This window comes from Semicossyphus pulcher, unplaced genomic scaffold, assembly GCF_022749685.1.
Source record: "Semicossyphus pulcher isolate SPU_LCO1_2020_fin unplaced genomic scaffold, fSemPul1.0.p SCAF_4, whole genome shotgun sequence".
Taxonomy (NCBI): Eukaryota; Metazoa; Chordata; class Actinopteri; order Labriformes; family Labridae; genus Semicossyphus; species Semicossyphus pulcher.
Genome location: NW_027211715.1, coordinates 12,565,869 through 12,710,047, shown reverse-complemented (window position 1 = coordinate 12,710,047; position 144,179 = coordinate 12,565,869). Strand labels below are relative to the sequence as shown.

General features: G+C 41.5%; 2 protein-coding genes across 2 annotated transcripts; both read right to left on the bottom strand.

Annotated features, from left to right (window-relative positions):
• Positions 1-6,100: 6,100 nt before the first annotated feature.
• LOC138607287 (general transcription factor II-I repeat domain-containing protein 2-like) lies at positions 6,101-7,437 on the bottom strand. The gene is given in 2 exon segments (XM_069679866.1): positions 6,101-6,450; positions 6,453-7,437. Coding segments are annotated over 2 exon segments (1,335 nt in total).
• A 70,182-nt stretch (positions 7,438-77,619) lies between these two features.
• LOC138607112 (neurocan core protein-like) lies at positions 77,620-132,371 on the bottom strand. The gene is made up of 15 exons (XM_069679669.1): positions 132,299-132,371; positions 126,064-126,293; positions 125,786-125,954; positions 122,789-122,963; positions 121,646-121,773; positions 120,772-121,065; positions 119,217-120,050; positions 115,109-116,341; positions 102,031-102,147; positions 91,281-91,394; positions 85,907-86,065; positions 84,229-84,311; positions 83,738-83,882; positions 79,273-79,455; positions 77,620-78,206 (listed from the first exon to the last, which is right to left on the bottom strand). The coding sequence occupies exons 1-15, from the start codon at positions 132,369-132,371 to the stop codon at positions 78,070-78,072; spliced, it is 4,074 nt and encodes a 1,357-aa protein (XP_069535770.1). The 3' UTR covers positions 77,620-78,069.
• Between the last annotated feature and the right edge of the window lie 11,808 nt (positions 132,372-144,179).

Below are 144,179 nucleotides of genomic sequence, written 5' to 3'. Positions count from 1 at the left end.
GTGATCGTTAGCAGAATGAACACATTGGAACATATATAGGAAAACATCCGCCATGAGGAAATGCTCTACATGGCTAAACTGTTGCCTTCAACGTAGCATTGGACTTATATGCCGGCATTATTATGATAGGCATAGACGTTGGGCTGCATGTATTTATTACACCTGATAAATTGTATGTAAGATCTAGCCCTGCGTTCATCTAAAGAGGCAGGTATCGGCCAGTAACTAAAATCATTTTGTGACTTACAATTTTTATTTCATCAAGTTACTTCTTTTATTAAGAAATAGCTGGGAAACTTGTTCTGATTTTCAATTCCTCAAGGGCCCCGACGATATCATTTTTTCATTTTTCCAGCGACATGCCACTCCTGATCCAGCGGTATTCCGCATTTCTCGACCGACATGCCCCCCCTGATCCACCCAGCAAGACTAAACGTCTGGGCTCGATATGGCCCTGATTTAGTCTGGCTATGTGTAGCCCAAATATTAATAAAATAGATGCAAGTTAAGACCTAATTTCAACCTTTTTCAACCGGTTTAAATACGGTTACTGCATCAACGTGTCAGAAACACATTTTTGTTTAATGTTTTGTTAATTTGTTCATTATAGCAATGAAAGGGTTACAAGATGATGATTGTAGCGGCATTTCTCAAAAATCATTTTTGCAGTGGTGGTTAAATCCGGTCTACACAAAGATGTCATTTCAACACATTTAACTTTTCATACAAAAAACACGGCACTTTATGAGCTTTGTGATGTTAAAGTAGAAGATCCAGAGACATCATAAACGAAACATTTTCTTACATTCTCCACAGATGAAGAAAAAAGAAGACTGCGCATAAGGCTGAACAACCCTTGGATACTGTTGTTCCCCAGCGTGTAGCCGAACGGGATGAGAGTTCGGCTTCGAATCCAGATCAATTCGTCTTTTGCAAAAAATGTTGTTGGTGACTGATGCACTGCTCACTTATATAATCATTTTAGCTGCTATGAGACTTGAAAATTGCCGTAAATGTTTGTGAATGTGTTGAATCTTGCGACAGAAGCAGTAGAAATCTGGTCTAAACACAAACGAATTTTCACTGACAGTTCAAATTTTGCCGTGTTTTAGCCCTGACGCCAGGTCTATACATATTAACGGCTATTAACCATGCCGCAAAATTGCTTTCTGGGTGACAACACATTTGAAAGTGAAATGATTTTGTGTGCGTGTGTGTTTTGTTTATGTTTGTATTTTTATTTTTTTTTACATAGGCCTAGCATTCTTTCTTTATTTTGAAAAGACAGAAAGCAAAACCTTTCACAATGTTATAATTTCACAATTGTAGCCTTTTTTCCTGCATTATAAAAATCAATAAAAGATTTCTATCTTCATTCAATTTTCTGGGACTTTTGTGGTTATTTTGTATTGCATCTTGATAAATGTATTATTTGAGCGGTATTTTGTTTATGGTAACAACATAACCTACATTTTAGATGTAGGGACTACCTCTGCCCTTCTCTGGAGTTCAACCGTTACAATTGACTGAAAGGCGCTGTTCAACACAGCAGTAACAACCATTAACTGTAGAATTGTTCAGATTTTTCCTGAAACCCCATGTGTAGAAAAAAAAACACTGTTGGGAAATTAAATGCATGCTAGGGCTTCTTCAAAAAAAAATTACAATGTAATTCACAATTCACAATGTAATAGTAAGGTAGCTTAATTTTATCACTCTCAAGTAGGCTTACTTTGGTTGAATTTGCTGTCGTAGAGTCACAGGCCTGCTACAGAAGCATAATTTTATCCAACAGACATCTCAAATTAATTTCCTCCAAGTGAGCCAATACGTAGTAGGCTATACGTTTTGTGGTTTTATGTTTCTTTAAAATTTAAGGCAGACTAGTCTTTCTTATGATTTTTTCCCTTTATTTACAAACTTGAAAACTGGAAATACCATAAAACATAAACATAAAAATATCGTCTAGCTTTAAAACAGATTTCTACGATCAGAAATCTCTTTACGGAGCTGGGACCTCCTCAACCTCGCAATGGTCACAGTAGCCCTCTCCGTCAGTGTAAATCCCAATGAGCTCCCCTGCTTTTCCCCTTCCATAGAAACCTGTGGAATCAGTTAAGTTAAAAGGACATGTTTTCTATACATTTATAAATTGTGTAAAAGCCTATAGGCCTACAAAACTGGAAACGTACTTTGTAATATTATTATCAATGCCTGTGTCCAGACTACTTGCCTTCTCTTTCTTTAAAAATGCAGCTGCACAGCTTGTACATTTTTCTCATTTTCCTTGCCCATCATGGTATGGGAAATCTGCTCCAATCATAGACAGCTGTTACATGAAAAACGGTGATTAGATTTGTTGTTTTTTTGGATTGTAAATATATATACATATAGGACCTATATGTATTATTTTTTATTCTAAAGGTGGAATACAAATCAACCAAATCGGAAAAGTCGAAGATATAGTGAAGATATGACTTTATCCGTAGTTGAAGGACAGCCACGCTGAAATTAACACTGGTGGAGTGACATTAAACGTTGAAAATTCGCTTTGCAGTTTTGCAGTGTTTTGTGCAAACTAAAATGCCATGGGGTGTGGTGTAGGCTAGCTTAAGACCCTAGTTTTCTTAACATGTCTTAATTGTAAGTATACCATTATTTTCTGTCCCTTTCTTTATGTTTACTGTCTCTCTTAGCCTGTCTGACTTAGGATGTTATTACGTGTATAAACATAATAGTGAAACTCACAATCAAGCCACATGAAATGTGCTTGTTTTCTAATGTAGTCGGAGGCCACAACATCCTTGAATCTGCGGCAGACAGGGGGAGAAGAGCTTTATCCCCTTCTTCTAACACCACTACTAGTAATATCTTGTGGAGAACTTCATTTGGGAGCTGAAAGACGTAAAGAGATACAAACAAAGGGTTTTCTCAGCTGCAATAGCTTGCTAAGCAAAACACAGTAATAATGTAGGTCAAATCTCTTTCAATTACATTTCAACAACCTATCCAATCCTAAGTATCCAATTGAATATCATAGGTCTATAAATACAACAGCATCTTCTGGGGCCTATATTTAACTAGAAAAATTGCATTTCCTGCAGAAAATGCGTGGGAATGCTGAAAGCTGAAATGCAATTGCAAAACTGCTGAAAGCTGTGGCAAAGATTAAAAAGGTGAGGAAGATTTGGCAGAATGTGAGGAAGAGAAGATGAAAGAGAGGAGAAAGTGGAAAGCTGAACGTGAGGAAAATATGGCTGAAAGAGAAAAAGAAGTAGGGAAGGAGAGAAAGAAAGAGAGAGAGAGAGAGAGGAAAAAGGAAGAGATATAGAAAGAGAGAGAGAGCTGGAGAGAGATACAAACAGTCAGCAGTCAAACTGCTAAAACAGTAGATTTAAGTGAGCAAAAGCTGAAAATTTGCCTCTAAATAGTGCTAATTTTAAGGGGCAAAAGTAATGAGTATCAGCAAAAGAATGATACTGTCAGCATGTAGAGCAGAGGTGTCAAACTCATTCTCACCGAGGACCACATCAGCATAATGGTTGCCCTCAAAGGGCCAGATGTAACTGTAAGACAGTATAAATGTAACTAAATGTAACCAAATGTAATGTAAAATAAATGTAACTACTCCTCAATGTTAAATAACTCTGAATGTATTACTTATTGAAGTTACAAATATTACATGTGCATTTGCATAGATGTAAAAATATATACACTGCCGTTCAAAAGTTTGGGGTCACTTAGAAATGTTGTTGTTTTCCCAGAAAACATACATGAAATGAGTTTAAATAGGAAGAAATTACATTGACAAAGTTAGAAATAATGATTTTTAATTGAAATAATACTTTTGTCTTTCAAATTTTGCTTTCATCAAAGAATCCTCCATTTGCAGCAATTACAGCCTTGCAGACCTGTGGCATTCTAGCTGTCAATTTGTCAAGGTAATCTGAAGAGATTTCTCCCCATGCTTCCTGAAGCACCTTCCACAAGTCGGACTGGCTTGATGGGCACTTCTTGCGTACCATACGGTCAAGCTGCTCCCACAACAGCTCAATAGGGTTGAGATCCGGTGACTGTGCTGGCCACTCCATGATAGACAGAATACTGGCTGACTGCTTCTTTCCTAAATAGTTCTTACATAGTTTGGAGCTGTGCTTTGGGTCATTGTCCTGTTGTAGGAGGAAATTGGCTCCAATCAAGCGCTGTCCACAGGGTATGGCATGGCGTTGTAAAATGGAGTGATAGCCTTCCTTCTTCAAGATCCCTTTAACACTGTACAAATCTCCCACTTTACCACCACCAAAGCAGCCCCAGACCATCACATTACCTCCACCATGCTTGACAGATGGCGTCAAGCACTCCTCCAGCATCTTTTCATTTGGTCTTCGCCTCACAAATGTTCTTCTTTGTGATCCAAACACCTCAAATTTAGATTCGTCGGTCCATAACACTTTTTTCCAGTCTTCCTCTGTCCAGTGTCTGTGTTCTTTTGCCCATCTTAACCTCTTCTTTTTATTGGCCAGTCTGAGATATGGCTTTTTCTTTGCAACTCTGCCTAGAAGACCAGCATCCCGGAGTCGCCTTTTCACTGTTGACGTTGAGACTGGTGTTTTGCGGGTACTATTTAATGAAGCTGCCAGTTGAGGACCTGTGAGGCGTCCGTTTCTCAAACTAGACACTCTAATGTATTTGTCCTCCTGCTTAGTTGTGCACCTGGGCCTCCCACTCCTCTTTCTATTCTGTTTAGAGCCAGTTTGCGCTGCTCTGTGAAGGGAGTAGTACACAGCGTTGTACGAAATCTTCAGTTTCTTGGCAATTTCTCGCATGGACTAGCCTTCATTTCGCAGAACAAGAATAGACTGACGAGTTTCAGAAGAAAGTTCTTTGTTTCTGGCCATTTTGAGCCTGTAATGGAACCCACAACTGCTGATGCTCCAAATACTCAACTAGTCCAAAGAAGGCCAGATTTATTGCTTCTTTAATCAGTACAACAGTTTTCAGCTGAGCTAGCATAATTGGACAAGGGTTTTCTGATGATTGGTTAGCCTGTTGAAATGATCAACTTGCATTAGCAAACACAACTTGCCATTGGAAGACAGGACTAATGGTTGCTGAGAATGGGCCTCTGTATGCCTATGTAGATATTTCATTAAAAATCAGCTGTTTACAGCTACAATAGTCATTTACATCATGAACAATGTCCACACAATATTTCTGATCAATTTTATGTTATTTTAATGGGCAAAACATGTGCTTTTCTTTCAAAAACAAGGGAATTTCTAAGTGACCCCAAACTTTTGAACGGCAGTGTATATATATATATGTTTGCTTGTTGCTCTGTTATTATAACATAAATCCTTTTAATTTGTCAGGTTAAGAAACTTACATTACTCCATCAGACAACGATCAAACTATCCAAGTGAATAAAGAAAAATATCAAACACAAGTTATGACATTAACTTTGTTCAAAACTTTTTTGTCACGGTTGAGAGGGACAGAATAACAGTACAACCAACAATTGTGAGCTGCTAAGAACATGTGTGACAGATGTAGCATTTAACAAAAACAAATGGCTGCACACAGCCTTGCAGGGGGCACACATCCAACTAATGAGAGATGGTTTGATGACAGTAAACATTTGTCTGCATAAACACATAAACCTGTAAACATGAAATACATTGCTACACATATAAAGTAGTATATGTAATAAACTCAAAATAACAAAATAAGGGTTGTCTCAGTTCACAACTGTATTGGTCAAGTTTTTAGGTGAAGTTGATGAGGAGATGATGCCTGTCCTTCAACACACCAAGTGGATCCCCTCTCCACCATCCTCATCCATTGATCATGTTCTGAAAATAACAAACACAAAACAAAATGCAAGCACAATCATTAAATTGCACACAGTTTAACTATTCTTCTTGGTTGAAATACATTGTATTATATTTTATTAGGTTTTTAAAAATGCTTACCTATGTTTTTTCTGGCCAGATGTCTGACACCGTTTTTCCGTGGCCAGTTCGTCAATGTCTGGTTTTAGGTCTTGTGCTGAGGCAATCCGTAGAACAGCGTGGAGGTTGTCATCAGTGATGCGTGATCTCTACTTGTTTTTGTTTAGATTCATTAATGAAAACATCTGTTCGCACAGATAGGTGCTCCCAAACATAGACAGAACATGAGCAGCATGAAGTCGAAGCTGTGGCATCAAACCAGGGGGCAGTAGACGGTAAAAGTCCTGGATTGCAGCATCCTGGAACTGAGCACATGAAAATGTACTGGGAAATGAGGCTGAGATGCTCTGACAAACAGGAAAGTGGGCAAGATTGTCCTGTTTCACTTGGCACATCCATAGGTCAAGTTTACGCTGGAAAGCGGTGATCATGTCGGACATCTGCGTGATGACTTGTTTGCGTCCCTGCAGCTTCTGATTCAGTTGGGCGAGATGCTCTTCATGTCACACAACATAGCAAAGTCACACAGCCATTTTGGATCAGACAGTTCAGACAAGGGTTTTCCTTTACTCTGCATGAAAAGAGCAATGTCTTCCCTAAGCTCAAAAAATCGTTTGAGGACTTTGCTCCTACTCAGCCACCGTACTTCTGTATGGTACGGCACGTCTCCGTGCTCCGAGCCCATCTCCTGCAAGAACAGCTGGAACTGACGGTGATTCAGGCCACGCGCCCAAATGAAGTTCACCGTTTTCATGACCGTGGTCACTATATCATCCATCCCCAGCACCTTCCCACACAAAGCTTCTTGATGGATAATGCAATGATGCATTATCAGAGGCATGTGACAGTCAGTTTTTAGCATTTTCTCCTTCATTAGTCCAACCAAGCCCACTTTTCCTCCACACATTGCAGGTGCACCTTCTGTAGTTAATCCCACCAACTTTTCCCAGGGCAGTGCATTTTTACTTACGGACTTCTCAACCGCATCAAAAATGTCCCGTCCTGTTGTGGTCCCATGCATGGCAGTTACATCCAACAGCTCCTCAGTGACAGAGAGGTCCGACTTCACGCCCATAATAAAAATGGATAGCTGCGCTGTATCCGTGTTGTCTGTGCTTTCATCGAGAGCTAATGAAAAAGTCTATATCTGGTCGGGACACACCTGCTCACAGACCTTCAGCATGCACTGCTTCAAAAACACGCCCTCTGAAAAAGACTTTGAAGCTCGGGCGTTTTCTTCAGCCACAATAAAGCTAGCTTTCACTGCTGCATTGTTTTTGGTAGTGGCTTTCGTGAACACATTCTGCCGTGATCGCAGTTTGCCTTTTAATTCTTTGACAATTTGTTGTTTTTCTTGAAGGCTAACTTTGGCATACTTAGCTCCGTGTTTCGTGTCAAAATGCCGGCAGAGATTGTACTCTTTGACAACCGACACCGCCTCATAACACAAAAGACATACTGGTTTTTCTCCTTGAAGCACAAACATGTATTCGCCTTCCCATCTTTCATGAAACTGCCTTCCATCTGCATACATTTTTCTCTTCCTGGACATTTTGGGATCATTATTTGTATTTCTCAATTCCACTTGTTGGGAAAATCGTATTGATGTGGATACACTGCAACACATAATCGGCATGCATTGTTGGAAATGTAGTTTATGGTCGATGCACGCTTTTGACTTATTTATTTTTAAGACAATCAGACCTTTGAAGCTCTCGCGGGCCTTGAGTTTGACACATATGTTGTAAATGATTAAAGATATTAAAAAATTATAGTAAAATGCCCCACAATTAATGACAAGAATTATATACATTTGAGGTGTTATTACGTTACTTATGTTAAAAATTTGATTTACACATTTAGACATGAGATTAAATAAAAGGCTAGACAGAGGACATCTCTAATAACATCTTTTACTGTATATCAGTTAGTATAAATAGAAAAATCACCACATAATCATTTCAGATTTAGGATTTTCATCAAGTTTCCCATGACCTATACACTGCTTTTCCCACAGTAATGACAATTAAATACTGCCACCTACTGACTTTAAATATAACCATACTAAAACATTTCTAATGTACCTTAACAATGCTAAAGTGGCATTTCACTCATTTAACGTGCAATTTTCTCTCATGTGTTATTGTGGATAAAATTATTACTGCGACCAAGTTTATTCATTTCATTAAATAATGAATGGAAGACATTTTACTCCTTTTTACAATACTTAATGTTCATCTGTTTCTATCTCACTCTTTCCCTTAACAACGCCAAAGTTCAACATTACTTAGAAATAATACACTTACAAATGATCAACAACAATGTAATATCATATTTATTTTTCAAAACAAAGAACAGAACACTTAAACAACAGAAAACAATTTCTCAAGTAAAAAAATTAGTTAATCTCCTCTGCCCTCTCCTCTGTCTGGGATGACGCCTCAATCAGATCTACAAATGTAGAAAAACATGCAAACACATAAATTGTCACACAACAAACATAAAGTCACACTCACTCACTGACAGCCTTGTCATTTGCTACATTTCATCCAGAACACAAATGGAGTCCGCACTAGAATATTAGTATTCTATCATACCATGACATTCATTACATTTCAAACAGGAAAACAACATAAATACTTACCATCCTTTTGGAGTGCGAGGCACGCCTCTAAGACGTCCACCCTCTCCACCATTTGGGAACACTTCCCCTGCATCCGGGCTGTCTCCTGCTCTCGGCTCGTGGCCTTTTTCTCAGCGGCCTTTTTTTGCCTGCGGAATTTATTCAGCAGGTCCATGGCCATTGAACCCACGGCTGTGGCCTGGGAAAAGAGCTCACCCCTGCTCCTTCAAACTTACGCTCAATAACTGGAATTTCTCCCTCATTTTGTTTTTCTCTTCATCCTGCCCAACAGCGAATTTGGCGGGGGAATATTTGGCCATTTTCTGATATAAAAAAAGGACTACATATAACAACTGCAACATACAACATTTATAAAACATTTGAGCTAGCTAAGTCGGTTCAGTGAAAACGATGCAGCATCAGCCGCATGTGTAAACTTGAACACTTAAACACTTGACATTACTAATCCTAGCCATTATTAATTACATTTCATCACCGCTTTAACAAAAAACCCTGCAAATTAGTAGAGTCAAAACCGCATAGAATTTAAACAATATTATCATATTGTATAAAATGTTAACATATAACCATGTAACAACACTACTTACCTCTTGAATTCCTTGTAAATAATGGCGGTAACAGACAAGTGGGCGCCAAAGTATATACACTGATCACGTTATTGCCACATGCACCATCCCTTGATGCTTTGCAGACAGTCTGACAAATGCAACTTTTAACAAAAACTATATCCTCTTATGTTTACATATTCCGAATACATAGTCTACTAATCGTATAGTGGAAGAGGCGCATAACACTCAAACTTTGTTCTTTAAGTAGAACTTCTGAAAGAACCATGTTCCTCCTCTGATTTCAGTCTTCGTCATTTAACAGTTTGCAGATAGCATTGATTAATACGATAATATTTTGTTGTTCTTAAACGCACCACAAATCCACGTACAACCCCGTCCACACAAAGACACTGCTTCTACATGACAACAGAAGGAAAACCACCAGAGTTGATATGATATGATGAAGAAATTATATTCTTAGTCCTAAAGAAGACAAACAAATAAGAACGGAAGCTACTTTGGGCTGCATATCTTAATGGAGAGTCCTACAAACTACTCCACTCTGGTCAACCTTGAACCGGACTTGCATCTAATTTTTTCGGATGCGTAAGTAACATAGTGGATTCATAGCATTATTGTGCATGCTTTTATTAATGACGAACCACAGTAACGTTAAATCTCATAGCTTGCCTACTGTCATTGATAGTATGACTAGGATTTTTAACTGGCTCCATGTACTGTAATGATATCACCAACACTGTATGCATTGTACAATGCTAGCGGGGCTAATTGTTAGCGCCGAATTGTTATTTATTTGGCTCACTTTTCTCTGAGTACATGAACATGGATTGTGGTCTAGCAAGTGTCTCACTAGCTGTTGGTTGTCATCTCACTTTCTATTTCTTCTATTAATGTTTATCTGAAACCACAAACAGCTTAACATAACGGGTGCTAACATTAGCCTGTTACAACATGAGCTACGGCCTCCCGCAACATACATTAGCTTGAAGAGGGCTATCGACCAGTGCCTGCTGTTTCACCTACAATAAGTATGTGGAATTACTGTCATAATACTTTATCAGGGGTTCCCAACCTCTTTTGACTACACCGACAAGACGGTATCAATAATATTTTTGAGGGATGGGGGGTCTCCGGTCTCATGCACGTAAATACAGAGACGATCTGTCTGTGAGGACTGGAAACTTCATCAAAATTTTTCATACTGGACGATCTGATGACAGGTACAGAAGGTGCGGGTCGGAAAGAGATGATCCAAAGTCTTATCCTAGCTGTTTATCACAATTTATAACAATGTGATCAAGCACTGAGCAGTTTACATTCATGCAGCGCAGTGATGACACCGATCTGTGCGTTGCTCAGGCTCTGTCCCTGACCAAATAGAGTCGCAATCGATCCCGTATTTCTGTGAAAACCCGTTAAAAAGCATATAATACATCTTCACACGCTGTAATTGAGATTACCCGGAGGTAATCTATGCGTAATTTATCAGTTATCATGCCGTGCGGTGAAAAGACAGACGTAAGAACAGGGGCAGATATGACAAGTATGTGTCTGCGTGTGTGTGTGTGTGTGTGTGTGTGTGTGTTTTGATGCTCTGTACCTGACCCAATGACGTTCTGATCTGTCTGTATTTCTGCGCACAGTTGAAGTATAAACTTCATCTCAACAGCCTGTCATTTGTCCATATGTTGTGTAGTTGATATATTTTTTATCACGTCATGTGATGCTTACTCAGGGTTGCCAGGTCCACGGTTTTTCCAGCCGAATTGCGCTTCTTTTGAAGTGTCTTTAGATGCGCTAAGTCGTATGCATTTGCACACTTCACACAACCCATGCGACGCTTCTAAATCCGCATATGTCACGAATGTCAAAGACACCTATTGGGTTTCACGGCCCAATAGTAAATGACCTAAGGCCCACTAAGGGTCCGCAGATAGAGGGTTGAAAACACCTGTGAAAGATAGTAGTAGGAATTTACCATTTACCATTTACATATACAATGATGTAATGATATCAAATAAAATTATAACTAACTCTTTTTCATTGTCTCTCATTTAGAAGATACAGAATAATCAAAAGACTTACAGCACTACAGCTGACATACACCGAAACTGCACCATGTCCCTAAAACTATGAGTGGAAGACTTTGGCAGCTGTGGAAGAGCAAAGGACCCTGTACAAAACAAAAGCATGTCGTTACCCTCACTCATCGACAACCTCACACACACTTTTTATGATCTAAGCCTCTTATGGATTAAGCACAGGGTATTATATTGAAATACTTTCATAATTTGCATTTCTTAATGTATTTTATTACATCAGTAGTGTAATATTTAGATCACAGTTTAATTATATTTGTTTTAAATCTATTAATGTTAACTATTTGCTAAAAGCTGATTTCTGTCATTTTGCGCTCAATTTAAATTAAAATCTCCTTGAGTGATGTCAACACCATCTGTATTTTCTTTTTTACAGTTGATTTATTAATATCGCTCACACTGTATATATATTTTTTGCTCTAATGTGTTAACATGAGATAAGATAGTACTTTCTTGATCCCCAGAGGGGACATTCAGTTGTTCTAACAGCACAAAGAAAACTAGCAAGTACAGATAAAAATATGAATACATAAAATTAAGTAAGAAATATATAAAACTGGTATACAAAGGTGACATAAGTGACAATCTAAAGTTGTATGATATGGGATAAAGTGACATACATGGGTAATAGTAACATTAAGCAATATGAAATGATACAGTATAAAGTTTGAAATAGTGCAGTATTAATAATGTGGAATAAAAAAAGTGTCAAATAAAAACAGTATATTAATTACAGTATGTATAAATATATAATGTAGTATGATATGGAATACTAGACAATTCCCCGTTGGGAAATCGCGAGAGTGGGCTGTGCTGCGCTGCATGTCTGTGTGCGCGTGTGTGAACCCCATGTACATTGAACATATGATTTTTGAAAAAGAAAGTTTCATTTTTTTCACACAGCCCCATTCATTGTCAATGAGGATTGCCAATGCTATGATACTATACTACAATGCAATGCTACAATGTATTCATTTCACCACCTACCATTCATTCTCAGCGTCTTCATCTATGGTATTTGTTACAAACTAAAACTAAACTTGGAACATAAATAAACAGGCATACACCGTCATTTTGTAACAGATAACATTTATTTATTTATTTTCCAAAAAAAAACAAGCAGAGGAGGCCTATCTTCCTGGAGTGAAAAAAAGGGAAAGTTGAGAATTTCACGAAATCTGACTTCCCTTATTGTTGCTGCAGTCCTCTGGAGGTCTTCTTGCTGCTGTCTGTATAAATGTTGGCAGATTTAAAAGACATAAATTAGTAACAGATTTCAAAGACTGAAGTGAAAGTTGAGAATTTAACGAAATCTTACTTCCCTTATTGTTGCTGCAGTCCTCTGGAGGTCTTCTTGCTGCTGTCTGTATAAATGTTGGCAGATTTAAAAGACATAAATTAGTAACAGATTTCAAAGACTGAAGTGAAAGTTGAGAATTTAACGAAATCTTACTTCCCTTATTGTTGCTGCAGTCCTCTGGAGGTCTTCTTGCTGCTGTCTGTATAAATGTTGGCAGATTTAAAAGACATAAATTAGTAACAGATTTCAAAGACTGAAGTGAAAGTTGAGAATTTCACGAAATCTTACTTCCCTTATTGTTGCTGCAATCCTCTGGAGGTCTTCTTGCTGCTGTCTGTATAAATGTTGGCAGATTTAAAAGACATAAATTAGTAACAGATTTCAAAGACTGAAGTGAAAGTTGAGAATTTCACGAAATCTCACTTCCCTTATTGTTGCTGCAGTCCTCTGGAGGTCTTCTTGCTGCTGTCTGTATAAATGTTGCCAGATTTAAAAGACATAAATTAGTAACAGATTTCAAAGACTGAAGTGAAAGTTGAGAATTTAACGAAATCTTACTTCCCTTATTTTCTTCTGGGTTGTTGTCTTTGCTGGAGAGAGATCTGCTGCAGTCCTCTGGGGGTCTTTCTCACTGGATCATCCTAGAAAGACAATGACATCATCATTGAGTTAAATCACTCAATGCAAGTGAATCACTTTAAAAAAAGAGACACTTACTTTTTGATGGACCTGGTTTGACATACAGCTTGGTCTGCATCTCAGCTGGATGTTCAGCTTCCTCCCTGCAACACAAGTTGCGACAACAACAACCCAGCAGAAAAATAAAAAAATAAAAAAATTACAATAAAAAAAATACATTACATTACATGATTAAATATACATGATTAAACATACATTACATGATTAAACATACATCATTAAATTACATAACTTATGCGAGCTTGGCTTATGAGAAGAATTTGCTGACCCCATTCTAAAATGAATAAATATATAAATAGATATATAAAAGACATTTACACAATAAGATTTTCCAGCCAAGACATGCCACTGTAACAACATACATATGAAAAACAATTACATGAGACAAAAACACACTAAAAGACTAAACAAGACTACAGCATAATTTAACAATGATAATGACAGACTCCAGATACACTGTAAAACGTGGCAGGTCTTTGACATAAGAGCTGGAGAGGCTATTAGTCAGTCAAAATACAATAAACTGGACTGTGGTAACTGTAATAGGTTTGGAGAACACCTGATTGAAGACATTTATCAGGATGTGAAATGTAAATGTGGTCAATCAGTGTGTTCTTTTCGGTTGTCGAATTTGCTACTAATTGAGTGTAACCTCTGGACTGAAACAAATCTTTGATACTTTTTTTTCCTTTTGAAAGGAGGTCCTCATTAAAATCGCCACAAACAATGATGGGCTGGTGGTTTAACATGTCCAATGAGTCCAAGAGGTTTTTCAAGTTTTGGAGAAAGACTCCCAGTTGAAAACTTGGCGGTTTGTACACAGTCGCTATTAGCACTTAGACTGGAGCCTCGATTTTGACGACAACAAACTCCAAATCGGTGACCTGATGCATGTACCTGCGAGGCTCTGCTTGAACAGTGTCTCGACAGTACATCGCAACTCCACCTCCCTCTTTTTTGGCCATGTTCACACAGCTGTTGTAAGACAGCTGTCTGCTACGTGTGAACACGGTGTACCCCTCCAATTGAAAAATTTCAGCAACAGAGGAGCCCGACAAATGCGTCTCTGTGAGACAAAGCACATCTGCTTGCTGGAGCTCGTGATGCGATTTCAGGTCCACCATGTGACATGGCAGACCCTGCGTGTTGTGGTGGACAATTGTCAAGACCTTTGGAGTTTGTTTCACAGATTGCGATAGCGTCAACAATGGTCTACAGCTCTGGAAAGATGCCTGAGGCATACTTTCCAGAGCTGTCTTGATCTTGGGGTCAGCGTAAATTTTCTTCTCATCAAAGTCAAGGATGGTGAGACCTTGAAACGACGTTGTGCGGCTGAGCGCGACGTATGCCATGCCGGGTTCAAAAACGCGCTTCAGACACACAACGGCCGACGGCATCGTCATTCCTTGAACTTTGTGGGCCGTGCACGCAAAAGCTAATCTCATGGGGAACTGGCGCCGAACGACCCCTTTCTTATTGCTTAGGTGCTCCTCAGATCTTTCAATGTACACCGCGTTATCTGAGGGACCTAGCATTTTTTTGCGGAATCTCTGTCCTGCTGTAGGATTGTCCAGCAGGAGTCCAATCATCTTCACGCCTTGTGGGTCTTCAGTGACAATGTTCGAAATGGTTCCAAATGTACCGTTCACAAGGCCATCTTCCACATCTAAATTTCGGATCAACATAATGCGTACTCCTTGAGCGGCCATTATGTTGTTGGGCAAGTCTCGCTTGTGTCCTTTCATTTGCCCAGACACAAACGTCATGCAGCCAGTTCTGGGGTCTTTTCTAAAATCACGAGCTGCAATGCCAATCGCATTCTCGTAGGAGGCGGTTACTACGTCGGCGTTGTGACGGTCTACTTCTTTGTTTGTGGCGTAGATGTGTAGACTCTGTGCTGGACAATGCTGACTATCAGCCACTGCCTGTGTAAGCAGGAGCCTGTCTTCGTCTAACAAAGGATCTTGCTTTTGCTTCACCCTGAGACGGTTCAAGAGTTCAGCAAAAGCTTGATCGTCTTTCTGTCGCATGATCTCTGTCAGGGTGACCATTTTGAAGTTATCCCTCCAGAGATCAAACTCGGTCTCCTCGTACACACACAGTGGCTTGGCTTTGCCAAGGGGCGGCAGTTGATAAAAGTCACCTACGGCGAGGACAGACATGCCTCCGAATGGCTTCCGATTACCCCTGATCTGCTGAAATCGCCAATGCACGTAGGAAAATAGCTCTTTGGAGACCATAGATATCTCATCGATGATGAGAATCTCAGCGTTCGCCAGTGTTGCTCTGACCTCGTCGAGTGCATTTCCAAGACCTTGATAAGGTGGCTTCAAGGACCTCGGTAATTTGAGAATGGAGTGCAACGTGTTGCCTGATATGTTGAATGCTGCCGTACCTGTGAATGCGGTCAGCAGCACGGCGGGTTGGGACATGTCTGCGTCGTCCCGAAATCTCGGGAGCTCACGCAGAATTCTCGTTGCCTCGCGGTGAATGCACTTGATCACATGCGATTTGCCACATCCAGCCCCTCCCGATAGGAAGTAATAAAACGGTTCTGGATTGTGGCCCCAGACTAGTTCAAAGCACCACTGTCGAACGCTGTAGAAAACGGAAGCCTGAGTTTCGTTCAGACTTTGGTACATTTTCCTAACAAAGTCTGGACTCAACTGTGGAGCGTCTATTCTAGGCACAGAGCTCCCCTTCTCCTTCCTAGTGCCGAATTCTGGGACATCTTCGCCGTTTTGCTCCGGATCGTGAGGTTCGCATTCTGCCAGGCACTCCAGCCGGTCCACTTCAATTTCGGGCGCAAAAGAGTTCCACGCATTCACGAGAGGACCGCACACCTGAAGCTGCTCAAACGCAGCGTCCATGTTTTTCCCTTGGCCCTCGTAACGTTTTTGGTTGCGCCCCACTATCTGCTCTACCGTCATACTCCACTTCTCGCCACACTTGTAAAACTGTTCGTAAGTGGGGTACGCTTTATCTGTCAGATCGGCGTCGGATCGATGTGGCAGATAAAGTTTCAGCAATCTTCTATAAAACTTCTCTGGATTTTTTTCCTCAGAGAAGCGAGTAAATCTAATGATTGCTGGTTTTCCTACGGTTCTCTTTTGAATATATCCCATATCGTTTAACAATTCAATTGCGTTCGGGCTTTCCTTTTGATGGCCGTAGAGTACTCTGTAATCCGACGCAAACTCGGCCAGACACATGCCTTCAAACTCTCGATTGCGAGGTCTGTTGGCGTATTTTTCAGGCAACCCCGACATCCAGACGTCCTCGGAATTCGCTTCCATTTTTTCCAGTCTACCCATAGGGTGACTCATTCTCAGGCCGTCCTCGTTGGTCTGAATAAACGCCACGGATCGGGAGCACTTCTTGAGGCGTAAGCTGCACGTACGGGCTACGGCCTCTTGAGCGCTGACCTCTCTGTGTTTAGAGTAGGCCTGCATAATTTGTTTCATTTCGTCGCGCTTGTTGACGTCGGATTGCTTGACATCTTTGATGACATTCTTAAGGAATTCCGTCATCTCGTGCTCCGGTTTGGCTACGTACGACATCATGTACATGATGCAGCTGTAGTCGTCTATGACGTACTGGATGTCCATGTTTGCGTCCCACGCTCTAACCAAATCGGGATTGTAGGCATTAACCCAACAATCATTTGGATGGCGCCTCAGCATCACGACATGGTTGTTTGCCAGGCGCTGCGCGGCGGTCATGTATTCGTCGTAGGTCAAGTTGCACCGGCAAAGCAAGTCTGTCAAACTGCTGAACAAAGCATCCGGATCCATAAGCAGATCTCTAACTGGTTGGAGCGTTTGTTTAGCCAATCGTTGCTTTTCGGCGAGGGCCTTTTTCTGCTCCGCTACTTTCGCTTCGAAGTCTGCATCGCTTTCATCGTCGTTTTGGAAGTAATTAACTGTGGGGGGCCTGGTGATGAATGTTTCATCCATCGGTAGTTTTGGAAAGCCGAACCTGCAGGCTACATTTCCCTTCTTACAGGACTTTGAATGTCGCCTGCTGTGCACCTGAACCTCTGACACTATTTTGTGGAGTTCCGGATCCGTGTCGGGGTCGGGCATTTTGCAGCTAATGTACCGATCTATAAATTCCATGATTTCTCTATCGGAGGCGTCTTCAAATTTTGGCGAATCTTTTATCCAAATCAGCATGTGGATGTGCGGGCTTCCCCTGGCTTGGAACTCGACGCGATAAAAATAATCATCTACTTCGCCGAGCGGTTGCGAAGGAGAGAGGATGAGGTTCGTCATGAGAGCTTCGACTCTCTTTTCAAACATGCGCATTACTGTGACGGGGTTGCTTCTCAGAATGTCGCATTTTGTTTTCCAATCCAAATCTGAAAACTGCCCTTGTTCACCCTGCTGAGCTTTGATGACCTCTATGAACTCAGGCCATCTCATCTCAGCAGCAGAGAACGTGGTAAAAAATGTTGGTTTTCCAATTTGACGAACCATCGCGTGCACATCTTTAAGCGTTTTATTCCAATAGGCTGGAGTGCCTCTAAGAGGTTGCATGAACCTGGTCGCGTCGTGGCTCATAATCAGCCGTTCTACCTCGTCCTTATCCTGGAGCATGACGTTGGTGATTCGGCGGCCGTCTCTGGTTTTGGACTTTCCTTTGCGCATTTGTATAGACATGCTATTCGTCGCGAGGTGAGTCTCTGTAACAAACTGCGCAAAGAAAAGATAACTCTGGTCACTTGCAAAACGCGTATCTGCAGCAAAGAGCCTACAATTGAAGTAAAGACTCGGGGACAGGGAGACGCTTCTAGCTGTATCTAATGTGTTTTCTCCTGTCGGAAATTGCACAGGAAAAGCCATGGCCTCTAACTTGGGTATGGTGAAAAACCCAACCGGTTTGTTGCCTTGAGCGGGCGCAACACTAAATACTCCGTCGCCATACGAAAGGATTTCCTGTGCAATGTCGGGGGGCTGCATGCAAGTGTCCAGGGAGAGGCCTGGTCTTAGCTCCTCCTGTTCGTCCTCGGCCGCCTCTAACTGTCCCGGTTCATTTTGGATACTAAAAATGTCCTCCAAATCTACATCAATGTCCTCTTCTGCCAGCCAGCCAGCCAGCCACTCTTGGTCGATGGGCTGCTCCTCTTCTGCCCCGACGGGCTGCTCCTCTTCTGCCCCGACGGGCTCCTCCTCTTCTGCCCCGACGGGCTCCTCCTCTTCTGCCGCGATGGGCGGCTCCTCTTCTGCTGCGATGGGCTCCTCTTCTTCGAGCAGACAGTCAAAATTGGCAGTCTCATCGATAAACACGTCTTTGTATTCCGAATGCATGTCTCTCAATTTCGCGAGGCCAGCCAGCACATTCATCATATCGACGGTGTAGAAGTGCTGGTAACCTTTGTATTTAACGCGTCTTTTCAATTTGACTTGAAGCAGCTGCGCTTCTGCTCTGGGCCTTGGGAGACTGTTGACGATCGCTTGCACCTCTGATGGAACGCACACAACAGCTCCGTGGACTGCTCTCTGTTGGCCTTTTGGCAGAGCAACTATTTTTGCGAACGGCAGGATTTTTGCAATCAGCTGCCTCTCAAGCACATTAAGTGCAGCCAATTCTGTGGGGATGGGCGCCAACTCCAAATTGTTTGCGACTGCCATGGGTGGTATGCGTCCTCTGCAAAGGTGGCCGTCACAGGTGTAGCATATCCACTCATGCAGTCTCTCTTGTGGCACAGAGCAAGGGGTAGAGCACTCGCAGTCGCAAAAGTGGACATATTTTCGCGTCAAGCATTCGGCTGCCACTTTTGCGTGCTCACTATATTTTTGTCTTTTGCATTCTTTGACCTGATTAGGAAACAAGGCTCTGTGACACACAGTACAAATGTATGTGGGTCCATGTCTAATTGACTCGCGAAAGACAGCTATGGCTATTTCCATCACTGGATCTATCAGGGGCTGGGGGCGGTGGGGCACAATTTTTCTGTATTTTTGATTCTAAGCGCTTTCTGCATCTTGTAAAACGTACTAAAGCCAGTATTTGTGGCCAATTTGGCTTTTCTCTGCTGGTTGCAGCGTTGATTAAAACGACGTCGAAATTCCGGATCATTGTGATATCTAAAATTGAAATTTTGCTTTAGCTTTTGGCTATAGCTTTGATCTGTGTTGTATCTCTGAGACATGCCAAATTTGTGTCTGCTCCGAAACGCTGTATCTGATTGGTATCTATCTCTCATGACTTTCTTCTGTCTGGCGCGGAACGTGGCATCTTCTCTGTATCTTTTGACGACTTCTTCCTTCTTCTTGTCTTGAACTTCTATGTTTTCATGGTAAGATCTGAAGGATCGCCGTTTCCGATTGAGACTGTCTTGGGCATATCTTCTCCTTTGTGCTTCCAGATGGCTGCTGTACTTTTTCCTTTGTTCTTCACCAGACAGTAATGTGTGTTTTTTGTCGGCTTGCCGCATCGCCGTTCCTTTGGCAACTTTGTGGGATTGTCTTTCGCTGGTGCTGCAGGAGCTGTCTTGAGGACACGCTCTGCTGCTGCTGGTGCAGGAGCCGTCTTGAGGACACGCTCTGCTGCTGCTGGTGCAGGAGCCGTCTTGAGGACACGCTCTGCTGCTGGTGGGAGAGCTGTCCTGGATCCATTGAGTGCAGGAGATGCCTGAGGGCGTTCTCTGGAACCAATGGCTTCGAATGACACTGGCACAAACTCGTAACCGGCAGAAGGTCCACGATTCGCAAAGAGTTTGTGCAGGTGGTCAGCCAAGTCACTAATTTCAGAGAAGGTCTTCATAATTGCAGTTCCGCGGGGGTGAGGTAAGCCCACCACGTTTCTTGAGTGTGAATCAAACACACCATACCTGCCTGATTGGTCACGGAAAACTGCAATGCACTCTGGAATAACTATGATTCAAATTAACTTCACCTGACAGACACTCTAACTGTGTGGCCAGGGGCAGATACCAAGCCTGGCCTTCACTGGCTTTCACAAGTCCACACCTGACTTCAGGCATGTGGACGTTACACACCTCTGTGTCAGTCAGGACTTGTTTGGGAAGTTCTTCCACAGCGAGATGGTCACTGCAGAATGTTTTTTTGCGGATCAGCTGTCGTTTTACACCTACATAAAGAGAATCTCCCTTTGCCAGCACTCTATCGAGGGCAGCAGTGTTGAACTGACAGCCCTCGTTCTGATAAGCCAGAAAAGTCAGGGACATGCAGGTACACTGCTGGTTCCTGGAAAACTTCCTGTACCTCATGTCACTCTGACTATGACTAGCCCTAATACCAGCACTAATACCAGCACTAACACCAGCACTAACCGGCACCTGAAATATAAGATAAATTATAATCATTATCATAAATGATTACTTATTAGCATAATCATAAGCCTAGTTAACATTAATATTAGTTGTAGTAATTAACCGTTTCATATACTACAGTCATAGCATAGTGACAGTTTAAGGAAATGTGACTAAAAACATTTTACCTACTGCAGCTTTAATTAAATTAATAACTATCAACTGTCCAATTAATTATACAATATCATTTCCACCAAATTTTCCTGATCAATTGAACATGTATATATAAAAAGATGACATCTTGGACATACACAAATTATTATTATGCTAATCATACTTGACCACATTAACACAGATTATTCCATATTTCAAATTTAAATGTTTTGAGAACATCATAAACCTTTGTCACCCCTTGTCATCTTGACCAAAGTTTGAAGGAGGCTTTAAAGAACCTTTAACTCTCATACATCCCTAGTACTTGTGTCACACCTATTACACATGACGTAAAAGGTTGGTTTTGGGTTTTTGTTACCATTAAAAGGGTTAAAAGAACATGACTGAAATTTTAAACTCACCAGATTGACACTTCAAGATGTTAACTGACCAAGATAATAATTTTCAGAAAACCTCTGTTCCGTTACTTGTGTTTATCTTTAAACAATTGATAAAATCGTGTCAAACTAGTTGTTCAGTTATTTTGTTCATACTTTTATTACCATTATTACTTTTATTATTGTTAACAATCATTGCATAAATATATTAATTAATTCTCTCCTTCATTTCCTTAATAGTTTTTTGGCATTTCAGTTGAAAATAAACCACACTTTCCCCTCGAACAAACACTTTATTGAGCCCACGATAAACCCGAATGTAAATGTCCTTACCTGTTTGGAAGGGGAATGAGCGGGGGAGAGTCCGTCATCGATGATCCAGGGCCAGCAGGTCGATGAGGGTGACCAGGCGGTCTGTGATAAGTCATAACACCAGTTAATATTTAGACATGAGGCAACACACAACGCAGCAAGTTTTCCAAATGTATTTCAATTACTCACTGACATTTGTGAACTGCAGAGAAAGATAATGGTATCAGAGATGTTAAATGAACCAGTGTAACGTAGTTACAGCTGATTTTACAGTAAACGTTGTGTGTGTCAGTTGTGGAGTAAATACCTTCGCTGGGTGAGGAGAGCGACAGGCCGCAGCTTTAGGCATCTGGGACGGTCCAGCCGGTGAAGGGGTCTTCATCCTGGCCACCTGAGAACAAATAATAACGACAATTCAGTAAAATGAAGACTTTAATGACATTATGAACTTTATTCAATAGGAATAATATTTACCTTGGCAAGCGGTGAACAGCGGGGGGTCGCCGGATCACCCAAACTACAGGACAACCTGACTGGAGGGGATCCAACCAGCTATTGACACATGAGAACAAACATGTTAAACTTCACACGTCTCAGTGTATGTTCTGTGTGAGATTGTGTCTGTTGTGTCAGAGAGTAACATACGTTGGTCACTGAAGTTTGGGTGCGGGGGGGTGAGCCGTCCATGCTCCTGGACCGAGGAACCGGGCTGGAGGGGGCGTCGTCCTCCAGTCTCCGTGACAGCCTGGCTGGAGGGGATCCAACCAGCTGTTGACAGACGAGAACAAATATATTAAAATTCAGACAGAGTGGACAATGTGGTTATGTCTCCATGAAGACACCGTTTCAACTGTAAACACTGACTGTGTGTCAGTTGTGTAACATACGTTGTTCACAGGAGACTGGCTGCGAGGGGGGCGTCTCTCCGTGGTCCTACAACGCCTGGCTGCCGCTGGGGAGGCCACCTGCGCCGTCAAATAAAAAACATAGCACCAGTAACTGTAGGGAACACGGAGAAACTTTATAATACAGCTGAGAAGAGATGTCAGACCATTTACCTTCTTGCGCGTCGGAGGAGACGGGACGTCCGCCACGTCAGACAGCCGAGAAGGAGAGACCTGCTCCATAGCACGAAGGGACGCGCTACTGAACCACATTGGGTTCAGTGGGAGGAGGGACTCCTTCTCCTGTGAAAGAGGAGAAAAAAAGACACGTGAATATTTGTCTGGTCAAATACAAAGTTTAAATACTAACCAGTTAACTTGTTGTGAAAAAAAAAGAGAAAAATGAGTCACCTGCTGCTGAGCCACGCTGGCCGGACCGGGAACCTGCGACTGGGAAAGCACATCACATATTTGATTAAATGGCTGCTTTTTAGTTACGACTGTGAACCCGTTCACCATAATGTACACAAACACATGTAAACACAAGTGATAATAGAATTTAAAAAAAAAACGTACTAACCTTGGGGCTCTGACCAACGACCTTCCATTGGAAGGGGTCAGGAGACCGAGGAGCACGTACCTCTCCCTTCACAACCAGCTTAGGAGAAACCTTCCTAAGCGGCGGTGAAGGAGTAGGAGACACCGGGGTAGGGGGAGGTGGTGTCTCCAGGAACTGCTCCGTCGAGGTCCACAGCAGCTCGGTGAGGATCCCCATCCCCTCACGGTCGCTCAGGTGGACCTGCAGACATGACAAATCCATTTACAGACAAAGTTCAACTTTAAAAAACGTAGCTCGTGTTGACCGTTTCATATTAACACACAAGAAATTATAGACAATTAGACTTTTTCTATCACACATAGATGTTCTACTTACGCCGTCTCTGCTCCACAGATCCAGGCGCGTACGGGGGAAGTACTCCTCCGCAGAGAAGTACCTCAGACCTAAAATGTAAAAAAGAAAAAAAGTGAGTCATTACAACATCCACACATGTATTATGACTTTATGTTCATCACAGACATTTTTAAGTACATTTCTTTTTCTTGTTTTTATTGACAAGATATTGTTTTACGTACCCATACGAGCCGCCACGCGGTGGTACTCCTGGCGAAGGGCCCTCTGGTGCTCCTCAGCCTCGGTCAGGCGGGGGGGGAAGTCCAGCACAAAGACCTGTACAGAACAAAATTTTAGAAAACACCAATTGACAGTTTCATTCAAAATCACACACACATCACATTAAGTACACATTATTTTTTAAAAGCTCATACAATTAGTCTTATTAGAGTAGTCAATGCAGTACTTCTATTGTTGTTAAACTACTAAGAATACAGGACAAGGGAGACATGAAATAAAAGCTTACCGTGGGTGCGCAGGTACTCGAGTGGTTGGAGCGCATGCCACATACGCAGCGGACCCTGGTTCGAATCCCTTTGCTGCATGTCACACCCCCTCTCTTTCCCATTTCAAAAATCTATGCACTGTCTCAATAAAAAAGGTGTCTATGCCTGACATAAATAAATAAATGCTTACCTTCAGCCAGCGGCTCCTCACAGCAGCGAGGAATCGGGCGAAGTCGACGGCTGCCTCGTCCACGGTCCTGCTCGCCGTCAGGTTGTTGCTAGGGGCAAGAACACAAACAGCATCAGGGGTCCGATAAACATTGGCATGCAGGACCTCAGTCCGCAGCTGAGCGGCATGGGCCCCGGGGGTCGACATGATACCAAAAGAAAACTTTCCTTCTGGCATCGGAGCGAACCCGTCCACGATGGCGCGGAGATGGGAGTCCCCGACAATCAGAACAAACTGCAACAACAAAGAAAATTTCTTTAGCATGAAAATCATTAATCCCTCTCAAGATCAATTACTTCCTTCATAAACTGGACAATAATAGCACCTTCTTGTCAGGAGACTCCGGCGGGATGACCAACTTGTGGCTCCGTCCAGTGAGCTTGGAAGTTGGCCACCTCCGCACCCGATGGCGGTAACCAGTACCGCGGCCTGTTTAGTAAAGGACAAAACAGATAAAAGGTAAAACTAATGAAGGAAAGCCTACCAGGAAATATCAACAATCACTTGTTTATACCAGTAAAAAAGTACAGGAAAACCAGTTTAAAAAGTTTAATATTGATGATGAATTAATTTATTGTTCATTCAAGGATAAAACAGGTGGATACTTACGTGCACGAACTTCGGCATCACCGGGGGTCCAGAAAGCCTGGGCAGGGGGTGAAGATCCAACCACCTGATGACAGATAAATCATAACAACAACAAGCATAAGATAAAGACAAACAAGTTAAAACAAAATATAATAACATTTTAAGGCAGTACAAACATTCCAAACACATTAAACCTCAGACAATGTCTCATTGTGTGTGTGTGTGTGTGCGTGTGTGTGTGTGTGTGCGTGTGTGTGAGAGGTGAGAGCATACGTTGCCGACTGGCGCTCGGGAGCAGAGGGTCTCCCTGGTCCTCTTGGTCCTCTTGGTCCTCGACCCTCTGGAAGGCTCCTCTCCGGCCGGGGGGGACACCGTCTGATGAAACATTAACATCAAAGACATGGCAGACATGAAGAACTAAGCATTAAAGGAGAAAGCAATAGGTGTAACATTTCTACAGCCATTTTCATGCAGACAGTTGTCACTGCGACACAGAAGCTTATCTACTGTGTAAGTACCTCCAGGGGGGGAGGGGGAGACCTCGGCTCCTCCAGGTCAGGCTTCCTCCAGCGCTGCGTCGACGCCACAGACCGCCTCGACTTCCTCGGCATCCTGCTGACAGAAGTCAAAGAGACACAGGAGGAAAAAAACAAGAGAAATCCTTCTCAAATGTTACTAACTTAACCTGTCAAGGTTGATGAAGATGTGGTGATTGTGTGTGTGTGTGGGTGATACTGCTCTGCTCCAAAGGTTGAGGGCAATCAATTGAAGTTGATGGTCACTCTCAGCTGTGGCACAGGAACCCTTTAATCTAAGACAATATGCAATAAAAAGATAAGTGTCTCTCAAATGTTACGAGTCATTGTTAGCAACAAGCTAATAGCATAACAGACACACGTTAAACATCTGTACTTGTCATAATGTGTGTGTTTTTGGGCACAGTATTTTTTAAATAATTCTATATTATAATTACTATAAATGATAATTAATACTATATTAATGTTATACTACACAGTATTCTCAAAACAAAGAATTACTATGAGACAATAAATATACTACACAAGTAAAAATAACATTAACTTCATCAACTGTACAAGATTTTATCAACATCTGAATGGACATTCATTCCCAAAAGCAAAAATAGTCATGTATGAAAATGCTTCCTTTTCTATTTAATCAAGGCAGGTTGTAAAAGTGTATAATACATTTAAGTATGATATTTTTCTAACTACATAAAACATTTAATCACATTTTATCACAGACAATCAAACAAACACGGAAAAGGAGAAATGTGTTTTTCGGTGGACAGAAGGGAGTATTAAATACTAGTCACAAACTAAACAAGTAGATAAAAAATACAGCTTTCAGCTTGTGTTAATGTTCTTGTATAAAAACAGAAAAACTTTTTAATCCCAAAATCATGAGAGTAATATCTCCTATTAAAAATCTAACCTGTGTTAATACCACTCCGGGCATTTTCAGCTAAAACGCCTAGAAAAAGCATTGAAAAAGTAAATAAAGGTCTGTTTTTGAATCACTTGGGGTACATGCATGTGTTTTGGCTTGTTTGAAAGGTAAGACTCTGAATTTCCTCCTCAAACAGTCAGAATCACTGTCAGTGCTACTGGCATTGAGTTATTTAATTTGGAACAACACAGAAATTTGACATTTTTATTGTCGCCTGAATTTGTCTTTGCAAAAAAAGCCTGCAGAGGATCACACTGACAGGTATGACCTGGAAAACAGCATAGGGCCCTAGCAAAAGTTGTAAACTTGTCTCAGTCCAAAGTAGATAAGAATAACACAAAAAATTAATTTGTTTACGGCTGTTTTTCTAAAGGTTGGTCCATGCGTTTCCAAAATGGACCACTTGGAGACTCCAAAGGACCCATGCTAACCAAGGCCACATACTGAGGATAAAATGACTATAACTTTTGAATGCTTCAAGCTACAGACATGGTTCAGGGCTCTAATGAAAGGTGACACTTAGAGGTACCCTATCCCATATTCATATTCATATTCATATCCCAGATTCACTGTCAGTACTTCTGACACAGAACTATTGAAGCATAAACAACTTTTTAGTGCACTTTTATCCTTTTGAAACTAAACTTGTGCATATAAAAGAGTCAAAACAAGTGCTAGATGGGAAAAAAAAAAAGTTTATATAAAAAGTAGCACACAGAAAACTATTTACATATCTACATGCACACACATGTACACATCTATTTATAAAATCAACTTTTTACAGGTCCTTGGTAACGTCATTATAACAGCCCCCCACTAGCCCACCTCCTCTGTATGCAAATTCACAGCCTGTTGGCAACATGGCAGCCATTAGAACAGTCAGAGCGAGATCAAAGCACAACGGCACGTCCCAGGACGAGCACTTTACTGGCGTCTTTGCTTGACACTGCGTGCACTTCAGCCGACAAAACGCATTCGTAACTCAAACTAAGGCTTATTTATGTAATAATATACAGTTATATGTTATATTACACACACAAACACCTGCAGGTCAGCAGACGCACAGGGAAAACACACGGGAAAGCGATCGACAAAATGCGCATTCATAACTCTAAATAAGGGTTATTTATTTATAAATATAAAGTAATATAAATATATATGTGTAAGTTATACAATATAATCATTACTTTGAGGGGTCTACAGTCCAAAACAACAGCTCTAAGACGGGTCTCTCTGTTTACGCACCTAATGCGCACAGACGCAGCCATTGTTGGCGTTAATTGCACCCGCTGTGGTGATTGGATCTTTTAATGGTTTATATCAATAGAATCTTGAGAATCTTAGCTTTCTAACGTAGTGACACACGAGTGACAACATAAAGTAAGCATCGTAGCAGATATGCAAATGTTGCAGTGATCGCCATGACGGCCCGCCGGCGTGCTGCACAGTGGTAAGAGGCTACGGATCTAAGCATGACAGAGAACAAAGGCCAGGGTTCGCGCCGTTAGCATCTAGCTCGGCCTAATGTTTTAGCTTTTAGTTCAGTGTTCTTATATAGAAACAGATCGACCATAACAATCAGTCTAACCAAAATCACAACACAGTAATGTCTAGCTTCAATAAGCTCACTTTTGTTAAAGATGTACGGATGTTAGCACAGTTAGCGCAGTTAGCTTTTCGCTCCGGTTAGCGTTTCTCTATAGAAAACGCAAAGTCACCGCTGTTGACTTACAGCGCGGCCTAATGCTTTATATACCAGAGCCGAGTAGCGCCGTTAGCTCGTCTTAATATTGTTGTATTGACACAGACTGACGTTACTGTTAGCTAGACAGACACATTCTGTACTTATGGATAGCCTATAGCTTTGCTAACCCCTGTTTGCCTGGAGCTACTGGGCTCCGACTAGCCAAGCTAACTGCTAACGCTCCGTTAGCGTTAGCTCGGCTACTCGCTAATCCGGACCCAAGTACCTCCGGATTAATGTTGCTGAAACAGACCGACCATAAACAAGTACATTCATTTTTCCCAAATCATGAGTAATCGTGATCATGGGAGAGATAGTTATGTCTAGCTTCAATAAAATCCACTTTTATTAACGATTTCAGTATGCTAATGTCGAACATGACCGGTACTTAACTACGAGTAGGTCAAAGGGGATCGATCAGCGCGGAGCAGAAGGTTATATCATGGCAGAAAAAACCACACACACACAACTGTCCAATCAGAGTCCTCCTGTGTTGTCTGTCATCTGTATCCGAGGTGATTTGTCAAATGAGATGGCTGATATCTGTGCACTTGACACAGACGCCGGACGATCATACTCTGCTGCATTTCATCATTTATATTTATTTTTATGAATGTACAATACATTAAAAAATACATATACATATATATATATATATATACATATACAAATACATTAAAAAAACATCAATGTTAATTAGAACACTTAATTAATAGTAATATTAATTGATTAACATTGAATTATTATATTATATATTATTAAATACATAACATAAAACAATATATGTTTTATTTATTTTTTCTTATATTAATATATTATTTATATTATATCAGCTGATGGAGTATGAAGAGATATTACAGTGAGAATGAGTCAAATACTCAATTTTGTCAGACTGAGAAATTCAATTAATCTCGATATATTGATGATTGGAAACATTTAAATATTTCAATGGAGTTCCTGGCTTGAATGAATGAAAAGATAATCATTAAATATAGTTTAAGTGTTTAGAAATATTCTCTCTGTCTGTGTGTGTCTGTGTGTGTCTGTCGTCTGTCTGTCTGTCTGTCTTGTGTGTGTCTCTGTGCATGTGTGTCTGTGTGTGTCTGTCGTCTGTCTGTCTGTCTGTGTGATTTACATTGGAGTGAATGGAGCAGTTGAGCGCTACTCTTGTCGGTTACGGGCAGATAAATCAAAAACCATAAGTCCTACTGATAAAGTAGACAGATTGGGAGAAAGAAGACAAGTGTGGCTACAACTTTGTGAAAAATCACTGTTCTACTGTGTAATTTGTGGCTGGGGTCGTCACGGAAAGAGAGAATTTCTGAGAGTTTTTTTGAGTAGTGTGTCTCTGTTGGCCCAGTTGATCTCGGTTGCCGCGGTGATGGTTGTCGGAAAGCCCTAGCAACGACCACAGCTGGTGTCTGTGACAGCTGATCTGAGCGTGATTTCTGGCTCACATTTAGGACGTCAAACTACTGCCATTTCTTCAAAACCAAACATGATATCGGCAAAATTTCTTCACCATCAAGCCAGAAAGGCCTTAAAGAACACAGACATAAGTTTTTGTGGTCCTAGCTTCTAAAATGTGGTAATAGGAGCGAGTTAAAAACAGGTGCAAAGCTATAGGTGTCCATTGTGGGCTGTGCTTCGCACAGCCCACTATTGTTATTCCCCGGGCCTCTTTTTATTATTCTTCCCTCTGTTTTTCGTCCGTTTTCTTGCCCCGCAGCTTTGAGCGCACACAAACAAAAAATATATCAAAACGTGCGGCTCGGTCGGACTCGGTGTGCTATTATTTTTATCTCCAGAATATTAATTTTTCGCGTCATAAGACGCGAAAAACTGCGACAAATTTCCCATCTGGAATGAATGGGACGAGGTACAAAAAACTCGCAAATCTGCGACGTTTTTCAAACATCTCCTGCTCTGGCCTACGTTCACCTAGAAACACCATTCAAACTTTAAAATGTAGGCACGGGTCTTGTCTATTTAAGTTGTATTTGAATTTCCTACGATGTTTCGTTTTTGAACGGTGACCCTTTAAAGATGGTGAGTTATTTTGGAAAAATTCAGGATTTGTAATGGGTGTGTATTGCGGAATGTTCGTGCAGAGCCAACTGACAGAGTGGAGAGACTCAAAAAAACCTCTCAGAAATTCTCTCTTTCTCTGACGACCCCATCCACAAATTACACAGTAGAACTGTGATTTTTCACAAAGTTGTAGCCACACTTGTCTTCTTTCTCCCAATCTGTCTACTTTATCAGTAGGACTTATGGTTTTTGATTTATCTGCCCGTAACCGACAAGAGTAGCGCTCAACTTCTCCATTCACTCCAATGTCAATCACACAGACAGACAGACAGACGACAGACACACACAGACACACATGCACAGAGACACACACAAGACAGACAGACAGACAGACGACAGACACACACAGACACACACAGACAGAGAGAATATTTCTAAACACTTAAACTATATTTAATGATTATCTTTTCATTCATTCAAGCCAGGAACTCCATTGAAATATTTAAATGTTTCCAATCATCAATATATCGAGATTAATTGAATTTCTCAGTCTGACAAAATTGAGTATTTGACTCATTCTCACTGTAATATCTCTTCATACTCCATCAGCTGATATAATATAAATAATATATTAATATAAGAAAAAATAAATAAAACATATATTGTTTTATGTTATGTATTTAATAATATATAATATAATAATTCAATGTTAATCAATTAATATTACTATTAATTAAGTGTTCTAATTAACATTGATGTTTTTTTAATGTATTTGTATATGTATATATATATATATATATATGTATATATATTTTTTAATGTATTGTACATTCATAAAAATAAATATAAATGATGAAATGCAGCAGAGTATGATCGTCCGGCGTCTGTGTCAAGTGCACAGATATCAGCCATCTCATTTGACAAATCACCTCGGATACAGATGACAGACAACACAGGAGGACTCTGATTGGACAGTTGTGTGTGTGTGGTTTTTTCTGCCATGATATAACCTTCTGCTCCGCGCTGATCGATCCCCTTTGACCTACTCGTAGTTAAGTACCGGTCATGTTCGACATTAGCATACTGAAATCGTTAATAAAAGTGGATTTTATTGAAGCTAGACATTACTATCTCTCCCATGATCACGATTACTCATGGTTTCGGAAAAATGAATGTACTTGTTTATGGTCGGTCTCTTTCAGCAACATTAATCCGGAGGTACTTGGGTCCGGATTAGCGAGTAGCCGAGCTAACGCTAACGGAGCGTTAGCAGTTAGCTTGGCTAGTCGGAGCCCAGTAGCTCCGGGCCGACAGGGGTTAGCAAAGCTATAGGCTATCCATAAGTACAGAATGTGTCTGTCTAGCTAACAGTAACGTCAGTCTGTGTCAATACAACAATATTAAGACGAGCTAACGGCGCTACTCGGCTCTGGTATATAAAGCATTAGGCCGCGCTGTAAGTCAACAGCGGTGACTTTGCGTTTTCTATAGAGAAACGCTAACCGGAGCGAAAAGCTAACTGCGCTAACTGTGCTAACATCCGTACATCTTTAACAAATAAGGGAAGTGAGATTTCGTTAAATTCTCAACTTTCACTTCAGTCTTTGAAATCTGTTACTAATTTATGTCTTTTAAATCTGCCAACATTTATACAGACAGCAGCAAGAAGACCTCCAGAGGACTGCTGCAACAATAAGGGAAGTCAGATTTCCTGAAATTTGCAACTTTCACTTTTTTTCACTCCAGGAAGAAGGCCTCCTCTGCTTGTTTTTTTTTTTGAAAAAAAATAAATGTTATCTGTTACAAAATGACGGTGTATGCCTGTTTATTTATGTTCCAAGTTTAGTTTTAGTTTGTAACAAATACCAAATAATAGTTTTTAAAAAATATGAATGGTAGGTGGTGAAATGAATACATTGTAGCATTGCATTGTAGTATAGTATCATAGCATTGGCAATCCTCATTGACAATGAATGGGGCTGTGTGAAAAAAATGAAACTTTCTTTTTCAAAAATCCAATTCAAAAAATCAAATCATATTATCAATGTGTGTGGGGTTCACACGCGCACACAGACATGCAGCGCAGCACAGCCCACTCTCGCGATTTCCCAACGGGGAATTGTCTAGTTGAATTTCTGATGTCCACTGCAGCTCTAATGTCTGCTAATATGCATATAATGCTTTTAAGCTGTCACTACAGCCAAAGAAACAACTGTATAAAATGTATTAATCACTTTACAAAATGCAATCTCTCACATTGAGCTACTGTCCTGTGTGGCGATGTTGAAGACTCACTCTTCCATGATTGTCCATCAAAAACTGGTAGATGCACACTGTTCTGCTTATAACTTTGAACTCAGATGTTCTCAGAGAGGGAGAGAGTTCATTTTTAAGCTTGCCAGTGTTTGACAGGGTGAACAGTAACTACTGTTTAACACGCTGCTTCAGAAAACATTTCTCCTTGAAACACTGTTGTGCTGGCAAAATCCTAGATGATGGATGACTGCTTCTTGGCAAACATGAGGTTGGTATAAAATGCCTGTAAAAGATATAACACTTTTGGTCAGCTTACATTTTGAATAAAGCTATGTCTATATAATACGCTATATCCATGGCGACACATTGTTCACCATAGCACAGCAAGTTCTTTTAATTCTCATCTGCTTTTTTTAATCTCATCAAAATCTTACATGTGTTTATCAGTGGAACCACTTAAACAGATCTTCATGTCTTTAGTCACTCATAGTCATACCGCCCCTGGTAGCCTCTTACCACTCTACGGCCCGCCGGCGGGCCGTCATGGCGATCACTGCAACATTTGCATATCTGCTACGATGCTTACTTTATGTTGTCACTCGTGTGTCACTACGTTAGAAAGCTAAGATTCTCAAGATTCTATTGATATAAACCATTAAAAGATCCAATCACCACAGCGGGTGCAATTAACACCAACAATACATAAACAAACAATTACTAAATTGACGTTACTCACCAATGAAGGCTCACTGTATTCCACTGATGCATATTTTTTTCATAAATTCACTCCTGGTACATTGCTAAAGGTCCAGATGATATAATCCAGTAAAGTATTTAGTCCAAAAGCATTATTCCATCAATAAGTATTCATAGATCGCCGTTCGTCGTTACTAATCGGCCATCAGAAATGCCTCATTTCCCCGTGTATTTACTGTAATAAATTCATATACCGCTCCGTTCCGATATCAAAATGGAGGCAAGCTTCTTACCGTTCTATAGAGGTCTTATTTGAACCAATAGGAGCTTCCATTACTGATTCTCAGCTTACAGTAGCCAACGAGAGTCGGCGTTGAAGGAAGGTGCCTGTTCCTCTTTGACTGAAGGCAGAGCCGGCCAAATGCAACCGAACAAAGTGTGATTGACATCAGCTGAAAGCCAATGAAATTCTGAACACGGCAATATATGATGTGTCTGGGTAACTGTAGATGCAAGCCAAGGAGGGGGGAGCGTAAAGGGAAAAGTGATGAGGCTGAGCTGGCTGCGTCTGTGCGCATTAGGTGCGTAAACAGAGAGACCCGTCTTAGAGCTGTTGTTTTGGACTGTGGACCCCTCAAAGTAATGATTATATTGTATTACTTACACATATATATTTATATTACTTTATATTTATAAATAAATAACCCTTATTTAGAGTTATGAATGCACATTTTGTCGATCGCTTTCCCGTGTGTTTTCCCTGTGCGTCTGCTGACCTGCAGGTGTTTGTGTGTGTAATATAACATATATAACTGTATATTATTACATAAATAAGCCTTAGTTTGAGTTACGAATGCGTTTTGTCGGCTGAAGTGCACGCAGTGTCATGCAAAGACGCCAGTAAAGTGCTCGTCCTGGGACGTGCCGTTGTGCTTTGATCTCGCTCTGACTGTTCTAATGGCTGCCATGTTGCCAACAGGCTGTGAATTTGCATACAGAGGAGGGGGGCTAGTGGGGGGCTGTTATAATGACGTTACCAAGGACCTGTAAAAAGTTGATTTTATAAATAGATGTGTACATGTGTGTGCATGTAGATATGTAAATAGTTTTCTGTGTGCTACTTTTTATATAAACTTTTTTTTTTTTCCCATCTACCACTTGTTTTGACTCTTTTATATGCACAAGTTTAGTTTCAAAAGGATAAAAGTGCACTAAAAAGTTGTTTATGCTTCAATAGTTCTGTGTCAGAAGTACTGACAGTGAATCTGGGATATGAATATGAATATGAATATGGGATAGGGTACCTCTAAGTGTCACCTTTCATTAGAGTCCTGAACCATGTCTGTAGCTTGAAGCATTCAAAAGTTATAGTCATTTTATCCTCAGTATGTGGCCTTGGTTAGCATGGGTCCTTTGGAGTCTCCAAGTGGTCCATTTTGGAAACGCATGGACCAACCTTTAGAAAAACAGCCGTAAACAAATTAATTTTTTGTGTTATTCTTATCTACTTTGGACTGAGACAAGTTTACAACTTTTGCTAGGGCCCTATGTTGTTTTCCAGGTCATACCTGTCAGTGTGATCCTCTGCAGGCTTTTATTTGCAAAGACAAATTCAGGCGACAATAAAAATGTCAAATTTCTGTGTTGTTCCAAATTAAATAACTCAATGCCAGTAGCACTGACAGTGATTCTGACTGTTTGAGGAGGAAATTCAGAGTCTTACCTTTCAAACAAGCCAAAACACATGCATGTACCCCAAGTGATTCAAAAACAGACCTTTATTTACTTTTTCAATGCTTTTTCTAGGCGTTTTAGCTGAAAATGCCCGGAGTGGTAATTAAGGGCCTGTATCAACTCTCATATACAATGTTCAATCAGCTTCTAATTTCACATACATGATGACAGTCTCGGCCTCAACAGATCTAAATAGGAATTTGGGTGATGCTGATAGCACCACCTACTGGTGAACAGAAACTGTTCATCGCCGCTTGCGTCTTTAATTCTTTATTATTTCTGGTAGCCTGTTTTTTGAGAAATCCAGTAAGCCTAGTCAAAGTGAATGGCAATGAATCTTACAATCAAGATGATGCAAGGCGAGTTCATTTCCTCTAAATGCCGGACCTAAATCAGTAGAGAATCATCCACGTGTAACAATGTCTGCGTTTCAAAGTATCCAGTTGAATATGATAGGTCTATAAATACAACAGCAACTTTTGGGGCCTATATTTGACTAGAAAAATTGCATTTCCTGCAGAAAATGCGTGGGAATGCTGAAAGCTGAAATGCAATTGCAAAACTCTGCTGAAAATGCAAAACATTGTTGAAAATGCAGAAATGTGAAAAAGATTAAAAAGGTGAGGAAGATTTGGCAAAATTTAGCTCAAATTGTATTTCATATTAGATATTGTAATTTAGCCTGTGTTAAAAGTACCCTTTATGCTATTGTTACATTCTGTCAGTCCAGCTGTTGCAAAGACACCCTGTCACCTTGTGGCAGGCTTTGGCACTGCGTAGCAACTGTAATGTAAAGATATTTACACAATTGTATTTCATATTAGATATTGTAATATTTCCAACACTGTCAGTGTCCATTGTCACTCTGTTGCTGCTTAAGATAAGATAAGATAAGATTTCCTTTAATAGTCCCACAACGGGAAATATAGAAAATAAGAATAATATAAACACAGGGAAATATTAAATATTAAATATAAGAATAAGAATAGTACAATATGTACAATATCTGATTTTTCCCTTATATTTTTTTATTTTGTATTCATCATGACTCCATGGCAGAAGTGGTTAAGTAAACAGAAATAGCACTAAAAAGAAGAACATACTGCTAAACAATCACCTGGAAGCAGAGTGACTGTCGTAACAACAACACGGACCATTGGGTTGTCCCAGGAAATGTGGCCCCGCCCTTATTGGCAGCGAGTCAAGGGAGGCGTTTCTGAACTGCCAAGCGGTGCCAGGAAATTCCACGGACAGGCCACAGGTTGCCGCAGAGTGCCACAGATTGCCACTACCTGCCAATGCCACTGGGAGGATCTCGCTGCCTCTCCTTTTTTCTGTACTAATTGAATCTCTTCCTGAAAACAGCATTGTTCCTGTAACAGTTGTTCATGAACTCTTTTTGCTTCTGCCTGAAAGCCTGACATCAGTGTTCATCTTTGGAGGACTTATGTTTGACTTATTTCGAGGAGCATCATCCAACAGAGCGGTTGATACAGGGTGAGTTGTGGTCTGATTCTCTGTGACGGGGATAGCATCACTCAGGTTGACTGTGTTCACATCATGAAACACCACAGGGTTTAACTCGTTGACCTCCAGTGTTTACACTGTCTGCATGAGACGGGCCTGGTACACATGGATCATTACTGTGATGTCCCCTCTTTACAACATCTGCATAAGAAACCTGTGGTACACATGGCTTATCACTTTGACCTCTGATGTTACCTGCTGAGAATGTGACAGGCCTGCCACATATGGATCATCACTGTGGTGTCTCCTCTTTATAATGTCTGCAAAAGATACCTGTGGTGCACATGATGACCTTTGACCTGTTTCACACTCTCAGGATCAGCTGCTGCAGAACTCTCTACCTCTCCACTGCTGTGAGGATCATCACGTTCTGCCTGTCCACTTGGTGCACAGTGAATCTCATTTGACCTCTGCCAGCACTGACTTGCTGCCTGAGACTTCTTACCCTTCCTTGGCATCGTTATATTTAATGTGCACAAGTTAGATATGACACACAATACACAAGACTACTGCTTATTTTGCAGGAACCTGTCTGCTTTTAGTACTTCAATACTCCTAAAGATTTAGAAGTTAGAGAAAAAAGTTTTGCAGTCTTTCAGTCTTAAAACTATTGAAGTTATATGTATTTATTAGATAAATGAACTACAGATTGAGACAATGAATACAATGTTATTTTTTTTTTATAGTGGAGTACTTTCACTCTGTTTGTAGTTAAATGTGAATGTACCTGCATAATGTGTATAATTGTAATGTATGAAGCAGTTTTACTTTTACAGTTATTTATACTTCAAGTTAACAGAAACTGTTGTGTGAAGAAATCTGCAATCCAATCAAACCTTTAGGTACAAACCAACAGGGCTCCTCAGCAACAGAGATCAGGAACAACTAGTTTTTTTCTTTAATAAATATGGGCTTTAACTCCAATGGTTTAAGTGTATGTCAATAATGATATAGTGAAATATTTAACGATGCACAATTGTCTGACAATAAAATATAAATTTGGAAATTTACCAGGTCAGAAGTCTGACAAATGTTAAATATTTCTGTGTTTTCAAGTCTATGGAATTAACTTGACTTTAAAGTGTATACCAATTTTGTAAAAGCTTAACAGTAATATAGTGTTTATTAATATGTGTTTATATTTTAATTAATTTAATTAAAATATATCAAATGTGAAAAAATATTAACACTTATAATAAGTAAGTTATTGCCAGTTAGAAAGTTGTAATGAATTGTGATGGGGAGAGATAGCAGAGGTAGAAATTGTGAGAAGAGAAACTCACAGAATCTCAAATTCAGATAGATAAGGCACTGGTAACCTTGTAGCAGGGGTACTCAATTAAACTTGAAAGAGGTCCAGTTAGAGATTTCTTTTCTCAAGCAAAGGTCCGGAGCATCATTATGTCTGACCTGCGTTACGATTCAGTACCATACATTTATACATTTTGAACGCCTGTCTAATCAAATAAAGAAAATAGAATTAGGCTAAATAATTTTTACAACAACACTTATAACTTTTACACAGAGCTCTAATAATAATAATTAATATTTTTAAATTAATAATTTAACAATAATAATAATAATGAATAGTTCAAGATTGGTAAGGAAATATAGTGTGTGTTTGTATGTTGGGGGGTCTGGAGTGTCAAAACCTTTATTTCCCGTATTTTTGGTTTATTTTATGCTCCAGTTTGTGATGGAAGTGTCTTTATTTGTAAATGAAAACAAATAATATAATGTCTGGTGCTACTGGTAGTTTAATGTTGTCCATGCAGAAATCAAATGAAAGAGAGAGACAGCTTTACCTCTTCAAGCTGAGCTGCTATCTCTCTGCCTCCTGACAGAATTATCAAGATTTGACTGTCTATCAGTGTTGACCTTCCTGACCTCGACTCCAACAGAGCGATGAGGGCCAGAGCGCAGCGAGCCTTCACACTCAAACTCCACTCACTGTCCACTCTGCCCAACTGGACTAATGAGAGAGCCTCACACTCAAGCAGGTGGCAGTGTGTGTGTGTGTGTGTGTGTGTGTGTGTGTGTGTGTGTGTGTGTGTGTGTGTGTGTGTGTGTGTGCGTGCGTGTGTGTGTCCATGGCTCTCTGGCTCACTCCCCCGTACAACAGAATCAGGCCCGAGCTCTAGCACGGTCTCCGAGGAGTGGAGGAGAGCAGAGCTCCACTTATCTGCTGGCACAGAAATGGATGGAGGAATAAACAGGTGAAACTGCTGGGTGAAGCAAACATTCAAGCTGCACTATAAGCTTTTCTCTGAGTCCACATCATTCATACATCAGGAGAGACAGGAAGAGAATGTTAAAGTTTATGTGGTTTTACAAAATGGCAAAGGAGATACAATCATGAAACTGAGATTTAAATGTGGTTGAAACAATGTAGAATTTATTTCAGGAAAAAATCTGTCAGCTGCTCTTGATGCCTCTGTGTGTATTCGAGGATAGCTGGCCTGTGTGAGGATGGAGGATGGGGAAATGGAGAGGGAGGATAGTGAGAGAGCAAACCAGGGCTGGTGTTGGTTGACAGAATATCTGGAGGCTAAATGCAGGTATGTGTCGAAACCAGGGTGTGAATAATTAAAAAAAGGGACAGAGAAAGAGACAGAGAGACACAGATATACACAGAGCCAACAGTAAACATCAGGTAGGAGAAGGTCCTGGGTCAGCCTGTCTCCATTCCCCTTTTCTGTTGTCACTTCAATACAACAGATAAGATTTCTCTTATCTGTGTACCTGACCAGAGCTACGCCCAGCCCAAGGTCAACTACACATCCTGCTCATCGTCCCCGAAAGACTGTTGTCCTTCTGTCCCCTCTATGACTTTGTCTCCTCTGGAGGGTCTTTATCTTCTTGAGTGAGATTTATACTTTCAATTCTCGCCTTAGCCACAGTGTTTGTGAATGTTGAGGCTAAATAAAAAGTAAACCGCTCGTTCACCATTTTATAATTGAGACGTCAAACTGCACTCAGTAATTTCATGGCTGTGAGTTCTTGTGGGTTTAATCAGGCAGGGGAAGGAGTCCAGCAGAGAGAGAGAGAGAGAGTCCACTCTGATGGTAATAAAGGCTGGAAGAGAAGAATCGATGTTTCAGCAGAGGACTCGTATGCATTAAAACATGGGGTATTATTTCAGTGGTCGAATTACTAGGCCATAAAAAGTTCTGCATGGTAACAAGTAAAGGAATATTCCTTACTGTAACTTTCTGCTACCATCCTGTATTATTAAGTAGAACATGTTTTTTAATAGGACCACCTGTCAACTCCACATGATAATAACATTACAAACTAGGCAATATAAAGAGTCTATTTTAGTTGTAATGATGAAGTAGAGAACATCCTGTGCTGAAATAATGAGGCAGGATCTGGACTAATAGCTGGTTGATTTTCCTGAACATTTAAAAAGCGTCCTCTCCGGATAAAAGAAGTTTCACTCAAAATGACTTCTAGTAAATATCCTGAGAATCCTGAGAGTTTTATGGATAGATAAACTCACACATTGGACACAACTGACAACATCAAAGTGCAGCCCCTTAGATTAATGCTGTTGATTCTCACATGACAGATTCCTGATAATAAGGTGAGTTGAGCAGCATGAAGTATGATGAGATGATTAGTCAGGGCCTCAGACAAAATTTAACTAAATCCAGACTTCTCTTGGTCCTCTTTCTGATCGTGTAGCCGTGAATGATTTTTAAATGTCCTAGTCTCTCCTCCAAACCCTCATACATAGCCACAACATCAAATAAAACAAATGTCAAAGCAAGAAGCATTTGAGATATTTGTTATGTGGCATTTGTTGGCTTTGAAACAAAAATAGCAGCAACGTCCTCTAAGAGATTGCTGTTTTTTGTTTTTAGGTGTTTCTTATGAAGCTGGAGTGCGGTAGAGGGAGAATTTTAAATGTCAAAACTAAACACATATTGAGAGGATCAAGATTGCAGCCTTTTGTCTGTCAACATAATGATGTTAAAAAGCAAAAAGCAGGAATTTAATTCCACATCTGACTTTTAAATTGTGTTTTTCAGAGTTATTCAACATCTGAAGGAGTGAGAGTCCTGCTTCTGCAAACGTCTCAGACATAATTGGTTCGGGAAATTGCGAATAACCTCGTCAAACAGTTTAATTAAGTGAGAAGATGAAGAGGACAGCAACGATGAAAAATGTTAAACAGACAAAAAAAAGAAGGAAAAGCAATAATGAGAAAATAACTAAACATTGAACAAGAATGAAGGACAAAGTCGAAGGATAACAAGTGTTGAAGACAATTGTGCCCACATTTACACTGTTTCTGTGAATACATGTATCACATTCATGATGCAAGAAAACACAAGCAGAGGATTTTAGGTGAATAAACTAAATCTCATTATGCATTGGAATAATCCATTCTCCTCTGTTGGTGGCAGACGCAGGCATTTGAAAGTCAGTTTGTCCTTACAGAGCAGGAAAAGCACATTTGTCTTTGAAGACTAACCAGACCAACAGTTCAAACATCAGTCTGATCAATTACACAGAGAACCTTTAAACCAGTAAATGCCACCCAGAGACTCCACATCTCACAGGGTGCTATGGAGGGCAACAAGGGACAATGTTAATGTGACACAGGGAGATTTTGTCAGCTACAGGGAAGAAAATGCAAATTCATGCAGGAATACTCCCAATCAGTCATGAGTCTTGTGACACACAGAAGAACATAGTCTAACAAACACAGTGTGTGCAGGTCTGCAGCCTCATCAACCAGCAGCAGAATCAGATCTGCTCTCTTTCTACATTCTCCTAATTGCTCACGTTGAATAAAGAGACGTGACATCCTGTAAAACGGTGTCTTTGAAATGGAAATGTTTGACACACAAAGGTTTTGTGTTTGTCATCTTTCATGGTGTGAGACTCTGGATGATTGACTTCCTTTAGCTAGCTGAGGGGCTTTGACATTTCTGTGCCCTTCTACAGAGATGGATACCTTTCTTTTGAATCGCCTTTTTGCCAGACAGCAGGCCCCCTCAATGGGCTGTGTTGTGTCAATAACTATTAATTCTGGTGTGTGTACAGCAGCATTAATGAGTATATGCATACAATAGATATTTCTGTGTTTATGTGAATGTCTGTGCCTGTATGAGTGAACAGTGCAGGAATTTTTAATCCACACTGTTTTCATTCTTGTTAGTGTTGGTTCAGCACATTGTGTGCATTTGCAGAATGGATAACCACATCTGCAAGCATAAACTTTATGTATGCATGTTTTAGTATGCGCAGGAATGCTTGGTCCTGGGGCGTCTGTGAATCGGAAGGTCGGAGGCTCGATCCCCAAGTGTCCTTGGGTGAGACACTGAACCCCAAATTGCTCCCAGTGGCATAGCCAACGGTAATGAATGTGATGACTGATTGACAGTTGGGCACTTTATATCTCATGCCATTCTGCTCACACTCCCCTCGTGCATGCTCACTCTTATTTTCCTGCACTGCAGCACACGGTCATCGGTAGCCTATCATATTGTTGTTGTCTTTTTAAGTATGGCTTTTCTCTCCCTCCAGTTCATTCATGCCGTCCTTATGTGCGACCCTCCACCTCCCCATCACTGTCCAGTCTTCATCATCAGCTCATCTTCTAATCAGCCAACACCTCCACCACTAGTGTCCAGGCTCCGTGGGGGATATATCTTGCGGCCGCTCAGGGCCGACACCCTTCGATCACCATATCTCCCCGTAGAGTCCAAGTGCCAAAGACTTCTGACCATGATTCATTGCCACATCACCATTGTAAAATAAATGTTCTTGCTTACTTCATGTACTGTTCTCTCCTGATTGAACTGTCTTTGAGGCTTTTAGTGCCGGCCTCTTTAATATTTAAGGTTCACTCCCATTGACTGAAATGTCTGGAACCCCACTGTTTGTCACCTGCCTGACATAAAGCAGACACATTTACCTGCTGGTGAACATCAAGGAAAATGTAGCAGCAAAGAGCACATGTACTGCTACCTTCATCCATCCTTCCCCTTTGGCAGCTTAAAACCAAATACAGGAGTTCTCTGTGTGTGAAAGGATTTCTGATTTGTCAGAAGATTAACAGAAAAAAAGATGTTGGAGCAGCTCAGCAGGGGAGATTTGAGAACAAAGTTTAACAGGTGCTCAATTTAAAGCTTTTTACTGTTAATACCTTACATACTTTATGCACTTAAAATTCTTTGGTTGCATAACGTAGACTTTGGAGTCTAAATGACTGACTTAAAAGAGGGGGTGTAAAGCTCTTTAACAGTTTTATTATGCAGGTAATATAGAATTATGATGGGATTATTATATCCCTGGATACTATCTGAGTGAAATAAGTCTCCTCAGGCTCCTTTTAATCTCAGAGATATGTTAAAAAAGGATCATTAAATCGAATTTTCTTCCATTCAGAGGCAAAATCAATCTATGTTGAGACATGCTAAGTGGCTTATATATTCTTCAAGCTACTAAATGGACCTTGTGGGAAGACAGTCTTGTCAAATGGTTTAGTGTCAACGTTCAATTAAAATCGAACGTCTACAATCCACAGCTGTGAGAACTCTTTGCTGGTGAAGATCAAGTGATCTGATCAAAAACATCACTAACATCACATCTCTGTCAACTACGATTTTCATCATTAAGGACAGTAATGTTCCCAGTTTATTAAGTACATACAGTATGTTTCATCTAATATACAGACTGCTCTTATCTGCATAAATACTCTGTGTATTTGTTAGCATCTGGGAGTGTGTGTTTGTCTGAATGGACATGTGAGTTGGGTTTGTGTCTCTCTGAGCATGTGTCTCCATGTGCAGGTGTGTTTGCAGAATGCAGTCTCAGGCCTTCAGCTGTGTTTGGGTGCGGGTGGATTACAAAGGGATCAGGATCAGCAGGGAGAGGAAGCAGACAGACAACACAGCAGCTCTGGTTCAGCCCAAGGCTCTGTGCTGCTCTCCTGAGAGCTTAGTGTGACGCTGATCAACCATCAGAGGCTCCAGCGTCTGGAGAAAAGTCCTTCATCCTGCTGTCTGCTGGAAACAGAGAAGATGCTCATCCCTTTCACTTTGCTAAGATGTTGGGATGATCAGGGATGTGTTACCTCACCACTCGCCCCAGATGCAATTACATCTTGGAGCCTTCACGATGTACTGAGAGCCGCGCAGGCAAAGATCCAAACAGTCGCAGTTTAGCAGACTTTGTAGTGCACACCTTGTAAGGTGTGTGTGTGTGTGTGTTGCCACAGTATGTTTCACACAGGTCTTTGGTTGACAGCGCTGCAGCAACATTCAGAACAGCCTGGGAAAATGTAATGAGGTAAAGTGTCACAACATCTCACATCACTCTGCTAGCCCTCACTTCTGACAGCTTGACTCTGATGCTGTGTGTGTGTGTGTGTGTGTGTGTGTGTGTGTGTGTGTGTGTGTGTGTGTTCGCTGGCTCCATCTTCACTCTGTTCATCCTCACGTCTGTTTAAATTAAGTGTGGGAGGGGGTTTCAGTGGCCAGGAACAAGAAGCCAGGGACAGTGAAGCCGAGCCAGCTGCCACAGTATCTCCAGTATCACAGCCTCACTCTCTATTTCTGTCTCCTCACAGAAGGATAGAAGGGAGCTGGAGATAGTGGAGGACTTCACACGAAATGCAGAATAGATTCAGAGAATCATCATCTGCACACTTGAGCTTCTACTTTCACTTCTTTCGCCTCTCCTTCCCTCACTTCCCTCCATTATTCTCTTTCATTACTCACTTCTGAGTCTCTTCACCTTCTTTTTTCTCTCCGTCCCTCTGCAGCTCTCTAAATGGCAGCTTTATCCTCCTTGGCCCCTGTGGGTCTCAGCAGCCTGATGTCCTTTGAGTCAGGAGGGTTTACAGGTGTCCCTTTAGGGCTCCTGCTGTTACAGAAGCAGCGTCCCTCAGGGCCGTGTGGGGTTTGGCCTGCTCTCTGACATCTTTATCTGCAGATACACCCAGGGGTGGATCATTAACACACCTCATCTCAGCTTAAGAGAGCTATAAGCTTAACTCTTCAAATAGACTGCTCAATGCTCTGACTTTTCGCTCCCTCCTTCCTTCATTCTCATTTGTTCGATTCCACCATCTTTCCTGCTCCTTTTCTATTTTCCATTCATTCTTCCCTTTTCCATCTCCTGGCTTCCTTTTCTGTATCCTATCTTTCTTCCTTTCTCCTCCATCTCTCAGACTTTGATGTTTTCTGGATTCCTTCCCTTCCTTTTTACAGTCCATCCTTCTATTCTGGCTTATATCTTTTCTTCACTTCCTTCTCTCCCGGTCCTTTACGTGTGTCACATTTAAAAATAACAATCTCTGCTCTTAATGTGGAGCAGTTCCCGAGAGGAGTGAATGTCAGGCTATTCTCTACCTTCTGACATACTCTCTGAGGAAATAGCAGCATGAAATGATGTATTTCTATGTTTTTCTTCAGTGCTGTTACAATCGGTGAATCGGTGACAGTGTAATTACATAAGGATCTGAGCAGAGGGAGCTCTGATGTTTAATCTTTAAATCTATATCGGAAAAGAAGTATGAACTGAATAAACATCTTCAAGTAAATCTCAAGGAAGATTTGTCTGCTATTTTAGAACTACTTTGCATTTGACAGTCTGTCAACCTCAGGCCTGCTCTCTATTCTGTCTCTTTTCTTTTCTTTGGCTTTTTCCCCCCTAAATCTTACACCTGCTGCCACGGAAGCACACGAGCCTCCCCACAACGCCAAGGTAACAGCACATGGGGAGATCATTGAGCAATGCCTGGAGTGGAACAATCCATTATACATCAACTTCATCGACTTCCAGAAAGCCTTTGACAGCTCACACTGTGACACCCTGTGAAAGATTGTGCAGAGTTCCCTCAAAGATGACTGCAAATTCTGAACAATGGCGGCTATCGAAGCGCAGTGGACTGAGGAGAAGGAACTTATACTAAACACATTACCCTGGCAATTACCAGATTACAGGCGCCCCATGTACAGAGGCTGTCTCTCTTTAGCTGTCCTATCAAGAAAAAAGTCAGTCACGACACACAAACACACATACACTCACATAGACACGTGCACAAGCTGAGCTAAACCAAACATATATCGGGCATACGCATGCATTATTTTACTGCACCGACACTTCAGCTGACGAGTAAATTACAAAGAGCAGTAAAGATGAAGCAACTCAAGGTGACAAGGGTGTGAAAGTGCATGCAGCACTCACGCTCACACACACACAAAGAACCCTGCAGCTCATTCTTATGCAACTCTACAGCCAGTATGTCCTTAGTCTCTCATTGTCCTGAGAGGAAAGTGTCCATGCTGACTGTAAAGTGGGAAATGATACCATCCACCTCCATCCTATAGAGTGTGAACAGAGTGCCTGTAAAAGTTTAATGAGGTCATCTGTTTCAGTTCAGTCTTACACAAACACAAAGATGCAAACACAGTACAAAAATGAAAAAATAATAATAATAATTGCTTCCTCACGGTAATTTGCAAGTAACAGGGAACATAACTTATTTTGTACATAATCCAGAATCTCTATTTCCATTAACAACCCCATTATGTTTCTACACTGAACAAAAACATAAACGCAACACTTTTGTTTTTGCTCCCATTTTTCATGAGCTGAACTCAAAGATCTAAGACTTTTTCTATGTACACAAAAGGCCTATTTCTCTCAAATATTGTTCACAAATTTGTCTAAATCTGTGTTAGTGAGCACTTCTCCTTTGCTGAGATAATCCATCCACCTCACAGGTGTGGCATATCAAGATGCTGATTAGACAGCATGATTATTGCACAGGTGTGCCTTAGGCTGGCCACAATAAAAGGCCACTCTAAAATGTGCAGTTTTATGTTGTGTTGTCCCTCCAGTGAGCAACCCAATTGCTCAGTTTACATGAATCATCATTTTCTGATTCTGTGGCCAGCATGGAGGTAAAACTGCAGAGAATGTAGAAGCTAAAAAATCTGCCGTAAAAGCTGTAAAACTCTACAACATATTGACCTGAGCACTAAAACTTGGAGGATTTGGAGCCAAACACATAAATCCATCCCATCATTAATGAAGGAGTGAATGGGATGTCCTGAGGGGAGCAGCATGGCAGCAGAGGCCCTTTCCATCTGTCTCCACCTTTACACCCTGCAACTCACTGACAATCTGTTTATCAGTCTGCAGCTTTCTTTCTTCTTCCTGCATTTTTGTACCACTTTTAGTAATAACTCTGCTTTATCACCCATCCCAGTCTACCCTCTCATATAACTTTTTGCTCAGACCTGTGGACACACTGGAGAGATGGGTTAGGAGCTGATGATATTAATAGCCTAAATCTGAATCTTTCAAGGTCAATCATTAAACTTTAAACATGAGTTTAGAGCATTAGCTCTTCATGTCTTGGGTACATATTGGTTTCATATAAGACAGGCCCAAACAGGTGTGTATGTCAGTCTGTGTGGGAGATATCTGTGTGAGAGAATGAGGAGGACAGAAAGAATGAAAAATTATATTATATTTCAGGCACCTTGTGTTTGCATGTTTGGGAATTAGAGTATGCAGGTGAGTGAGCGTCTGAGCTCATTTTATGTACAGAGGCATTTGTGTATGAACAAGTATTTCGGCCTTTAACAGGAAAATACAGCCAGAGAGAGAAGGGGGAGAGGTTAGGAGTTGTGGAGGAGAGACGAAGTGTGGCAGGAAGTGAAATGTGTTCTTTGGGAGAAATGCTGGAGGGAACAGGCTTTTTTTATTCAGTCTCTGCACTGCCGAGCAATTTCACTACAGCACTGTGCTGCTGGTCTCCCAAAGAGCAACATGCTGGAGGGTGAAGTGGGCAGGGAGACTGAACTGGAGACGGAAGCAAAATGAATTAAGAAGTGATAAAAAGGGGGGAAAGTAAAAATTGTAGAAAAAGGAGAAAAGTTCAGTTCCCTTTCAAGAGGTCTCTGCTCCTCAATCTTTTTGCACTTCACCTCGCAAAACCTGATTCCCACTGGACCCTTGATAGGAATTTAACTGCCTGCCTGGCGGTGAACTGGCTACCTGCCCACGGCATCACTATCAATCTGTTATCACCTGTTAAGCAAGCTAACGAGTAAAGTGGAATGGCACCTGACAAAAAGAAATGCAGTTCCGGCGGGTCTAGCAAAGCTGGCCAAGCTGTATAGTCAAAATATTGTCCATACCCCAGTGCCTGTGGGTTTTCCCTTTCCGAGATGGATACCCACGAGGGTCTTGGCTTGTTGCATGCTTAAACAGCACTTGCCAACCCAGAGACCTTTTCACATTGTCAGCGATTCCCAAGGTAGACCCTGGAAAGAGGTGTGACTTTCCTGTTGAGGATGCTGGGAATCTCAGCTCTCTGGGTGAGAGCTTGGATGAGGGAGCAGGACACTCATGGGACGACCAGATGGATGAAATCCTCCCTCGCCTTTCGTCGGAGAAGGCAGGTTGGATCTGGAGGAGCCTTCCCAGGTTCTATGTGTCTCCAACCGAGACCAACATCACCACCCCAGCCATGATCGCCTTGTGCCTGCCGTGTGCCTTTAACTGTCTTGGACAGCTCCACCTCCCCGCCAGCAGCTCACCCGGCTCTCAGAAATGTTGGAAATTAGAATGACATGATGCAGCTAAGTGGTCGTAATTCATTTAGTTTAAGAAGACAACATTTGGCATCAGGGTTGAACTCATTTTAATAAAGCAGGAAATGGGCAGAAACATGAGTCACATCTGTTGACTGCTGCAGCAATTAACGCGCATATTAAGTCGCGGCTCTGTTTTCTGGCAGTGCTCGTCGCTCATCTCTGTGTTGATATTTTCTGCTCCAGTTTTAGTGAGGTTAAGTTGTATGACTCCCTTTACATTGCTAAATTCCTTTTTTACTCAACTGCCACCAGTTGAAAAATATGCAGTCTTGTAATCTGCATGTCTTCAGCTCACACACTTGGCGTGCGTTTTGGATGTGTTTGTTAAATCCTGCTTGCTGACTTGCATGACATTTGCGTAACTTTCAACTGGTGAAAATAAGGTAAAAATGCAATTTAGGGCAATGTACAACGAGTCACATGATTCAGAAAAATGTTGATCAGTGCTGTCAAAATTAACGCTTTAATTTTTGCAATTTTTTTGAAATGCTGAACGTGTTAAAAAAAACATTACGCAATTAACGCAGCTGTGTTTACTTCCTAGACCGGGGCATCTTGATACACGGGCAAGTTCTCACGTTGTTAATATTTTCACCATCAGGGCGCTACTTAAAAGTCAAATACTAGTTTTGTGCATCTACTTGGTCTTATGTCATATCCTGTCTGGGAAAAGCACAGCACACTGTTAACTGAGGTGAGGACTGATTTACCATTTTTTACATTCTAAAGTAAAAAAAATGTAACTTGACATTTTTTGCAATAACTTTCTTCTCGTTGAAAATCTTAATGATATATTTTTACTTGGTAGGGGAAAGATTAAAGTGTTTTATCATACTTTTGCTAAGGGCCTGCTTACGGCTAACTTTAAGATACAGCAAAAATTAGCAAACGTGGTAGTTTGGGGCAAGTTGTCACATGTGACAATTTGCAAGCTGCTAGTATACATAAACAGAGAGTCTGCTTGTGAACTGTTGTCATATTTGATTTTAAATTTTGTGAATGTGTTTTTAGAGAAAGAAAGAAAGAAGGCAGGAAAGAAGAAAGGAAGGGAGAAGAGATGGTGAGGAATATAAAAGAAAAACAGAAAATGGTAGCACGCCACCTGATGTCATGCTAAGGGCAGTGAGGCAGGTGAAGTTGGAAAATAAATCAATCAGGAGCACAGTGAAGGATTTTAACATTAACTAAAAAAAAAAGAGAAAAACTGCTATCCTTACTGACACACCAGTGAAGGAGGCACTTGCAGCTGAAAGGCAGGCACAATGTCAAAAGAAGAAGAAGCTATTCCAAAAGAAATGTGTGGGAACCAGATCTAAGCCACCAAAGAAAAAGAAGGCAGGTATAAAAGGAAAGACTCCAGATTCACACAGATGAGTGCCTGTGCCTTGTTTGTGAGGAGCCATTTGCAAACAGCCGTCCAAAAGACACTTGGGTCCAGAGCGTGAAATGCAAACAGTTGGCTCATGGAAAGTGCACCACTGGCAAGGCAATTTATATGTGCCAGAACTGTGATTTTAATGATTAGTCTGATTAGGGAGGTTCGAGACCTGGTTTGAGACATGTCTGAATGCTTGACATGTTTAATTCAAGTTTGTTTGAAATGATTTTCCAGTTGTAGTTGGGACTGATTTTTCAATGGCCACGTTCATTGATTGATTCAAGTTCATTAATTAATCTTTTTATCTTAAGCTGAGATTTAATTTAAGTTAGAGTTTAAAGTTAAAAAAAAACAAAACCCAGCAATGAATTGGTTCTTGTTTTATTTTCTGCAAAATCCAGTGTGACATCTTGCCCCACATAGTGTGACAACTTACCCACTGATGGGGCAAGGTGTCACATGTGCACAGTCACTATTGATATGCCTATAACTCTGTACTGAAATAAGATATGAAAATGATATAAAGACAAAATATATTCCTGAGACTTTGTTCTTTCATTTGGTATGCAATTTTTAACACGATGATATATTGACCCCAAGATATATAAAAGAGTATGACAAGTGTGACAAGATGCCCCAGTCTCACCTACAGTAAGTAACACGCACATTTTCTCTTGCTATGCAAATTCATTCATGACCTCATCATGTCGGCATGTGACCAGTGCAGTAGTAAAAGTCCCTGAGAAATTTTAACAAGATCCGTCCACTGCGGGGAATGGCAGCTAGAAAACTCGATTAGCACAAATGAGAAAATATATCCACCAGAGAAATTTTTTCGAATATAAAGTTGTGTTTGTATGTAGTGGAGCTAAAATCCACACAGTTGTCTAAATGTATATGTTCATCAGTTTTTACATGTCATGCATGCTAGTTCTGGTCTGGAAGGAATGCCAAAGCATGGGCGCGTTGAGCCGCTCATTTGTTACACGTTACATATGTAACTGCCTAGATTTGCAAGCATAGCTTGATTCATTTTCCCATATGTTTGCTTTTCCAGAACACCACCAAATAGGGAGAGGAAGAGAGGGTTAGTGCCCAGGGATAAAAGTATCACAAGAATCAGACAGGGTCTCTGTCCGAAGTGTGGCAAAAGCCTACTGTATATGCCATGTCACTTTGTACAGGTATTGTAAGGCAAGGACTAGGGTAAAGAGCCAAAGACAGGGTATAAACGCCACTTTGCAGTCTTTTCAGAGTAGCAGGAGAAGAAACTGATGACTTGTTAGTCTAGTAGGAAGGAGGGGTCCCAATGTCCCCGAGACGAACATTTTTGAAACATGGTTCTAAGAATTCTAAATTGGTCTCTTCCACACTTTTAGCTTTGTCGCTCACTCCATGAAAGCACAATCCTTACAAGTTGTACCTCGTTCGAAAGGTGACTAATCAGGCTTTCCAATCGGTCTAAAAGACAGCACCAACCGGAATTATTAAAAGGGAGAAATTATGGACTGAAAAAACTATTCCAAACTTTTTTTGAGTAATTTATACTAAAATACTACTCAGTTCATTTTTTCTTATAAAGAGTGGTTCTACCATCTCAGTGACCTTTCCATTTGATTCCTTGTCTCAAAATTATCAGAAAAAGTGTGTTCATTTGTCTTTGTATGATGTCTGGTTTAAGAGTCATGATAATTGGCGTTTTATTGGTGTTTTCGCCATTCGTGCGGACATAAATTCAAAATGGCCACCAAAAAAAACCCCATGGGACATTAGTTGACCCGGGCAACAAGCAAAAATCTTAAATAGACACCTTAAGGGTCCTAAAAAACCATGTTTCAAAAATGTTTGTCTCGGGGACATTGGGACCCCTCCTTCCTACTAGACTATATTTGATGAGGGCAGCTGAACTTTACTTTGGATTATGCCCTAAAGAGGTGAGAATAGAGTCGAATAGAATTAAAGGCTGTTGTTGCATTTCATGATTTGAATTTTTGAATTCATAGTTAGATAAATGATAAATAACATAAGAAATTCATGGTCTTAAATTCCTAACTTAAATCAGAAACTTTGACAGATAAAATGTTATGTGTGGAAAAAAAGGGTTTTTGAGGGTAATAAATACAATTCATGCAAATTTTGTAAACTATACTAAAAGTATAGTCAGCAAGTGAACTAATTGAAATGAGTATAGTTTACCTACATTACCTAATTTTCAGCAGTAACAATTGCAACTCAAAATAATGTAATAAAATCTACCCAAAGACATCGTTAAGTTGAATGTGCTTATTCTAGTGTATCATAGCTGTTAAATGTAGGTGCTATTCACTCAAAACATAGGGTAAAATGTTTTCAATCAAATAGAGTGCAAATTAAGTAAATTCTATAGGTTTCTTTTTATAGTGTAATAATTTTCTCATGCTTAAAGTTCCAATCTCGAATATTTCAGTTTTGTGCTCTTGAGCTCCACCCACTAGCGATAACCGGTAAATGCGGGAGCACATGCCCCAATATAACCCTACGTCTATGGCTGGTTCCATTGTCATGGTTCTAACTCTTGATTTTCCTCGTTTTCGTTTGTAGACTGTTTGACTGAATCTGAGCATCAAATTTGTTTTTTTCTTTGGATTTTCACTCATTTTTGAAGTTGTATCTGTAGTCATCGATCTTTTCTTTGTTTGTTCAGCCATAGTACATTACCGTTTCCTCGCACTGTTTACAGAAACCAGAAGTGCAGCCATTTAACTCCGCCTACACTGTCTGACAGACCAACCACGGCTGGGTGATGGAAACGCGTCACTAGCTGGGCCCCGTTGTTATTTTTTTTCCCACAAATGTTGCCACAGACACCCAGTCCTTAAAAATATGTTACACTGCAAATGCAATGCAAATATGATATACTGCAAATGCATAGACTCAACAAGCTTATTAAGACGGCCGGCTCTGTCATTGGCTGTAAACTGGACTCTTTCATTGAGGCGGCATGGAGGACACTGTACAAACTGTTCCAAACCATCACGATTTAATTTACTGCTAAAATTTACACATGATCCATCTTGAACATTTAATACCACTTCATCAGTGTATTTGCACATTAACATCTCTGTACACTGTAATGGCAGAAAACGTCGCACCTCAATCAATGCATTTACAGGAGGGAGGTATAGCGAACCCGAGCGCGTGTGTGTGTGTTTTCTGATGAGCATGTGGGAGATGCTGCTGCAGGTATGGGAGAGACAGAACGCCAGGGACAAGTGTCCAGCAACTTGGTGGATCGTGGACGATGATCTTTTAGACAGATTAAAAAAAGACGCATGACAGAATTAATTGCCAAATATATTTGCCCCCCTCTGTGTCCGACAGGGAAAATTCTCCCGCTGTGAGGGACATGTGTGAATGGGCAACTCTGGGTAATGTCAGAGTTAGATGGTCCTGAAATTGTCAGGAAAATGCCAGGAGTGCATGTGTGAAAGACACTTTTGGTACATTAACACCTCTACCTCCCTGCAATGTTTGTTTACATTTAAGTTATATGTTGGTTTTAGTTTGATTACCTGCTGCTGTAACGCCACAATTTCCCACTTTTGGGATCCATCCGTCCGTTGGCCACAGGCTCAATCCCCATTGTGTAAACTGATTCGGTGATAGATAGTGTGTCACACCCACTGCTGCCTTCCTAGCAGGTCTCTCTCTCCCTCCCTGTTTCTGTGTGTGTCTGTGCTTAATTACAGGAGTGGGTTCAGGTGTGTGGGAGCCAGCGGGCAGCTGCTAATAATCTCATCAACTCTGCTACAAATACCCGGCTTCTCCACCACCACACTGCCATATCGTAGACTCAGGCTGCTTCCCAAGTCTCTTATTTGATAGCTCCTCGCTCCTCGCCCGAACCGGAAGTAGTTCCGGAGCCGCCATATTGAGGATCGTCTCAAAGCTCTTATCGCAGCGAGGAGGAGAGAGGAGCGAGGAGAGAGGAGGGAGTTCCGAGGAGCGATAAGCGAGGATACATGAGAGCAGCCTCCACCGAAGTCTTTTACTGGCCGACAAGCCCCCTTATTACAGATCAGTTAGTGATTGGACGCTGCAGCAGATCGGACTTATGTGAAACTTCACAACATCAACGGAGTTTCATATCGCAGAGAGGAAGAAGCGGACCTTAAAACAGACTTTACAGGGCGCCTTGAAACCGACTATAAACAACGTCGGTATAATGAGTTGGTATCTGACAAGCTGAGATCGTTTAGAACGAAATGTTGATCATAACTTGTCGTAAAATATATAAAATGCAGTGAATAACTGCAGATTTGATTTGTTTTCTGAGTCAACATCTGAGTAAAAATAAGTTGTCTAAAAATCAAAAGTGGCAAAAACAGATTCATTTCTATTACATTTTATCTAAAAAATACCTCTTGTCATGATCAGTTATTCCCCTGCTAACTTTTATTACAGATGAATGAATGAATTCAGAGGGAGCAGGAGAGTCTCTCTGTCAGCAGGTAACACTTTTTACGTGTGAGTGATCATCAGTGAGATCGGGTTTGATCAGCGTGACGTGATTTCTATTTATCCTGAAACTTTTAGCCTAATCAATAATGTTCATAGTTCATGAACAGACAGTATTTGGGCTTATTAAATAATTAATTCAGATCAGATTATCTGTGATCGAAAATGTAAATAATGAACAAATATTATAAAGACATAGTGCTGGTAAGAAATGTCCATATGGCTCTGCAGCAGGAACACAGTGTGCAGCCTGTTCTTCATGTGAAGGTGTTTGTTAAACAGGTAACAGGTTACAGAGAGAAAACACTGTTACTGTGTGTTTTATTAGAATTAATACAGAGCACATGTGTGCACACACAAACAGCTGTTAAAGCAGACTGACAGCTGATCCAGCTGTGATCAGCTGACACGATGATCACAAACGAACGTCGCAGCACATGACGCTTCATCGGAAAGGACGTCTCATGTCTCTTAAAAAACATTCCCTCGTTTCCTCTCTCCTCTCTTGTTTTCCTCGCGTCTCTCCATGCATCTCTGGTGGGAGGGACTAAGACGCAAGTGAACGACGCAAGTGAAGGGAACATGGATGCAATTTAAGAGACTTGGGAAGCAGCCCTTGTCTCTCGTGTTGGTCCACTTCCTGCCTTTGTGTTTCCCGCTTATTTGATTATGTGCCCTGCCCTGATTGTTTTCACCTGCCCTTGATTGTCTCACCTGTGTCTGATTAGCCTCACCTCCTAAGTTTATTTAGTCTTTGTGCTCTTTGTATCAATTCTGGATTTCGGATTACCCAGCTCCTTGTGTTTTCGCCTGTTTTTGTTGGATCTTCAGTTGGATTTTTGTTTATTAAATCATTTAAGTCTGCATCTGGGTCCTCAACTTTTTGGGAACAATGAACCCTGACAGCTAGGTGAGGAAGGTGCCTGTCTCTGCCCTGAAGCTGGAGATTAAAGTCATTCAGCTTTCCAAATATGTTGCAGAGATAGGCCAGTTTCATCAGAAATTGTTCCTAAGTAAACTTTGCTGCAAGTTCATTCATGCGCTCCTCCACCAAAAACATCCGAATTTCCTATCTGTCTCGCTGCTAGCGCTCTGTGTACGATACAGTGCGTCCACTGTGCATTTGGCGAGACCCAACTTGCAATACTTGCAAAATAGCAAATCCTCACTCAGCAGTGACTCTGACGTGACAAAGCGAATATAAGCAATAAGCAGGCAGTCTTTATTGCTGTCAGTAGCCTCGTCCACTTGCAAGGCAAAACGGGTGTCTTTTAGTTTCCCTGTGAGTTGATCTTTCAGGTCATTTGAAATATCACATATACGCCTTGCAATGGTGTCACTGGACAGGGGGACAGCCTTCAATTTTGCAGCGCTTGCCTCATCAATCATAGTTGACACCATATCTAGAGCTGCAGGAAGTATGAGCTCCTCTGCTATCGTGTGTGGTTTCTTTGACTGTGCAATTCTGTATGCAACCTTGTATGACGCCAGTTGTGTTTTATTGTTCACTGATGCAGTTTTTTTGAAGAAATTTTCTTGCTTGCAGTATTCATCAAGTTTTCTCTTATAGAACTCCAGTGGCTTATTGACATGAGTGGGATGTAAGGTGTCTCTCTCTCCATGTCTCTTTAATTTGTTGGGTTTCATACTGTCAGCTGCCAGACTTTTCAGACGTAAAACACAGACAGGTCTCTCTTCATCTCCTACCATATTCGCTGTAAATCCAAGAGCAAGAAAAGCGTCGTCATATTTTCTTGACTTCTTGGATTTTGGTGTTTGGTCAGCGTTAACGTCGACCGACGTCATCTTGATGGTATCTGACGCGTCAGCTGTTTTTCGTTTGGCCCCTGTAATATATTTGTCCATTGGCAATGCTAGACTTTTTCTGTGTGTGTGTCTGAATGTAAAATCTGTCATGGAAATCACCAGGGCAACACATTTGTGTACTGTGCCACCCGAAAATGAGTCCGGATTGTCCAACGTCAAAACAGTTCCACCTGCTACATTTTCCGACCGAAAATCCCCCCCACACAGGAGGGCTGCCGCGCCCCACAGTTTGAGAATCACTGGGCTAGGGCGACAATTGCTGGACAACAATCCATGTTCATGTAGTCACAGAAAAGTGAGCCAAATAATAACAACAATTCGGCCCTGACAATTAGTCCCCCTAGCATTGTACAATGCAAACAGTGTTTGTGATGTCATTACAGTACATTGAGGCGTGTAAAATCATAGTCATATTATCAATGACAGTAGGTAAACTATGAGATGTAACGTTACTGCGGTTCAACATTACTAAAAACATGCACAACAATGCTATGAACCCACTACGTTACTTCCATCCGGAACGAGCAAATCCAAGTCCGGTTCAAGTTTGAGCAGAGTTGGACCAGTTTGTAGGAGTCTCCATTTAGATATGCAGCCCAAAGTAGCTTCGGTTCTTATTTGTTTGTCTTCTTTAGGACTAAGAATTAGGGATGCACGATATTATCGGCACGTTATCGGTATCGGCCGATATTGGCTTAAAAATGAACTATCGGATATCGGCCAACGCGACGATATCCGCCGATATAATTAACCGATAAAATAATGGGCTGCTCCATACTTGATTAAATACCCGACCTCGGCGCAATGTCCCCTGCAAGAAGAAGACCTGCGCGGTGCAGCGTGATGACATCACGTGTGTCTACCTGCAGCATGAGAGAGTTAGAAGCCAAAATGTCCGTGGTGTGGAAGTTTTTCAAAGTGTCTGAAATAGATAGCAAAACTGCTATTTGCAATGACTGCTCAGCTTCGGTGATGCGAGGAGGAGCCAAGGCAAAGTCTTTCAACACTACAAACTTGATTAACCATCTCAAGACCCGTGAGTTAATGATCTCTGCAATTAGGTGTGCGGGAAAAAAATATCGGTATCGGTAATCGGCTAAATGAGTTGTAAAATATCAGCATACTGGATATCGGCAAAAAATCCAATATCGTGCATCCCTACTGAGAATATAATTTCTTAGGTTTTGAAAGTCTGGTGGTTTTCCTTCTGTTGTCTTGTAGACGCAGTGTCTCTGTGTGGGCGGGGTTGTACGTGGATTTGTGGTGAGTTTAAAAACACCAAAATATAATCGTAGTAATCAATGCAATATACGAACAGTGTTAAACGACAATTGCTGAAATCTTTATGAAGTTATACTTCAAGACCAAAGTTACTACACGATTGGTAGACCATATAGTCGTAATGTGTTAACATTAAGAGGTTTTACTTTTCGTTCAAAGTTGCACTTGTCAGACTGTCTGCAAAGCTTCAGGGGGTGGTGTATGTTGCGGTAATGTGATTGGTGGATATACTTCGGCGCCCACTTCTCTGGTACCGCCATTATTTGCAACGGATTCAAGAGGTAGTGTTGTTACATGGCTATATGTTAATATTATATACAATAAGATAATATTGTTTAAATTATACGCTGCTTTGACACTAATAATTTCCGCAGTTTTTTTTGTAAAGCAGCGATGAAATGTAATTAATAATTGGTAGGATTTCTGACGTCAAGTGATCAGGTTGTAATTTGAGTAATTTTTACTTAACTCAGATTACTAAATTTCCACAATGCATGTTAATTAGCTGAAAATGTTAGAGTTTGTTATAAAGTAACGGTGTCTTATGAGCAAAGAGTATGATTACTTTACGCTATATATCTTAGTAACACAGTTACTGTAAATGCATGAGTTTCAATTTAAGGATTTAGGGAAAATTAACTGTTAAGTATTTAAGAGAGGTTTGAAATTAAGTTTTACTTGTACAGGATTTGTTCCTGCATAAAGGAATTTTTGCAAAGCAAAATCAACAGCTCCAAAATCAGTTAAGAATGAAAAAAAAAAAGAAGCAAATGCTCTGTGCATGTGTTTTTGACAGTTAAGTGTCTTAACAAGCAGAACGTAAACTAAAAGAACACGTCTTTGACTTCCAACCGTCTCCTGTCTGACGCTGCATTGTTTTAACTGAGCCAACTTAGCTAGCGCAAATGTGAGAGGTCACTTTCTGTGATTTGTCATAAAATAAAGGCCGTTTTTTAAATGTTTTATGTTGAAGTTGTTATATGTAGTCCTTCTTATTCCAGACAATGGCAAAATTTCTCCTGCTAAGTTTCCTGTTGGGCAGGATGAGGAGACCAATCCCATGCGGGAGACATTCCAATTGTCAAGTTAAAGTTGGAAATGTGTTTGTGTGTGAGTAATTAGAGTTAATTTTAGTTTTAATGAGTTAGACTTAAAAGGGTGCAATAGTAGAATTGTTGTGTTGACCTTAATCTTCCAAGGAGAGCGAGATTCTGCAAGTTGATGAAATGTATGTATGTAAAATGTATGTAAGCAATCATACGCAGTCATATCATGAAATATTCAGTATCATTACACGGTTTAAAATAACACTTTGTTCATTAAATTAAATTCAAAGTAATGTTAAAAACAATGTAAACTATTTCACTGGCAAGTGTTTGGTGTGCAACAGAAATTGAGAGTTGATTTGTAATGTTGACACATGGCACATATTTAATAAAACACAGACTTACATGGTGGATGTTTTATTTATATTTTTTTCCCTTTTCATGTTTTAATGTATCTCATACTGTTATGATTGTGTGCCGATGTATGTTTAAGAAATAACATAATATTGATTTTGTATTCATGTATGAACCCTTTTAAACATTCTTCTGTACTTGTGTTGAGAAAACAATGACACCTATAGATTTGATATGATCATTGTAAAAATGTCTTATTTTTTAATACATATTTATTGTAATTCCATAATTGCATGTACCCAACAAAAAAGTAACAGTTGTTATAAAAATGTGATATGTTTGTATGATGTGTTAGGATTCTCTGGTTTGAAATTTTAGAACATGTTTTTCCTTTTGAATGATATTTATTTTGTTTGTATTTGCAGTACCAATGCCTGGACGAGGGAATGTCCAGAGCTAACTGCTTGGGCAGGCCACAGCCATTGGTGCAATGGCAATGGACCTGCTGGTAAAATACAGCAGGCAGAAGAAGGCTTCAGAGAAAGGGCCAATGCCAGAGAGCAGGAGGCAGGCCGGCTTCCTGGGGAAATTATCCCAAATGGTGGAGAGGGCCGATGGGTTGGAGGCTTGCCTGGCACTCCAAAAAGATGTATTTATGTTGTTTACCTGTTTGAAATATAATGAATATCATGGAATGATAAAAAAATTATATTTCAGTGCTGACCCCAATTTGTGTTCTGGATGAAATGCAGCAAATGACAAGGCTGTCACTGAGTGAGTGTGACTTTATTATTGTTGTGTGAAAATTTGTGAGGTGTCAACACAGACAGAGGAGAGGGCAGAGGAGATGGCCTAATTTGTTGTTTTTAAAAAAAATAGTTTTATGTTGTTTAACTGTTCTGTTGAAAAGTTATTTGTTTGAAAAAATAAATATTATATTACATTGTTGTTGATCGTTTGCAAGTGTATTATTTGTAAGCAAATGTGAACTGTGGAGTTGTTAAGGGAAAGAGATAGAAACAGATGAACATTGAGTATTGTAAGAAGGAGTAAAATGTCTTCCATTCGTTATTTAATTCATTATTTAATGAAATGAATAAAATTGATTGCAATAATATTTTTATCCACAATAGTACATAAGAGAAAATTGCACATTTAATGAGTGAAATGCCACCTTAACATTGTTTAGGTACATTTGTACATGTACATACATAGTATGGTTATATTTCAAGTCAGTAGGTGGCATTATTTAATTGTCATTACTGTGGGAAAAGCAGTGTATAGGTCATAGAAAACTAATTGATATAGATATTTATTTTCAGGCATTTTAGTAATTGTTTTTTTTCTATGTATTTAAACCGATATACAGTAAAATATGCTATTAGAGGACATTTATCTTGATAATGTCCTCTGTCTAGCCTTTTATTTAAAGCAATTCTTACCTTTCTGGCATTTTTACACTTTTCTTTTGTAATCATAAAATGCTCCTAATAAGCATATAGCACAATAAAATGTAAAAGAAATCCACTAGGCGTTAAAACTCATCAATATTTAATTCTCATATATTTCTGATAAAAGTCTGACCAATCATTTTATTCGGTCCGAGTAAATGGATTTGCCGAGGTTCCTGTCTGTCATCCGTCGCCTCATCCCTCCCAGTTGCACCGCTGTCACGGCTCGCAAGTCGCGCTTCTCTCTGGCAGAGCGGTGAGAGAGAGCAAGGAACGGAGAACTGACAATGACTGACCAAGGCGAGCGGCCACTTCCATCATCAGCTGCCCCCACAGAGAAAATTATCAGGACAAAGAAGACTATTTCACAAAAAGCTGCCATAAAGAAAGAGTTTGATGCGGCAAGAGGCAAGACGCGAGTCAACATCGGCTCTGCTTTCCAGCGATGGAGGAGGCTAATGTAGTTTCATCCGGAGCTAAAAAGAGATGAGATGGTTGCGGAGTTTCTGCTGGACAGGTACTTTTAGTTTGCCTAATCCTAGAACACAACATTACATGTTTTAACATCAGTTACCAGTTACTATCGTTCTGTAATATTATGTTATTTGTGCAGGGAAATTTAGCCTAGCGTTAGCGCCGGTAGTTTAAACAAACTGACTCCACTGCTTGGTTTGTTTAACGTTACACTACCGGTGACGTTAGCTTCAGCGTTAGCCTCAGTGTTTATTGTGAAGTTGTCATTAACCCAGCTCTAGTATTATAACTCCAGGGTTGCGTTTGACTTGGTTGGTTGTACAGTAACCAGAGCTAGTTCAGCACATTGCTAGAAGACTTCTCCGGCTAATAGATAATGCTGGCTAGCTGACATCTGTGTAGATAAGACCGATCTGTCTATGTTTGTGACTTTTTCCATCCTTGGGAAGAAATACTATTTACCAGTAGTGAATTTTAAATTGTAATAACCCTTCTATGTAATCTGTGTGTTTGTGTGCGTGTGTGTCCATTCGTGTATGTGTGTTTTACAGTTATGAGAAAACAACTTCAACTCCAGTAAGGCCTGGATTTACGAGGCCTCCTCCACTGCCATTGTCAACCATTGCAGACTCTATCTCAGAACGGTCAGCACATTTATATATAAAATTAGAAAAACACATTATTTTCTAATGTTATTGTTGATGCTCATCAACATGGATCACATATGTTTTTTTCATTTGATGTAACAATGAAAAAGTTCACATGTTTTAAAACAGTAATACATTTCAATTTTCAATTGCCTTCACATCAGGACATGTGGACAGGTCTGTTACATCATGTTACCAGAGAACACCAGTGGGGACTTGGTGCATGTAGCCATGGGCCATTGGAGGAGAAAAATGACAAGGAGCTAATCCCAAAGGGAAGCGTAGCTCACCACAAACTAACAGAACTGATTATGGATGAGAGGTGGTCAAAGACAGTACCAAATTACTTTACCTTCAGGTAATGAACCAACTTTGAATATTACAATCTCTTGATCTCGAATTACTTGCCAGTAACAGATTTGATTAAATATTTTCCTTCTGAACAGTGGCACTGTATTTAGTGTGTAATTTAGGATAACAGATGTAAACTATTATTTTGCAAAAATGTGTTGTTTTTAAATTCTGAATTCATTTACCTGAAATGTTCAACAAATGCCGTCTCCCCTCATGTAACAATAAATTAATGTTCTTTTGTTTGTGCTATCAGGTCCACTGCTGTCCTTTAATGCTCATATTACAATGTATGCAGCAAAAAGAATCTCTTTTGTACCACCTGTATACGCGACCCGAACACTGTTGGCTGCCGTGGACTACAATGAGCATTGCAGCAGACCCTACTATGTGAAGGCAGATGGTAAATACAGGTAGGTTGATGTGAGAGAGATGCCCACCCTGAAGATTTTATAAATCAAAATAACATCATTTGTGAAACCATCATTGCTAGGCCCACCAAGGTACTCATCATGCAAAATGATTGTTTATTCATGTGCAGTCTTCAAAAAATCAGACATAAATTATGAGAAGACACAGGGGGAGTCTTCACCTTTCATATTACAGAACCCCATGCTGAACAAGAAGAATCTCACCTGACTAGTGACAGGGCCTCATACCTCACGCATCAATGAAATCTTTTAGTGCTGCAGGGCCTGCATTATTAGTGGAAGTAAAAATGCCTAGTATTTATGATCTCTTGACAGTGTATCCTTCAATTGTGTTACTCTCCTAATACAGGAAAACACAGCCAATATGGAATTACCCTGGCTGCATAAGTTTGTAACTTTAATTTTTTGTCCCCTTTCAGTTTCCAAAAAATTAACAACAAAAAAAGTGGTGGATACTGCTTATACATGAAGAGGGAAAAAGTATGAGTACATCCCAGACCCCAGGGTGCTATACTACGTGTCAAGTTGGACCAGTTGGCAAAAGGGATGGGCATGCCCCAGAAAAGAACACTGAGACCAGATGACCCTCGCCAACTTGGCCCTCTCAGTGGTGTCCCTGCGCCATCAACTAAGGAACTGTTGGAGAGGCAACGTAGCAGAGGTCTTGGTAAGTTGATACATGCACTTGCTCCACTTACTGTACATTGTGCTAACATCACTCTGTGCCAAAGCAGCCTAAGATCTATATACAATCTAGCCTGTTTGAGTTTATGCAATCCATATCCTGTGTCACGTTTCTATTTTTTTTTACTCTTTGTCAAGGTACACCACTCCCACAGTAATGGAGGACATCCAGCACCAGCCAAGACTTGGTACCCCTGGAACTCATGAAGAGCTGAATGTTACATCTAAAAGATTTGTTTGCATTACTAAACAGCAATTTTGCAAGTGCCTTATGTTATTTATTTGCTTTTTTGATTGGGACCAAATAATTAATTTGATATAGAAGACAGCTGTAAAAAAAAAAAAAAAAAAGAGAAACTGTGTACAATAATAAATGTTGTACACATTACTTTATGTGATGAAAAGACAAAGGCAATTATATAATGCAAAGTTTTATTGAACAACATGAATACGAAAAAATACAAAACTGTTTTCAAACATAAAATGGCTTAAAATTTACACACACACACACACAAACACACACACACACACACACAAAGAACATTTCAAAAGCAGCAACAGACATGTAAACATTTACAAGACACTTTTTTGTGCAAAAAAAGATACTCAACAGGTTGAGTACAAAAACAATTGACCATACTGCAAAATGACATACTGCCTGTATGCTGCAAAACGAAATTGTTTGTTGCTCTCTCCAGGTGTATTTGCATCCTCCAATGCTCGAGAGTCATTTCACATCCTTCTAGTGAGACGGAGGACTCCAGGCTGCAGTATGAATGCATTCATGTGTGGCAGTAAAGAGATGTTGGGAGGTGTTTGCTGGCAGCACACTTTTTCGAAGTCTGCAGACACACCTCGTTGGTTGTCCTGGCGGGGGATGTAGCTGTGGAGAGCCCTGAACCTGGGTGGATGCCATCAGGTCAAACATCAGGCTTGGGTCTCTCTCAAGGCAGGTCAAGAGGAGGTCCTGTGCTGATGCCAGATCTAATTGTTGGATTCTGGCCTGTAAGAGTAGATATTTTCATGTCAACACAAATATAGAAAAGCTGCTGAACATCTCAGCCATAACAACAACAGCAGTACTGGTAACAACAATAAGAAGATGAATCATTACAATGATGACTATAATAATGCACTGCTTTACCTGCTCGGCTGCTACCCTGTCCTGTTGAAACTGCTGGACTCAGATGAGATCGTCAGGACTGAGTACAGCAGGTCAACGTGCCCTCCGACCTCTGGCTCTTGTGGATCTTGGGGCAGCTTGTCTGCTGGTTCCGGGCCTCTCCTCAGCAGATTCCCCACTCTGCATCACCCCACGGCCCCTGCTGCTCCTACCCTGGCAGCCCCTGGAAGGACCTGCCCTTCTCGGGGCTCTTACACCTCCTGTGCTGGTTCCTGCTGTAGGCTGCTGCTGGTACCCCTGGGGCGGCCCTTTCTCCCTCCACTCTCTGTCCTAGAAAACTTCCTGACAGCTGAAGAGCTGGGAGAGTCGTCGTCATCAGCATCATCATCATCATCATCATCATCATCGCGAAGATCCAGAACGTAGTCGGGATCTCCAACCACACTCTCCTCCAAGAAGCACCACAATTTAAAAAAAGAAAGAGCCTTTTACTTTGTGACTTTATAACATAAAGTTTAAAGAAAAAAATGTTGAAGCTAAACGTCTTAACGAGGGCTAAAGTTAGCTACCGTTAGCTGACAAAACAGGTTCTCAACAAAGTTAACCTGTAAACAAAACTGCTTCAACTGCTCCTAATTTGATGACAAACGTTACCGGGACAATTCAGGCAAGGTAAGACATTATGACAGCAAGAAAATATTAATTCTGCCGAAAAACGACGCATTTTTGACTGTAAACAAACAGGCGATGAAATGCTATAATTACAATAGTAACCTTAATGGTAGTTCGTCAGACTACAAAAGGTAACTAAACATTACGAGGGAGAGAATTTTATTTTATACCACATGCAGAATTGAATATTATTTAATTACTGTTAGTTGTTCATGTTCAAATTTTAACTAAGTGCTGAGGGACATGCCAGAAAGGTAAGAATTGCTTTAAAGCACTCCATAAACACATGCTTATCCTGGTGATTGTCAAGATTTTTTTCACTGGATATCTTCTGGAACTCTGACTGACTATACGTCGTTAATGTTTCCTGCTAAAAGTTTATCTTCATCTGCACTGGCAAGTTGTTTTGTGTGGACAAGCATGGAAGTAAATTCTCCAAGTTTCCCATTGAGTGTGTGGCGCTCATGTTGCCGATGGTGACGTGTTCCTCATCACCACTATGTCAGACCTTTCCCTGGGCTGTGACATTAACACGTCTTTCACCCAATGTTGTATTTGGATCTTTTGCAATTGAAAGCAAATAGCTCATACAGCTTGTGAATTTGCACACAGCCTTACCCCTCCAGTAGAGCCTTTTAGACTTTCGACTCAGAATGCATTTAACTTTACAATTTGTTGACGGTGCCTATTTTTCAGCTGCTAATGTCAGTCCAACCTTTGTTCAACGCTCTGTGTCCTTCCCTGTCATCTGGTTGGATTTCAGACCATTCCTCCTTTGTCAGGCTTACAGAAAAGTCTTGGGGGCACAAAGGCAGTTCCATGCCAAAGGTTTACCTCCTCTTTATCTCGACCAATTCTCCAGAGCCTTGGCATCTTTGCTACGGGAAGGACAGTGCCATGGCAGCAGTGTCTTCCACACTTTGGTAACCAATGCATACATGATGAAATCAGTCCGTGCAGAAGCTACCCTGGGCATTGGTTTTCATGGTTTTTTTTTTGTATTCGTTTGCTGTATTGTATTCAGCTAGTTGCACATCGACGTATTTAGGGCGGGAGGTGGCTCTGCTTCAAGTAAGTCAGTTCCAGCTTCTTCGCTTCTAAAAGCTGCTTGCTGGAGCGGGTCCTTTCATTTGAAAATCTAAGCAAAGGTTCCCCTGTATCATTTGCACAGTAGAGGTGTAGGGGATTAATAAGTAGCTGGTTTAGGCACTGAGACTGTCTTCGTGGGGTGTCGGTCAGAATCATTGCATTAACTTTCACTTTCTCTGACAGGACAGGAGGCAGCATCATAGGTTGTTGTGGTCTGTCAAAAACAATAAAATAGATATCAAACTTAAATCCTAATACAATCATAAAAACACTGCAACTATAACAATAATATAACAATAATACTGCTGACAAATATAAACAAAGTAGGAAGGCTATAACTTATGTACATCAGCATTAAACAAACGGCACAGGTAAAGAGGGCAGGATAGCAGGCACTTACTCTGTGCCAGTGCCACATGTTACCAGTGCCTCAGAGTGCCTCGGACCTTTCTTCCCTTTTTATCCTTGACATTTTGCCCCGCCCTTGAAGAGCTTCTTATTTTTTTCAACTTGACAATTTTTCTGACCTGGTGCAGCACTATCCATTTTTTTCTTCTTGTGAACTAATTCATGTTCATTTCTTCTGTTCCAACAGTAAATCCATTTGACCATTGTAAACTGTTGATAGCACTCTTGATGCCATTCATTTCTTCCAACCTCTTTTAAACAGTTTTGATACACAGCACTTATGTTCAAAAAGAAGGAAAAGCGGCCTCTCTCCTCACCGGTGCTGCTCTTTGATGGAACAGTCTGCATTGTTGCCGTTGGAAACATACCAGTGAGCACCCTCCCCCAGGAGGATTTTTGGGAAGTAATGTTAATGGCATACTACTACACTGAAAAAAAATTATACTTTGGATTAACTTAAAAAAAATTACTTTCAAAAATATTCCTTTTGCCGAAGGCAAAAAATTACATTCACTCAAAGTAAAAAGATTATTTATTATAAAGTAGAATTTTCTCTTGCAATAAAATTAAAAACAGTTTGTTACAGTTTACATCTTACAATGAATAAAGAGAGGAAATTCTCTACAAAAGGCGTAATGTTTATTATGATGTTTTAAAAACATGCATCACCTTTTGTCATGTACAAACAGATCAAAAAATGTATCTGATAAAATTGCAATAAAAATTTTTATTTTATTGCAAGAGAAAATTCTACTTTTCTATTATAGCAAACTTAGCTTTTTTATGGTAGAATTTAAGTTGTAGCAAAGCAAAAAATGTTATTATATTGATCTACATGAAGTAATGTTTTGACTTGACTGAAGAAAATATATTGATTAAGGTATAATTAAAATCATAGTTTGTACTGAATCGGAAATTTAACTTGAGAAAACTTAAGAAAATTGCTTGTGACAAAATTAGAGTGATTACATTAGGTTATTCCAAAGTAAAAAACTATACTTGGATGGAATAGTAAATATTAGGTTTTTCCAAAGTGAAAAATTAAGTTGTAACAAAGTAAAAAATTGTGTATGGTCTGAATAATAAATAATCTTTTTACTTTGAGTGAATGTAATTTTTTGCCTTTGGCAAAAGGAATATTTTTGATTTATATTAAATCAAAATTTTAACTTTCAACCAAATCATAAATATAATTTGAGAAAAACGAATCAATTTAGGTGTAAAAATTTAGAGTAATCTTTTTAAGTTAATCCAAAGTATCATTTTTTTCCAGTGTGGTGTGACGTCATGTGGTCACGTGACATGGAAATCTCTGGTTTAAAGTGAAAATACTCCTCAAGTCAAAGTATTGGTTTTAATTTTGTCTGATGGGAGTGTCCTTTGCTTTGAGGCAAACTGAAAAAAACAGGTTTAAACCAGAAACCATTATTTTCAATGACACCAATATAAAAATGTACTTTACATGAATGACACTGTTGTTTCACTTTTTTCAGTGTACACTTTGCACTTGACATACCCAAAATGTGGTGCAACACTCCTCTCTGTCATTCAAACCAAGGTAGTTGGTGATGCCATCCACGATCAAGATGCCACAAGCGCATATAAGAAAGCAATAGCTGAATGGAAATCATTCATTGAAAAATAGGTGACTGCCAAGCAGCATTTTTGTCAGGACAGTCGTGCTTGTTTTGGTTTGCAGCACCTTCACTGCAAAAAAGGGTAGCCCAAATATAAGATATAAACACTAAATCTGAGAAGAAAATTACTTAAAACTAGTGAAATTATTTGTCCATGCAGCAAGTACATTTTACTTGATAAGAAATCTTGAAATAAGATTTTAAAATCTAGAAATAAGTTGTCCCAGGTAATTATCCAAAAGGGTTAAAATGAGCTGAAAATGCTGATTATTTGGTCAAAATACTTAAATCAAACTTGATACTGCCCAATAATAAGTGAAAAATACTAAATATAAGCAAATAATTCTTTATTTTTTTTTATTTTCTTTGTAGCAAATCAAAGTTTAAAGACAAAAAAAACATTACTAATTTAAGTAAAGATTACTCAGTATTAGTAGAGTATGATTACACTGTGTCTTGATAGAAGTTGGTTTATCTTGACATAAAACTAAATCCATATTAAAACTAAACCCAAAAACTTAAAACCAGACCTTATTCTAAGATTATAAATCTTGACTGACTCTACTGAAATCACAACCAGGACTGCATGTATGATAAGCATCAACATTTATTTAACTCTCAGGAGTAATAACTACACCATCAACGCTGTGTCAGGGTTGTTCCAAAATCTTAAAATCAAAATTAAAGCATTTTAAGATTTTTTTGTGGCCCAAACAAAGACAAAATTAATTTGGCACAGAAATCACATATACACTGTAAATGCCAAAACAAGATGATCCACTAAAAACGAATACAAATCATAAAATGGTCAACCTGACTCAGTTAAAGTGCCATATAAAATTTTAATTTAATATGGTAAATTTAATTTAATTTACATTTTAAAAAAGGATGTGTGGGGCCCCTGGTGAGGTATTTCAGCAAATACTGGACAAAACATACAGAGCAGCTAGTCAAGTCAGGAGCAAAACAAACTACTGAAAGGTGCTGCAAACCAAAACAAGCATGACTGTCCTGACAAAATTGATGCTTGGCATTTATGATCTTTATGCATAGAGATCATATACCTGGACAAAAAACGACGACGAACTAACACTGAGACAATGGAGCACAAAGACTAAATAAACTTGGGAGGCGATGCTAATTAGACACAGGTGAGACAATCAAGGGAACAGGTGAAAACAATGAAGTCAGGGCACATAATCCAACAGGCGGGAAAACACACAAAGGCAGGAAGTAAAACAAGACAAAACATACATGGGGCAAGAAATACAAAATAAAACAGGAAACACTAAGATAATCTCTAAACAATGAAACACAAATGAATACACAACTAAATCAAGAAAAGAACACAATATACTAAATACAAAACACAGACACAGTGACAAGGTAAAACAAGAAATAATAACTGAACACCGAAATACAAGACAAAACCAGAACTAAACTAGAAACTCATGACAGAAAGGGGAGGAAAACTGTCATCTGAAAAGTAACATTACGTTAGTTACAGCTGTCAGACAAATGTAATTTTAGTGGAGGAAAAATTGCAATATTTAGGCACAATTAGGAGTTAAAAAGTAACATAATATGGAAGTTTTATCAGTCGGCCTGTACCATAGTTTATTTCAATATAATAGTTACCATGCTCAAAAAGTAATGAATTATCCCCCTTTTTTATTTCATAGATAATAACATTGGATAACGTTATTGTAATGATATACTGACCTCCGAACTGGAAATGTCCCGACTTTCCTTTCAGAATTCTGGTAACGTTAACCTTAACTAATGTTAACTCAGCTAACACTAGCTGCAAACAATGACATTAGAAACTGTGAGAGCGTCTTGGTAACGTTTACGTTATTTATGGTGATTTAGGAACATAGTATTTAACATAACATTGACTTACTTACCGCTTACAGCCAAGACCCTACCCAGGTACAATTTCCACCCATGTTTGGGTGGTTTCTGTGTAGCCGAACATTGCTCCACTAGTCTGATGAGATCCTCATCCCTTAACATTTTTTGTTTTTTACGAATCTCTCTTTTGTTACACTGACTTCATTTGTGTCAGTCCACAATGAGCACATTGCAGTCCATCCCATCTCCTGCTGTTCTCCCTCCAAACTCCCAACGGCTGCCGGGTCCATTTTAGAGAAAAACAAGAAGTTGAGTGTGAATTGGTGAGCGTGCACTTTCAAGCAGGCACACAAATCCACAACTATTTCCAGTTTACCAGTATTCTGTTTCGCGACTTGTAGCAGGCTGTGTGAATAAGGGATTATTTTTAACAGCATCAATTTCGAAATGGCAAGCAAAAGAAAATTCTACAAATACTACCTTAACGATGATAACATCAAAATACCTGGATCAACAACATATATAATGAGAGTGGAAGAGGGTAATGTAACCTTCTGTTGACGGCTAGGTAACATTAAGCAGTGCCGACCTTGGCTACCTTCTAAATCACATCTGCTAAGATTTTAAACCTTATAGATATTATTATCATACATGTATTCTTCTGATTTCGAAGTTTAATTTGTGTATATAAGACTTTAGGATGACAAATGAAGCATTAAAGAGGCCATAACAATGCTTTTACTGCCCGTTCATTGTGAATGTAGTTGAAAAAACATGTGCATACGTAAAATGTATGTAAAATGGTAGGGATCTTCTGTGCCTTTCTACATAAACACATTATACCAACATTAGCTTCTGTGAAGCTTCTGGTTTCTGTCATTATAGCTAGTTCTTTTCATGCTGATTTATGTCCAATTGTTTTTCTGAAATTTAATTTTAATAAGTTATATGATACTGTAAAAAGGATGATTGGAGGAACGTTGAGAGGAAACGTAACTTAGGGTGCTTTCACACCTGACAGCTTTAGTCCGGACTTTCAGACTTTACTTGGAAAGTCAGGTTGAAATCATGGTACTCAGTCTATTTCCAAATGAAGCACAGTCTGGTTCGATTCTGGTGAGAACACAAACAGACTTAAAGTAGGACCACTGCTGCATTGTTGGCTGTTAGTGAGGAGGAAATAGAAATATGGGTTGACCAAACACCTCCACAAATGCTTGTGGAAACACACAAGCACACAGAGGTATTCACTAAACTGTTCTCTTTAAGGGTTTATTGTAACTGTGAGTACCTGTACATTTGAAGGCTGTGTCGGCTGCTGGAGGATGAGGAGGTCCCGCTCCTTTTACTGAGGTGCTTGTTTGGGTGACAGGGCAGCTTTTAAACAGGAAGATGAAAGCACAGCCTGTAGAGGAGGAGAAATGACCCAGAGCGAGGATATTGTGTTCTCAGGAGAGGAAGAGGTCTCTGGTGTCAGTGCTGATAGGGCTGTAGGATCTAAGCATCGCCTGCTTTAGTTTGTAATATAACCAGGCCTCGGGACAAAGTGTTTGATCAGGACGTTTTCTCTCTGATCACAGAGGCTGTTAAAAATGTAATTTTGTCTGTAGCTGTAAATGGAGATGGGTGGTAGTTGAAACACGGAGCACTAAGGTCCATTATTCAGCTTGGAAACAATCATTTGAGATACAATCTTTTCTCAAGGTCAACTGGAACTTTCAACCAAATGTCCACCACTCTCACATGAGACCACCTGTTAGCATGACACTGTTTTACACAAGTTTAACACTTAGCCGAGTTGTATTTCTTATCAGTGACCTAACCTAACATGTTGTCACACTGATAAGCTTTGCCACATCAGCGCTTTTGACAATAGTAAAGAAAAAAAACATGAGGTGAGGACCCAGATGCAGACCTAAATGATTTAATAAAACAAAAATCCAACTGAAGATCCAACAAAAACAGGCAAAAACACATCCAAAACAAATCCAAAACGATACATCGGCAAACACAGGAAGACACACGTAAGGTTTTCACAGACAAAGACAAAGACAATGTGAAACAATAATAACTGAACACCGAAATACAAGACAAAACCAGAACTAAACTAGAAACTCATGACACAAAGCCCCGCTAACAGCCTCTTGTCTCCTCTCAGCTTCTTTCATTACAGATCAACCTCCCTCTGTTGAGTTACTTATGAGTGTTGCTAACCACATGGCTCTCCAAGGAACTGACAAAGCCAATACTAATAATGAAATAAACACTCAGTTATTGGCAAACGATACCTGGCTACGTTGCCTTGTTGTTAATGTCCAATATGTTGGTGGGTCATTCCTACTATTCGGTGCCATTTCAGTCTGGTACCTTTCTATTGAATGTAAAACTTTCTACGATTTTATCTTATCATCTGAAGGAGGGCATGTTAAACTATAAGACAAATATATTGAAGAAAATACTTTTTAAGTTTAATTCTATGACGAAATGTATTTTCAACACATTTCTTTTAGAATAAAAAGGAATTTCAATGGGATTTGGCTTTTTTTTAAGTAATTACATTTTGTCAATTCATTCCCTTCACGTAACCACAAAGATATGCATATATATGGTTTATTTCATTTAATTATCATCAATAAACACACAGGTAACAGGGTGGACAGGAAATAACAGAATGGACGTCACAATGTATTCCATGAAAGAACATCGACCGACAAACACACATCATAATGTTTCACATCAAACTGCATAGACACATCTTTGATCAAACTCCTGCAACACAAGTGCGCTAATGCCTCACAGCTCCAGCACACATCTAAAGCAGAGCCCTGCCCACATGCACATAAAAGAGCACAACTAGGAGGGGTCTATCTCATGATGTTATTAATGATCCTCCATGCAGTTTGACAGCATTTACAGCAACCCACACATGAAGAAGAGCAGGCAACACTCTGACAGTGATAGCTCCTAAGTGTGATGTTATACTGTGTCTCAGTTAAGTGAGCTCCATTCAGGTTACAGGCCCTCGTAAGGTTTTTACAGGTTGTACACGATGAGGGGAAATGGCCTGTGGCTGAGGTGATGTAGAGAAGCGATGAGGGACATGAGCCAAAAAGAACAGACAAAGCCATTACTTTCCTCTGAGCTCCATTTTTACTACAACATTCATTAAACATCAGCGTAATAAAATGTGTGCAGTTGGGTTGTTTCTGTTTTCATGGCATTTCGGTGCCAGTGAAGAGTGACAGACAGAGAATTTGAGAATAAGAGAAAAACAGGAAGCTGCTGCTCTCCTGACAACAGATACAGGACATGTTGTGCACTTTTTTTCTGCACAACAGGAGTTTCATAAAATGAAATGTTATCACCAGTGTTATCTTTAGTTATCAGCTTAAAATCTTTTTCCATGTTGCCATCATTATCATTAAACACACATTCAGTTCTTCTCTCTGTAAATTATGAAGTTCAATCACAAGAGAGATGAAACTGCAAACTCGATGTGTCTCTCTGATCTCTTCCACAGGTAAAACATGGAGTCCTGGAGCTCCAGATCCATCTGTAATGTCTCACAGTGGACCAAACATATTCATCACTGCTTCCTGTAGGTACATACAGTTATTTTCTCTTCTTTATGCTTTCATCCACTCTCTGAAAATAAACTGCCATATTTGCAGCTCCAGCACATTTGCCATTTTATGGAGTTGTGAACTTATTTCTGCAGCTGAAATCATATTTCAGCAGCAGATCTCAGTCCTGCCTGACATTGATGTATCACTTTGGCCTAAAGCATCACCGTTCACTTCTCATGTAATCACATTTAGATTCCAGCAGCTGCAGAGGAAGAAAAATCTGAAATGTAAACTAACCAGAAAAATACAATTATCTGCCCGAGGGGGTCTCATAAGGTAATACTGTCTGAGACTATGACATGTTTAATGCAACAGAATGACACTTATGGAGATTATACGTCGACACAGACCATTCATAGTGAGCTGTGCTGGAGAGAACATTCTCTAAATGCAGTTTTCAACATTATACACTGAAGAACTGTACATGTGTCATTTCAACCTATGACCAGCTGATCGACCAGCAACATCTGCTGGAATACAACCAGCATGATCCTAAAGCTCATTTACACTCACAGTCTAGATTCTGGATGTTTCATTCTCGATGTTTCCCAGGTTAGACCCTGTTGTTCGTCAGCATCCTTTTCTGTCCTCATTAAGAGAGCTGAACACAGGTCACCACTTAGTGAGAGGAGCAGAATCACATGCAACTAAAACACCAGTGAATGTTGAAGAGCTGTGCTTTCATGTGACTCTGTTTAAACATGATTGGATCTGACTTCAATATATTTTCATAGATATACTATCCACATCAGAATAACTGCCATCTTCAGTCAGCATAAAGATGGCAAATATCCATTCATTTGACTTAAAATGCTTTTAACTGTGTGTTATGGAAGTAGGATGACATCCTTTATCTCCAGAGACTTCTGTGCACACATATTTAAAATAATCGGCCATAGCTGATTGACCATGAGCATTACTTGACTGTCTTTCTAATAACTATTATTCCCTCAGAAATGTCCCTCTCAGCATTAACTCAGAGGCCATTTGTATCTTCATGTTGTGTAAATGAGGTGTGCATTAGCGTGATCAAAGATTAAACAGCAGAATAAAGTCTCTGTTCTTTCTTGTAATGACTGACAGCAGCAACATTCAGTTAAACCACAAAGCCTTTAATGTGACATCCAACAGCCAAATTAATTTATGCTGTGTGCTTTCCTGTCTCTGTTTGCTTGTAAAACACTCACTGTGTGTCTGATGACCAAACATATCTGATGTAAAAGCTCGGAGTGGTTACAGATCATTAACTGAGTGCAGCAGATTCCTGCTTCTACCTTCCTGCCATCACTGCACTACTGTGAGCCTCACTGCATCAGTAACTAGGTTACTTATGCTGCCTGTGCAGTACAGTAAATCTCTGAGTGTGTTTCTGTCAGGATGACCTGAGATGGATGGATCTCTAACCACTTCTCCTGATGGATAACTCATTTACTTTGTGACACAGTAGTTCATTAGGCTATAGCAAGGACATGTGTGTTGAGCCAACCAGCAGATCTGTGCACACTGTCTGACCTGATCATAAATAATGTCTCAAGAGTTGCTGCTGGTCGGCTCCGCAGGAGATATATAGACTGGGTCATTGCTTCAGGACACCATTCATTAAGTCAGAGAGCAGTGCTGGAGCTTTATAACTTTAAAAGTGGTTGTCATATCATATATCATATAATATAAGTTATTATAGATGCATGGCTGTGATTTTTACAGCCCCTACTTTATAAAAAATAAGCAATCATTCTGCACTGATAACATTTGTGCTCATGAAATGTAGTTTATGCTGCCTGCTCACCTGACCATTTTTTATTACACCCTTTGTGACAGACATCTCCCCAACAGTTTCTTAATATAAAATGAGCTTCTTTTATGAACACTTTCAATGGAAGCCCTCTCCTCCACAAGCTTTAACATTAAAGGACCTGACAGAGACAGAGAGAGGGGGAGGTGGGAGGAGGAGCAGGAGGGAGTTGTTGAGTGTCAGCTGATGGCCTATCTCAATTTCAGGGAACACAATGGAGCCAGAGGCTGATTTCCAAATGAAAAATCATTCTGAGAGGTGTGGCACCTGTCTGCTGAGTTCATCTCCTGTGTGGTGGGTGTACCTGGGGGAGGAGGAGGAGGACCAGAGCAGAGGAGCACATTATGCTCGGTCCTGGGATGGGAGGGAAGTGAAAGTGAAATGAAAATCCGGCTCTTATGGCTGCCACTGGAATCCATTCTGAAAGACTCTCAATTGGTTTTGACCTTATTGAGATCTAGTGAATCGACCCAGACAATGATGCTGTTGCCTTGGTGACGGACCTCAGGCCCCAATCCCCAGGACTTCTGCAGCCTGTCCCCAAAACATCACCATAGAAACATAAACAAACACATACCTGCACATACCCCCATTCCCCACCTCTATTTCTCCACCTGTCAGCCTGTGTGTGCACCATCAGCTGCTGGTCCCTCCTCTTCATGCACCGTCCAAATACAGAGCTCACTGCACAGATTAAAGAGGCAGCTCGTCTGACAGCAGCTAAACACCTTGTTGAGAGGTTGTCCTGCTCACCTCCCTGAGTTCACTTTATGGTGATGTGAATATCTGATGAGTGCTTTAAAAAGCTATTTACCTGATATGGCCATCAAGTTTTTATTTTAATCAGGAAGGCACTCACTCACCTGTTAGTCATTTTGCATTTTAGATCTTGTTTTGCTGAAGCTTCCTGCTTCCTGCTTAAAAGGTGTGTGTTCCAATGTTTCTACTTCATCTGACAACATTTAGGAAATCAAATCCCATTTTCCTGCAGCAACGTTCAGTGATCCAGTTTGACATGAAGAACAATGAGAAAGATGTTGAGTTGAGTAATCTCTGATCATGTAGAGCATTGCCTCTTCTTACCCTGAGAGAACAGGGAGGAGGGTCTGAAGTGCTGCTCTGATGCTCGGCTGCTCATGTTCAAAAGGTATGTTGCTCTGAATAAAGTGAGACAAAGAGATTCAGAGGACAGGAGGTGGGGTCATGCATGCAGCTGTGCTAGCCTGCTGGAATACAGAGTATAAGGACGTCTAGACAGATAAAGCTGAAGAGAGGTGAACACAAGGACGTGTAAGACTTCAAAGAACAAACAATATATGTATCCAAAAGCCTCAAATGTCATCGCTACATAACAAAACCTTCTTAAAGAAGAAGGTCACTGCTTTGCTTATCCAACATTTTATTCTTCCTTTGTTTAACTCTTAAACTATAACCTGAACATTCAAGTGACATTCCCTCAACCATGAGATCCCTGCTATTCCTCATGACAAATCCCCATGACCTCACCATTAAACGATAAGCTGCAGCTTATCTTCATACTGTGGTCTCCTGTGGTCACTACAAGCCCATTTCAGATATCAGAAGCATGTGGTTGTGGTGGTGAGGCTGCAGACAGAGGGCTGAGCGAGGGTTCTCCTGTGGGCCTTGAACCACATTATGAGCGAGCAGGGATTCTGACTGCTGGAGCATGAAGCAGAAGCAGAAACACTACAGAAATCCTGCCCATCGCAGAGCTACACATGGTCAGGATGCAAAGCCTGAGGGAACAAAAGAATTGCACTTCTTACATGCTATGCTCAGCAATACAAACAACTGCATTACGGTATATTGTCTTCAGGCAGCATTTCACCCCAATAAACAAGTTCATCCAGTCATTCATCGATCTTTCTGTAATTAAAGGCTGTAAAAGAATGCATGTCCACCTTTACCCTCGCTGAAAGACCGAAAAAAAGTGAGTTTTCCCACAAACAGTGACAACGAATAAAAGCAGACACTCCCTCATTGTGAGAGAATAGTTAACAAGTTATCGTGCTTTGTAATGAAGACAGTGGAGCATATTGTGCAACAGCTCTGCTCTCTAATGATTTAATTAGAGAACCTCACTCAAACTGGAGCAGAACATCAACACAGAGCTGAGCGAGGAGCTCTGCCAGGAAACAGAGCCACGACTCAACATGCTGTGTTAATTGCTGCAGCAGTCGACAGATGTGCCTCACGTTTCTGCCCATTTGCTGCTTTATTGTTAAGCCCTGAAGAACGCCAAATAATTGTCTTCTTAAACTGAATGATTTACGACCGCTGAGCTGCATCATGTCATTCTAATTTCCAACATTCTCTTTCCACTTTACAAAGGGTAGGGTCTGTGGCTTTAGGCAGCTGAGCTTGTGTTAAATCATTAACCACAGCTATCATTAACTACTGATTTGTCCCACAGAGACACATGTGATAGATACAGCTGCCAACAACTGAACTTTCGAAGTTCGAGGTCTGGTTTGTTCAGCATTAATGTACATCACCTTTGTCAAAAACGAATATGTTCCCCAATCAGCCCAGAAAGTTTTAACATCTCCTTAATCAAGGATCTACCATTAGGAGAGGAGCCAAATAACACTGCAAAGCAGAGCAGATATAACGCCAACATCACACCTTAAACATGCAGCACCAAAACACTGTTGAAACGCCTTCCTCACACTGGGTGGAAAACCAGCTACAGGGACAGAGCAGCAGACCGCCACGCTAAACTGTGTGTGCAGGCAGATCCAACAGCCTGGTGCCAGGTGAGAGACGTGAAGAGCAGCAGTACACACGCAGAGATATGAGCTGTGCTGCCCCGCCCACTAATTAGTGAATATTGAAGCCAGCTGGTGATAATTAAGAGTCTGAGGCAGAGAGAGGAGGAAAGGTCCCAACCTGCCACAGGAGTGTTGCTACATATCCGCTGGATGTTTGCTAACATGTGAAGTCTTAAAGTCTCATTTCACTTTTAAACAAGTGAAAAATAATCTACCGTTGCAGTGACACTACAACATTTAAGGTTGTTCAAAGTACAACATGTCCTCATGAATGAAGGACAGAGCTGGTAGTTCATCAATGGCTTCCAATGACGGCTGGATGTTTGACACAACAACAGCATTTTGAGATCGAGTTGTTGTTATGTGATCAAACTGAATTGAGATGTGATGTGTTTTCCATTTTTTCCTCTGGGGTTCAGTATCTGATCGAAAGTAAATGTCTTACACTGAAAAGAACATACAACTCTAACAATCAAATAAGCATGATGTCTTACAAAGAGAAAACCAAAATCAGCAGTTGTGAGTTTTTTTGAAAAAATAAAGTTTATTCAAAAGACAAAAGGCTCAAGTCAACAACATGGATGTCTTCTTGTTGCAGTATTTTCAATGATTTTGTCCTTATTTATGGTTTTTATCAAACAACTTCTCTCCAAAAATGTCAGGTGTGAATCTGTTTCAAACACGGGTCAGCATAGCCCCGTGTTTCAGGTCATCTCTGAGCACGGAGGGAGAGTAAGTCCTTTAAGTTCGAGCTTTGGTGAGAGACAGACAAGTTAAGAAAGTAAAACAGAAAAAGGTAAGTAAAAAGAGTACAAAGGAGTTTTGTTATTGTCCTTGTGAAGCCTGGTAGCTCTGTGGCAGGCCTCAGAGTTCACTATGATACAGGCTGACTCAGAGAGCCAGGGGTGGAGCTAAGGGCTTTGTGGTGCCTGGAGGGCGTCTGGGGAAAGTTCTGGGCTGTAAGGTGTGAAGTTTTGTTGGGGGAACTGGGGCGAGATAAAGGGACAACTAGGACACAGGTAAAGTTCAGTCTGCAGCAGAGTAGAAAAGGAAAGGGGATGTTTTTTGGCTCATAGGTGGGCATGGTTGTGTCCCTGACCCGCCTCTCCTCCGTGGTGTCCTCCCTCTCTGTGGCCTTGCCTCTTGTGCTTCCTGTGCTCCCTCCTGCCCTTGTGGTGGTGGCGCCGATGACGGTGGGCTCGTCGGGCTGGTGGAGCAAACAGGGAGGAAGTGAGAGACGGCAAAATAAAGATAGGGCAGGGGCTTATTAAGAAATGAGTCAGAGATAAAACGTAAGATGTAAGAGAGAGATGATAGTATCGTACACAGACAGTAAGTGAGAGGTGAAACCAGGTAAGAGACGAGGGAACAGGGATCAAAATAAGGTCAAAGCCACATGTTCTCTGTAGAAGGTTTAACTGTCTCCACTCTGAGGGAATCTGTTTTATCTCACATTCAGGAGACAGAGCGCCTTCAACAAGAGCACACTGAGCTACAGCCGCCCTCTCACAGCCTCAGTATGAGCTTGTTCCTGGGCTGATCTGCCAAACGAGGCTGCTCTGTCCCTTTCTGCATCTCACCAACAAAGAAGTGTCGTCTGTAATGAATGATAACGGCTCTGTAACTCTGGGCCATAAAAACAACGTTGTCTAAAGATGAAGAGTCGTAAGAAAAATCATTTTAATCACTTTGAACAGAGGCTACATTATTTCAGTGTTTCATCATTACTGTCACACTGTGAGCTGAGAGAAATCAAATACAAGGAGCAGTTTGTTGTATATATATATATATACCAACTCTTTCTACCTCCTCTGAAGTAATCTATTCTGCCCTTTCTGTCAGAGTCTGAGAGAGTCCTTTAAATTATTTTAGGAAAAATTATTTTAAGGCTCAAAGGAGACACAGTGTTTAAAAGTAGCAAAATAAAGGACCAGTACCACTGATTTTAAAATCATAATTGATCTACAATTAGAGGTAGCTTCAATGAAAAACTGTGATGACACTCATTTCACATCATAAATAAAACTTCCATGTGTGGATACGAGAATATTCTCTGAATTAATAATAATGAGAGCAGAGATGGAGAGCTTGAGTCTGCATGATGACAGCAGCTCCTGAGGGCAGTACATGTAGGAGGTTTGTCTTACAGACATATGCTGCTGTGTGTGCTAAAACAAATGTAAATGTGACGATGACCTAACAAATGGAAATACTGCTTTAAGTATTGTTGTCTGCCGTCCTGCTCTGGGAAAATGCTGTCGTGTAAAACTCACATTTTATGCAGATGATTTTTGGCCGGTCCCACTTGCCGTTGGCTCGACATTTAGCAGTGGGCACATGGCGCTGCAGGTAGCCGTCAGCGCACTGATAGCGCACCACAGAGTGGATGTCATAGTGGGAACGCTTTCGACCAATCAGGGAGGCGTTTTCCACAGTGGGCGGGGCTCCGCAAAGCACTGTAGAGACAAGGACAGACACAGCAGGAGACACAATATCAATCAGTTTGCTCATGTGTTTCTTTTCAAATTCAGTTTTGTGATTCGTACATATGAATAAAAAATCAATACAGGAAAATAACTTTGATCTGTTTTCAGCTTCAGGTATTGTTTTATTCAACAGTCACTTCTGATTTAAAGGCATAAATATCTCAAACACCTCTCACAGCACAAACATCAAAATGTGGATTCAGCTCTGCAGGACAGCGTGTCACTCAGTGAGTGGGCAGTTGTCAAAGTAACACAGCGTTTTAGACACATAAAGAGTCGAGGCAGAATGAGAAAAATGTTTACACAAGCTGAGACGGAGAGAGGACTGACCCTCTGGTCAGAGACTGACAGGACGGACGAGCCTAAGGGAGGCACTCAAACAGCTTCACACATTCTTTAACTCTCCTGTCAGAGGGCGTCAGTCTCCCTGTGGAGACAGCAGGTAGATGTGTGGTTACTCTTGGAGTCACTTGACGACAGTCCTCTGGCTGCAGCTCCAGCTCTAACACGCAACAAAATTATTGCAATGTGTTGAGTCGACCTTAAACTGCAATTTCATTCATCATAATTCTTTTACTTGAGACGATCTCTGACTGAACATGAAGGCTGAAAGTTTTCCATTTGTTCTCACCTTTGCAGACTTGAATGATTTGTCGCATTGCAGACGAGCAAAATCAGAATATGTTGAAGTAGAAAACTAAACTAAACTTGGGGCACTGATTTGGCTCAGTTGGTGGAGAGGGCGCCCCATATGCAGAGGCTGCAGTCCTCGACGCACTGATTGCAGGTTCGACTCCCGGTCTGCCGATCATTTGGTGCACGTCACCCCCCACTCTCTATTCTCAACACTTCCTGTTTTTCTTAAGCTGTTTAAAAAAAAAAAAAGTCACTAAACTCAAGTGGAGCTGTGATTTTATGAGAAATGCTTTCAGCAGACAACTCTGCACATTTCTGTTTGTTGTTAGTGAGCATTAGAAGAGATACTATTAATTTCATGTTTTACCTGTTTGCAGCAGGATTACTCAGAAAGTGTTTGGTCAAACATTTTTGCCTGAGTCAGCCAACAGCTTAGTTCATTGAGCGAGCAGCTTTTTGGACGTCTGCTGTGTCCCTGAACACACCTCCCTGTGGAGCGTGTAACTACATGTAGCAGCAATGTCTATTAAATGACCTGACAGGGTCCTGTGGAGGTCTGCGGCTGCTCAGGTGAGCTTGGTGAATCTTCTTCTTTCCTGCTTGTCTGTGACTGGAGAGATTTAAAGATCATCATGCACATCTGCCTGACACATCACCCTCACTGGTCCCTGTGTGACTGATTCAGGTGTTCGATGAGCTCACATGGTGCTTTTATCACCTCATCAGACGTAGGAGCCGCTGCTGAGCAGCCAAACAGATCACATGAGCTGTGAGCTTTAGAGAGCAGGCGGAGAATATACAGCATGGAGCTGACAAACTCCACAGACGAGACATTACATGGGGTTACTCAGAGTGAAGAAGAGGCTGATGGGGAGGAGAAGGGGAGATGAAAAGATGGTGGTGATTGTAACTGATTGCGGTCAGAAGTGGGCTGGATGCTGGGGACTCTGTGTGCACACAATGATAATGGATGGTGAAGTGATAGCAAATAACATAAATACAAAATGTGGACTAAACTAATAAATCTGAACTGCTTCAGCTCATATATTATTCATCATGACCGATCATATTTTGTGTAATAGCTCCAAAACATGTTGCAATACGTATGTTTTTACCTCTGTTCCTATATGATAGTGTTAATTATTCAGTTTATGAGTAGAAATAAAAGTTTAGGAATGGAACTTTTAGCAGTTAAATAAGGACCCAGATCTACAACTTAAAAAGAAGTTTGTAAAACAAGCTCCAGAGAAAGTTTCAGTAAATCAGCCTCCAGTGGCTTCTTGTGTCTCCTGGCTTTTTATACTTCTGTCTTCTTAGCATTGGTCATGAGTAGTTTCCTCTGCCTGCAGACAGTCTTCATCTGATTGAAACAGAACATTTGTCAGAGGAAATGAAGCCTTGATATGAGAGGTACGTGGAGAACCTTTTAAAGATGAGCTGGAGGATGATGGGAGATGGAAGAAGGAGTGCTGGTGAGCAGTAATGAGTGTAAATGTGGACTGAGTGAAGAGGTTCAGTGCTAATGTGTTCCTCTGCAGAGAGCCAGGTATAATGTAAAGTATGACATACCCAGGATGTTCACAATCCTCTGAGGGTCCATGCTGTCACTCTCTGTGCTTTAACAGGATGAGGCTGCAACACTTGTCAGCTGCTTTACATAAAAAGTTTGAAGAACATTTAGTCTCTCTCCTTCACGTTCTGTCTCATGATTGTCCTCAGAGGATTTCAGAATAAAGACCTGACAGCACAGTGCTCCTTTAAGTGTTACAGAGGCCGACTCATCTTCACATCTACATGTTACTGCACATAAACACATCTTTTAAAATTGTTCTTATTTAAATATATATTACAAAATACAAATGTCTATATAATATTACTGCAAATACATATTTTTATTTCTATTAAATTGTTGTGATTGCTTTCTGTTCAGTGTGCCTTTTATTTTTTTCATTTCACTGCACACACCACATGTATGTGATTGATAAAGATTTGGAATTTTGAATCATGAGGGGCATCCAGGAGGGCTCTTATTCAGTGTTTGTTATTTCATCATGTGGGCATCACTGAGTCTGAGAGTGGACAGGACAGGTAGTCAGCATGTAAAAGTGCTTCATAGTGATGGACTTGATCTCTCAGGTGAGATAAGTGAGCGTTAGAACAGACATGGTTTTAGGACAGACCAGAACATTCCATGGTTGCTATGTTTCCATGGTTGCTATGTTTTGTTACCAGGTGCATCATTTTTAAATGATCTTCATTAAACACAAACAAACCTTCAAACTGACAGAAACACACACACACACATTTCAAGCTGCCTTAAGTCAAGATTTGTTGGAAACAGGAAACATCAAACGACGACTTTCTTCATCTGGACCTTCACTTACGACCGACTGCCACTGACCAAAGGACTTTTCACAGCAAATGTAAGATTTGTGCTCTTTCTCAACTCATGTTGTTTCTGAATGTTTTGCCCATGAGATGTTTTGAACCCCCACATTCACATTCACTAATATTAGCAATATTTTAAAGATTAGGTGTAATAATAATTGAAATAAGACTGTGTCTGACTGTTAGTGCCAAGTTTGAATGAAGAATCGTCTGTTTGTTTGACTTGGTTTGTTTTATACAGACTGTTGGAAATCTGCTTTAACTGTTGAACAAACAAGCTTGTTAAGAAAGAGTTCACACATGTAAATAATGTTTTCATAGATTATACATACATTTTTTTCACCACTTGGTGATTTAGCCAACAGTGACCAAGCGGTATTTTACAGGCTATATGTTACTGACTAGCTGAAGTTTCGCTCTGTGAAAGTTGTTCAGCTATGCTAGCTGAAGGCCTTCAAATGAGACTCAGAGCACGTAGGTGTTTGAGGAGCCTTTAATTTCCAATAAATATGAGGACTCAAACACTGCGGTCTGCCAGGCTGAGAGCACCAAACTGGGCCATGTGATGAGGCTGATGGCTGCATCTGTAGACGCCCTGAGAGAGAGGAGCAACATCACCTCCATCAGGCTGATTGGTGGTGAGTGGTGGAGGAGGTCTGTGCTGCCTTTGCACAGCATCTAAGTGCATTTGTGAGAAACCAAACCACTTGTTTGTGCTTTCAAAGAGGTGCTTTCAGGCTCTGTTAGAGGAATTTTCTTTTTATTGTTTTTAAACTAAAGTCCTCTGCCAGGAAAAAGGCTGTACACACATCGGTGAACTTTTTATCCGGCTCTGTCAAGTTGCCTGGCTGACACACAGAAACAAGGCTCAGGGCTCTGATAGTGAAGTGCCAGTGCTGCTTCTGGAGAGACTTATAAGGCCAGACTGAGGGTGGAATATGTTCATTATCAAATGAAGGACAATATGCAGGCCTTCAGGCGTGTAGGAGCTGTAGGGGGGGCTTTGTGCTCTGTGGGTGGAGACGGAGAGCTTATTGTAATTTATTTTATTTTACTTCAGTGTTTCTTTGGCTGGTGAGAGGTGTTGTATTCTCGGACATATCTCATTGTTTCTTTGCACTCAAGTAAAGATGTGACAGTGATCTAGTTTCTCCTGGCACACCTTAATAAAGGGACTTAAACCTCTCCTCTCCTCTCCTCTCCTCTCCCTCCTCCTGGTTGTTCTTACCTGTTCCCTTCTTGCAGACGTAGGGCAGGTTGTAGTTGCAGGGAACATCGTTCCATTTGCCATTCTCATGAGCGATCATAACCACGCAGTCTTCTCCTCCAGCAAAGAAGTTGTCTGGCTGGTTGTCACGCCAGTTTGCATATTGCTGCACACACAAACACACAAAAAATTGAGGAATCAATGTAAAAGGGCAAATAAGAAAACAACTCTTAATGGCAGTGCTGCATGCTGTAGAAATGCTGTCATTATCAGCTGATGAAGCTTTACTGCAAAAAACTACTGATGAAAATCTGAAGATAGACGGTTAAAATATTCCGTTTGAAGTACAAAGAAAAACAAGTTCAAGTCTAAATATCTCTTTTTTCTACAGTTCAGGATGTTTCCAGCTGTGATAAAGAGCACCTATAAACTGACACAGTTTCTCTGGAGCTGTAAACTCCTCTGGGATGGACAGATGACTGAGAGACAAAACACACACAGCTGTTCCTCACCAGGTCCATTTTGTCGGTCCACTGAAAGTCGTCCTCCACTGTGCGATCATTTAACCCGATCCAGGTGTTGTCATGGCTCAGACCTGAGGAAGAGAGATCGCGTAGAGAGATCTAGTAAGAAACAGCACGTAAGAGCATAATTTAAGTCAATCTGTGCCTAAATGCCCACATCTTTTATCCACAGCCCAGTATGTACCACAGGCTGTCTGTTAATAACCCCTGATGACATCATCATGGACAGAGTCACAGAAAACACTGCATGTTTTCACAGCACTGGTAAACTGACCATTACTGTACGTGTAAAATCAGTACAGTGCCCATTAATGTAACATGTTGTTCTTTGAGCCACAGGCTCCACACTGAACAACAGCAGGAACAGCTCTGACATCTTCCCTCTCTGGCCTCAGCTGAGAGATGAACAATAATGTAGTTTGACTGTTTTTATGCAGTGATGAGATTTCTGTTTGTGTGAAAGGAAACATCAGTAATGGTGTTTGGGTTGAACTCATTCATGTGTGGGCATCTATGTACATGGCTGTACAGGCATGTGTGTATCTACTTGCACACGTGATGGAATTTGAATCGTGATGATTAACATCATTAGCAGGCACATTAATCTCCCTAATGGCTCTGATCTCCTTATTGCAGGGGTGGAGACGTCCATTTTCGAGACGATTAAACACATTTTTTGGTAAGGGTGCTTGTGAATAAGAAAGACGGGGATAGATTAAATTCGCTGTCCTGACATCTGTCTGTGACAGAAGGTGGATTTAATATAAGAGTGGCTCTCTGCTGGTGATCTGGCCTTATTACAACACATGTGGCTGTGGAGCACTGCCAGGGGGTGAAAAGCTAAGAACGAGGAGATGAAGGTTTATGAGGCACCAAAGAAACACTGTGTGGATATTAGCATGTTAATGCTGCCTGGCACAGACTAACTGCTCTCTGTGGCCAAATATGTAAGTCCATGATGATGACGCCAGAGGAAGACTTAAAAAAAAAAAACCTGCAGTAAAGCTTATGAGCAGCTGTGTTTCTTACTGCTCTGCTGTGCCAAAATAACTCAGGACAGAATGCTTAAAAGACCAACAAAGACAAATCACATCTTAAAAAATATGATGGTTTCTTAATTGTTCCTGTATCACTATTTCATTGTAACAAATGGGGATTGATTTATTTATACAACCAGTAAAAGCAGCATGTGTTGCACAGAAGAGTGTTCGTGGAAAGATTATAAAAATAGTTCACATTGATTAAATGTGATTCTGACCAGTGACAGTCAGCGGATGTGTCTTGAGTTATATAGCAGTGAAACAGGAAGAGCTGCTGGCTCCAGAAGTATTTTAAAAATCACTTAAATATCCTTTTGAAATTTTCTTGACACAGAAACAAGGAACGTGCATGTGTCATCATTTATTATGATGATAAATGTTTAAGATCTGGCAGCCGGCTCAGATTATTTTAATTTAGTTGGATAGAAATTTATTGTTGTTTTTGTTAAGTTTGTTGTGGTGGATAAATACACATGAACCTCAGCTGATGTTGGTATTAAGAAAATCTTTGTCAAAGTAAAAAGTGTAAAACATCAGCCCAACTCATCAACTCAACTGTTCCTATTGTGTATTACGTTTAGATAAAACACTTAGAAACATTTACAACGTGATCAACATCCACTCACCTCTGATGAAGCTCTGCTCGGCCAGGCTATGGATGCTGGCCAGGTGGCCGCTGTGCTCCCTGCAGTCCTTCTCGGCGTCCTCCCAGGTGTGTCTCCGGCTGAAGTACCTGTAGCAGTGGCCGTGGAACTTCCTCCATCTGTGCTCGCAGCCCTCAGTGTCTGCAGGTGTACAGGGGGATCAGGGAAAAAGACAGTGATTAGTCAATGGAAAATCCACGTGGGAAGAGAAATGTGGGTTTCTGTAATCCACAGCTGACACATGTAACGGAATAAAAGCACAGAACAGGAGGAGGATCGTTTAGAGGTCAGATAGTAACATTAATTTGTATTATTTCTTATTGTATTGTTTGTATTGTTTTGTTTCTTATTGTTCCTTCAGTTTTTTGTGGCCCTCCTCTCTGTCTCCATCCCTTCATCTCTCTGTGTCTTCTCTTTGATTTGACTTTAAACCGACAGAAGGTAGTGACACAGCTCAGTCCAGTAAAAGAGCGTTTTAATCTTTTCCAATGACAACAATCCTTAGAAATAGCTTTCAGTGCACAGCGCTGAATTGCTAATGAAACCCTGTCACAGTCCTGTCAGCAGTCTGCTCTCCCGCCTCCATCCCTCCATCCCTCGCTCCTTTTCTTCCCTCATCTCTCTCATCTTCTGCCCCTCATCTGACTGGGGGTTAGCTTTGTGACTGTGAGCTGTCAGCTAATCCACCCCCAGTGTCCCCTCATCTTTGCCCCCTCTTTTACCCCCTCCCTCCCTCCCTGTAGTGTCTTGATCAGGCAAAAGGCCTCAGCCTCTCCTCCAACAAATCTGAAGCGACACCAGTAAATTGGGTGGTGCAAATTGGGCCATATGGGGCCCTGCTCAGTATGCAGAGACACAGTTTTGGCTGTGGGAAGAAGAGGAGGAGAGGAGTCTGTTATGAAAGCTCTTCTATAATGTAATATGAAATAAGGGCCTTGAAACTTTCTCACTGCATTGAGAGTGTAAGTGCTTCTCATACTCTTCAGCTCTCCTTCATTCACTTTGTTGTTGAGGTTTGGTGCAGTGAAGTGCAATGACACCATTTCACTAAATACAATGAATGCACTGGGTCAAAGCAGAGTGCAGAGCAGACATTTAAGAAACGGTTTGTCTTACTTGTGTATGTGGCTGAGGCACACAGAAATGCAGACTTGGTTGGAGTTACAAACACATTAGTTTTAGTTCAAAATGTTTCAAGTGTCTGTGTTACCTTGACTAACCTGTCCTTGTTTTAAGGGCAGTATGTCAATTTGCGTGTCTGGACATTGAGAGTTAAGTAAAATTCCTTGTATGTGCCCACATACTTTGCCAATTAAACTGATTCTGATTCTGACAAAATAGTCACAGAAACAAAGAGATGTAGAGAGAGGAAAAAAGCAGAGATCAAAAATAAACAGACATGTTTTCTCCTCCTCAGATCTCCAATCCAGTCTCTGCTGATTTATTTTCCCACTCACTGACAGAGGCTCAAAGTCTGACATCAAATCAACCTCTTCAAATATTTAGACACTATTCAAGCCGTCCTCTTCTTCCTGTCTGTCTCCCTCCCTCCCTCTCCCTCACCCTCTCTCTCTCTCTCTCTCTCTCTCTATCTATGCAGCTCATTAACTCTGTATCTTCTGGTCTCATTAACATTACTAACCACATATCTTCCCGGGAGTTCTTGTGCTCTCTTGTCTTGTAGGTTCCTGGGGATCGTTGCTGCAGACCACCTGCTGCTGTGGACCTGCTCGACTGCAACAACTACTAACATCAGTCTTCCCCATAGTATCATTATTGTTGCTGCTAATGCTAATAGTAGACCTGTTGACTTCAACTGTTACAATTACGATTACCTCAGCCTTTATCATTACTCTGCTTCTCGCGCTAATTTATTATTTGCTAATATTTACACTCATGTACCACTGTTATTGGCATTGTAACCATAAGTATGTATTACCTGTTGTTGTTGTTCATGTAACAAGGACAAATATTGTTGTTGTTGTAACAAGAACATATATTGTTGTTGCTCTCTTTGCCTGTCTCTATCCTGCATCTCCTTCTATCCCATTTTTCGGCCCATCCAGTCGAGGCAGACGGCTGTTCAACATGAGTCTGGTTCTGCTCGAGGTTTCTGCCTGTTAAAAGAAGTTTTTCCTTGTCAATGTGCCAAATGTTGCTAAGTGCTACTCATGGTGATTCATGTTGGGCCTCTCTTTAAATAATATAACAAAGAGTTGGTCTAGACCTGCTCTTTCTGTAAAGTGTCTCGAGATAACTTCGGTTATGATTTGGTGCTATACAAATAAAATTTGATTGATTGTGTTTCCTCTGTCAGACAGAGAGAGAGAGAGAGAGAGGTAGGTGGTGTGTTTCAGCAATTAATATCCCCACAGACTTTAGTGAGCAGCAGTTAGGAAATACAAGCCAAACACTTGCAGCTGACTGATTGGGTCGTTTATCCACATCAGCAAGTGAACATCCTAATCGTGTGATTGTCACCGTCAGGTGTAATGGATGTTACAGAGCTACATGAATGACTGATGTCAGTCAGAAGGCTCATTCTGAATAATCAGCACACAGATGTGTCTCTGCAGGTCGATGCTGATGGAGGAGGTCAAAGTGAGGGCAGCACAGGCTTTACAGTAAACAGGCAAAAAGCTGCTCCAGTTTATTTTAATGGACACAGTTTGTTATTAGTGTAAGGTGAGGACAGCAAACACAATCAACATTGTCTGTGGAGAATGACAGTTGCTTCAGGAATCAGGCATCTTGAATGAGAACACATCACTCCCTCATCCCTCAGCCTGCCAGTGAGGATGGAGAAGTGGAAAGTGTTGAACACAGCAGCACATAGAGAGAGTGATGGTGTTTGAAAAGCCTCTGCCAGGCTTTGTAACTGCATCATGCTTGTGTGTATGTGCACTGCGTGTGTTTGTGTCTTTATCTGTTCAGGAGACCAATATGGTCAAGGTAAACCAAGAATCTTCAGCTCCTGTTATTTATAATTAGAACACATGAAACTGAACTCGTGGCCTCTAAAGACCTGTAGGATGCACAAACAGGAATTTTGTGCTGAGCTTTGTGAAGAGTCGCCTGTTTCCCACGCAGCAGCGGTGCAGAGCACAGAAGCAATAAGGCAAAGTGAGTGACTGTGGATTGGATCATTGTTGTTATCAAGCTGGTTGTTTCGTCACTACCCCGCTGTAGTTTTACTGCCTGGAGTCGTAGTGATAGACTATCTACGCTGCTGCTGGACAAACAGAGAGGAACAAATATTTTGATATTTGGGAAGGTACACAGGTAGGTTATGTTTGTTTAAATATGTGGCAAATACTGTATCAGTATGGGACCAAGGTAGATAAACCAAGATATGTGTGTTTGTGCCTTACTTCTATTTCTATGTGGACTTGAAAAGAGAGTTCTTGAAAAAGTGATGACATTTTGCAGAGCTGTTTCACATACGAGGTACATCACATGTAACAACAAATGCATATTTGTGGCCATTTAAAGGTATGTTTGCTTGAAGATCTCCAACTTTAAAGCTCTGACATCCACACAGCCTCTGTAAAACAGCAGATGCAGCCTGTGCAGACACTCAGAGATACATACACAAACACACTCAGAGTGTGACAAAACTTCCCACAGAGCACCAGAGCTGAGAGGCACAAAAAGATGTGAGAAGTGCAGGAAGTGACAGCAGAGAGGGAGAGAGAGGGAGACACATGAAACAGAGGTGTGTTCTGTAGTGGAAGTTGCAAATCCTCTCTTACATTATGAGTTTTTCTCTCTATAAAGACGAAAGGAAACAAGACATGGAGCGAGTGATGGATTTAAGACTGACTGGAGGAAAGAAGCTGACGAGAAGAAAGCAGCTGATGCTTCCTCCGTCACTTTTCCCTTCAGTCAGGCTGAGAAAGATTTGGTTTGTGCCTCCACTGATCAGGCAGCGAGCCGAGAGAACCGCAGGACGGCTCCACAATCAGTCTCAGAGCTGAGACCAGAGAGACACAACTGACTGATGTCTCTGTTACTCTAAACACAACTGTCTTTTCTGCTTAACAAACATACACTCATTACTGATATACAGTGCTACAGTGCTGACTATTACAATAAAATAAATGCTGCAGAAAACTTTTTTATACTTATTTATAAAAAATAAAGATTTATTAAGCTACAGATAAAATCAGTCTGGATGTACCCAGCATCCAAGGCTCAGCTCATAATGCATACGCCTGAACACACGCTCAAGAATACACAGTAAATGAGGCACACAGAGCTGGACAGTTTTTGACAGAGAGAGAGCGATTGGATGACATTTAAATGGATGGAAGCCTCAGTGGAACAAATGAGTTAATTTACAGCATGAGATCATGTTTAAATGGCAGAACGACGCCTGTTGTCAATTACTTTTCACAGCTGCAACATTTGTTTCTGTGAACGCAGAGCTGCAAGAGATAAAAGCAATAAGAAAACAGAGACTTCAGATTTACACAATCAGACCCGCTGCTCCATAAGGCAGCAACTCTGCAGGAAAGGAAACATACACACAGCTACAATACATGTTCAATGAGATTGTGTGTGTGTTTGTGTGTGTGTGTGTGTGTGTGGGTGTGTGTGTGTGTGTGTGTGTGTGTGTGTGTGTGTGTGTGTGTGTGAGATAGAGAAATGAGTGGAGGAAAAAAAGCAGCACTTACAAATGCATACACTGTATTTGTTTTTGATGAAAGATCTGCACCACAGGAGGGGTCTGAATATTAAAGACAACAGGGAAATGACCAAAGTCAAACTTGCTGTGGTGAAAGATCAATAAAGCGCAGCTAAGATTAAAAGAGCATATTCACTTTAATACATTTACCCTCAAGAAGCAGATTTTTACATATAGATCAGAGTGAAGCAGCAGAAGCCCAAATATCCTCATTTTAAAATGGCTCCAGTTACAGAATGACGCATTTCCCATAATGCCAATGGGATCTAATCTTTACACCAGCAGTTGGTTTTCTTCAGTGTTGTTTTGACATGTCGGCCATGTTTTATGTAACATGCAGTTTGTTAACAGCCTTCTTCCCGGTCACCTTATCACAAGGGATGAGAGATCAAACCAGCTGGACACAGGTGTTGTATAAACCTGATACATTATTCTTAAGGGTCTCTCTCTCTGTCTCTCTCTCACCCTCCTCGTCCTTCTTTGTCTCATCCCCTTTTTCTTTTATTGGCTTGTTCATCATGTATTTTTGCCATCTTCTGAACATTTCTCTCTTCATGAAACATTTGTTCCTCCATCGTTCTACTTCCTTCTCCTCTTTCTTCCCTTTCCACTCTCTTCCTCCACCCAAAGCACATTCAATAGTTGCAATGTTCTTGTGCGCTGTGTTACCTTTCTCACAGGTAGCTCCTCCATAGCTGGGCAGACAAAGACAGACAAAGGAGTTGATCTCATCGATGCAGGTTCCTCCATTCTGGCACGGATTATATTGGCAGTCGTCAATGTCTGAGAGAGAGGGAGAGGGGGCGAGTCAGATTAGATATAAACACAGATTAGATACAAACACACTGTTACTGAACAAAACCCTGAGAGATCGAACTTTTGGAGAGATTAGAGGTGTTTCTGAGGAAGTTAGAATTAAAGCAAAAATGATTGAACTTCATCAGTGAGCGGTTTGGGATGCACTGAAGCTCATGATGGTAACTGCAATGTGTTTGCAGGACGTGCTGCAGTTCTGTTGTCAAACCTGAGCTGCCGGAGCGAGGGATGGGGAACAAGGGGAGGTGGAAGGTAGAAAGAGAGAGACATAGAGATGATAGGGAGGAAGAGATTCTGTTAAACAACGACAACAACACAGCACACACTGATGAAACCGCTGTCTTGCTGGGAGCTACTAATATGTGGTAGAGACCAAACCACTGAAACCAGTCAGAAGATATCTCTCTATTTAGAAAACAAGTCTAAATGTCGTCCATATTGAACACATGCACACACACACACATATTTTGCAGAGGCAGGTGAGAGATCTCATTGTGGTGAAAAATGGTAACTGTATTTCTCTGGCTGATTAAAAACTGCAGCTTGTATCCAACAACTGAGTGAGTCCCCGGGCTTTGGCAAGGGGTCATGGGAGGGGAGGTGAGGGTGAGCAGGAAATAAAAACAAAGCAGGGGGAGAAAGACAGGAGTGATATGATGCTGTGATTTTGGGAAGTTGCCAGGTTTCAGGGTTGGATTGGAGCGGCTTTGCAGGCAGACAGTGTTTGGGGCCGAAGAGTCTGTTTGGATAAAACAGCGTGACAGCTTCACTGTTGGCACCCCGCTTTGAGCTGGCTGATATTAAAGGCTGAAATAGCGGCAGGAAGTAGAGATCCAGCATATCTCTGCGTGTCCATGTTTATGATTCAGTCTGTTAGTCTGACTTATGATGGGGAGGAGAAATAAAACTGAAATAAAAAACAACAAAAAAACAAAGCCGGGATACCAAAGAGAGTCCCACACATCCAACGCCACAGAAAATAAACAAGGAGTGATAATTCTGTTTCAGATAAACGACATTAAAGTCGAGCTGAAACAGCATTTCGAGAGTATCTAGCTTCCGTATCGTGACGTATTTCCGAGTGAAACAGGACATGCAGGCGGGACATATCATTAGAGGGATTTGATTTGATCATTGAGAAGTAGATAGGTAGCTAACTGATCGAGCGTTCTTTGTGCTCTGCGGCTAAATTTGCAGATTGTTTGGTTGAAATTGTCTGGTGCTAACTTACGTAAGCACGCATGAAATTTAGTTTTACCGGAAGAAAAAATGATCGGATTTTGATATAAGAATATGAAGAAATTAATTTTCTGTATTTTTTTTGGCCTATATTGTCAAATAGATGCACAATATTATAATTTCACCTCAACTTTAAGATGCTGATGTCATTTTTTAAAGGGGCAGCAACAGCGAAGTCTTGATCATGTTTTAGCTTGAAAAGGAACCAACTGACTTTATTCAGGAAGCTGTTAACTTGTCACAAGGAGTGTTACATGTGACAGTGAAAACAGTTGCATTAAGTCTCTTGTGGCTCTGAAGGGGGGTTTACAAAAACACCTGTCAAAGTGATGTTATCAGGGCTCTCAGCATGAGTTTGAGATTTTTTTTAACAGGAAGTCTGCATAACCAACTAGAGATGTTGTTGTGTTGCATTATGGGAATTGAAAGAACATGTTTGGAGCTTTATTCACACTAGACACTAAAGGTCCGGATATCCTAGCCCTTTGTTAATGGCTCAACTAGTTTGGAGATATTTAACCCAATAATAACATCAGTACCATCAGACACAAGGTAAACGACTGCAGGATTAATAATCAGGGGCAGGTGTGTAACGAGCACAAGTGCTGATAATCAAGGGACCAGGAGACACATGAGAGCAGGGACTGCAGTGACCATAGTTATTAAGCCAGGTTAGAAGAGAGGCAGCTCTGTGATACTGAGAACTCGGCTCAGCTTACCTGACTTACTCATGAATCCTCGTACAGCCCTCAGGTGAGGAACAAACAGTACCTTTAACTATAAAGATGATAAAGCTTATAGCTCCACAAATGAACTGTCTGGACTGATATATTGTCTGCTGGCTATGATACGAGCTTATTGCAGATATAGTGTCTGCAAACAGATAACAACAGATTGCAGAACAGATGTGCCAATAGTTGTTTGGTGGATACAATTGTTTTAAAATACCTCAGAGTACTGCTGATAAAAAATGCTACTCTGAACATATCCTAGTCCCACTTTAATAAATTAAAATTAAATTAAGATCGTTATAGTTTTAATATTACTTTTTGTTTATGTTTTGGTTTTTTGTACAAAAAAGGACGATAGGTCAACATGGCACAATCACCATCCAAACAGTGGCAGTATTGGTTATGCATTTGACAGCACTGAGGAAAGCTAGAAAGAGAACCTTGGATTAAGATTGATTTCTGTGGCGATGGCTGTTCTCATGTATAAATATAAATGTACAACAACATGATCATATGTACCCGTCTCAAACTCACAAATAACCTGAGCTGAGAAAACAAACATTACTCTTTCAGGCAATAAATGTGTCAAAATCTGAACATTAAAGGTCGAACATCCAACATTGAGATAACAACAAGCTAAACATTTTGATGAGGGTGAACTGAAACACTGCTGATTTGATTAAATATTTACTATATAGTACTATAAACACTGCATACCATATGTCTGGGACAACATTTGGTTCCTCAGCATCTCTCAGACTCAGCTGTCCTCACCTCGACTCCAACAGAGCGATGAGGACCAGAGCGCAGCGAGCCTTCACGCTCAAACTCTGCTCAGTGTCCACTCTGCCCAACTGGCTTAATGAGAGAGCCATCCAGCCTAACAGTGTGTGTGTGTGTGTGTGTGTGTGTGTGTGTGTGTGTGTGTGTGTGTGTGCGCATGTGCGTGCGTGTGTTTGTTTGTGACACTGTATTTGTGCATTTATATGTGTGTGTCCATGGCTCTCTGGCTCACTCCCCAGTACAACAGAATCGGGCCTGGGCTCTAGCACGGTCTCCGGGGAGTGGAGGAGAGCAGAGCTCCACTTATCTGCTGGGACAGAATCAACCAGGAGAGGCAGCAAAGGGATGTTAAAAGTTTATGTTGTTAACAAACTTTTCTAATGTGTTTCACCATTGACTAAAAAATACAATGTGTGGAAGGTTTGATTGCTGATTCTCTTGCTGCCTCTCTGTGTGTATTTCAAGGATAGCTGGCCTGTGTGAGGACAGAGGATGGGGAAATGGAGAGAGAGGAATATGAGGGAGGATAGTGAGAGAGCAAACAGACAAACCGAGGGTGGTGTTGGTTGACAGAATATCTGCAGGCTCACTGCAGGCGTGTGTCAAAACCAGGGTGTGAATAATTGAAAAGGGACAGAGAAAGAGACAGAGAGCTCTGGGTCAGTCTTTTCCCTTTTGGGATTATTTGTCCGTTCAATATATCAGATTACATTTCTATTACCTGTGTACCTGACCAGAGCTCAGCTCCACATCCTGCCCATCGTCCCCCAAAGACTGTTGTCCTTCTGTCCCCTCTATGACTTTGCCTCCTCTGGAGGGTCTTTGACTTCTTTACAACAGAGAGATTTATACTTTAAAGTCTCTCACCAGCCACAGTGTTTGTGAATGTTCAGGCTAAATAAAAAGTAAACAGCTCTTTCACCATTCAAACTTCACTCAGTCATTTCAGAGAGCCGAGCACTGGCAGCATTAAAACATGGCTTATAATTTTACTGGTCGAGTAACTTGGCCATAAAAAGTGCTGCATGGTAACAATGACAGAATGTCTCATCATATAGCTTTCTGCTGCCATCCACACAATAATAGGCAAATCCAATAATAGCCAGGAATAGCTGGCTGTGTTCCTGAGGATTTAAGAAGCTTCTTCTTCTTTCGATCAAAGATTTTCACTTTAAATCACACGTCAGGACTCAGAGTGAGAAGAAGAGAGTCCTGAGAGGTGTGTGGATAAATAAAAATCCCATACGAGACACAAATGACATCATAAAAGCTCAGCTCAAGAGATTGAAGCTGTTGGATCTTAAAGCACAGATTCCTGTTATTAAGGTGTCAAACGAGCAGCATGAGGCATGATGGGAGATTTATCTGAGCCGAAACATCAAAATCATCCTGTAAGTTACAACAAGAGAGGATCAATACATTCTGACATGGCACCAGTGATGATGAAGATCGTCTACAACTGATGTAATAAAGATCCTCAGTGGTCCAGTGAAGGCTTTATAAGCAGCATTTTTACTGAAAATGTCATTTTGTCAACCATTACACGTCTGATCAATTCTAACTAAGAATTCTTTTTGAACTGATTTGAATATTTAATGTTGTCGAGAAATACTGAGGAATACTGAAGTTTCAACACCTCTTAAGATATTATTGAAACTTGTGTTCAGTGGTTTAACAACTTGCTATGTGGGTATGTCCGTGCAGTATTACATCACTGTGCTTTGTGGTTACGGATGCACACCCAACCACATCTATCAGTGATGGAGAGAGGGAGGAGAACCACATGACGCCATGTGTGTCCTCTCTCACATCTGTGCTCGTTGTTGGGATCTTTTTAAATGTCCTCCATTCAACTCCACTTTTAAATTCACATCAAATGAAAGAAATTTCAAACATGAAGCATTTGAAATATTTTTCAGTTGGCATTTTGGACTTTGACACAAAAATAGCAGCAATTTCCTCTTTAGAAGTCTTAAGTTTATTCTGAGTGTGATTTTAAGGGATTGTTTCTGTGTTTTGAAGCCAGAGTGCAGAGGAGAGAGAAAAAAGATGCCAGCTGCCCATTCTGAATGTCAATACTAACAGATACATGTATTGAGTTAAAGATTGCAGCCTTTTTCCTGTCAACATAATGAGTGTTTGAAAAACACCGGGAGCAGTGGAATTCAGTTCCACGTCTGACTTTTAAATCTTGTTTCTCAGAGCTTTTTAACATTTGAGTTAAACTTCTGAAGGAGTGAGAGTCCTGTTTCTGTGAACGTCTCAGACGTAATCGCTTCAGCAGATTGTGAATAACCTCGTCAAACAGAGTTTCATTAAGTGAGAAGATGAAGAGGACAGCAACAATGAAACAAGTTAAAGAGATAAAAAGTGTTACAGAGAGAAAGAAAGACGATAATGAGGAAAAGAACATTCAGACGAGAATGAAGGAGAGAGTTGATTAATAAGAATTAAAGAAATGATTGTTCACACATTTAGAGTGTCCCTGTGAATACATGTATCAGTCTCTCATTATATGATATATATATATATATTATCCATTGTCTTGTGTTGGTGGCAGACGCAGGCATTTGAAAGTAATTTTGTCCTAACAGCAGGAAAAGCATTTTTCTATGCAGACTAAAAACCAGAGGAACAGATCAAACATCAGTCTGATCAATTACACAGAGAACCTTTGAACCAGTAAATGCCAACCAGAGACTCCACATCTCACAGGGTGCTATGGAGGGCAAGAAGGGACAATGTTAATGTGATGCAGGGAGACTTTTTTGTTAGCTACATGGAAGAAAATGCAAATTCATGCAAACATACTCCCAATCAGTCTTTCTGTGACACACTCTCGCCCCAGACGCAATTACATCTTGGAGCCTTCACGATGTACTGAGAGCCGCGCAGGCAAAGATCCAAACAGTCGCAGTTTAGCAGACTTTGTAGTACTGCGAGAGGAAGCGAGCAAAGTGAGCCACACATCATCACACCCTGACATGAAATATAAAAACAGAGTAAGAGAAAGAGATGCATCTGAATTCATGAGATGCAACATGTGTGTGTGGGTTGACAGCTCTGCAGCAACATTCAGAACAGCCTGGGAAAATGTAATGAGGTAAAGTGTCACAACATCTCACATCATTCTGCTAGCCCTCTCTCTCTCTCTCTCTGTCTGTGTGTGTGTGTGTGTGTGTGTGTGTGTGTGTGTTCACTGGCTCAATCTTCACTGTCTGTTTATATTTATTGTGGGAGGGGTTTTCAGTGGCCAGGAACAAGAAGCCAGGGACAGTGAAGCCGAGCCAGCTGCCACAGTGCCTCCAGTATCACAGCCTCACTCTCTATTTCTGTCTCCTCACAGAAGGAGAGAAGGGAGCTGGAGATAGACTTCACATGGAAATGCAGAATAGATTCAGATATTCATCATCATTTGCAGATTTCCCTTCTTTTCTCCTCTCTTTTCTTAATGTCTCTACTTTCCTTCCGTCCTTCTTCCCTCACTTCCCTCTATTATTTTCTTTCATTACTCACTTCTGAGTCTCTTCACCTTCTGTTTTCTCTCCGTCCCTCTGCAGATCTCTAAATGGCAGCTTTATCCTCCTTGGCCCCTGTGGGTATCCTTTGAGTCAGGAGGGTTTACAGGTGTCCCTTTAGGGCTCCTGCTGTTACAGCAGTAGCGTCCCTCAGGGCTGTGTGGGGTTTGACCTGTTCTCTAACATCTTTATCTGCAGATACACCCAGGGGTGGATCATTAACACACCTCATCTCAGCTTAAGAAGCTATAAGTCTAACTCTTAAAATGGACTGCTTAATGCTGTGTGTAAGAGAGTGAGTGAGAGTGAGGATGAGAGTCCTGGCAACTTGGCCAAAAGCTCAATAATCTGTTGGTGTGTTTCCAAAGACAATCTACATGCACACGTACACACACACACACACACACACACACACCAACACACACACACACACACACACACACACACACATTGTCCTGAGAGGATTGGAGAGGAAGGAGTGTTAATGAATGCTAATTCAAAACTGTAAAATTATGAATCCTCCGTCTTTTATGGAGCGTTAACAGAGGTTTGCTGCACGTCAAGGTTGTCTTTGTGTGAAGTTTTATCAGTGATCTTCCACGTGTCTGTGTTTAGATTAACATTCATGTTATATTTTTACTACAATTTTGTGTATTAATCAGTTTTGTGTTAATGTGTAAGTGTGTCTATTTTTGTGTGTATCACTACTTTTATATCCAAATGTGTGTGTATCAGTGCCTGAGTCAGCTGCAGGCCGAGCAGCTCCAATCAGGCTCTCCTGGTGGTGTTGGCAGGACTAGGGTAAGAATATGAGAGGTGGTGGTGGAGGTGGAGAGGGAGCAGCCAATCATAATGCTGAATAGGAAATCCAGTGCTGTGGATGAATTAATGAGGCATGTGGATATGGGCTGAACCAGCCAATCACAGCCCTTTAAGAGCTCCTCAGCTGCTGACAAACTGAGACGAACTGCTGCTCATCAATCACACCACAGACACACACTGTGTCATTTACACACTCACTGTCCCATCCAGCCTCATGCATGCTTCATCTGACTCACTGTACTGAGTCGTGTGGTGGTATATTTCTGTCAGGCTGTTCTTGTTGTGAAGAAAATCTCAATATTTCACCAAAGATAAAGTTTAGATTTGTTTTCATGACAGTTTCTCTTTAAAGTGAGGCAGCCATTTCTCAGGTGAAACAACCTGCAGGTATTTAACTGGAAATAGTGAAATAATCTCCATTTCCACATGTGATCAATCAAATTGTTCATCATTACTTTCATCATAATTTTCTGATTCTGCATTCTTCTGCAGCATGGAGGTAAAACTGCAGGAAAAGTTCAAGCTAAGAAACAGCAGTAAAACTCTACAACATATTGACCTGAGCACTAAAACTTGGAGGATTTGGAGCCAAACACATAAATCCATCCCATCATTAATGAAGGAGTGAATGGGATGTCCTGAGGGGAGCAGCATGGCAGCAGAGGCCCTTTCCATCTGTCTCCACCTTTACACCCTGCAACTCACTGAGTATTATTCTCTCTGCAGCTTTATTACTTCCTATGTCTTACTCTCTGCCTTAATTCTCCTTAAACCTCCTGACTTTGGGGGTCTGCTGACAAATATCTCAACTTCCTGTGTATCTACAATAAAACATCCATTATCCTCAGCCACAGCCTGTCTTACCCATCCCATCCTCTTTGACCTCATGGCTCAGATGTGTGGACACACTGGTGAGGTGGGTTAGTGGATGATGATATTAATAGCCTCAACCTCATGAATCTTTAAAGCTCAATCAGATGAGAGGAGTGGGTCTCAGAGGATGAATTAATGCAGAAGCCCAGCGGGGGCGTTTCTCTCGGCCTCTTTAATCATGACTTATGCATTAGTGCTTCATACAGTCTTTGGGTACATATTGGTTTTATATGAGACAGGCCCAAACAGGTGTGTGTGAGTGTGTGTGAGACATCATATCTGTGTGAGAGAGTGAAGAAGAGAGAAAGAAGAAACGAGAATATATTTCGTGCACACTCTGATGAGCATATTTGAGAATTAGAGTGTGCAGGTGAGTGAGCATGTGAGCTTGAATAAGTTTCATTTTATGCATGAGTACAGAGGCATTTCTCTATGAATTAGTGTTTTGGCCTGTGACAGGAAAATACAGCGAGAGAGAGAAAGAAACGGAAGAGTGGAGCCAGAGAGAGAGGGGGAGAGGTTAGGAGTTGTGGAGGAGAGAGGAAGTGTGGCAGGAGGTGGAATGTGTTATTTGGGAGAAATGCTGGGGGGTTCTGCTTCTTTTGTTCCAACCCAACCTCTGCACTGCAGATCAACTTCACTACAGCACTGTACTGTGGGTCTGCCAAAGAGCAACATGCTGGAGGGTGAGGAGGGCAGAGAGATGGACTGAACGGGAGAGGGAGCAGAAACAGAGGAATATAAAAAGGGAAAGAATTCTGATGTCAGAGAAATAAATGTTCGGAGAGGAAAAGTCACATTTGATAAATTCATATACATATATACATACAGTTGGAGGAGACACGGAGACCATGGAGAGAGGAAACTCAGATCTAATCACCATGATTGAAATGAGGTCAGACAGTGTGGGGACGTGCAAAACAACTGAAAAGCAACAGGTGTACTTCCCGTTGAGCAGAAAAACACCTGAGGACTGTGTTGCATGCACAGAGAGAGGATGTTCAATTTCAGCTGCTGTTTTCTGTTCTAATTCAACATGTAAACAATGGCCATGAAGCCACGAGGAACACACTGCATTCATGTCTCTATTTGTTGGTTCATCTAAATAAATGTCTCTCAGCTCTAAATCATTCACCTGCACTTTTCTCTTTCCCACCCTCAAACAAACTGCAGACCCTCAGCAGAAACACAGGCCATCAATAATGCAGCTCTCAAAAACGTCTTTTCCTAAACATTGTGAAACTTATTTGAGACCACAGGGTGGGAAACAGAAAGACCTTTAATGAGCTGGTAAACACACTGAAGGAAAGAGAAGCTGCAGATGTGAAACGCAGACATGAAGGCACACTTTCCTTCCACTTTAATAACAGCTCTGTGTCAAGCCTGTAAATTGTGGTCAAGTATTTACTGTTACAGGCAATTAACCTTTTTTCCTTTGGCCGTAATTAATATTGTAAACATCAGATATGCAGCTCAGCAACATGATCAATATCACAACACAAGGTGATTAAAACTCACAAGAGCAGAAGTAATGAGTAAATAAATATTCTATAGATGTTCTTTGTCCCATCGATGAGGCTGAAATGTGATCATTTTAAGTTTTGTATGATTCAACAACAAATCCAAAACAGATCGACTGCAGCAAATCGTTACAAACGTGTGTAATTGATGCAGTTAACCTGCAGTTGTCACAAATTATTGATCCACCAGCAGATTGTTGATTGATCTCCAATAGTGTTAATGCACAGACACACCTCAGTGTTGCATCAGATGGTCTGTTAGAAATAAGCACTAAAGATTATTAATAATCAGACCCAGGCCACCACGCCTCTCATGACCCCTGACCTTTGACCTCTTTCATGAGCAATGACCCTTAAACCTTCCTCTTTATTTGCATGAATATGGAGCACAGAGCTCGATAACACAGACTGAAACCACATTCAACATCACTGGTGCTCTTTTCTAATTTAGGTGCATCTGTTAATAACTGTTAACACTTAATCCTTAAAGTGATTTCACTCTGTTAAACAGCACACATCATACAAACAAGAGTGACTGAGATTCACTCCAGCAAATGAAGCTTATTGTGAGAAGCATGTCTTCAAAGCCAGAGATGCCAGGACCCAGAGTCAATGTTTGAGACTGAAGACACTAGTGTGTGTCTGTCTCACAAACACAAACACAGACACACACACACACACACACACACACACACACACTCCCTCACATGCACAGACACCGGAAACATTACACACACATTATCTGAAAGCCACATTCTCCCATCACACAGCTGAGAGGAAAGATGGGCTGTCTGCTTCTCCTGGCGCAGAAGGTGAAAACACACAGAAACACACACACAGTTACGCACAAGTAGCACACATTCAACAACCTCTGTCACAACTGGCTGACTTGCAGCATATTAAAATTCCCTGTCCACTTTCAGTCAGCAAGCTTGATTGAAAACTCCATGACCTGACAGGAAAGCTCCTTTCCTTCTGAGTTCATCTGAAAGCCAGAGGACATCTAGTAAATGTTATCCCAACACATGCATGTCTCTCTCCCCTTATGTCACACTGTGACACAGCATCTGTGTGATGCTGTGACCTCTGAGGTCTCCCTGACCCGACGGGGACTCACCGATCTCGCAGCTCTCTCCAGAGAAGCCCTGAGGACAGTAGCAGCTGTAGCCGTCACCTTCTTGCAGGCAGCTCCCTCCGTGGAGACACGGGTTGGTCTGGCAGGGGTTATTGTCAACTGTAGAGACAGAAAAAGAGGGAAAAACTGGAGGGTTAACTGCCAATTGGAAATTATTCTTATTTTCCTACAGAGAAACACATTCTGAAAGTATCTTATTGTCCTTATTGAGCCCGTCCTCTCTCTACTCTCTGAGGTTAAGACTAGAGTTGGCAGCACAGAGACTCGTCCCTGTCTCCATGACTTTCTACAAAGTGACACATCGGCTGTTGTTGCATTTGTTGTGTCCTGCTATGACTGATTCCCACCAAGCAAAGGGCAAAGCTGAGTCGACCCCCTCCTGCCGTTCTCCTGCCTCTCATTCCAAGTCCTCCTGATGAGCCGAGGTCCTCATAAATCAGCTGATCATTGGCCACTCGTGCATACTGGCACAGGCACCTATCTTTATGGCACATTACTGTTGCTGAGGAGATAACTCTGTGCCTCTTGGAGGCAAGCGTTTTGCAGATGAATGGTGGAGATTGAGGAGATAAAATTATTATTGCTCTTATATTTTAGGATGGGACAGAGCGAGGAGGAGAATCTGACAAGGACAGTCAGAGCGCAGAGCAGTCATCATTTTTATTCTGTGTGCACAACAGGACTGTAGGGACCTGCTAGATTAACTGGCTTTTTATTATCCAATCCTGATAGGACTGCAGCCCCTGACACAATCTGTCAGGCCGTCTAACACACTGCATCTTCTCCATAATAACAGCCACACTCACTTAATGATGTCTGAGCAGAGAGATGCTGTGCAGAACACAGAGTGCAGTTCTCCTGAAAGTCTGGGAATATCTCACTTGTTCGTGTGTATTTCTGGATGTTTGTGTGACCCTGACTCATTGCAGGCCGATGATATATACAGTAACGTCAGTGTGGGTTCAATTTCCTGTGAAACAGGGAGACAGACCACTGCTGCAGAGAGGCTGCTGTTGATACAGGGGGCAGGAGAGATGATGAAAGACTGACTTTGAAAATGCTGAAAAATGATTCACTGAAAGAAGAAAACCATCAGAGACAGACTCATTTCTTTAACCAACATCAGGGAGGAAAAAAACGCACTGTATGTGAAGTGAAAACATTGCTTAAAGGTTAGAGGATGGACTGATGGTGATGTACAATCTTTAAGTGCTGAGCAGTGACAGGTAAAAATGCAGCATGTGGTCAGTTTTAGAGCGTGGGTCAGGTGATGGAGGAGAGGAAATGTAGAAAAAAGAGAGGAAAATTCCATGTTTGAGCCATTGTCCATCTATCCATCTATTCAACAAGGGGAGCTACTAACTATGTGAGCCAGTAGCACTTTGGCAATGCAGCTATTTTAAAAAAAATCATGTTAAAAAAAGTAATAATATTTCTGATAGAAAGCTGTTTTTTTTCCACAAAGTAGCTGGTTAGTGCGATCAAATGCAGCCTCTGCATCAATTAGTGTTTACTCTTCCCGAACAGTCAGCGGTCTGAACAGATCACAGTTCAACAGGGACTGTGTGTTGTTGTGACAGCACAATATTGTGAAACATTTCTCAATGGACCAAAAGCTCAACAACCCTTTATTTCAAAAGTCATAGAAAATATGATGTGACTTATGTTGTTCTCTCTGATGCTCTGTGTTGTTTAAGGATCCTCAGATTATTGGTTTGCTGTTGCCTCATTTTCTCAAGATGTCTTTTCACATTCTGTCCTCGCATCAAGCGGTCAACGGTTGAGCTGCATGTCACCAACAGTATCTTCAGCGTGTTTTCATAAAGTAGATCAACAGTAAGCTTATCAATAAGAACATAAATCCACTTTCATTGTTGCTCTCTTAAAACGAGTGATGTGAAGTGAAACTCAAACTTACCCTTGTACTGACATAACTCTGACCCTGACATATTCAAAATGTCTCAATGAAACATTTCTGGAGAGTATGTTTTAAAAGTCAGCTCTAAGTGGCTGGTTTCTCTAATCCACCGTACAATTCAATGTCTTTGATGAAAGATCAAGGTGACATTTAATGGAGTCTGAAATTGTGTTTGTGTGTGTGTGTGTGTGTGTGTGTGTGTGTGTGTGTGCTTTTTTATTTAAAATTTGAAGCAGCTACAGCATAATGATTCTGTACACAAGGAAGCAACTTAATCTAAAAGAAGAAATGATGAATGAAAGAAATGATTTTAAATTCAGTCACCCCATCCATGAAGATCATCTGAGGGCAAAGTAAAATATCTCCTTTTCCTTCTGTTTTCTCTTATGTAGCTTCTTTTGCAGCTTATTCATGTAACACTAATCAGCTATGTGCTTTACCCACTATGAGATGTCAAAATATCTGCTGTTAGAAAGGTCTGTTAAGCATTAATACAAAATTAAACATGACTAAGAGTCCACAGATATGCAAGCAGCTCTGTGAGGTTGTAATTAGGCACATACATTTCACAGTAAACCATACAATATTTGTATGTCGCATCAGCTACCTCACTTCTTGTAGTTCCCTTCCTTGCCTCTCCTCTCCTCATCAGTGATTGGTCCCTGATTGCACCTGTGTCACCCCTCGTTAGCCTGATTGAGTTCACCTGTTTACTCCCTGTTTAAAGACTGCTCTCCCTTTCACTCACTCTTTTGACTTCACATGGGGCGGCAGGTCAGTCATGGTAAGAGGAGTTTATCTCTATACATTAGTCTGTCTCTATATTACTTTACTTTAGAACATTTTGTTCTTATTTCTTTGAGACAAGTGACTGTAGTTTGACTTATTGTTTAGTTCTTATATTGTGTATGTTTCAGATGTAATACATCCAGTGTGTGTTGGTTCTCTTTGTTAAAATGTAATTACTTGATTTTCAAGAAATAAACCTTGTTCAGAGTTTCGACGTTTCCCGGTCAGATAATATGATGTCTGACCTGATGCCAGTGATACTCGCACTGATGGTGCTGAAGGAAATATTTTAGGATCACCAAAGTCATGAGATGTTTTCCTCTGTGACCCATGAAGGTCTGTAGCATGAATGTTGAAATTGGTAAAAACAACAGTTTCAGCACAATTAATGAAGAATGATAAAGTGCATGCCACTGATAAAACTGAGATAGAATTTATCCACTATTAACTGCTTAGTGTTTAATTGCTCCTGAGACCTTTACTGTGCTGCTGCTCAATGTTAAATCCACAGGTGTCAGTGAGTCATGTTCTTAATAAAACATGTACTTAAATAAATAACTTGTTTGTCTGATTCTGATAAAAAAAAAATTATTAAAAAAAAAATATTCTCAAAAAATACCCAAAACTGAATGTCAAAGGTCAAACACATATCTGCTCAGTGAAACATTAAAGTGTCTCATGTCAAACCTCAGTGAATATAATGGTTATCTTCTGTCACACTTGCCAGCGAGTCACAGAACCATGGATAATTCTGCTATCTGCATGAAGTTCTGGTATTAAATCTGAGCTGAATCACTTTGTACATGTTTCCTCTGCAGAGGAGAAGGCAGTGATGCACACAGTGTAACTGACAGATGAGGACCGGGTCATCAAGTAGCTTTAGTGAGGAAGACTTCAGAAGCCAAAGGGTGAACTTCTCATGACCATTCTCTAAATCAATCACACCACAGACGGTCTGATACTGTGACTCTGGCTTGTGTTGCTATCTGCTTTCAAACTGAACAGGGTTGTAAAAAGTAATTTATAAGCTCCTGAGGATTAAAGTGACAGGCATGTAATGCTTTAAAACCCTTACATGATATGACAGGGACTTACTCAGCTACCATCCACCAGCTCTGATGAATGCTGTCTGTGGTGATACAGACTGAGAGCTGAGCTGCAGCAGAATAGGACACTGATCCAATCTAAAGACAATTAGTAACGACTTATTACACACAAATGAGACTGTTCACCATCTGTCCACAAACAGAGGCCTGCAGGCTCAGTGCTGACGTCATGTGTACAGTGTGCAGACATGAAGCAGCAGTTCTGGATTGTGTGACTACAGAGAGAGGAGGGAAGAGAGTCTATGTCGCCCTCAACTTTTAGACACACGGAGATGGCAGATTAGGCCTTAGATGGTTCAGTTTTCAAAGCTGAGTTACAACACAGGTGATGAGTCCTCTTCCTCGACATCGTGCAGATATTACAACTAACAGAGATATGTTCCCCTGTGTGACGTTTACTTCATCTGAAGTCTTTCTGAGCCTCTCAGGAGGGAGATTATTTTAGTGCTGTGGCATATTTGGGAAGTTACTCTCCAATGTCGACTCATACGTACCCCAAGATTAAAACTGGATCATAAAAAGGATTGTGATACAGGAAATGTTTTGCATCTTATGAAGTCTGAAGCTGAGTGCTGAGAAAATGTAACGAGTAACTGTGTGAGACACACATTTAAGCAGCAAAACTGCACACACACTTTACATTCACTGTATATCCACCTGCTTATTGCCCGGCTTCTTGCTGTGCTCTGACTCACTGAAGCTTGTAAAAGCTTTGCTGAGACAGATCGTGCTTTGGCCCGTTCAAGTGTTCCCTATCTATGAGCGTGATGGTCCCCTGTTAAAGTTTAAAGCTACAGTACGTCTCTGAAAGGTGCTGAGGCTCACAGAGCAGTTAGAGACATATGGACGGCTGAGCTAAACTGCAAAGTACAGCCTTAAATACAGTTGTTGCATCATCACTGTGATGGTTAAGTGAACAAGTGTTTTATGTGTTCAGTGATGATACAGAGCAAGAAAGGGCAGTCATAAAACATTAGTTTGATTAGCTCTGTCAATGCTGAATGTCAAACCAGCAGGGAAACTGGATTTTCTGCAGATAATTAATAGTTTTTTCACCTTCATGAAATAGCTTATAGCGTAGAGGCGAACAGGACAAGAGGAGAGACTGAGCGAGATCTTACAGGCAACAAAGGTTCTTGTAATCAAATCAATGAGATGATGGTTCCATGATATCAGAACCATTCAGCCACACCAACCTGGGTCCTCATGTCTTTTTTTATAAAATGAATTACCTTCCCAGATAGCAGCAGTGAGGCTTTTTTTTTTTTTATAACATTGAGTGTTTCAATTACTACCATCTAGAACTGTAACCAGAAATGCCAATAAGAGGCTGAAATGACAAAGGTCATGGTCAAAGTGTTCTTTTCCTGAGTCATCTCTTTGACCAGAATGAGTCCAAGTTTCCAGCTCCTGCCTGACAGGATGGACAGAAAAAAGCAGACGGACATACAGGTAGGAATATGATCCATGTATCATTGTGTCCTCACGCAGGCCAGACAAGTCATTCACTGCAGATGAGCTTCAGTTACTGCTGTGGAAAGCAGAACACACATCAGGGGAAAATGAAACCTATTTCTGCTGAAATCTAGATAACAGCTTTCTCACAGCACAAAGGTTTAGACCTCAATGCAGACTCAGATGACTGAAGGGATTTATTTACAGAGGTGAGCTGCATGTGGGAGGAAAGAAGCAGTTATGGAGACGGACAGAGGTTACGTTTACTTGTTGCTGGAACTGCTCTGCTTTCTGCTGATGATGTCAGCGCCCCAGCAATCTACTGTGTGCAGAGGCTGACAGTCTGCAATGTGGACTATTACACCAAACTCTTCATCCATACAGTTCATGAGGTCATATACACAACAGAGAGGGTCAGCGCTCCTCGCCTCCATGAAGCAAAGCCTCCATCTCTCCCTTTTGACCCACTGCACCAACTGTCAGTCTGATCCAGTGGTGCACAACATGGGATGACATTATCGGATAGGAAAGAAGGAAAACATGGTCTTCACAATATTTATGTAATATTTGCTTTATCAAGTTAAATACTGGGATGAAATTCACAAGTGGATATAAAAACAAACAAAAAAGAGACCAAAGAATGATTCATACTTTGAGTCACATCATTATAAGGTCACTGCTCAAGGACAACATCTCAGACATCACAGATACTTGCTGAATCATTGAACCTAGATTGACCACTTGAAAGGCTGCAGACGCCTCCCTGCATCCTTTGGGAGTGCTCATATTGTACAGTGGAGGTTGCAGGTGGAGCAGGTGGAGCGATGTGATGACCGTAGCGAGCCCGAGCAGAGCGGCCTCTGACAGACAAGGATTGATGAGCTCTGCAGGGAGGGAGCAGCTATATCTGTCTGTCTGACCACATGCAGGGCGAGCTGTCTGTCTGCATTATACACGTGTGTGTACGTGTGAGAGTTTGAGTGTAGGGCTGAAAGAGTTGAAAACAACATCCAGACTGCAGTCTGTGATGTCAAACATTCAAGATGTAACCAATTACTAACATTACTGAGCACGCTGAGAGATGCAAACACCACATTACAGACAGAGACAGAGAGAGAGAGAGAGCCAGAGAGAGAGAGAGGCAAGAAGAAAATAAGTCTAATAAACATTTCTGGTAAAAAAAAAAAATCAGCTTCACTTCTTTTCAATTGCATAAAATGTGTTCATTCTCCCTTTGGCACAGGCACACACACACACGCACACACACACACACACACACACACACACACACACACACACACACACACACACACACACACACTATGAAAGAGCATGACACTTGCAATCAGCTACAGTGCCAGAAGCCTGTGACAGCAGAAAGCAGCCGATGCTCTCTTAGTGAGCACCTCATGAACCGAGCGTCTCACTGAATCAGCCCAGAGAGGAGAAACATGCCAGAGATTCAATACGACCCGATTCAGCAGGAACGCACGGCCACACAGATGAAGAAACTGAGGGTCTGTTGTTTTAAGAGTGACACTTGTGGCATCTCCAGTCATCATAAATAAACTGCATGGTCTGGTCTGTCAGAGGGGCAGGAAAACATCCTTCTCGTCTTATCATCACAAACACATCATGTCCAGCTTGTTTTTTTTCTCCTCTCAGTTCAGTTTGTCATTTTGTGCCCTCACAGCTGTGATAAGAGAAAGTGAGGTGACGTGCAGATGAAGTGAGAGCAGCTATGTTTGTGTTTGGGCTAAATTTGAGTCAATAAGTCTTTCTGATGATGATGATGTGTTACCACCAGCCATTCTATGCAATATTATGTGTGATCTGCAGCAATATAATACGTAAGGAACATAAACACTTTAGTTACCTTCTCAAAACACTCTGCAGATTAGGATCAGAGTGACGACAGTACAGCCAGACTGTGGGTAAAACAAGCTGTGCTATGAAGCTGTTATCTGTGATCTCCTCCTACAGTCACCTGAAGGCACCAGGACAAACAGTTTCTACTGTTTCTGCATCTAATTAAAAAGTAATAATGTTCCATTGTGGTAAACTTGCAAAACAACCACACGAGCATCTGTATAAACCACAACAGTTACATTTGTCATTAAGTCTAGACTTAGGACTTTTCCTCCTCACCATAAATGTATCTTTTGCTTGTGTCCTCCATGTAAAATGTTCTTGTCTAACATGAATGGCACTAAAATCAAATGATGATCACAGTTATTATTACAGGGGGAAAAGATAAGACAACACTGTAAAAAAGTATCTTCTCTGTTTGATGATTAAAATGAGAAAGGGGATGATGGGATGATGCCAATCATTTGATTGAGAAGATAATTAATAATCACAAACCTATTTATATTCTACTCCCTCATAACTCTTGCACAAATAGTCATTTCTCATCATTTGTCCCCGTCTATGAGCGCTCCCCTCTGGGACACATCTGTGGGTGTGTCTGAGGAGTGCTATTTGAAGCTACTTGCTGCTGCATGCTGCTTTGTGACTGACGCTGGGAGCCAAACACCCCTGCCACTGCTCCACTCTGCCTTCATCGACAGCAGGAGTGAAGTCAGTCAGGCAATATGGCAGCTCCTAAAGCCCAGCTGGGTGCTCTCCTCCTCCTCTGTATCCAGAACACACCTCCATTTGAAATCATACCTCTCACTGTTAACCTTGATGACAGGCGGCTCCATTTTTAACGGCATGTGTCTGCATGAGTGACTGGCGTCAGTGACAGATATGTTTGTCTGACTCCAGATGGATAATATAAATGTGAAAGTAACATCTCAGGAATGCTGCTATTCATATCTTGTTAGGTGTGATACTTGCATAATAGATGTCCCATTCTCTCTGTGTCTGCTGAGCACTTCTCATCATAATAAACATTCTTCTTCATTAGACGCCATAAAAGCCAAAAGATCTGAAAAACAGCAAGGCTGTGTTCTGCTGTTTCTTCTGCATCCTTTGTCCTCTAGGAGGACAGACCTGTTAGATACAGATAGTGAGGTGAAATATTCTCTCAGTGAAAGGAAGCAGTTTCCTGTCGTCTCATCTGATAGCGCCTGAATGCAGCATTGTAACAGGTACTGACATAACCCAACCAGGTTAAACTCTCGCGCTCTGCAAAGCCTCACAATGACTCCACACAGAGGATTATATTCCTTCTGACAGCAGCCTGCCAACATCTCTGTATCTATCCATCCCTCCATCATTTCACAAGTGGTGGCAAACAGAGGTGATGTTGTTTGTTGCTTTATGAAGCTCTACACAGCCTCAGGGGCCCTCAGGCTGTACCTAACAATAAACACTCAAATAGGGAGAGCTTGTTGTAAAATGCAAAGTTGTGAAAATTGAATGTTTGAAAAAGAAGAAAAGTCTCTCACAGCAATGCTTGATGTGATCATAAGGCACTGTACTAACAACACAAACACATGATGAAGAAGAGCATGCTGTGCCCAGAGGAAGTAAAAACCTGCAGCTCAGCATCCATTGTTACTGTGGGACTGAAGTTAACAGCACTTTGGTTTGCAGGCCGACTGATCTTTAGAGGCTGTGAGACGAGAAAATGTTCATAAAAACAACAAAACTTGTTTATTTCTGCTGCAGATCTGATCCCAATAACAGTCAAGAGATTCAGTCATTCATCTGCCATAAAGGAGCTCTGGGTCACAATGTAGAGATAAAATACAGCAGCCTGTGATGGGGCTCCTAGAGGCTGAATAATCAGCAGGTTTTGTTGTTGCAGCAAAGATAAAGTATTTTAATGAGGCCATAAAAATGCCTGTTTAAGACAGTTTTCTGTGTTTTCAGGCTCACTGCAGAATATTAGAACCAGTGGTGATTAGCTTTACAAACATAGCTGCTAGTTTCATAAACCTTTAAATATATAAATCAACACTTGTGATCTCCAGAATATCAGTGATCAGTCTGATAACAGTTGTTTTAACAAGACTTACGTTATATTTTGTTTTTTGATCATAGGCCACCTTCTTTTTGCAGCTCCGACCTGCTGAGAGTGGACAACCTTAACTACTTCCTGTTACACACATTAAGCAAATTGAGTGGATTTTAAACTGCTGTGTATTGTCATTATCAGCAGTCTGTGCTGAGAAATCACACTGAGCCCTTTGTGAACATCACTGAGTACTTAAGCTCATTTCCAACACTTTGGTTGCTTCGTTATTCCCCTGGTTAACTGGATACAAAGAGCCTCTGCTCAGTCAGCACAGAGTGCTATGTAACGCTGTTTCATCCCTCGTCACCATGGAGCCCAGTGGAGTATTTAGGCAGTGACGAGGATCCTGCTGAGGCTGAGGATCATACTGTCAGGCGTGGACTAAAATGAGGACTCAGATGCAGAGGATATCACGTACAAGCACACTTTATTGATTTCAGATCCTCTTTGAAGAGTGACAAACAATTGGGCTATGAAAAACTCCCTAAATAACTAAGTCCTGGCAAGATAACTCGTGGAAGATAAACTTCCTAAATAGGAAAATCTCCAATAAAAGGAGAGACAAAAAAAACACACTAGAAACAGGGAAGATCCTAAAACATAAATCGCTCCCGAAGGAGGAAAACAAAAGCTAGACTAAAAATCAAAACGCTCCAGAAGGAGGAAAACCAAAACTACTGATCAACGGGACAAAAGAAAAAGGCTCACCTAAAAAGGAGGCTCTACAACTATCTAATACTTACTAAACACAAAATCGCTTCAAAAGGGAGGAAAGAAAACAGTTTACAAAATAACACAAAATCGATGCTAAACTAGAAAACTTTAACGAACGAAAAATCACTCTCAAAGGAGGAAACAGAAAACAACTTACGTGGCGTAGCAAAAAACTCTTGGCAAAATCGACTATGACTGTGGATAAGGGCTTGGGTGCACGGACAAGGACGAAACACTTTGGCAAAAGACAAAGGGGAGACGCAGACTATAAGCACATGAGGGTAGTGGGGAACAGGTGGAAACAATCAGGGATCAGGGGAGACAATCAGACTGGTGACACATGAGGAAGGGCAAGTGACCTGAAACGAGAGGAGAGTTAGGTTTCAAAATAAAACAGGAAGTTACGAGACAAAAATCCAAGACAAGACAAACCTCACCGCGGTGTGATATGAGAAAATCAGGGAGGGAAAAAAGGAAAATCAATAAACTTCTATAGGCAGCGTCGAGAATGTGCCCTGTCACTGCTCATGACTTCAAGGTCTCCAACAGCCAGCAGAGAGACTGAACATCTATCCACAGACCCAAACTGATAATCTGCCACCCCAGCCCGTCCCTGTCTCTGTTTATCTCCTTCTTTCCCCTAAAAAAACTCAAATACACAGACACACACACACACACACACATTTCAGCCTACAGACTCTTCTCTTCCAAATGTAACACTCTGATTTGGTTGAGGGCTGCCTGCCATGTTATTGATGCTGCCAGAGGTCTGATCCATCTTGAGCCCGGGACAAGGCTGTTGTTAAGACAGCTATAACTCAGAGGCCTCCTGTTCTCTGTTTGCCAGAGTGTCAGACTGGCATTGGGAATTTAAAAACTGCTCCGAACTTCTATGCTTGTTGATTAGAAAGCATTTTTGTAACTTTTTGTGGTGTTACAAAGTCCCACAAATCCTGTCTTTAGGATTATACAATATGGAAATGAAGATATGAGTGATTAAAAAAGTCAAATGAAATGTTTCCGCTTTCTCACAGAGAAGGATTAAGAGGTATTCTGTGTGTGTGTTAGTGTGTGATGGTGCGACATGTGGGATGGATTATGGAGGTTTACTCCTGAGTAATCTTGGCATGCTGGTGTCTCTTCACATGCATTCAGGTTTTATGTGTGTATGTCCACACATCTGTGTGGGTTTAGCTGGAGGCCAGAGAGATGGGGAATTGGAAAGCTGGATGTGTCATTAAATACACACGTCTTATCACTCTGATATATGGCCAAATAGGACGCAGAGGGGCTCAGGCTGCTCTGATAACAAGGAATGAAGATTGGAGGAAGTAAGGAGGAGGGATAGAAGGGAAGAAAAGTGGAAGCAGAACAATGTGTTTGTGTAGTGTCTGATCATTGATTAAAGAGGTTTATGTTCTCCCACCTGCAGCATCGTAGAGGACACACTCACCCCTCTCTCCTACAAAGAGCTGTCCATGCTCCCGCCCTTTCCCTCCTCTCTCTCTCTCTTTGCTGAGATGTGCAGACAACCATTGCTGTAATTTTCTCTGTACTATAACTGACATCCATGAAAGGTCACTCAGAGGGAGGATCTCATGCTTCTAATCACTCAACAAGATCAGGGCCCCAAAATCCATTCAAATGTTCCCAAATCAGATAAACTGATAAATGATGAAGATGTACTCCTGTACAACTTTTTTTCATTTCATTGTATAATCAAAAGCAGGATGATGCTTCATGCGTGTAAAAACAATGTATGAAAAAAAAATCTGAAAAAGACCCAATACTGCAATTACATAAGCCATTTTTCTGACTGTATTCTGAATCATATGTTCACTAAATTAAGTGAAAAGATTACTGTCATGCTCATGCTCCACAGGAAGCATTCAGTACAACAATCCACCTCAGTGCTTTCTACTAAAACAACAGTTTCATGAGAATATCCTCCTCCTGCTGCTGCTGCTGTTATTAGATGACAAAGGAAAGTCCCCCACTTCACAATCTGCTGTATCATTGAAAACATCACTTGACCACAGATGGTTACCCTGGGAGAGACAGAGGACTCACAAAATGGCCGGTTCTAGTTGGAAATACAAGTACATGACCGAACAATGGAGGCCATGAAGTGGTGGCAGAGCAGCTGTATTCTGAAATATTTTGGTTTCTAGGACTTCCTGCAGCTTCTGAATCCCTATCAGCTCATGTGTTTTCATGATATGAAAAAGAAAACACCAGACACACTGAAGATGAATGAGTGACAATATTTTAGCAGAGTCACAAATATTTAAATTGAACATTTGGCAAGCATGTTTTGGTCGATAAGATTACAAAATTAAAAGATGAGGAGACTAGTGGCTCTAACGTTTGTTATGTTCATTAACTCTGTGGTTTTCTGCAGTAGCAGAAGGTGAATTAATTATCCAAAGAAATCAATGTGAGCATGCTGAAACAAACATCACAGAGACTGCGATCATTGTAACACATGTCATATATCATAGGCAAGTGAACATCGACTGAAAACTGAGAGAAGAGACTGCAGTCAATTAGAGTCCCATCTTGTAGTTTGTGTCTGCATTGATTTGTTGGCTGCTAGGATCTCGGCCTCTCCACAGTCCACCTAATTGCACTCACTGTGACCCCCTAACTACTTCACAAAGACCTGGTTGGTCTCACCTCAGTGCACTGCCCTGCTGTCTGCAGCTGTCTGTCTGTTCCAATGTGGGAGGAAGGGAGAGGAAAGGAAGAGGATGTGAAGGCAAAGAAAGAACAAGCCTGGATTAAGAATGCATGATGTGTGTCAGAGTGGGAGAGAGAGGGCTGATGTAGAATGAAACAACAAGAGACAGACACAGTAAGGAAATAGAGGTGTTGCTATTTGAGGTGGTTTGCAGAGGCTGTGAATTCAGGTGGAGGGCAGCAGCAGTGTTAACATACTGCTGTTACTGTACTGTATGACACCTCTGGATAGTGCTGATGTGAGTGATGTCTCTGACTCTGAGCAGCACACATACATAAATAAATCACTTCTGATTAGATAATCATTTATAATCCTCAAGATAATAATGACAAGGAAGTTCATTCCCTGGAAACACCAGCATTCTCACGTACCTGATGGGATGAGTCCAAAAGCCCAGTCTGGTAAAAGAATTCCAAAGGGGTTGTTTGTTTCTTTGGTGTCCTTGTTGTCTGTCGTCACTGAAGATTTATTTTCCTCTGATTTTGTGTTCATGCCCTTGAAAGGTGTCCACCGACTTCCAACCACGAAGGATTCAGACACTGCAGACCTTGACTCCATTTCTGTCGCGCCCACTTCGGAGTCTGAGGTGAAGGTAGTCAAGTGGATGATGCCCATAGATGTTTGAGATCCGTCACTGGGTGCTGGAGTAGCTGAGAGTTGGCCCTGTGAGTTGTTTGTGCTTGTTTTCTCCTTCTCTTCCTGAACCCATGAAATGGAAATAGATGGCTCCCCCGTGGTAGAGCGGTCTGGGGAACTTTCTGTGCCGGTTGTTGTAGTGGTAGGATCCGTCCTCTGTGTGTCCCTGGTAGTCAGGAGCTGCACTGTGGTCACCTCAGAGGTTGTCAGCACCTCCATTAAGGCTTCAGGAGTAGAAGACACCAGGTCATTTCTGTTCATGGCCTTTGTGTGCTTCCTAAAAACAGGAGTGAAACCTGAATTTGAACTACCCTCTCCACTTTGAGAAGAAGCAGAAGAGAGGTTTTCGGTAGGCCTGTGGACATAGAGGATCTCTCCCCTGGCCTCCTCTGCTGTGTCTGGCTCCTGGGAGCCCTGAGGTGGGGTGGTGGGTTGTTCAGATAGCTGCCAATAGGACAGAGTTGTGTGCTCTGCCACAGTCACTGGCTCAGTCTGGCTTTGGCTCAGTAAAGTCGCTGTTTCAGGACTCAGTTTGACACCACTGCTGTCCAAGTTGTTGGTTTCCAATCCAAACCCACCAGGGAAGCTGCCTCCTTCACTGCTCCCCTCCATCTCCCTCTCCTCTCCTGATGGAGTTCTGGCAGCTGATGGATTGTTAGCATTGTCTCTGTCCTGGCCTCTCTCCTGGCCTGAATAGTTTTCTGGATTGTCCTGTCGAAGGGAGGTGGGCAGGGTCATCACCTCGAGTGGCCCTGCTTTGGCTTCCATAGGCTCCCAGGTTGGACGTTTTCCCACATAAACCACATTTCCAGAGGGGCTTGGTTTGGAGCCTAGCATTGACTTGAACCAGTGAAAGTGGCTGCTGGGGGCGGGATCAAAGGTCAAGCTTCCTCTGGGACCCTTGGTTCCAGATATGTTGACATGTTCACTGGGTGGTGATGTCTCATTGGGACCTGATGAAGTGAATTCTAAAGGGAACAGAGAAACAAAATAGACTGATTGGTATAATTTCATTATGTGGGTGGGGAATGGTGGGTGTTTAATAGACAATCAAAACTCAATTCTGGCTACATGAGCCACACAGAACCCTTACAGTGAGGACAGTTTCAACACAATTCTGCAAACATGAGTCTGGATCAGCGATGTGAGTCACCAGGATTTCTGGTGCAGGCTGATTAGTTTTTATTTCATATGTTCTCTTTTTCTCTGCCTGCACCACCAAGTCTTTTTCTAGGGGGATTTATACTTTTAAATGGCCTTTTAAAACACCAGTGTGTGAAGTTTTCACTTTTAAGAATTATCTAAGTTATCTAGATGCAAGTGGTGTCTGGAGAGATTTAGTCAGAGACACAAACACACCAAAAGGATAGAAGGATGCATTCAAAGTTATTTCTCTTCTCTGTTCCTGTTTTCTTTTCCCTCTGGATTCTTTGACCTCAAACAGCCTCCTTCAGGAACACACTCTCCTGTGGTGAGAGAAGCCATGTGGAAAAACACAGGAGCACTTGCATTACGTTAAGCAAATGACTTGCTCCACAACAAGCTCCCGTCTTAGACCTGTTTATTTAGATGAAGTGGCCCACTGCCTTATCAGCTTACAGCTTTAAACCAAACACTGTCTGCACGCATCAATAATTAATTCTGTCTGCATGTGTGACTCACGGCTGGTGTGTGTTTTTTAGGGCAGCAGTGCAGTGGTGTTACTGAGAGGCCCAGCTAGTGTTGCTGCCATCATCATCACTCCGCTCAGTCTGGCTGTCCTCAGTTCAGTGAACATGTCTGAAATGTACAGTGATACAGCAGCAAGTGTGCAACACAACCCAACATAACAAATCACCCTGAGAGGGAGAACATACACAAATATGTCCATGCATAAAATATTACAATGTATGTTAATTATTCAGAAGGTCCGTCGTTGCCTTACGCCTAAATGAGGTTTATGAGCCTGAGGTTCATTTCCATAAGAGCCATGTAGACCGGCCTAACTGTTCTATTAATAATACAAATAGCTAATTACATACTTTTACTACGACTGGTGAAAGTGTGAATAATTAAACACATTAATCTGGTTTGATCATCTATGTAATGAGCCATGTGATAAATAAAATGAGACAAACAGGTTTGAAAGATTTCATCGTGCTGTTTAAAAGACACTTAAAATGTTGCTCTGATGCTGTGAATCTGTCGGTGAAGAAGCTACAACTCAACACTGAAATGCTGCAGAACAAACTCATAATAAACCCTGTTCAGTAATTGTGTGCTTCCACTGTAAGTGGTTCTGCTGTGTTGACTCCACTTTACTGGAGTAAACAGGCTTAGAGAATCTCTCAGGTCAGACAGACATGATATTAAATTGTGAGAGGAGGCTGACAATGAGAGCGGCAGAGCGAGATGACACCAATACCACCTCATCCCATCTGCAGATATGGTGTATAATGAAAGACACTGAGGGGATGTTATTGTGTGTCAGTGCACAGACCCCTTTGTCTTCTATCCTAAAAAATCAGTCTGTGGGGTTGACGGGACTGCTGTGAAGCAGACATGCTTTCCTTGACAGACAGTCGGGATTACGTGTAGAGCTTATTAAAATGCTATTTATTTAATTCCTCTAATAACATGCTGTTATTACTACTATTACTCATATACTACTATACTACTATTACTCACCCCCCTCTTATGTTGCTCGTTCTCCCTGTAGTGATCATTACCGCCTACCTTCAGAGAGTTGGGGCTTAATTGGCAGAGACATAGATGGAGGTGAGAGCGAACGGCAGAGCAGCCCAACCTCCACGTTAATTGGAGACGGCTGTGAATAATGCATGCAGACTAAAGCTTGGATTTTCATTAATACCTCGTGGGTTAGCATCGGCTTTCAGGTAGCACAGCAGTGAGTATTTATATTAATAAAGCTGCTGATTGCTGGTAAGAAAAGCCTCTCACCTTTATTGAATCATTCCTCTGGCTGTCTGTGGGAGAGACTAAAGTCTTTGTATCCTTCCTCTTGAGCTGAAGCCAAGGATGTGTTATTTGTGGCTGCCATTAACAGAAAGTTGCTTCTTCAAGCCGAGGTTTTCGTACTCAGCTCCTTTTGGCTTCTATCTGTACTTTTCCTTCTTTTCTCCAATGATTGCTCAGCTCTATTACTTTACAGAATGTCCATTGCCCTGCTAGTTATTTATCGAGCAACCTTCCAGTTACAGACTAGATTAAGCGATTTGGGGTTTGGTGTCAGGGTGCTCTCCAGAAGACATGAGCTGAAAGGGTCAATGCTGACCTTTTCTGTCCTTGCGTGTGTTGTACTGTACTGCAGCACTCCTGAGGGTAATTCACTCCACTGTGGATGTTACCTGTCTGACAGGGCCTCCAGGTTCTTCAGCACAAACACACTCTAACTAACAATGGACCCCTGCATTTGTCAGGCCTTTTCTTACTCCCCAGAACATTTGTCCTTATTTATTAACACAAACTTCTTTCCATGTCAGGTCAAGTTGCTTTGATTTCTCATCTCTTTAATTTATGCTAATACAGCCTACACTGTCCACTTTTGCTGCAGGTTTGCTTTGTTTTAAACAAATAATTTTTTGTTTGCAATTACTGTTTAATTAAATCTACAGAGGTACTTCAAATTGCTCTGTGGAGGAAGATGTTATAGCAGACTGAAGGGATATCAAGAGAGAAGATGCATGACACTGATCCTATATTTACAAGGAACAATTAAATGCACCATGCCTCTATTTGAAGTAGACTAGTCTCTGTTCATTTCCCACTCAGTTATGGATTTTAAAGGTTAAAGGTGAAACCTAAATCCAGACTAAACACAGACAGTTAATGATGAGCTCATACCGTGAACAGTGGATGGAGGCTCGTCAGCAGATGTGCTGGAGGCTCGTTCTCCTGGCTGAGTGCCGGTGTCACTTTGCCCTGTGATTTGGACTGCAGGCACTAATCGAACCAGCGGCATCACCTCTTTCTCCTGCTCAGACAGACCTTCCTCTGGACTCTGTAGTCCACTGGTAGGAGCCCTGAAGGAAAAACTACCACTCCTGTGCTCCATGATGGCATTCTTCATGGTGCCCTTGTTTCCACTGGGTTTTGGTTCACTCTGGTTTCTGCTGGATGCTTCTCCCTGTGTCTGGTTCTCTCTTGATATTTCCTCAAGCTCTGAAGGTCCATCCTCTGTCTCCTCCACCCCCTCACCTCCTCTCCAATACCTAAAGGGCTTCATCAGAGTGTTAACAAACTCAGCCAACACACTGTTACTAGTCTGAGCCTGGGGAGTGGAAGAAGCTATGGAGGGTAATGTAGCGGTGTTAGATGATCCAACAAAGCCTCCATTTTCTTCTTCATGAGCAGAACCTCCATGACTCCCTGAGTCAGAGAGGCCCAAAGTGTTGCTTCTCTTTGGACCATCAGATTCCTCCTGGCTGGGCTGGCTGCTTCTTGCTGGCTTTAAGTGGATGACTACGTGCTCTTCAGAGATCTCAGAGGAGTTGTTGATTCCAGCAATGTAGTTGCCTCCTGCGCTGTCCAAGTCAACCAGACCAGTCCAGGTAGAAGTCTTGGAGAAAGGGGCTCTGTGCTGGGCTTCATTGACTGAGGAGAGGGTCTCTGCTGCTGGGTTGGTGGTCTGGTACAAAGTCTGAGTTTCTGCAGCCTGGACCCCCGCTGGCTGGTGGGCTGCAACACATGACAGCAACATTTCATCAAAGGGAACAGCTCTGATATTCATGTGACCTGTTTTATCTGTTGCTGCACAACACAGCACTGAACCTCACTTTACCTCCCTCCTTCTATTGAAGTAAACTCATCTTAACATTCAAGCGAGATAAATTCTCTCTCTCTCTCTCTCTTTAATTTTTTTATCAGAACAGGCAAAGCTGGCAGTTTATCTCAGCAGGAAAAAACAGTTGGACAACAGGCAAGGAAAGGAAGTAACTGACCTCTTCCTTTCCTTAGTGAGAGCCAGAGTCTGGGTGGACTTTAATTTCTTTAAAGCCATGGCAAATCTTACAGATTTCATTGAAACATGGTGCTTTGGAGCGATAATCTGCTCTGTAGAAGATGAGAAACTCGTCTTTAATCCTTCTTTTAGCATCTAAAAAGTTAATCTTGTGATATTAAGTGTTCGGTCTCTCTAGGCTGTATAAATGTATGCTGTTAATGTTGGTCCATTATTGTAAATAAAGTTGTTTTGTAAAAATCAAAAATCTCATGCTTCTCTACACTCAACAAACAAACCCTCAAATCTACACAGGGAGCACAAATGTCACAAATTGTCTCTGCAACTACTTCATGTGTGACACACATGCTAATTATTAACAAGAGTAGAAATTCTCCAGACCCCTCTGTTGTTGCCATGGTAATCCCCACAATGATGGTGCATGAAGTTAGACAGTACCTGTGTAGCAGTAGGCGTCGAACAGGGCTGCGGTGTCGGGGAAGCCAGTACGGTCGGACTTATTGGAGACAGTCCTTACCCCGGGCTCGTCTCCGCCGCAGTTCTTCCGTGGGACGTTGATGGGGTAGCGGACGCTGCCGTCAGCCAGCCAGCCGGGATCACACTGGTCCAGGCCGGCCTGCCAGGCCAGGTAGAGCTGCCCCACGGTGCTCAGCTGGGCTCCTAGGGAATGGCAGTGGGTGGAGGCTGTGGCCAGGCTCAACTTCTCCGTCAGTGCAGAGTGGAAGACTTCACCTGGAAGGAGGAGAAGTTTCATTTGTCACAGAGCCTGAGCACTTTAGAGACTTTGATTCTTTGTTCAGTTCTTATGATGGTAATTTTTATAAAGGTTAGTTTTCTTTGCAAGTTAAATGGACATGTTTGTGATGACATTTATGATGAAATTAAAAGTGACACTTCTGATTAAAGTTTTCAATCTATAATTAAACACTTTCTGTTCATGCGACAGGTTCGTCTAATATAAGTGAAAGACTTGAAATCCAAGGCAAAGACACATTTTCCACCTGCTGTAGGTCTTTGCCACCTGCCACTCTCTGCTATGGCACATTAAACGGAGTGGTGAGTTTTAAGTTTCTGACCACTTAGCTGATGCCTGCAGGAGGTCTGAACGTGACATCTGGACTCAATAATGTAAATCTTTCTCCCTCTCACTTCCAAAAGCTCCACTCTCCTTCCTCTCCTTCTGCCTTCTTCCTCTCTGAGCTAACAGAGTATTAAATCCTGGTCACAGTGTTCCTGCGTGCTGCACACCCACAGCTTAGTGGAGACATGCACGACTAAACCCACATTAATGGTTGAAGCTCCCAACTCCTACCTTGGAGCTGCTTAGCAAAGCAGTAGACATCAAACAGCTCATCAGGGGACCTACTACCGTAGGTACGGACTCCAGGTGAGTCCTCTCGATCGCCATAGCAACCAGGCCGAGGTGACTGGATGGGATACCTGCACAGAAAGTCCAGAGAGAGAGAGAGAGAGAGAGGAAGTCAAAGAGAGGTTAAAGAATCAGGAATTCTTTCAGTTTCTCAGTTTGCCTGTGGGGCTGAGAACACAACAATCTATATACTCTCCTACGGAGCAATTGTTCCAACGACAGCATTGATTCCAGCAGCACCAGGGCACAGGCAGAGAGGCTGATTATAAGATTACACTGGGCAAACAGGGACTTCATTCATTCAGTACAGTAACACACAAATAAAGGCACAAACACACCAATCCAACATACATGCAGAAGACCCACATGCCCGCACATGACCATAAACCAGCAGTGTTTTACTTAAACAGCAGCTTGTTTATATCAGGGCAGAACAAGAGAACTAAGTCTTGTAAGTCTTTGGCCTCAGCCCCTTTATTTCTGCTCATGGCTGATGAAGCGATGGCTGATGTCTGTATTTTTTCCAAAGTATTAATTGGACTCTTTCCTCCTGGCTCATGTGCAGTCGGAGCTTTCTGGATCTGGACCAATTAGAGGATTCCCGAGTGAAAACAACAGGAGTGTAGGACGGAAGGAGAGAAAGAAAAGGGAGGGAAGGCGTGCTGCAGGAAGGTTGTGAAAAACTGTCAGGAAGACAACAGTCGATCTGCTGCTGGAGCAACTTTGATATTAAAATGTAGATATGAAGAACACTGCTGAGAGACAAGCTCTGACTGGCTGAAACACAGACAGCAGCCTGACAGACAGCTCAGAGGGCAGCAGTAGTTAACTGCCTTTCCAGTGTGCAAACAAACAATTAGGTCCAATTATTTTACACAGTTCTGTGTTCATAAAAAACACCAAGAAGATCAAAATGACTTTCAGGCTGTCATATTCATACTTCTACAGAATGCATCAAGTTTACTTCTGTTTATTTAGTGATCAGTGATTGTATTGGCCGATACTGCCTCTAGCACTCTGTGATTGGTGATCATCCCCAAACATTTGATCAGAGTAACCTTTTGTTTGCAGAGTGTAAAACCTCACCGTACAGTCTGGTCAGACAGCCAGCCAGCATCACAGTTGTCATATCCATCAGCAAAGGTCGCCTGCAGCTGCTTTGGAGTTGCGATGACTGCTGAGTTCTCCACACACACCCTCTTGGCGTCAGTGAAGGACAGGGCGTAGTGGTCATGAGGGGCCCGGTAGTGAAACACCACACCTGGAACACAGAGAAGCAGCATGTGATAGCAAGTAGAGAGGGCACGACAGAAACTAGTTGCATTAATGACCTCCATCGTCACAGAATTATGTATGACCTGCACCTTGAACCATTAAAACATTAGCATGTACACGCTCACAGATACATGAACACAAAGCCCTCTAGGCATCCCATCATGTTCTGACGTTGTTCCATCTGTGCAGGAGGAACAACAGCGTTCAGGTTCAGCACCCTGCGTACGTGAGTCATCTGCATCAGCAGCTCGGCTTATCATTAGACAAAAGAGATGTTGCCCTTGGACACAGTGTGTGATAAACAGTGGTGTTGTTTGTGTTTACTTCATTGTACACTAATACAGTACACACACAATGACACAATGCTTGTCCCACACACATGATGGAAAGACAACAGAAAAACAGAAAGACTGCATTAGAAGAGATGCATGTACTGAGCCACAGAGACAACGATGGTGACAAAGAGACAGGAATACACAGGAGCCAGGTTATGGAAATTGGAAGAAGAAAAAAGTGTGGATAAAGTGTGAAACGATTCCCTTAGCTGTGAAAGAAGCATATTTTCCACTTAAGGAGAAAGAAAAAGCTTCTGAAGTGTCCATCTAACGCTTCCTCACCTCCCACCTCTGCCTGCCTTCACTCAGTGCTGCTCCCCTGAGGAGCATCCAGACACATGAAAGCCAGTGAGCGTCTGGCTACCAACACGGCTCCTTTATCTCCGCTGGCTTTGTCTGGGAGAGTGACAGAGATTCCTGAGACATGGAGGCCTGCATGAAAATTTAACATCAGCACTCCAGGCTCTGGGTGAAGAACGCAGGCAGGGCCATGTGTGTTTGTGTGTCACACACATACACACACAGTTCCCACAAGCCCAGCAGTCCATATCTTTACTGTCAGCGTTACTCTCCTGCTCACAAACATGTGGAGCAGTAATCCTCTCTTTTTTGTTGTGCTTCTTTTTTCTTCATTTCTTACTTTCTCCTTTGAGGCTGCGGGATCTTGAGATGCTAGCTGGTTGGCTAATTCTTACACTGGAGAGACAAATGGGGTCCTCTCTGTAAGGGAAACCCAGTCCTTATCCAACTGAGGGTTGAAGCCCAATGCCTTATCTCTCTATTTTTATCACACATCCCCACACGTCTCCAGGGAGAAGAACAGGAAGGAACCATTTCAGAGTCCTTATTGTATGATGCCCTCATTGTAGCTGTTGAACAGTTACAGTCCCTTGGGAGTACACCACACAGAAACACTGTTTCTTTCCTCTTTTTCAAAAAGCACGATTATTATCATCTTTTCACAATTCAATCCATCTGACACATCCAACATTTGGGAGGAGTCTGTCGTGAAACTGAAAATCAGTCTTTATCTAGAATTGGTGAGAAAAGGTATCCAGATAACAGTCAGCACAATATTTTAGCCATCCTGATATGACTGAAGAGAAACAGTTTCTTCCCCTTTTTACACCAAACAACAGGATGTTATCATGGTCATCACAAGGTTGCTCCAAAAGCTGATTAATGTCCTTCGTTACGTATGTTTTCAACATGCCCAGTGCTTATACACTATCTATAGTCCTCACACCAGCTAACGTTATGCAGCCGTATCTCAGCACAGACAAAGGCGGACACACCCAATCAATGGAACTGTTTTCTAATTGGCTGGGCAGACAAGTGACCCGTCAATATGTGCAAAGACAAAACAAGGTGAGAGAGAGACAGAGGCAGCAGACCATGTCCAGTTGCCTTTTGGATTAAGCTTGGAATGACCCTGACCTGGATGACTGAGAAACTTCACAGACAGCAGGGGAGATGAAAAAAAGAATGCAAGAGAGGAGGGACATCTCATCAGGGCTTAGGCACGCACAAATGAGTCCATGAGAGCAGTGTGGATTATTATGATATTGATATAGCTGAGCAGTATCAATACCTGCTCATTAATACGTTAATCACTCAGTAGAATTAGTGTGAGGACGGCTGAGTCTGCCATGTAGCGTGACAGCCAATTAAGACGAAGCCCTGCAGATGGCTACTCCTCACCAGCTACGTAATTGGTTTCTCTCTGAAGGAGTGTTTTTCATGGCCTGTCAATCGATTGGACAAGAGGGGGAGGACGCAGGGTCTCCCATGTATTCTGACAGGGGTCCTGCTTACTAAATGTTAACTCATGTGATGGAGAAGGTGGTGTCCTACATGCTTCAGAAAACCAGATCTAGTCCTTGTTGCAATACTGAAATTGCAAGGACATAATGTCCTGTAGAAACATGCAGATACAAATGTTCACCACACACAAATACATGCACAAATGACATCTGGTTGTAGTCGACACTGTAGCTGAATTTGAAGGTTAGCAAGTTTTTTAAGCTGGTGTTAGGTGTTAATGATACTATCCTATCCTTAGCTTTTCCCCATCATCATATATTCTCAGGCCTATGAGGGAAGTAGTCAGTTCTTGCTTGAGTGTTGAAATGACCACAAACACAATCCATAGATCAGATGAAAACAGATCCTGCTAAGGTCGCTGATTTGGTAAATAATTTCAGACTTTAATTAATGCTCTATCAGAGGGATATTAAAGTCCCTGTCTGGATTAGAAACAGATTAAGTGTGTTATGCTTACAGCCCCTAATTATGATTTATTTCTTGGTTTAAACTTCAAACATGTATTCGATGGTAACTGAAAACAGCTGTGCATTTATTCACAATGCAGCTCTTCTTTTTCAGTAAAGTTTGATCTACAGCATCTATTTGATGCTAACTGTAAGTGAACTCAAAAACTTAAAAGCTTTAACAGATAAAAAGTTGTATTCACCTGTGACCTCCAGAGGAACCGTGTCCTGCTCGTCATTGATGCCCACCACAACCTCACAGCGGTACAGACCAGAGTCACTAGAGCGAAGTCCTGACAGAGCGAGACTGGCGTTGTAACGGTTCTCATTGTAACCAGGCAGCGTCACACGACCCTGGAAGGCCTTCTTCACCTGTCAGAGGAGGAAGGGGAAATGATGGAAATAAGGGAGGAAAACAACTCAAGTGCCAATTAGCTTTTCACATCGTTCTTGAAGACCTACATTTCAGTGTTTATTGTACCTTGACCACATTGTCTTTGGCCACCAGGACCGACTGTTCCTTCTGCAGGCCATCGGAGCCTCTTTGGCCCCAAACCTTGGTCCACTTGATCCTGGGGGGCTCGTGGGATGAACTGGCACTGGGGCGGAGGGTGAAGAGGCAGGGGAGGAGAACGGTTTTGGACAGCTCCTCACTGATGGTCTGATGGGTCACCTTCCGCATGTTCACCACAGTGTCTGCGATGGTTACACCTGATGAGAGGAGAGGAGAGAGAATCAGTGTTGTCTCGTAAATGAGGCCACAGGGCATTATTTCTCATTACATAGGAACGATGTTAGTTCATTGCTTCTTGCAGAAGAAAACATGATTTCCTTCCAGGATCTTTAGTTCCATCAGATCATCCTGGTAGTGGAGTAAAAGGGAAAGAACAGAAGCTCATTGTGTCTCTCTGATTATTGGTCGTTGATGCAACAAACCATTACTGTGCTACCTGAACAGTGGGAGGCGGGGCCAGACTGTGGAGGGAAGATATCAAAAGTCCTTTTATAAGCCGTTCATCAAACCTGGATATGCCTGATGGGATCAATATCAACCACCTCTGTGCAGACTGAAGAACCATCACCACCAAAGAGACACAAATATTACTTTCATCATAACAGCTGATGACAGAGAGAAAGGGTATAATAATGAGACATTTAGAGTGTGGTGCATTCAGGGGAGCGCTAGTATCAGCCAGTTCGATCTGCAAATATCCACCATGTTCCGAAGCATTTTTCTTTGCTGTTGTTTCTGCCCAACCAGCATAAAGACACTGGTCATATCATATATTATTGGAATACTCTAATCCTGTGTTTCCTTACCTTAAATCACAAAGGTGGCTCTTTTCCACTGGAGAGTGAAATGTGAATTCCACTCTTTCAAAACAGTCATGCAGGTTATTATCTCTGAGCTCTAAATGCATCTGTTTGTTATTTACCTCAGCTAGACACTTTAAGTAGCTATGGCAGCGTAAGTCAATAGAAAGCAATAATGGTGTGCAGGTCAAACCACCACTTTGGTCCTGCCTTGAATAACTCAACACATTTTTGACCGACTGGAATCTCTCACAGGTAAAACATCTCATTTCTCATTTGCTATCCATGGAGCACATAATGCACACCCCTCACACACACACACACACACACACGCACACACACACACACACACACACACACACACACACACACACACACACACACACACACACACACACTAACACATTAACACACATCTACACCAAATCTTTAAAGCCACCATTTTTCAGTCCTTACTGGATGGTTAATGTCCCTTTGAGCACACATTTAGCAGACGTGTGTATATCTGTCATTGCTCACTCCTGCAGCCGTTATGTTGTTGCAGTAGCTCAAGCTAAGAGGCTGAGAGCCTTTTCCCTGATAGCTTAACACCAGCCCTCCCATCACATTTTAGCCTCCCTGCAGATGCATAAACAGACATAAATAGCCACTTCTCTGCTTCTCCCAGTGACATCGTCTTAGACAAGCACTACTTCACTGACTCCCTCACCAGCTGATGCTCTGCATGGCAGCATCACACAGGATTTGTGCTCTGAAAAGGCCTCTCGTTTTGCACTCGAGAGGAGTTCAGCCTCTTGAGTGAGGTGACCTGTGAAACTAAATGCATGAGGCGTTCAGAGGCAGAGGGAGAAGAGGAGACGAGAGGGGAGGTGAGAAACAAACAAACAAAGCAGTAACCAGCAGTGACCCTGTCAGACCAGCGTTTCTTATCATTTCTGTTTTCTTTTGTTTGAGGAAAAAATCTTCTTTAAGCAACACTTAGACTTTTGGGGAAATACATATATCCCCCTTCTGGAAGAGAGTTACAAAGAAAAGATTGAAGCTTCAGTCAGCAGTTTGTAAAACTTATTACGAAGACACAAAACCAGAGATGATGTATTTTTCTCCACCTAACCAATCAATAACCAGCACCCATCTGATATCTGTGCAATGGATGTGATACAGTTGCTATCACTATTGTATGACCTGACTCAGTACAGTGAAGGACTCATAAGCTGAGCTAACGTTAGCCTGACGCCCTGTGTCTGCAAAGGAGCATCATGAAACACTGAAAGTGCTTTATTTTGTGTTGACCACTTTTATTAACCGAACTGTGGATGAAAACATGAGAGAACAATAATTACTGACACTTTGCTATCTTTGACTCACAGATTCAATGTACCTCTCTCACGCTGACAGAGAAAAAACTGACAGTGTGGAAAAATAGAACAAGCAAAACTGACTCCTTTATCCCGTCCACACTGTGGGATTGTGAGAGGTTTATAGTTTCAGGGACGGAAATAAAAAAAACAGGAAATGAAAATAAAAATAAAACAGTGGTGTTTGTGTAACGGGGAAAACGGAGTGATGTGATTTGGAAAAGCTGCCAAGAAGAGATGATGTAGAAAAGTAAAGATCTATGATTCAGCAGGATGTGTGTACAGACTGACACAGTGACACACACATGCCCCCCAACACACACACTCAAACTCAAAGAACACATCCTTTAGAAGAGTCAATCAGATTCCCTCCCTGCTGTCTCTCTCTTTGCTTTATCCCCCTCGAGGATGTGGCACTCATCTTTGTTTACCGTATACTCACGAATGTGACCCTCCCATTCAAACACACACACACACGCACACACGCACGCACGCACGCACGCACGCACACACACCTAGAGTAAAGTCGAGAGCTTGCTTGGAACAAAAACAGGCACATTTATTCGTCAGCTAAGAGGCATCAATAAACCTTAACCTGTCTGTCAGTCTCTCTCCAGGTTCCTCCTGGTTAAACACCATCTGTGGAACATTATGCTCCTTATGTTGCCAAAAGCAAGACAGAGGCACAAATGAAGCCAACCAACCTTTACAATCACAATCTCATTCACATCCTCTCTCCTCTTTCACTCTTTCTGAACATTTTATTCAGACTAATGTTTCTCTTTGTTTCTCAGCTGCTGCAGCAATTTGTAAAAACTGAATCAGATGAAATCAAGTGCAGGAGCCTCTTTAAAAGACTGGATTACATTGAAAGAGGGAAAAATCGACCTCTTCCTCTGTGGTAATGAATGTAAACTAGTGAGGGTAGCTGATGTCATTGCTGAGTTAAATCTGCATTTAGATGGAAATGTTATCACAATCATGTCCCCCCAAAGGACTGTCTTTTGTTTGGATATCTGTCCCCTCAGAGCCAGGTGAGACTTGTTCAGAAAACAGGGACAAAGAGCAAATGAAACGCAGACAAAGAGAAGAGAAATACTGAAGCAGGAAGAGTTAAGTCCAGACACCAAGTGTGGTGCAAATTTAACTGGGACTAAGGAGAAGATCTTTTATGGACCTCTTCTGTCGTTGTCTGTTTCCATGACTGTTGAGAAGTGCAAAGTGTGAGAGGACACCCCCTCCACTTCCTCCAGGAGGTTGCAGAGCTGCACACAGACACAGGGTGGGCAGTGATCACATTTTCACTGTAGGAGGAAGACAATTTAAAACATCATTCCTCGTTCTCTCCCTCTTTTTTTCTTATTCTGTCTTCCTCTCTTTCTATCCGAGTTGCCAGCAATGGGTTTTCCGATGATAAAGGCCTCTTTGTCTTCAATTTGCCCACATCAAAGCCGTCAGCCTGCCACTCAAGAGCTGCTGGGACTGATCGGGTGCATCCTCTACTGATTTCACCATGCCACTCCTGCTGCCTGCGTGTCAGCTGATTAGGTGTGTGTTTGTGTGTTTGTGTGTGTCAAAACGTGTTTAGGTCATAAATCCTGACAGATGAGCGGTCTGACAGTGGCCTGACACTGTTAGTTGATCACCATGTTAAGGAATGACAGCTGACAGCACAAACAGCTGGACCACAGGAGGCTTGGATCTGACTGATTCTTAAAGTTGGTTTTAATGTAGACCATTGTGTGATTCATTCATTGGGCCAGTAAATGTGATTTATTTTAAATGATGTCATTGTAATGGTAATCCTAATTGTCTCATAACTTCCCAGAAAGTTTCCAGAATAAACCGTCTTGTCTCTGTGAGATCATTTGTTCTTGTATCAGTTTGCTTCACTTTGTTTTTGTGCCAAGTTTTCACAGCGTTCAGTCCCACTCATCTTTGGACTTTTAGTCTCCTGGACCTTTCCTGTTTTTGGACTTCTGAGTGTCTGCCTGCCCCTTGGATTGAGTTTTTCCGCTTCCTTGTGGGTCTGTTTTCCTGTTGGCAGCATGCAATACAAGAACTGTTACTTCGTGCTGTTTGCAGAGAATATAGATATACTAAGTTTGTCACTGTCGTCACTTAAAAATAATTGATATAACATGACATCTCCTCCATAAGAGAAGGTATTCCTCCTTCCCTTCAGTAAAAGCACTGATACCGCTGTTGTATACAAAGACTCAATTAGAAATTCTGCATTCAGACTTTCATCTGTCCCCAAAACATACTGAAAGTATCAAAAGTGAAAATACTTTTGATTCAGTCCTTTCACAAAGTTCTGTTATTGGATCTTTACTTAAACAGCAACAAACGTCTTTTACTGATGCAGCTGGTCGGGGGATCCCATTTCAAATACTTTATATAGTTATGTAGTAAAGTAAAAGTACCAGCTTTTTGCAGAAGCAAAACGTGTGCGAGATGTAAACAAACAGCGCAGGTTTCAAATACACACACACAGACACCGTTTCACGCCTGTTACACCTCTGTTACTACCTCTGATGCCGAATCAGAGGCGGAACGACTTCGCCCCACCATGCCACCTCCGTGCGTTCTACATAGAAGATGGAACATAACAGAGGCTTAATAATCCCGCCTTGAACTGAACTGGCAATGTAAAAAGGGCTGGAGTTAGTTAAGAAACACACACACACACACACACACACACACACACACACAGAAAGACAGAGGGGTTGGCATCATATTCCATCATCTCTCGGTCTCATAATCTGAGCCCTGAGTCACAAAGAGGCCTCAGTGAGAGGACCACAGATTTTCCTTCCATCCACAGAAGGCAGAAACAATGAAATACAGAGAGGAGCAGACGGTCGGGGAGGCCACTGAGAGCACTGAGGGGGCGTGCAGTCTGTCCTGCATACGCACAAACACATGCAGACACACACAGACACACAGCAGGGGAGCACAGGGAGAGTGTGGAGAGGGCAGAGAAGGACTCAGAGATGTGTTTATGTTAATAATCTTTATAATCTTCACTGCTGCTCTGAGGAATAGACACATGAGCAACCTCAGCAGGCGTAGAGATGGACACATTTGAATTTCATAAAAGTTTCAGTGTAAGTCGCTGTTTGACACTGAGGCCTCCATCACTTCTAAACTGTGTTCCATGTTTCTCTGTCACTCTGTCCTTCTGTCAGCAAAGCCAGGTGTTATAAAGTCAGTGAAACAGATGTGCAGATGTGAGAGGATTAAGATCCAGCATGTTAACATGTTATATGTCATATTTCTGCCTTGTAAAAACAATAAATGAGGACGAACAGTAGGATCAGGTTTTCTACCACAACAGTACTTTAAAGGTGTATCGAGAGGAGAATTAGTCTCAAGTTTTGACCTCTAAAGAGATTACAGAACATAAAAACAAACACTCGAGACCTGAATTATTTTTCATGAATATAATACTTTAGTATTTAAGTTTTATCAGGTATGATATCAATGTTTTCATTCTTCACGTGTCTTTATTCAATTCTTGTCTGAGAGGACAGGAGAGGGTGACTGGGTGCTTCCAGGAGGTGATGCAGGTTCTGCTTATCTCTGATTGGACAGACACGTCTGATTCCCTTTATCACACATCACTCTGCCTCTCATCCAGCCCCTCTGCTTCCCTACTCGCTCTACAACCAGGTCTTTCAGCAGATATACTCATCAGTGTAATTGCACTGAGAACATCATTTATCACATCCTGTGCATTGAAGCTGGTACGAGACAGGAGGTGGATCCAAACTCACAGTGTTCACCTACAGAGGAGATCAACACTGTGATGTGCAGAGGGGCTGCAAGTGGTCTGTCAAACACACAGTTTAGAAGCTTAACACAGAGTTTACTTTAATTATTAATGATAACAGTGATCATGTGGCAGATTGAGTGCACACAGTAGAATCTGAAATCAATAATGAACCAGGAAGTATTCACAGACTCAACATGATTATGTGCAGTGATGTTCTGTCTGTAGGTCAGATGACGGGGACGGCCTACAGCGTAATGAGGACTCACCACAGCCCACAGTGTGAAGCAGAAGGAGGGCCAGCAGGGGCTGCAGTCCACACACAGGCAGTCCGCCCTGCATCCTGCTGCACCTGCAGACACAGAGGAAGAGAGAGAGAGAGGGAATGTGAGCACACAATGGAAGCTGAGATCAACACATCGTCCTTGTGAGGCTCGTCTGATACACACTGCATGCTGGGATGAGTCAACAGGTGCAGTTGTCTGTTTTTTTCCTTGTTCATAGCGAGGGCCAAAGGAGAGACAGTCAGTTCATTCCTGTTAGTTGATATCTCAGTATGTGGGTGTGATGAAGTCTCCTGCAGCAGTTTGAGACTCGCTGTGACTGTGATTAAGGGTTTGTAACGGCATGTTCATCTAATCTGACTTAATGTGACCACCAGGCTTCATCTGTTTTAAGTGTAATAACCACCTACAGAATTATTTCTACTCTCACAGAGAGGCATTAACCAATATAAATCAAAAGGGCTTCGTTCCTCTTTTATCTTTACCTGTTGTTTTCTTTTCAGGGTCACAGGGCGGTTAAACGTATCCCAGCATGCACTGGGGAGAAGGCAGAGAGAAAACAGACTGACTGTGGTGGACGGGCTTTCCCAGAGTGTTTCATGGCTGCAGATGCTCAGTAGAAAAATATGCAGCCTGTTACATGAAACACAGAAAGATATCTCTGAGAGCAGGTTGGCAGGAGGCCTCTGGTGTGTTTCTCAGTTTATCTGGACAAGTTTTGGGGAGTGGCAGTGAGAGGGGGATTTTATTTAAGCCCTGAACACATGGTTTGGTTTTCATTTTCATGATCTGAGAGAAGTGACTTGTTTTGATGTGAAGCATAAAATATAGTGTGTTGTGCATCATGTAGCAGTGTAGCACAATAATCCAGAGTTTATCTGTGTCTGTGTGAAGATTTACAGCAGCGCCAACAAACTGGAGATGTAGGAAGACAAATGAGTGTGTGTGTGTGTGTGTGTGTGTGTGTGTGCATGCGTGTTTGTGTGCACTTCAAATTCGTGCATGTATTAATCTATGTTTGACTATCGGCTGTTATGTGTGTGTTATAAAGAGCAGGTGACAGAGACCAAATGAGGCAGGTCAGCCCCTGCTGTGGTGTAAGAGAAACCCTGAGTGTAAATAATGAATCTGGCGTCTCTGGAGACGTGGCGGGCTGAACGGGGCCTGAGGGCAGAGAGAAGGGAGGAGGAGGAGGAGGAGGGAGGAGGAGGAGGGGATTAGGCGGCTGGTAGAGGAGATGATGGACACAGATAGCTGGTGTCAGTTACAGCAGCGCTGGTCGCTCTGACTCAATCTCAAAGGTTCAGCTGAGGACAAACACACTGACCTAATATTAAAAACCTCTGCTGGGCCACCGTCATAAGATTACTTTGACTATACCGACACTTTGTCATGGCTCTCTGCGTCTCATGCAGATGATCAAGGTGTCTTACAGATGTCGGCGTCTGCATTACATCTGCATGACAGAATCAGGCTGTGAAACTTACTGTAAAGTTTCCCCCATTAATATTAGAAGCTCAGAGAGATTGTTGTTGGGAACGAAATAGGAAGGATGTCCACTTGGGACAGCAGTCAAAGGCAATGGACAGAAAAACAACACAGGATCTTCACCCAGGAGACAGCGGTTAGAGTCATGTGTTGTCATGAATATCAGTAGAGGCATTAAGGTAGCACCTTAGCACCGAGGATAAAAAGCAGTCTGTCTCATGAGTTTGAACAGGGAGACAGACTGTGACGTGTGAAACCAATAGTTACTGGTGTATGCAAACAGTCAATTCTCATGAACTTTAACCCTTAAGTACTGTTTTATGAACTAAGTGCTCCAACCAAAGAATCCAGACAGCTTTTAACATGTAAGACGTGTGCACTGTCACAGATACTGTAGACAGACTGAGAGACAGACAGCTACACGACTACAGACAGACAAGACGGATGTATAATGAAAAAAATGTACAGAACCAAGCTGTTGTATTTTGTCTTCCTTAACTGAAAACTTCAGACTGACTGAGAAATCTGGTAAAAACCCATCTGTCCTCTGATTTTATTCTCACCTTTTACCTTATTCTATCTCTTGTAGCAGCCAATCTACATCTGTACCATCTGTATCCATGAGTCTTTTTTGTGTGTTTGTTCTTAATTTCTTTTACTCTTACTCTTTTTTTCCTCTCTCAAATTGTCCTGTCACTCTTTCCTCACAGTGATGCATTATTAAGAGGGCTCATTAATCACTACTTGTCTGTCACTCCATCATTGCACACTAATGTGGTTCCTGTTACACACACACACACACATTCACACACACGATAGTGCTGGTTTCACAGGGGGAGTGTCCACCAGTGTCTCTGTATAAGTCCCTTATAGTGAAACATGAAGTTACCCTGCGAGTGACAAAAGACTGTTTGCCTTCAAGGAGGATGTTAGCAACATTTCAGAGAGGAACCTGTCACACTGTGTTAGACATAAGAGACTTTAGTGGTTCAAATGTTCTGGGGCTGGTTCTTCACCTGTCTTACAACATGTAATATCCTTGTGTGGTTTTTTTAAGCTTCAGGGATTAGAGAATAAAAGCACCAAAAGGAAAACAGTGGCTGATCGGGCAGCTTTATTATAGCTGATACAACTTGTATGAGGTGAAACAGCAGGACACATAAAGGAAACGTTCTGAGGGCCAGAACAGAACATGCTGTGCAACTGAGATGAATCACTGATAACTCACTGAACCACTCAAGTACAATTAATATAGAGAAAGGTAATACGAAGGGCAGGGGATAAGAAAGAAAGGGTAAAGACAGAGAGGATGGGAGGCAAGAAAGAAAAAGGAGGAAAACAGGAGGTGGGAAGAAAAGAATTACTGCAGAGAGAAGAGACGGGACAAAATATCTAAAGACAAAATCCAGAGCTTGAGAAATTGCCATCAAATTCAACGCACGCCATATGGTCTTATACACATAGAATAAACCAGAGATAATTTCATTCCATCACTCACACACACACACACAGACACACACGCACACACACACACACACACACACGCACGCACGCACGCACACACACACACACACACACACACACACACACACACACACACACACACACACACACACACACACACACACACACACACACAAACAGTTCACACTCAGGCGATAACATTTTCCTCACAGCTTGAGAGGCTGATAAAGACGCAGTTATGAAGGAGGAGAACTTGCAGCAGCTCTGCATTATAATGAAGTCTGCAATATTATAGAAAGGTACTTTACACAATACCTATGGGAATGTAAATTAATCTGTGAGCTTAGAGCGTTAATGACATGTGCAGATGCACACTCAGACTCACATGTGCATGTTCATGTTCATGTTCATGTTCATGGTAGAACCTCATTAGTGCATACATCTGTGAATACACCTCAGCTCAAGACTCACATGAATGCTTCTTGTAGATTTGTACAGAGCTTCGATTGGAAAAGATTTTGCTGCTATTTTAGTGTTTTTCTTTTCCTACATTCAATAGTTATGCTGTGATTTAAGCCTTTTATTAACATAAAGCACTTGGTAATTGTTATTTTGAAAGGTACTGTACCAAAGGCAGATTATTATGAATAATCTCTGCTGTGCATGAATGAGGAGCTGCTCATGCTCACATGAAAAGGTGAGTTAATCAGGAGCAAAGAGGGACGGAGGGATGAAAGGAAAGAGGGAAGAGGAGTAAGGATGGGACTGTTGCAGAGTTATCACTGTGGAGCTGAAAGGTGCTGTCAATCACAGTGACGTGTTTCACTGCACAGCCTGTCTGCACACGCAGACACAAACCCACGTGGTGTATGAGGGGCTATTAATAAGGCCTCCTATTGGACTAAGTGTGTTCAGACTCTTTTCTGCTTTAATTCTTTAATATAAAACACATTATGGTCCAAACAGTGAATGAGAGAGAGAGAGAGCACACGTTGCTGACCAGGCTCCACCACACAACGCTGGGCTGACACTGCTGAGCCTCCTGATGGTGCAGAGTGGGAATGAGCTTCAGGGCTGCCCAGGACTATAAAGAAACCTATTACTTACAGCTGAGAGCCACACAGGTCTGCTACATTCACACATGCCTGCAGCCAACACATCCAGGCACCCTGTTAAGGATTTAGCTGGAAGTGAATCATTCCTTCGAAAAGGAAGGGTTGAGAGTCATCCTACAGCACATGTAAGTGAAAAAGGGAAACAATGAATGAGAAAGAAAGAAAAATATAGCACTGTGAAAAGGAAAGGGACGAGGCAAAATAAAAGGATAGAGAGAGGGAGAGACAGAGAGAGATTCTACTGAAACATGAGGTGACAGAAAGCTTCTTATGTGCAGGACGTGTGGCCAGGCAATTTTAAAATGTCTGGGACTTCTCATTTGCCGTCTGCAAAGCCACTTTATGCTGTAGCAAATGTTAAACTTGTTCTGGACACATCAAGGTCCCTTCGGCCTCCTGCTTGTTGTGGCCTGTAATGTAAATGTGGCTGAGACAAGGGTACAGGGAAGAGTTTATAAAAGCAGAGTGGCAAACACCTTCGATTGTTTTAGTCAAAGCCTTTTTTATGTGGATTTGGATAAAGGACAAAGTCTGATTATAGATGCTCTGATTTATTTAATTGTTACACATTTTAAGGCTGCAACTGACAATTATCTAATAAATCACTTATTTATATCAACAAACTGATCGATTACTGAATCTGTAAAACTGTGGAAAAGGTGAGTGATGCAAGTTCTTTAAATTAGCTGAATTTACGATTGTTACTGCTGAAAGTTTCCCCTGTTCTGTTTGTCCCTTTCCCCCTCCTGTAGTCTCTCCCAGCTCTGCCCAGGTGATGTTGATTGCTTAACGAGGTGCACCTGGTCCTGGAGTAGTCGTTAAAGTCCCGAGCTGACCTCAGGAGACAGAGACTTCTTGAGCTTGTGCTGGCTTGTGTCTCTCAGACAGATATTTAGTGTTCTTGTGTTTGATTATTTTGTTCTTTATTTGATGATTTGGTTGATTGTGTGTTTTAATAATTCCCATTTACAGTATTTTGGCTGTTTTAAGGTGTTTCATGTGGTTAAGGTCTGGGAGCAGGAATGTGGGCAGGTTTTTCTCTCTACACCTTTTCCTCTCTTTCTCTCTTCTCTACATCCTTTCTGCTCTGTCGCTCCACTCCAGCCTGTAAGTCTGTCTTTCCACTCTTACTTTGCTTCATGTCTCTCAGTAAATCCTCTCTGCTGACTGCAGGTTTTAAGACTCCTCAGTTAATCAAAGTCAGTGAAGCGAGGACACTGATTCATGTTGGGGCAAAGGGCAATGAGAACAGCTTGTTCATCAACTTTTTTTCGTGTTTTATCATTCATAGCAACATTTGATGAAGTGTAAAAGAAAACACTTCTACACTACTACTCATAGTACTAAGGATGATGGGACATTATTGCTTTTGCCATTAGGGTATAGTCAGGGGATGACCAGAGTTTTAATTCATCCTGAAGGGATCATGAATACAATACATAGATGTTTTATATTTTCACAGTGGACCAAAGATGTGGACGGACTGACAGATAATATCACCCCTACAGCCGATCACATTTATCCTTTAAAACTTCAGCAAAAACCTCCAAGACAGCAGCATCTGCTCACAAAGCCATCGAATGAGTTTATATCATGTATGAGCTACAAACAGCTCCTTCCCCCATCCTGCCACGTTCCCTCCCTTTCTTAGTTCTTCACCTCGTCCTGCCATGCAGCCAAAGTGAGAGACCAAACTGACTCACAGAGGATGAGAGCTGCTGTCCTTTAAGTCGTCTCATCTTCTCTTGTATTTCCAAACTAAACTGTGAGGCAGTCTGGGTAATGAGGGAGGAGGGTGAAAAAAAGGGAGAGTGGGATAATAAGTGAACAATTAGAGAGGTATTACCACAGTATGACACCCAGTCAGTGTGTGTGTGTGTGTTTCTCTCTCGTCCAATACCTCAGCTCTTCAAGTCCCAAATTCCGTCCAATCCACTTCTGCAGCTCATTAAATCATCTCACAAGCAGACGACACACTGGGAAACACACGTGTCTGTGGCCTCTGTGTCTGTAACATGCATGCACACACACACGCACACACACACACCTACACACACACACACACACACACACACAAACACACACACACACACGCACGCACACACACCTACACACACACACACACACAAACACACACACGCACGCACACACACACACACACACACACAAAAATCATCAAGTTTCCAGGATGCAGACAGACAGGTGGTGTATTTGTACCATGTTCATGTGGGATGTATGCGTGTTTGCTAAGTCTCCTCCATGGCTGCGTCCACCTGAGGGGAGCTTCAGAGCCGCTGAGAACAAGACAGACTGGACTGTCTCCTGTTACCTTCAGTGTAACAGTTACTGGCTGACAACATGGAAAGAAACTGGAATTTCGAAAGAGACATTGGCCAGAAAAAGAGCTTTTAAAGACTGATAGGAGGCAGATACAAGACAAGGAACCTAAAAGTACACTAAAAAAAAAGCATTCATTGGAATTGAAGCAAAACACAGTCGGACAAAAGAAAATCTAATTTTCAGGGAGAGTGAAAAGTGTGAATAAGAATCAGCATGAAAGAGAAAGACACTGCGCTGTGATAACTGTGAGGGAAACACAATCGAAGTGTGAGAAAGAAAGAGGAAAATTTTAATGCTTAAAGCACCAAACAAAGAAACATCAGGAGTAAAAGGCAGGGGGAATAGAAAGCAGACATGACAGCAGCAGGAGCTTCAGCGTGCTCTGTACTTATTAAATAATAACGCTTTGAAGGGCTGATGAGTCATGAAAGTCTGCAGATGTTTCTGGGGTCCTGTGAGGAGCAGCAAACAGAGAGAGTGCTGTTAAAGTGTAAATAAGGAGCGTGAGGAAGGTGTGAGAAGCTGGAGATGCAGAGAAGAGGAACGACCGAGGGGGAGAGACGAGAGACCTCTGAAGAAAAGAAGAAAACAGAAGAGATCGAGGAAGAGAGAGAGAGACAGAGAGCAGGAGAGGCTGGCAGGGCTTTGATGGTGCAGCCGGGTTATTTCTTGCTTCATCGCTAAGAGCTGCAGTCCTGTCCCAGACTGGGATCCCCTCGGTGCATCGATTTTCTCAGACACACTCATTTGGGAGAATCAGAATTGATGAGACCTGCACGAGGCCAAGGTTTATTTACTGATGTATCTGCTGCTGCTCTGGCCCCGGCCCCACCTGTCTGAGAATAAGGGGCTACCTGCTGGGGCCCAGCATCTCCCAACGTCCAGGCAGGACAACTCATTTCAGAGTGTGTGTGTGTGTGTGTGTGTGTGTGTGTGTGTGTGTGTGTGTGATAAGATGGAGGTATACTCAGCAGCCAGCAGGCCACTCTGTGCACACGCTCCATAAATCAACAGGAGGCAGAAACACTGATTAACATTTCACAGAGGGGTGTAGTTTAATTTGAGCTGCACCTGATTGTTGCTTTCAGGCTGTTTGTTGCAGCATCATTATGAGTCAGTCAGCCTGCTACCAGAGGGATCCATTTAAAACAAGCTCTGTGCTTTACTTCCTGCTGCAAAGTTTACTCTTAAATTTACACTCAAGGATGTTTTGTTACTGTTGGTCAAAGCAAGGGTAGCTAGGTCTCCAACTGTGTTCAATAGTTATGCTGAGCTAAGCTAAACATATCCTGGGGGGCCTTGTTTTTGACGGACAAACATTGAAACTGTATCATTAAGTCTTACTCTCTGCCAGAATGAAAAAAAGTGTGATTCCAAAATGTCAAACCAGAGGTGTTTGTCTGGTGAGTAGAAAGTCTAAGAGAGCACAGCCCTCATTCAAAGTCAACAAGTGTTTCTAAGCGTCTTGTACAAAGGTTTCCCTTTGATGAAATGCCTCACATCTCACAGCCAGACAGTGTTTCCCAGCAGCTTGCTGTTTCACACTGAGCCCGTCCAATCCTCCCCTCACCTCAGCGCCGCCCCAACCTTGTAAGCTACACAGACGGTTTGATAATTGGATTTCAACAGACGGTTCAAACGGTGGAATAATATAATTAGCAACAAACTGGAATCAATCTCAGGCACGATGATCATCTCTCTGACCTGGCAGGTCTCTCTGGGAGCGCAACAGCAAAATGCATGATATCAGTTTTACACAGTTTGAAGGTTTTCTAGCAGCTTTCATACAGAGCTGTGACAGACGCATGATGTGATGAATCACTGTGCATCCTCATCTTTAAATGAGTGAGTCGGAATATTTAGCAAGTGTTTATTCAGTGTCTGACCCGGACAAATATGTGTGTGTGTGTGTGTGTGTGTGTGCAGGCAGTGATGAGTGTAAACTAGATGTAGCTGTATATCAATACTCCACCATCCCCTGAGACAAGAACAAAGAGGCCAGACTACATGAGGAGGCCTTTGATCAGCTCAGCTCTATCGTGTTGCTGTCAGTAATTGACAGCCCTCGAATCAGAAGCTCGTCTGCAACGTGCACACATGAAGTGTCGATGTCCTCTCATACATCACATGGTCTTTGTGTTTCATACACACAACATGTCAGTGTGGCTTTCATCTTTAAAACAAAGGTTTTCCACGGCAGCAAAGAATCCATATGTTATAAATACAAACAACATTGTAATCTTTGTTTGCTGCAAACATTGAAGAGATTTGTTACATATGAGGCGATTCAGCGCTACACATCTCTCTTTCCACACAAGTGGCTTCATCACACAAGTTAGTGTAAAGAAACAGATTAGCACCTGCAGCTAACTCCTGAGCAGGGACAATTAGAGGCAGCCATGACGTGCTTCTTCATCTCTGCTGAATCCACCTTCAGAAGGAAAGTCAGGGAGAAAATGAAGGCGCTGCAGCCTGAAAGTAAAGTCATAAAATCATTTAGTTTCTACTGCTGCTTTATTGGAAGCAAATCAACCTGCTTTACAGCAGAGGAGAATGTACATTTGATAGCATTTATTATATTTAAACCCAAAGTAAGAAAAGTGGACTTTTACATTTTTACTGTATGAGCTGACAAACTGAGAATGAGTTCAGCATCACAGAGCTCAAACCATTACACTCATAAATGCTGTTTCTTCTTGATGAGTCAGCAGAGTGGATGTGTATTTCCACCTCACATCACATTCTAACATGTTTAGCAGTATAATGTTTACTATTGTCACCTTCTGAGTCTATAGAGCATTTACCAATCATCCTAAAAGACAATGTAGGGCTGAAGCTGATTGGATGGACATCATTTGTTGGCCATAAAGCAAAGCATTGGACAAAGTGACTTAGTTATCCCACATGATGAAAGGTTTAGGAATATTTATGATTATGGTTATGATTTGGCGCCATACAAATAAAATTTGATTGATTGAATTTGATTGATTGATGATTTCTTCATGAATTTCTGTTCTCAGTTTCATGGGAATTCATTGAGCAGTGGTTGAGACATTGTTACGCACACACTTACACCTGAACAAAATATGGCTATTTACTCTTTTTTATGCCTTGATCATAAATCACAGTTTCTGTCTTGCAGTTATATTACTTATTTCTTAAAGACAATTAAATAAGATTTTGGTTAGTTTATGAAGTGTTGAAACAGTCGATACTTTCCTTCCCTCCTCCTCTTTCTCTCTTTGTTCCTCTCACAGAGGCCTCGCAGGTGTCAGCTCTCTCCAGCTCCACACTTAATGACTTAATTGGAGCGATTAATTACCCTGATCGGTGATGTTAACCTCCACCTCCTCCACATGGACTCTTGGCGGTGCGATTAGACCTGCTGATTCATACTGTAGCCTTGAACCCTGCTTACTATTTATCCTCAATGCTGCTGCGTTCCTTCAGGCTCTGCTTATCGAGACTGAGGACAATTACTCTGAAATACTGAAATGGGAAGAGTGAAGTGTGTTGTTCATTACACAACAACAAAGAGTTAAGATATGAGTCTGACATTGAGAAATATATAAAGAAATATGAAATAAGATATATAATAATAATAATAATAATAATAATACAAATAAAAATGATTAACAATCTAGAACAATCTTGAATCTTACAGGATACAATAACTCCTCCTCTCCTCTCCTCCTCCTCACCTTTGACCTCTCTCTTGGCTCTTTTCCCTTCCTCTCTCATGCACCTGCAGATTGTCTGGCTGCTTTGTCTAATAACACATCTCATCACATCCACACACAGCCACAGGCTCTCAGCAGTGCTCATGCATTACCTCTGTAGTGGGACCTCACAGGCATGATGAGGATTCTGACAGAAGAGACATGCATGGAATAAAAGGTCCCACTACAATAACTGAGGCAGATTACAGACACAGTCTGTTATTACCTCCAGGAAAAAACAACCTGCTCTTCATATTTCACAGCAGTGATGGGTTAAACATTGAGCTAATATGTGTGAATGGGTGTTTATGGGTGCAGCTTGCTCTTCCTCTGGGCTCATACCTGGTAACCTGCTGCACCCATCAAACCCTGATGGATGCTTTCCTGTCAGTGCAGCCAACTGTTCCAGCAATGGCTGCCTCTCACCCCTTCATTCTCTGCTTTCCCATAGATGCAGAGCTGCAGCCCAGAGACACATTTAGATGTTTATCTAATCTAAACTAATCCTTAAAAAATAACTCTGTTAGGACTGTAAGTCTTTCAGGTTTACTGTGAGCAACATTTGGGCGACTGTTCTTATGTTTTTAAGAGCAAACAACAAGTTTAGCTGTCTTCTTCTTCTTCTTCTGCTCTGACTGTTCTGACTGTTCAGTGAATGATGGCAGAGGAATTGGCTGAAAGGAAAGAGACTCAAAGAGACAGGTGAAGCCCAAAGCAGTGATGGATGCACTGAACAAAAAGAAAATACACTGCAGGACATGTGGACATATTTTACAGCCTGTGTTGTGTATAATGTGATAGCAGCTGAAGCTCAGTATCGTCTGCAGACTGTTTACACAATAAGTTGAGTGGGTTTTTATCATGCTGGATTTCTCCCTTTTCTAACCACAACTTGACAGGCAACAACTTTTTAACTTAACATTGTTTATTTGTAATATTAAACAATGACCCAGAAATGTGCCGGACATGTTCTACATAAACAGCAAGAAGACCACAGAAGAAACCTGCTATCACCTGACAGCAGAGAGGGAAACACTACGTCTCTAAAGGAATAGATTTGAGGAAAGGGTGTGAAAGATGGTGCAAAGTGCTGTGGTGCGGTGTGTCCACAGGCTGTCCTGGCACACGTGATGGCATCAGTGTCTTTTAGATTTGGGGAAAGGAAGGGGGAGAGACAGATGAGGCTGAGTATTATGGATATGTTCTTGGTGCTATTGTTACAGCCCCCTTTAATGGAGTTATTTGTGATATTTGTAAGAAACAAAAGTGTTTGTTTGTAATGTCTTGTTAATGTTGTGTTACAGACTCGTGTAAAATGACTCCCTCGTGGTGTTAAAGAGACTCAAAGAAAGAAACAAGCAGCAGTGAGACAGAAGCTAAGAAGCACAGGATTTCCATGTTAGCTCCTCACATGCTCTTTGTTACGTAGACATTGAAAGCCCAGGCTGCCCCAACATGATGACTCACAGAGGAAGCTAGCTGCAAGCTGAGGCTACATCCAGACCAGAAGAGATTCAGATGTTACCTGAGGTAGAAAAATAACACTCAAGTGACGCTGCATTACGAGCAGAGCTACACAGTGCACAGAAGCATGAACACACTTTGTTATTTCTACACTAAAGCAGATCAAAGATGAGAGTCTGACCATGAACTCCATCAATAAATCTAAAGTCTTTAAGTGTTCAAACAGAGTTTCATTGTGTTTTCATCAGACCCCAACAGTTACATTGTTGTTCCCAC

Coding starts and splice junctions, on each gene's coding strand:
- LOC138607112 (XM_069679669.1), bottom strand. CDS start 132,371: ATGCAGGGCGGACTGCCTGTGTGTGGACTGCAGCCCCTGCTGGCCCTC. Junction 116,342..119,216: donor GCCTCCATCCACTGTTCACG/GTATGAGCTCAT, acceptor TGTTCCCTTTAG/AATTCACTTCATCAGGTCCC. Junction 78,207..79,272: donor AAAAATCATCTGCATAAAAT/GTGAGTTTTACA, acceptor TTGCTCCACCAG/CCCGACGAGCCCACCGTCAT.